The sequence below is a fragment of the Leptodactylus fuscus genome, chromosome 6, assembly GCF_031893055.1.
Source record: "Leptodactylus fuscus isolate aLepFus1 chromosome 6, aLepFus1.hap2, whole genome shotgun sequence".
NCBI lineage: Eukaryota > Metazoa > Chordata > Amphibia > Anura > Leptodactylidae > Leptodactylus > Leptodactylus fuscus.
In genome coordinates this window covers 148,941,004-149,076,316 of record NC_134270.1, presented here as the reverse complement: position 1 = coordinate 149,076,316, position 135,313 = coordinate 148,941,004, and the positions used below count along the sequence as shown (strand labels likewise).

General features: G+C 42.4%; 1 protein-coding gene across 1 annotated transcript; it reads left to right on the top strand.

Moving 5' to 3' along the window:
• The first annotated feature begins 34,174 nt into the window (after positions 1–34,174).
• LOC142208829 (agouti-signaling protein-like) lies at positions 34,175–115,208 on the top strand. Its single transcript, XM_075277578.1, has 4 exons — positions 34,175–34,231; positions 113,278–113,421; positions 113,737–113,798; positions 114,864–115,208. Exons 2-4 carry the CDS (start codon positions 113,280–113,282, stop codon positions 115,032–115,034), a joined length of 375 nt encoding a protein of 124 aa, XP_075133679.1. The 5' UTR covers positions 34,175–34,231; positions 113,278–113,279; the 3' UTR covers positions 115,035–115,208.
• Positions 115,209–135,313: the final 20,105 nt, after the last annotated feature.

Below are 135,313 nucleotides of genomic sequence, written 5' to 3'. Positions count from 1 at the left end.
GTCATCAGCGCGCGCAGTGAACAGAAGAGAGAACACCCGGCAGCTCTTCAGGTAACTATATTGTGTTTGTTTGCACTGTCAGGGGAGGGGGGCAACGGTAGACATTTCATGTTGTGTAGGAGGGGACTACTGTAGACTTTCATGCTCTGTGGGAGGGGGCTACTGTGGACCATATAATGCTGTATGGGAGGGGGCTACTGTGGACCTTTCATGTTGTGTGGGAGGGGGCTACTGTAGACTTTCATGCTGTGCGGGTAGGGGGCTACTGTGGACCATTTTATGCTGTATGGGAGGGGGCTACTGTGGACCTTTCATGTTGTGTGGGAGGGGGCTACTGTAGACTTTCATGCTGTGCGGGTAGGGGGCTACTGTGGACCATTTTATGCTGTATGGGAGGGGGCTACTGTGGACCTTTCATGTTGTGTGGGAGGGGGCTACTGAAGACTTTCATGATGTGCGGGTAGGGGGCTACTGTGGACCATTTTATGCTGCTACTGTGGATCTTTCATGCTCTGTGGGAGGGGGCTACTGTGGACCAGTTCATGTTGTGTGGGAGGGGGCTACTCTGGACCATTTCATGCTGTGTGGGAGGGGGCTACTGTGGACCATTTCATGTTGTGTGGGAGGGGGCTACTGTGGACCATTTCATGTTGTGTAGGAGGGGGCTACTGTGGATCTTTCATGCTCTGTGGGAGGGGGCTACTGTGGACCATTTCATGTTGTGTGGGAGGGGGCTATTGTGGACCATTTCATGTTGTGTGGGAGGGGGCTACTGTGGACCAGTTCATGTTGTGTGGGAGGGGGCTACTGTGGACCAGTTCATGTTGTGTGGGAGGGGGCTACTGTGGACCAGTTCATGCTGTGTGGGAGGGGGCTACTGTGGACCAGTTCATGCTGTGTGGGAGGGGGCTACTGTGGACCAGTTCATGCTGTGTGGGAGGGGGCTACTGTGGAGTATACAGGTATAATCCTGTGTGGGGGCCACTGTGGGCCAGATTGTACTGTGTGGGGGGCCACTGAGGGGCAGATTGTACTGTGTGGGGTCCCCTCACTATGTATATCACACAGTATTTGTTTTATAGCAGACGTGAAATTAGTACAGGATGTAATAACATTGCACGGTAACTATAAAACAGATCCTGTGCGATGTAAATAGTGAAAATTAATTGTTTAAAAGTACAGAATGCAGAGACCTTTACCTTTCAGTACAAGATCTGTAAAGCCCCAGTCACATGACTGTAATTTGTGGGTCCGCAATTGTGGACCCACAGAGTTTTAAGGTTAAATTGCCGTGTTGGCACTCCGTGATAATTTATTTGGTTTTGGGTTGCAGTTTAGGCACTCGGTCTCAAAAAGGTTCGCCATCACTGGCCTAGCCTAACATACGGGCATTTAGCATCATATCAAGTAGCCTATGTTTCATTCCAGGTGACAATGTATGTATGTGTCAAATGTCAGCCAAATCCGTTCAGCTGTTTTGGCGTGATTGAGGACCAAACACACAAAAACAGAAACATACACACTTTCACATTTCTAATATCAGTAGGATACAAGAGATATATTTATCTTATAGTATACATTGCATTTCTATGCATTTGTCTGGTAGATAAGTGTAATTGTAGCTCCCAGCAGGGTGAACGCCCCCAACTGGCACATGCTGACAGCCGCCACATGATGGAATACGGTGAAAATGTGAGACAGATGAAGAGCACGGAAGATAACCCCAATCCTGTGACTTTTTCTATTTACTAGGATTGACATATTACATTCCCAGAGACCCTTGATTCTGTGCACAATATGTCAATTCCTGTGGACGTGTCTCTTTTTTGAGGCCAGAGAGTAAATAGATACATTACAGTTGAGGGAAAGGTTTCTGACTCTCTACCAGGTTCAGATTTTTGCCCTGCTACGTCATCCTCATCGCAACCACCAGCAGCCCTACCTATGGAAGATTTCTTGTTTTCCAATATACTTCCCCAGGTTGCCAGCCCCCGAATCCCTAGTGAAAGAAGGCTAAAGGTAAATTGACGCAGAGGTTTTTTTTGCAGATGGATTCTGCCTCAAAATCTGCCTGCAAAAAACATATCGTAAGCCCACATCAGCTTTCATATATTTACACCATTGTGTTCCTCGTACATTGTTCTCTTTCTTAAAGTTGGCGCCCCACATTGGAAATGCTGCGGCAAAAAACGCTGTGTCAAAATGGATGGGGTTCTGGCTAATCCCCTTCATACATCATCTGATCAGCGCTGTCACTCTGAATATTGTGGTGGGTTTTTTTTTAGCTGAAACTGTTCAGCTATTTCAAAGATATAAGTCTTGTTAGTGTTGTTACAAAATAGGGTGTGCGAGCCCCTTTATGACGACCAAAGACAGAAACCGTGACCCAGAGCTAAACCTGCTAGACCTTAAACACTTTTCATCTAGATCTGACTGTAATTTCTGCCCAAAGACAGAAGAGGGCGCTATGAGCTTGGATGAATTTATAACTAGAAGAGATGGCAGTGAGCAGATTGGTCAGGATCCAAGCAATTGTCACACATCTCTAAGACTAAAGCATTGCAATATACTTATTATCAGAATTCTTCTTCCATTTTTTGATGTCAGCTTTTTTCATCCTTTGTGATAGCTAGGCCACGGTGAAAAGCTTGTAGGAGGGATATTAGTAATAGGTGACAATCTTGATTGGAGATGGGCGAATTTCCCAAGATTTGTATCTTTTGGGGTTTGGGTGGCTTGGGCGAACATTTGACACGGGGACCTCTCCCCAACCCGCACAAACCGCATTCCTGCACTCACTATTATGCCCCATAGTGGCCCCTGAACACACTATTATATCCTATAGTGGCCCCTACACACAGTGTTATGTCCCATAGTGGCCCCTGCACACAGTATTATCCCACATAGTGGCCCCTACACACAGTATTATGTCCCATAGTGGCCCCTGCACACAGTATTATCTCACATAGTGGCCCCTGCACACAGTGTTATCCCCCATAGTGGCCCCTGCACACAGTATTATCCCACATAGTGGCCCCTGCACACAGTGTTATCCCCCATAGTGGCCCCTGCACACAGTATTATGTTCCTTAGTGGCCCCTGCACACAGTATTATCCCCCATAGTGGTCCATGCACACAGTATTATCCCCCATAGTGGCCCCTGCACACAGTGTTATCCCCCATAGTGGCCCCTACACACAGTATTATGCTTCATAGTGGTCCCTGCACACTGTATTATGCCCCATAGTGGTCCCTGCACACAGTATTATGCCCCATAGTGGTCCCTGCACACAGTATTATGCCCCATAGTGGTCCCTGCACACAATATTATGCCCCATAGTGGTCCATGCACACAGTATTATCCCCCATAGTGGCCCCTGCACACAGTGTTATCCCCCATAGTGGCCCCTACACACAGTATTTTGCCTCATAGTGGCCCCTGCACACTGTATTATGCCCCATAGTGGTCCCTGCACACAGTATTATGCCCCATAGTGGTCCCTGCACACTGTATTATGCCCCATAGTGGTCCCTGCACACAGTATTATGCCCCATAGTGGTCCCTGCACACAGCATTATGCCCCATTGTGGTCCCTGCACACAGTATTATGCTTCATAGTGGTCCCTGCACACTGTATTATCCCCCATAGTGGCCCCTGCACACAGTATTATGCTTCATAGTGGTCCCTGCACACTGTATTATCCCCCATAGTGGCCCCTACACACTGTATTATGCTTCATAGTGGTCCCTGCACACTGTATTATGCCCCATAGTGGTCCCTGCACACAGTATTATGCCCCATAGTGGCCCCTGCACACAGTATTATGCCCCATAGTGGTCCCTGCACACTGTATTATGCCCCATAGTGGCCCCTGCACACAGTATTATGTCCCATAGTCGCCCCTGCACACAGTATTATGCCCCATAGTGGTCCCTGCACACTGTATTATGCCCCATAGTGGTCCCTGCACACAGCATTATGCCCCATTGTGGACCACCCATGATCAATTGTACTCTTGAGTCTTTTCAGACCACAGAGTATAATAATCAGAGACCCAGGGGAGGATACAAACATAAAAAACAATGTTACTTACCTCTCCCTGACTCCCTGCTACTTTTTGCCATCTTCAATGTTGGACCAGATGTCATGTGAATCAGGCCGGCATTGTGATGGATAATGACACGGACCTGGACCACGTGACATCTGGGACATCACCAAACAGACCTGCAGACTGCCGGGGTGCAGGAGAGGTAAGTAACAGTGTTTTATAAGTTCTCTCCCACCCCTCACCTCGAATCTTTATACTTAGGGGTCTGAAAAGACCCCCAAGTATAATGATAGCAGTAATTACTGGGGTTTGCGTGCCTGTAGCCTCACTTACCAATCCCCGCTCCTGATCACAGCCTCCTTCGCTTCTGCACAAGGGGAAGTGCAGGTGGCCATAAGCAGGATCGGTGATCGGTAAGTAATTGGGCCCTTTGTCTTTTGGGGTTACTCCAGCAGGTAACGGACTAAAAAAAAAACAAAAACATGGCCCTCTAATGACCCGGGCACTGTGGCAGTGGTTACCGCTGCTACCCCATTAGTTACACCACTGTAAATCACTACAGAACAGCCTGCATGTATGAACAAGTGTCTCAAAAAACTGCAATCCTCAAGACCACTGCTTGGGATGTAAATGTTAACAGCTAGTATATTAGAAATTAAGATCATGTCTAGTGTGCAATGTATTTACTCTTATGCAACAATGACCACATCGGAATGTCTCCACTTAATACACAGTGGGAAATGTATCACGCCTTGCACATCGGTGTTCTGGCTTACACGCCCTGAAATTTTTGACCAAGTTTTTTCATATACGTCTCCCTTGCCACTTTTCTGAAAAGAGTTATGTTGAGGGTCATGGCATTGGAAGGCCCACTGGCTCATTGTAACTCAGCAGCGCAGAGATTATTTGGGATGGCATACTACACACCAGCCTTGATAAATCTCCCCCATAGTCCATGAGTTCTATAGCAGTAAGGACATGCCTGTCCAGAGTAGAACAAGTGCAGAACGAATGGGGTTACATAGATGTGACATCACGTGTACAACAGCACATCATATGGTGTCCACTATTCATCTACTGGGACTGGGGGCAAATAAACAGGGTTGTAGCTGTAGAGGGTGCAGAGATAGCAATCACTGTCAGGCCCAAGAGTGTTAGGGGACTGAAAGTTCTCTGTGCAACATAAGGAGACAGTAGTGTTCTAGATTGCACATGGTATGTGGGGCCCCATTACACATTCTGCATTGGGGCCCAAGAGCTTCATCAGTGTTGGACTGGGGTGTGCAGGGTCCGTACCTGACCTTTGTTCTCAAATACCCTAAATCTGCAAATGCATTTTACTTCATCCAAGGTTTGCTCTTGCCTTGGATGTTTCTGTCCTAGGGGGTCCTGCCAGTAGCCTGCTGGCTGTCTCTTGAATTAGGGCCCTTCTCACTGAGCAGCAGGGCCCAGGCAGCAGCAAAACACTACAAGATAATTGGGGCCACTGATCTGTATGTAATACAGTGTTGTACTGTGTTGTGCTGCTATAGCTCAGGGGCCCTCTGGGAGATTCACCTGCTCTCCTGTGGGCCAGTCTGGGCCTGAGCTTCATGTTACCCCTCTGTATATACAATATATCAGTCTATGTTTACAGTAACATCATGATTACCATATTAATGGAGTGTTATGATGGATCCATTCTGTAAAGGATCCCAATGGATCTTAGTAACCACTAATCATAGAAACTCATTTTTGCAGAAAATAATAGCCCAGCAGATTACACTATTCTGGCTGTCAGAAAGCAACTTGAACCTGAGGAACTGGATTCAGAGAGTAGTACGATCAGAGTCTAAAGTTATCTCAAGTAAATTGAATTCTGCACTTTTGAATAAAAAAACTGTTTAAAGAGAACCTTTTATCACCTCCACCAATTTCAGTTCTTACCATGGGTTTAATAGGTCCTGTTCCACTGATTCCAGTGCAGTTGGAATTTTCTCTCTAGTCCACACCATTCCTGAGCAACAAGCGCAGTTAGTTTTGGTGCCTGATGTGCTATTTAGGCTCTGTAATGTCAGAAGGGTGGTGTCAGGCAGGGGGGCGTGATTCAGAGCTCCAATCAGAGGCAGCCAGTGTCAAAGCTCAGGATCACACCCTCTTGGGTGATATCTATACATACATTTCTTAGATAGGAACACCCTTTAAAAGCAGTGTGAAAAGGCGTTCTAGGTGTTTCATCCTCCTGATACAGTTTGTGATCTTGTCTGTGTTACATTAGTGCTAGTACAGTACATCAGTGCAGCACTGGTTCTGCATCCTAGTAGGGCAATTCCATTGGGGCTCAGGTTACAAGTTGTCTGTAACAGTTTACATTGTTTTTACTTTCACCAAATATGTAAAATGCAATGAGCGAGTAACAAGAAACATCTGCCTTTTGTTACACAGCTGAAGTATTATTAATTGAAACTGCAATTGTTAAGATTACTGGGCTGGAGTAACAAGAACAATATTATTTAGCTGGCACAGAATTGCATTGTGCTCTCTGCTGTATACATATACACTATAGTTCTGTGTTCCGCCAGCTCTAGATCAAGTTCTCCCTTTGAGAGGACCTCTTTTTGTCATATTTGTCTCATTAAATCATATATATAGTAAGCTTATGGCTGGTCAGGTAATGGAGGGGGTGTACAGCTCACCCAGACTACTCAGGTGGGTGAGATGAGAAAACTCCAGGAATGTTTGTTCTCAGCAGGCAACTTTCGTCTGCTGAGCATTTTGGTAAATACTCAGTATTGGGCTGGATTTTTAGGAATGACAGGTAGGTTGGTAGTGGGACCTGTTATTCCACCCCCCTCCAGTCCACACTTTGGGGATGTTCCGGCAGCGACTCACCTGCAGAGAGTCTCCTTGTCAAGAAGTTGCTCGAGCAGCTACACTTTGGCAGAGCTTGGCTGGAGAGCAAACTGGGATTGCCTGTTGCTATACCTGATGTTCTCTATTAGAGAGGTTCCACAAGCATCTACAGGTTTTTCTCCTTTTGAATTAGTCTATGGTAGACACCCCAGGGGCTTACTTGATATAGCCAAAGAAACCTGGGAAACAAAGGCTTCGCCATACCGTAGTGTCATAGAGCATGTAGCTCAAATGCAGGATCGCATTTCAACAGTCATGCCAATTGTAAAAGAACATCTGCAAAGAGCACAAGAGGCCCAAAGCAGAATTTACAATCGTTCTGCCAGAGTCCGAGAGTTTAACCCAGGGGACAGAGTTTTTACTTTGGTGCCTACTGTGGAGAGCAAGTTCTTAGCGAAATGGCAAGGCCCATATGAAATTGTGGAAAAAGTAGGGCCAGTCAACTGCAAAGTTCACCAACCAGGGAAAAGGAAGCCTTTTCAAATCTACCATGTGAATTTGATTAAGCCCTGGAACCAGAGGGAATCCTTGGTGGTCTCAAATACAGAGGTGGGTGATTTGTTGCCACCAATCCCTCCAGTCCGTGTGAATGAGACCCTCTCAGTGCCCCAGCAACAGGAGGCAAGAGAGTTCCTGCAGAAAAATAGACACAAGTTCTCTGATCTACCAGGGCGTACACACCTGATAGAGCACCATGTAGAGACAGAACCTGGGAGGAAAGTAAACCTCAAACCCTACAGAATACCAGAGGCCAGTAGGGAGGTAGTGTCAGCTGAGGTTAAACACATGCTGGAGTTGGGAGTGATTGAGGAATCCAAAAGTGAGTGGTCTAACCCAATTGTATTAATACCAAAGCCCAATGGTACTTGGCGGTTCTGCAATGATTTTAGAAGATTGAATGAGATTTCCAAGTTTGACGCTTATCCCATGCCCAGGGTTGATGAGCTGATTGAGAAGTTGGGTAATGCCAGGTACATAACCACACTGGACCTGACAAAAGGTTACTGGCAAATATCTTTTTCTAAAGAAGCCAAGGAGAAAATTGCCTTTGTTGTTCCAGAAGGTCTGTTCCAGTACAGGGTTATACCATTTGGTTTGCATGGAGCTCCTGCTACCTTTCAGAGGTTGATGGACCAGATCTTGCGGCCACATTGTGACTACGCAGCAGCTTACCTGGACGATGCGGTCATTCATAGCCCAGACTCGTGAAGTCACCTCTGTAAGGTGCAGGCAGTACTGGACTCCATAAATGAGGCAGGCCTTACTATCAACCCTGAGAAATGTGCTTTAGGGCTGGAGGAAGCCAAGTACCTGGGATATGTCATTGGCAAAGTGGTAATAAAGCACCAAATCAATAAAGTGGAGGCAATACAGAACTGGCCAAGACCACTAACCAAGAAGCAAGTCAGGGCATTTCTTGGCATTGCGGGCTACTATCGGAGGTTTGTGCCAAACTTTGCCTCTATTGTAGCTCCTCGGCTTTCCCGATCTGTGCCCTGGGTAAAGAGCTATCGGTCCCGGTACTGTAGCGCTTTACAGTCAGAAGGGCGTTCCTGACACTCTGTCAGGAACGTCCTTCTGCCAAGCAGCGCCTATCACGCTGTACAGTGTGAGCGGGAGGAACGCCCCCTCCCTCTGCTCACAGTACTCGTCCATAGACGAGTATTATCAGGAGGGGAGGGGGCGTTCCTCACACTGTACAGCACGATAGGTGCTGCTGGGCAGAAGGACGTTCCTGACAGAGTGTTAGGAACGCCCTTCTGACTGTAAAGCGCTACAGTACCGGGACCGATAGCTCTTTACCCGGGGCACAGATCGGGAAAGCCGACAGTGCAATGAATTCAGCGCACTGTCAGCTTTCCAGCAGTATATAGAACTGCCTGTGCCCAATCTGATGAAAGGTCCTCTTTAAGTGGGCGCTGGATGCTCTGAGGTATTACCTCCTGGGGAGAAAGTTTAAATTGATCACTGACCATGCTCCCCTTACATGGATGAAAATCAATAAGGACAGAAATGCTAGGGTTACCTGATGGTTCCTGTCTCTGCAAAATTTTGTGTTTGATGTAAAACACAGGCCAGGGAAATTATTGGGAAACGCTGATGCCCTTTCAAGGGTCTATTGTATGATGGCTACAAATGCCCAACCCTCCGGTCTGGAGAAGAGTGGGGGGGGATATGTAAGCCGATGGCTGGTCAGGTAATGGAAGGGGTTTATATCTCACCCAGACTACTCAGGTGGGTGAGATGAGAAAACTTCAGGAATGTTTGTTCTCAGCAGACAACTTTCGTCTTCTGAGCATTTTGGTAAATGCTCAGTATTGGGCTGGATTTTTAGGAATGACAGGTAGGTTGGTAGTGGGACCTGTCATTCCACCCCCCTCCAGTCCACACTTTGGGGATGTTCCAGCAGCAACTCAGCTTCAGAGAGTCTCCTTGTCAAGGAGGCTTAAGAAGTTGCTCCAGCAGCACACTTTGGAGAAAGCTTGGCTGGAGAGCAAACAGAGAGGTCATACTTTTGGAGCTGTGTCCTGAGTGATTCTACTGGCTTTTGGATTTCTGTTATTCTAGTGAGGTAACCTATTTTTATGTTTAGTTACAGCCTAGCCGGGCAGGTATTTATTTTTGTATTGTTTCCTTTTGTTGCTGCACTACCTTTTTGAGTGAAAATAAACTCTACCTTTGTTTTGGACTAGAAGAAACTGGACTTGTGTGTCTATGCCACCCCACCTAGCCTAGCACCCCCAGGCCCTGACAATATATATATATATATATATATATATATATATATATATACACATCTTTTATATAAAAATGAGTTTCTGTCTGTATATCGGTCTGTCTGTTCTTTATGTGTGACCAAACAACTGGACCGATCTTCACAAAATTTGGCACACAGATACATCAGGTGTCCGGGAAGGCTTAAGACTGGGCCTCCACTCTCTGGGACCTACCGTTCCAGAGATACAGTATTCCCAAAACAATGACTGGGATTAGCCAATGCAAACCTGCGAGTCTTTCACTCATATTCCAAATGCCATACACACGGTCACTCCATATGCACAATCCAACATTGATATCCAAACTGAGATACACGCATCAGAGGATTAGATATGTGGCTCAGCACACAGTACCACACGCCGGAGGATTAGATACGCGGCTTAGCACACAGTACCACACGCTGGAGGATTAGCTACGCGGCTTAGCACACATTACCACACGCCGGAGGATTAGATATGCGGCACAGCACACAGAACCGCAGACTGGAGGATTAGATACACAATTCAGCACACAATATCACACATCAGAGCTTTTTCCAGGTTTCCATAGCAACCCAGCCGTTTTTCTAAACTGCTGTATGTCAGCTTTAAAGTGGTAGGAGGCTGTGGATGACACTGTTACACAAGGTCATATTCACACAGCTTTACTCCAGGTCTCCATAACAACCGATTGCAGGTTTTTCACTGATATCCAAACTGAGATCACATGATGCTTATGGACATACACAAATGACATACAAAATATACCAGTGCAAAACTGGACAATTCTTATGCAGCCACTACACAAACAAAAAATGAAATATAGCTGTGCAAAGATGGGCCCTCCTGCTAGTTATATATAAAAAAAATTCTTTATGTGCGACCAAACGATTGGACTGTTCTTCACCAAATTTGGCACACAGGTACATCAGGTGTCCGGGAATGTTATAGACTAGGTCTCAGCTCTCTAGGATGTACCGTTCCTGAGATACAGTATTCCCCAAAAATGACCTGCATTTTCCAATAGAAGCCTGCAAGTCTTTCACTCATATTCCAACTGCCATATACACGTTCACATGTCACTTACCAACCAATAGAAGCTCGCAGGTACTTAGTCTGCACATGCACACAGCTTTACTCCAGGTTATCATAACAACCCAGCCATTTTTCTTCACTGCTTTAGGTCAGCTTTAAAGGTGCAGGGTGCTGTGGATGACACTGTTACAGCTTTACTCCAGCTTTACTCCAGGTTTCCATAACAACCCAGCCATTTTTCTTCACTGCTGTAGGTCAGCTTTAAAGGTGCAGCACACTGTGGGTGACACTGTTACACAAGATCACATACACACAGCTTTACTCCAGGTTTCCATAACAACCGATTGCAGGTTTTTCACTCATATCCAAACTGAGATACATATGATCACATCATGCTTATAGACCAATGTAAACTCACAGGTTCTTCAGTCTTGACATATACGCATCTTTACACCAGGTTTTGTTCCATAGCAATTACGCTATTTGTGACCTGTATTAGTCAATATCAGTTTGCAGGTCCTTAAATATTCAGTCATATGAAGTGTATTGGCCAATGTAAGTTCACATTTCACTTACCAGGTTTCCATAACAACACAGCCATAAATAGGCTGTACCTATACTGGACTGCCATACAGGATGCTGCCCTCTAGAGGGCGGTACACAGAGTGCACTGTTCTCCTAATTACATCCTGGAGAATAGATTTGCATATTTTTTACCCAGAATCCCTATTGGAGCAGGAATGACTTGTAAGTCTCCGTACCGCCTATGTAGGCACACACTCTCTCTGATGTGTACGATTATTCCCTGACCCTGGTCTATAGTCTCTCACTCTGCCAAATCAGTATCCCTGCGCTATGCTGAGGAGGCCCAATAGGCCATAACAGCGCTGTCCATAGCTGGGAAGCTGTTCCTTTTGGAATAGAAATAGTAATTTGGCAATTAAATCCGCATCATGACAGTAGACTTTTTAACTGAGTCATGCATGATGTTAAGGATACTGCCCTCTAGAGGGTGGCACACAGAGTGCACTGTTCTCCTAATTACATCCTGGAGAATAGATTTGCATATTTTTTACCCAGAATCCCTAGCGGAGCAGGAATGACTTGTAAGTCTCCATACTGCCTATGTAGGCACACACTCTCCCTGATGTGTACGATTATCCCCTGATACTGGATGTTAGCATTCTTATAAATTGAAACATATTTAAACTACTCATGCCTCTAAAAAGGAAAACTGCAGTTGGATGCAAGACTTCTGCTGCAAAATGCATGGCTGCTGCTCGAGCTAATGAAAACTCTCAGCAGACCCAAGCCCGTCTCCATTCAGCCAAGGTATGTCACAGACTATAGTGAGCTTCTGAAACTCCCCAGCAGACCTAAGCCCGTCTCCAAATACCCGTGCAAAGCCAGGTCCTTCTGCTAGTTACAAATAAGTGTTAGTTTTGTGTTGATTAAGCCACCAGTAAACAATGTTGCAATGATACGAAATTGTGTGTATGTTACAATAACACCAAAGGAAATAATTCCATGGGGTGAGACTTAAAAATTTGTCCAAAAATTTTAGCAAAGCTTACTCTGTAAGGGCTATTGAGTGCAGTTTGATGGGGAAAACTGGATTTTTTATTTTAGTACAAGGTCACAACGTGAAAAAAGTGAACGGGTCTAAAGACTTTCCGCATAACTAATTTTACAGAAGAGGTACAGAAGAAGAGAATAGCGGGATTGCTGCTACTATTAGCAGTAGTGGCCCTGCTATGATTTCACCCTGTACGCTGACTTAGTGATATCAGAATGTAGGGACGTTTATAGCATTGGTGGAAAATTATAGAAGATCAGCAACCTTGCTATGATTTTGCTTTTTGGAAATTTTAATTTAGCACTAAAGTAGGTGCTTTGGCTGCTGTGAATAATAGTGGCAGCTGCTCCGCTAAGCTTTAACCTTGTGTACTATAAGCACAGTCATATAGCTGGGGATCAATTGAATAAAAACTTTTTATTACTTTTACTTTTTTCTACTTTCCCATCGGTGTCTGCATAGCCTGAGTTATTAGCATTTTACATGCGATGCTAAGAAGCTGTATTAAGGGCTCGTTCACATCTGCGCCAAGGTGTCCGTACTTCAGGTTTCCGTTTCCTGCATAAAACAGAGCAGGAGACGGAAACCTGCAGGAGTCTCTCTCACCCATTCATTTGAATGGGTGAGAAAGATGTCCGGCCGTGAGTGGCGGTGAGCGTTTTATGCTCTCCGCCACAAAACCGGGTTTTATAATCCGGACACAGTCAGACATGCAGTACTCTGTGTCCGGATTTAAAAAAACGGTTTCGCGGCGGAGAGCATAAAACGCTCACCGCCGCTCACGGCCGGACCCGTTCTGTGGTTTCCGTCTTCTGGCATGCAGAAGACGGAAACCACAGAACGGACAGCTGAACGCAGGTGTGAACCTAGCGTAAGTAGTAGGATGTCGTTTTGGCCACAAAAACAATGGCGTCAAACCACTATGTTGAATCCCATCACAGCTGCTACTGCTATAGTTATACACCTATACGAGGGGGGACCCAAAAGTTTCCAGAATGAGGCTGCTGCGTGCACAGTTTTCATAGTACGCGATTCTGCAGCTAGTTATTTGTTCAACCACGCCTTCTCAGTCAGTGTGCCAAGCGGCGTTGATGTGGAAGGTTTCGTCTACCCGCAGTGAATTTTCTTGCAAGAGCTGTTTTGTCTAACCGTCGTTTTTCTTCATGGAGAAGTTTTATGAGCAGTGCGCGGCTGTGAAGTTTTGCTTTCTGCTTGGGAAAAAAAGCATCGGAAACCGTTCAAATGTTGAAGACCGCTTACAAGGATGACGCTATGTGTCAAGTTTACTCGTGGTTCACCCGCTTTACAAATGGTGAAATGTCAATTGATGATCAACCACGTTCTGGACGTCCCGAATGGACGAAAGTGTCCAAAAAAATCAACGAGCTCGTGTGTGAAGATCAACGACCAACCTTTGAGGAACTCGAAGAGTTGTCTGGAGTGAGTTGGAGCTCGATTTAGCGCATATTATTGGAGTATTTGGGCATGTCACGGGTCGCTGCAAAGTTTGTGCCGCAGCTCTTGACTGATCAACAGAAAGAGCGTCGCATTGAAACATGTTGTGCCCTGAAAGAACATGCCAAAACCGACCCAGAATTTTTTTCTAAAATTATTACGGGAGATGAGTCGTGGTGCTATGCTTACGACCGGAAACCAAACAACAATCAAGCCACTGGAAGACGCCATCCTCACCCTGCACCAAAAAGGCTCCTCAAGTGAAGTCCAATGTGAAGACAATGGTCATTTGTTTCTTCGATGCAAAAGGGATTGTGCACTCGGAATTCGTTCCAACAGGTCAGACCGTCAACCAGGTTTTCTACTTGGGGGTTCTCAAGAGGTTGTGCAACAGTGTGTGGCGAAAAAGGCCCGAAATGTGGCAGTCTGGTGATTGGTTTTTCCACCACGACAATTCCCCAGCCCACACCGCCATCTCGGTGACCACTTTCATAGCAAGGAACAGCATGGCTGTCTTGCCCCACCCACCCTATTCACCCGATATGGCTCGCAGCGACTTTTTTTTTTTCATTCCTGCAAATGAAGAGGAACCTCAAGGGGAAGCGTTTCGCCGACGTGGAGGAGGTGAAGAGGAAAACGACGGAGGCGCTAGCACACATCAAAGCAGATGAGTTTAAAAAATGTAGTAAATCACCGAATAGAAGACTGCTTCTCCATCCAGACATCGCTTAGCGATTTTTCAGGCACTTAAATGACTTTTTTCACTTTCTGTCTGTGGATCTTGTAATTTCATGGATTAAAGGTTATATTTTATTCAAAAGTCTGGATGGAGAAGCAGTCTTCTATTCGGTGATTTACTACATATGTGTAGCCTCCTAAGTCCAAAGGCGTAAGACGTTGCACCCCAAAGACTTCATACAACTAGGTGAGCCATCATCAAGAGTTTTTTCCTTGCGAGTTTAAATTTTTTTTTGAACAATGGCAGACGAGATTTGACAAGTGTATTGCCGCCAAAGGAGAGGACTTTGAAGGAGATTGAAGGAATTTTGTACAAAAAAATAAATACACGTTTCAAATACAACTTTTCTGGAAACTTTTGGGTACCCCCTCATATATAAGTGTGTATATCCTATTAATATTATAAATGTGAAAGTTTGTGAGTTTGGATGTTTGTGGGTTTGTGTGTTTGGATGTTTGGATGTTTGTTCCTCAATCACGCAAAACCCGCTCGACCGATTTGGCTGAAAGTTTCCACAAACATAGTCACTACACCCGATTGTGCAATAGGCTACTTTTCGTCACAATAGCGCACATACGTTTGTGACAGGACCCCCAGAAAACCCAAACTCACACCACCATCTCTGCAATCTCACACACTTTGGACCATAGCAAGCCACAAAATTCATATTGCCCTCTGCAGCCTCGCCCCTAACCCCACACAATCACATATACATATACTTTACCACTTTGCCCCTCCCCTTAACGATACTCCAGGAGGCTCTCTTTAACGCTCCGGAGCAGCCATGTTTGCCGACCCCCACCGCTCTGACAATCCGCGACACTGCCCACCCATGTCAATACCCCTAGGAGGTCTAATAAATGCAAAAAAAAAGTTTAAAAAAAAGTAAAAAAAATATAAAAACAAATAAAAAGGATTAAAAATTCAAATCACCCCCCTTTCCCTAGAACACATATAAAAGTAGTTAAAAACTGTGAAACACATATATGTTAGGTATCCCCGCATCCGAAATCGCCCGCTCTACAAAGCTATACAAATATTTTTCCTGTTTGGTAAACGCTGTAGCGGGAAAAATGGTCAAAAGTGCCAAACTGCCGTTTTTTCACTGTTTTGATTCTGATAAAAATTTGAATAAAAAGTGATCAAAGCAATAACATTTCCCGAAAATGGTAGAACTACAAAGTACACCCGTTCCCGCAAAAAAAGCCGCCCTATACATCCCCGTACACGCACGTATAAAAAAGTTACGGCTGTCGGAATATGACGACTTTTCAAAAAAAAATGTTTTAACACAGTTTTGGATTTTTTTTAAGGGGTCAAAATGTAAATAAAACCATATAAACTTGGTATCCCTGGAACCGTATCGAAACACAGAATACAGGGGACATGTCATTTTGGTTGCACAGTGAACGCCGTAAAACCAAAGCCCCTAAGAAAGTCGCAGAAATGCATTTTTTTGTCAAATCCACCCCATTCAGAATTTTTTTTACCTGCTTCCCAGTACATTATATAGAATAATTAATGGTGGCATCATGAAGAAAAATTTGTCCCAAGAAAAATTAAGACCTCATATGACTCTGGGAGCGGAGAAATAAAAAAGTTATGGGGTTTAGAAGGAGGGGAGTCAAAAATGAAAAACCAAAATCAAAAAATGCCATCGACAGGAAGGGGTTAACTTCAAATACCTCTGTCCCAAAGTCACTATGTACAGTTTCTCACAACACCGTATAGCAGCTCAAATACAAAGTAACTTCAACACAAAAGTCTCACGTATTCTCTGAATTACAGAAACAACAAGATACAAAGTTACATTTCATATCCCATCCCTTATACACAGTACGAAAACCTTACCCGCGCCTGTATATACCCACTTCTACAATCACCACAGACGAAGTCGCGGGTACCAGCTAGTATATATATATATATATATATATATATATATATATATATATATATATCCATGCCTAATGGAACCATGGAATATGAGTTTCATATGTGATATGTATGCATCCCCTCGATGTACACCACAGGTGTTACTGACCCCAGGGCTTCTCTAACCATATGCTAGCAGCATGAGGAAGCATCAGGTTCAAGCTTTTGAAAAGGGTTATTTCCTATACAGATTCTGAGGCAATTTATGACAACTTCTTTGCCTTGGGTAGAAGAGAGCTGAGTAAGGCTAAGGCCCCACGTAGCATCTCATAGCAAAAAAGCGGTGCAGGAAAAACCATAGCGGCAACGCATCACATTTTTTCCCGCAGTGCTTTTTACAGAAGGAGCGCAGGGGTGTTTTTTTTAACTTCAATTATACCCATAGGGAAACCAACAGCATTTTCGTAGTTACAATTAACATGCTGTCATTTCCAAAACCACAACGGAAATCACAGCGTGTCCACTGCGCGTATTTTACTGCTGTGTGGCGATGGGATTCAGTAGAGTCCCATCCACTACACAGTGACTGTAAACCAACGCGTTTTTTCTGCAGCCTTTCTGCCACCTGGGGCCCTGGTCTTAAGAATTTTTTGTAAGACTCGATAAGTCGCCCCCTTGCCATCACACATCTACCACCTTGACTGTTCACCATGCTGCATACAGATACTGATTTATTCATATGTCTCCCTTATTGTCTATTTTATTACTCCAAAACACACACACATTCTCTTTGTCTGCACAGATCTAAAATCCTCTTCAAAAAGCATATTTTCAGTTTTCTAGATGAGCTGTTTCTGTGAGACATTTTGACAAGCCAGATCCTCTTGGAATGAATCACCAAAATTTCAAGTCTCACCTATTTGGAGACATTGTAGCAGACGTGTAGTAAGCCATTGTAGTAAGCTGTGCTGGCAGCCATTTGGCACACCTCTTTGACAAAAGGAATGGTGCCGAGTTGTAAATATTTTATTTATTGAGTAATATTAATATTGTGAATAGGTCCTCTAAGCTTTACGACAGTTACGTTATCACTTTGGCTACATACATGAGAAATACAAAGTGCACCCTTTTTGAATTCTATGGCTTTACATATCAGGACATAATAAAAAACATCTGGTCCTTTGAAGGTCCTAAAAAAAATAACTACAACCTGAGAGGACAGATTCTACCAAGTTATTATTTATTTAACAGAGCCAAAATGGAAAAGCCGAGTGTAAAAACAAAACTAAGTCCACCCCATGAGCCAATAGCTTGTAGACCCACCTTTAGCAGCAATAACTATAACTTTATTAGTCTCTCATATTGTTCTGAAGGAATTTGGGTCCTCTTTTCTTTACAACGTTGCTTCAGTTCATTGAGCATTCCTATATGACTGACTGGGTTATTGCAACACATTTTGTCTTTTTCAGCTATTCTAGTGTACATTTGCTGCTGTTCTTGGAATTATGGCCCTGTTGCATGACCCCGGTTGGCCAGACGTTAGCTGTTGGGAAGATGAGTGGTTTGATGCCTCTTGTTTAGAAGAGGTGGGTAATTAAGATCATTACTAAACAGAGCTTAAATTGGCTTAAAACATAGTGTAGAACACTGTCAGGGCTCCTAGGAACCTATCTATAATACATAGTGTATAACACTGTCAGGGCTCCTAGGAACCTATCTATAAAACATAGTGTAGAATACTGTCAGGGCTCCTAGGAACCTATCTATAATGCATAGTGTAGAACACTGTCAGGGCTCCTAGGAACCTATCTATAAAACATAATGTATAACACTGTCAAGGCTCCTAGGAACCTATCTATAAAACATAGTGTAGAACACTGTCAGTACTCCTAGGAACCTATCTATAAAACATAGTGTAGAACACTGTCAGGGCTCCTAGGAACCTATCTATAAAACATAGTGTAGAACACTGTCAGGACTCCTAGGAACCTATCTATAAAACATAATGTATAACACTGTCAAGGCTCCTAGGAACCTATCTATAAAACATAATGTATAACACTGTCAGGGCTCCTAGGAACCTATCTATAAAACATAGTGTAGAACACTGTCAGGGCTCCTAGGTACCTATCTATAAAACATAGTGTAGAACACTGTCAAGGCTCCTAGGAACCTATCTATAAAACATAGTGTAGAACACTGTCAGTACTCCTAGGAACCTATCTATAAAACATAGTGTAGAACACTGTCAGGGCTCCTAGGTACCTATCTATAAAACATAGTATAGAACACTGTCAGTGCTCCTAGGAACCTATTTATAAAACACAATGTAGAACACTGTCAGTGCTCCTAGGAACGTATCTATAAAACATAGTGTAGAGCACTGTCAGGGCTCTTAGGAACCTATCTATAAAACACAATGTAGAATACTGTCAGGGCTCATATGAACGTATCTATAAAACATAGTGTAGAACACTGTCAGGGCTCCTAGGAACCTATCTATAAAACATAGCGTAGAACACTGTCAGGGCTCCTAGGAACCTATCTATAAAACATAGCGTAGAACACTGTCAGGGCTCCTAGGAACCTATCTATAAAACATAGTGTAGACACTGTCAGGACTCCTAGGAACCTATCTATAAAACATAGTGTAGAACACTGTCAGTACTCCTAGGAACCTATCTATAAAACATAGTGTAGAACACTGTCAGGGCTCCTAGGAACCTATCTATAAAACATAGTGTAGAACACTGTCAGGACTCCTAGGAACCTATCTACAAAACATAATGTATAACACTGTCAAGGCTCCTAGGAACCTATCTATAAAACATAGCGTAGAACACTGTCAGGGCTCCTAGGAACCTATCTATAAAACATAGTGTAGACACTGTCAGGACTCCTAGAAATCTATCTATAAAACATAGTGTAGAACACTGTCAGTACTCCTAGGAACCTATCTATAAAACATAGTGTAGAACACTGTCAGGGCTCCTAGGAACCTATCTATAAAACATAGTGTAGAACACTGTCAGGACTCCTAGGAACCTATCTATAAAACATAATGTATAACACTGTCAAGGCTCCTAGGAACCTATCTATAAAACATAATGTATAACACTGTCAGGGCTCCTAGGAACCTATCTATAAAACATAGTGTAGAACACTGTCAGGGCTCCTAGGTACCTATCTATAAAACATAGTGTAGAACACTGTCAAGGCTCCTAGGAACCTATCTATAAAACATAGTGTAGAACACTGTCAGTACTCCTAGGAACCTATCTATAAAACATAGTGTAGAACACTGTCAGGGCTCCTAGGTACCTATCTATAAAACATAGTATAGAACACTGTCAGTGCTCCTAGGAACCTATTTATAAAACACAATGTAGAACACTGTCAGTGCTCCTAGGAACGTATCTATAAAACATAGTGTAGAGCACTGTCAGGGCTCTTAGGAACCTATCTATAAAACACAATGTAGAATACTGTCAGGGCTCATATGAACGTATCTATAAAACATAGTGTAGAACACTGTCAGGGCTCCTAGGAACCTATCTATAAAACATAGCGTAGAACACTGTCAGGGCTCCTAGGAACCTATCTATAAAACATAGCGTAGAACACTGTCAGGGCTCCTAGGAACCTATCTATAAAACATAGTGTAGACACTGTCAGGACTCCTAGGAACCTATCTATAAAACATAGTGTAGAACACTGTCAGGGCTCCTAGGAACCTATCTATAAAACATAGTGTATAATACTGTCAGGGCTCCTAGGAACCTATCTATAAAACATAGTGTAGAACACTGTCAGGGCTCCTAGGAACCTATCTATAAAACATAGTGTAGACACTGTCAGGACTCCTAGGAACCTATCTATAAAACATAGTGTACAATACTGTCAGGGCTCCTAGGAACCTATCTATAAAACATAGTGTAGAACACTGTCAGGGTTCCCAGAAACCTATCTATAAAACAGTGTAGAACACTGTCAGGGCTCCTAGGAACCTATCTATAAAACATAGTGTAGAACGCTGTCAGGGCTCCTAGGAACCTATCTATAAAACATAGTGTAGAACACTGTCAGGGCTCCTAGGACCCTGTCTATAAAACATAGTGTAGACACTGTCAGGACTCCTAGGAACCTATCTATAAAACATAGTGTACAATACTGTCAGGGCTCCTAGGAACCTATCTATAAAACATAGTGTAGAACACTGTCAGGGTTCCCAGGAACCTATCTATAAAACAGTGTAGAACACTGTCAGGGCTCCTAGGAACCTATCTATAAAACATAGTGTAGACACTGTCAGGGCTCCTAGGAACCTATCTATAAAACATAGTGTAGAACACTGTCAGGGCTCCTAGGAACCTATCTATAAAACATAGTGTAGAACACTGTCGGGACTCCTAGGAACCTATCTATAAAACACAGTGTAGAACACTGTCACGGCTCCTAGGAACCTACAGTGTTGGCCAAAAGTATTGGCACCCCTGCAATTCTGTCAGATAATACTCAGTTTCTTCCAGAAAATGATTGCAAGCACAAATTCTTTGGTATTATTATCTTCATTTAATTTGTCTTCAATGGAAAACCACAAAAAGAATTGTCAAAAAGCCAAATTGGATATAATTCCACACCAAACAAAAAAAAGCGGTGGACAAAAGTATTGGCACTGTTTGAAAAATCATGTGATGCTTCTCTAATTTGTGTAATTAACAGCACCTGTTACTTACCTGAGGCACCTAACAGGTGGTGGCAACAACTAAATCACACTTGCAGCCAGTTGAAATGGATTAAATTTGACTCAACCTCTGTCCTGTGTCCTTGTGTGTACCACATTGAGCATGGAGAAAAGAAAGAAGACCAAAGAACTGTCTGAGGACTTGAGAAGCAAAATTGTGAGGAAGCATGAGCAATCTCAAGGCTACAAGTCCATCTCCAAAGACCTGAATGTTCCTGTGTCTACCGTGCGCAGTGTCATCAGGAAGTTTAAAGCCCATGGCATGTGGCTAACCTCCCTAGATGTGGACGGAAAAGAAAAATTGACGAGAGATTTCAACGCAAGATTGTGCGGATGGTGGATAAAGAACCTCAACTAACATCCAAACAAGTTCAAGCTGCCCTGCAGTCCGAGGGTACAACAGTGTCATCCCGTACTATCTGACGGCGTCTGAATGAGAAGGGACTGTATGGTAGGAGACCCAGGAAGACCCCACTTCTTACCCAGAGACATAAAAAAGCCAGGCTGGAGTTTGCCAAAACTTACCTGAGAAAGCCAAAAACGTTTTGGAAGAATGTTCTCTGGTCAGATGAGACAAAAGTAGGAAAAGGCATCAACATAGAGTTTACAGGGAAAAAAAAGAGGCCTTCAAAGAAAAGAACACAGTCCCTACAGTCAAACATGGCGGAGGTTCTCCCTCAGAGGTCATGGGTCTTCCAGCAGGACAATGACCCAAAACACACTTCAGGTCAGCACTAGAAAATGGTTTGAGAGAAAGCACTGGAGACTTGTAAAGTGGCAGCAATGAGTCCAGCCCTGAATCCCATAGAACACCTGTGGGGAGATCTCTTGATGGCAGTTTGGAGAAGGCCCCTTCACATCTCAGGGGGGACCTGGAGCAGTTTGCCAAAGAAGAATGGTCTAAAATTCCAGCAGAGCCTTGTAAGAAACTCATTGATGGTTACCGCAAGCTGTTGTTCGCAGTTATTTTGTCTAAAGGTTGTGCTACCAAGTATTAGGCTGAGGGGGCCAATACTTTTGTCCGGCCCATTTTTGGAGTTTTGTGTAAAATGATCAATGATTTGACTTTTTTTTTCATTCTCTTTTGTGTTTTTTCATTGCAAGCAAAATAAATGAAGATATTAATACCAAAGAGTTTGGGCTTGCAATCATTTTCTGGAAGAACACGAGTATTATCTGACAGAATTGCAGGGGTGCCAATACTTTTGGCCAACACTGTATCTATAAAACATAGTGTAGAATATTGTCAGGGCTCCTACAAACCTATCTATCCAATTTCTTGATATGTAAGGCAAACACTTGTATTAACACATGCCTAAAAGCTCCAGATCAGCAAACTACCACAACCTCTGCTTTCATAGCGGTGATCAAATTTGCTGCTGAAGGTGTTTGGATAGCAGCACCTGAATGTGACTTACCCCCTTAATGGGCCACTAAACTAGATTTCAAACAATGGGATTTAGACTGCACATTTTTTGTCTATACAATCAATGTGTCAAATTGTTGGAAGGAATCCCCCAAGTACGGTATGAAATCCGAATGGTAGTACCACTAGTACCAGCAATAATGGTACCAGCAGTACACACAGTGACAACAATACAACCCAGTACGGCTCCACAGGCAAAGTCACCCAACTTTTCCAAACTAGTGAATGGTAAATATGTGTCATTACAAAACATAGCATGTCAATTTTACCTGTGGATATAATAAGAGAAGAAAAAACGCAGAGAAAAAGGCAGCAAAAATGCAGTGGAAAGCGGTAAGGAAAAAAAAACCGCATAGTTTCCGCTGTGTTTTTTCGCTGCATTCTGCAACGTGGGGCCTTAAGGAAATCCCTTTTCCATTTCTGGCATTTTCGTTACTAAATCTGACCCATTGTTTCCTGATGAAACATGATGACACCATATGGAATGTATACAGGTCTGCAGTAATTCATGGTGTATAAGGCAGAGCTTTTGTAGTCAGCATGTAGTATGGCAGCATTACATGCTATGAGTTTACTGACATTTTGTGTGTACGTATCCATGTCTATTCATGTGAACCCCACACTGCTTACAAAATCCCGTGTAGCCTCCTGACCCGAGGAATACTGTCCATGAGTCTGTGGAGCAGCTGGCAATTTCACTTCCACACAGTTGCTTTGCTGGAGTTGTCAACAGAATAAAGTCGCAATTTATGGCACCCTGTGCTGCCGGATATCAGAATGGTCGGTATCATAGAGAGGATACCGGCTGCTGCCTATAGTCTGCTGTGATATCCTGCAGGACAGTGTAAGTAATCCCACTGATATCCAATGACATCATTGGACTGATTAAGAATATAGAACAAATCGGTAGCAATGGATCCAACATTACGTTAGTAGATATCTATCCCCATAAATCTCACAAACAACAATTCCGCCTCCTCCCTATCGTGGTGCTGCAGCTTGGAGTACAGAAAGTTAAGGACATGGTTTGAGTTTGCAGGGGGACATGTTACTGGGTACAACTGACCTCTGGAAACTATTCAGAAGTCCAGAGAAGGAAAGATTTGCTTTCAAGCATTTTGCATATGGCTTCAATTAACATACCTATATGATTTAAAGGCAAAAGCATGCATTTGGGAGTAATCTGCTGTTTGTGTGCAGAGAGATTATTGCTGTATGGTAAGTATCTGAGGAATAATAATATGCACGAACACAGGCAACGTCGGTTACGGAAACATACTGTAGGTGCGCAGTATTTTTCTTACAACCCCTACAGAGCAGATCATGTATGTGTCTGGCTTTAAAAACTGATCTACAGAATAAACTGTTGTAGGTGACATGTACAATATTACTAGGTGCTCCATTTTTAAGGTTCCTTACTAGAGATGAGCGAAAAGTAAAATGTTCGAGGTTCGATATTCATTTCGAGTAGCCCCTCAATATTTGACTACTCGAATCGAATATCGAACCCTATTATAGTCTATGGGGGGAAAATGCTCGTTTCAGGGGTAGGCAACGTTCGATCAAATTATACTTACCAAGTCCACGAGTGAGGGTCGGGCTGGATCCTCCGAGAAGTCTTCTCCTTGCAGCGTCCCTGTGGCATCTTCCGGCTCTGAATTCACTCTGCCAGGCATCGGGCCTGGGCAGAGCACTACAAGCGGACATGCGCAGTCGGCTCTGCCCAGGCCCGATGCCTGGCAGAGTGAATTCAGAGCCGGAAGACGCCGTGGGGAAGCTGCACAAAGAAGACTTCTAAAGGTAGGAGAAGAACCAGCTTTGATTGGCCGACTGTATAGCATTTGGCCAATTAATGCTGGTTCTGCATTGAACTTTTCCATTTGAATAGTCAGTGGTACTCGAGTACGAATATTTTGAATACCGTAGTATTCGATCGAATACCTACTCGATCGAATACTACTCACTCATCTCTATTCCTTACCATTCTGAATATTGTCTAAGGTGCCACATAGCGGGCTCTTCACAGAAAGTTTTCCTCTGCAGACTTTTTGCCCTTATTATACCTGTATGGAAACCGCCATAGATATAATATAATTGACATTCGATTTGCAAAAAATATTTTTCTGCAATGTGTGGATGTGTTTAAACAGAATCCCATCCACTTTGCAGGTACTTTAAAGTGCTGCGTTATTTTTACCCTGTTGCTTCCGCCCTGGCCAAAACACCACATATTGGCAACATGGGGACCCAGCATTAAAAGGAGGCGTCTTATATAGTAATGTGCAAAATTATTAAAGGGATCCTACCATTAAAATGTTTTTTTTTTTCTGACTAACACGTAGGAATAGCCTTAAGAAAGGCTATTCTTCTTCTACCTTTAGATGTCTTCTCCGCGCCGCCATTCCGTAGAACTCTGGGTTTTCTTCAGTATGCAAATAAGTTCTCTTGCAGCACTGGGGGAGGTCCTCAGTGCTGAAACAGCTCTGGAGGCATCCCCAATGCTGTGAGAGAAATCTCCAGCAATGCCTCTATCTTCTTCTGGAACTCCCTCTCCATGTGTCTTCTTCTGTCCTGGGTTCAATCTTCTAGGCATGCGCAGTTGGCTCTGCCATCGAGCCTCAGGCAGAGCCAACTGCACATGCACGCGGCCACAAGAAAATGGCCGCTTACACCAGCTTACTGTTGGCTCTGCCTGAGGGCCAATGGCAGAGCCGACTGCGCATGCCTAGAAGATTGAACCCAGGACAGAAGACGCAGGGAGAGGGCTGGGGAGTTCTCTCGCAGCATTGGGGATGCCCCCAGTGCTGTGAGAGAACTCATTTGCATACCTAAGGAAACCCGGATTTGTACTGAACCCAGTAGAAAGTTTGAACCCAGCTCTGGAAGATGTGCAGAGAGGCCGTTCCTGAAGAAGATGGAGGCGGTGCTGAAGATATCTCTTGCAGCATTGGGGACGCCCCCAGTGCTGTTTGAATGCTGGGGACCGCCCCTAGTGCTGCGCGATAACTTATTTGCATACAGACGAAAACCGGGATTTCTACCGAACGGCGGCGCAGAGAAGACATCTAAAGGTAGGAGAAGAATAGCCTTTCTTAAAGCTATTCCTACGTGTTAAAGAAAAAAAAAAGGGCATCCAATGATAGGATCCCTTTAACCTGGCATGGAACAAAAAACGCAAAAAAGAATTCTTTGAAATGGAAATGTAATTCTAGGATCACACCTGTGTTGGGGTTTCCATTCTGGGGGTCTGCTTGGGGACTCCCTGAACAGCGACCTCATCCGTTTAACAAAATTAGTTACCTTCGGACTATAGTCTATGGGGTCTGCTGGAATTCCATCCATAAAAGACACTAAATGCAGAGAGAAAAGCGCTGCTTGCATTTTTATAGCAGAATGGGGAACAGAATCCCCAGGCAGAGACCGGGCGCAGGTGTAAACCCAGCCTTAATGGTTTTTGTCGATTAACTAAATGAAGTGAATGAAGAAAAGAGAAATGTAAATCCCATTAATATTTGGTGTGACCTTTGCCCTTTGCTTTCCATCAATTTTTCTCTGTACTTGCACACAGAACTTGGCAGGGAGGTTGTTCCCGCCATCTTGGAGAACTAAGCCCAGATCTTCTGTGGATGTAGGCTTTCTCCAATCCGTCTGTCTCTTCATGTCATCCCAGACAGACTAGAGGATGATGAGATCAGGGCGATATCTGTGGGGGCCGTATCATCACTTCCAGGACTCCTCCTCCAAAGGACAAACATTGATGCCTTTTAGATCTGTCTTTTCTTCATTTGCTTCATTTTGTTTCTTGACATAACTTGTGCAGAGTCTGGGGCCCTATAGTGTTTTGGCCCTGAAGAAAAAAAAGTTAATATCTCAGCAGTGGAGCTTCCAATGGGGAAGCAGAAAAAAAAACAAAAACATTTTATTTCTGACAATCCTGTTATCAGACTGTGCTTATAGTCCTATAGGGACTGTGCTGGTGATAGACATCCTATAAAGAAGAGCATACCATGTAGGGCTATCCTTGAGGAAGGAACATATTTCCTCCAAAATGTGCAGGAGTCTTCTGTCATTGGACTATGCACCCTGCCATATATACAGTGGCATCATCAGTACTGGCCAGGCACTGTAACTTTCTTTTAGTAGAGACCTGGGTGCACTCCGTGGGAATTACCTGTACCAACAAATAGTTAGTAGCTACAACCGGGTTCTGTACCTATATCTCGGAAGTCAATAAGAACTTGTGATACGGAGGTAAAGACAGAACCCTCAGGTTAGTTCACAGAAGGTAATGGTCTGTATACTACGACTATACATAAGTATTTGTGGCAGACAAGCAGACAAATGTGCTAATCGGGTTCTATATTCTTTAGCTTGTAATTCAAGAGGTTTGGCAAGAGCAATGCAGTCAGTATAACGGTCATATTAATGTCAACAGTGATGTCTTTTACTTGAGAGATTCCTTGAACACATGCAGTGAGACAACACTATTTCTCTATAAGTCTTGGATTTGAGATACTGTAAAGTGTAACAAGGCACTGGCAAAACGTATTCGGTCTTGGAGGCGTCTTCATGCTCTTACTTATCGGTACTATTTTCTAGGGATAGCAGGAGTCACATTAAAAGCATTCCTTGGACCTCCCTTACTTTGGACCCTGGTGGAGAGAGGAGCAGCATGGCATCCAAAGTCCTGCGCACCAGCAGTAGCCAATGGTAATGGCACCCTGTTGTTTGTAAAATTGAGTCTTTACTATCCGCCACCCCAATAAAGTGGATACCACACTAGCCACATTGGGCGCCATCACTCTAAAAACAGTCGTATTGGCAATCAGGTGATTGCTATGGATCTAACTCCTATTTATCTAGTGATCAGGTTTGGAACATTTTGATGAAAGTTTCATCTGGTCATACATTCAATGGATGTATTTTTTCATGGACCCATTCACATCAATGGGAGAATCAGATCCGTGATAATGGACCTGATAGTCCGATCTGTAAAAATGCTTTCTTTTTTATGTGCTCTGTAGCATGCTCTATTTTTTCACAGATCACGGACAGCCCATGGCCAAGGTAGACATCATGCGAATAGGTTCTAAGAGCACCTTCCACTGTAGAGGACCAAGCTTAGTTGCATGTTACATGGTCATCATATATGTATGGCTGAATGAAATCACCACTTGTATTTATAGAAGGTGGCTCTAAGTGTGATATGAGGGCCTCTTCACATGGCGTAAGCGCTTGGCTCATTCCGAGCCGTACACGCGAGCGCTTCTAAACACTTCCCATTCACTTCAATGGGAGCGCTCGTAAAGCCGGCTCCCATTGAAGTGAATGGGAAGTGTTTAGAAGCGCTCACGTGTACGGCTCGGAATGAGCCAAGCGCTTACGCCATGTGAGGGGGCCCTAAGTCTTGTATGATGTCTATATGCCACATAGCTTGTGATGTGCATACTTCAGATGCTTAGTACAGGTAACTATAGGAATTGCAGTGGTCACATCTGCGGCAAACCCAGAATCCAGGGGGGCCCAACGGGTCACATTCAACACATTAGACCTGGATAAACTTCCTTGACTTCTTTTCTAATTCCTTTCAATGACTGGCAGTCTGTGCATCATAAATTTATTTCCCCTGCCCCCTGGTTTATTGGATTGAGACAGGTGAAGAAGATACACAAGCCTTCCATTGTCATGTAAAATAGCCATCGGTCAGCAGCATATAGTCAGCAGAGGTTTTTGTGGGGGAGGCTGTGGCACAGGTTTTTATGGCAGTCTGGGCCCAGATAGTGAAGGAAAGGGAAATATGAATTCTGCTATTATGTATGGATGGCAATTGGCTCATGGTTATGGGGATAATTTGCACAGGAAGGGGTGAGCCCAAGCTGAGCTTTAGTAACAGGGCCTGTGAATCTTTGGTTACGACTCTGGGTTAAATATGACATTTCTAATATCCTAAAAATTCTCACATGCGGTGAGGGTGAAATGCAGAAGTGTGTGTGTGTGTGAGGGGGGTTAATACTGAAATGATGAAAGGCATTATATCTTCACTCTCTAATGTGAAGTGTTGGCTTCGGTGTCCATTGTGAATGTCCAAAGTCTATAACCAGCGGCTCCCTGTTTCAGCTGACCAGTAGTGGTGAGTGTCAGACACCCACCGATCTGATATTGATGACCTTTCTTAAAGAGGATCTGTCACCAAGTGTGAAAAGATAATGGTATAAATCAACTCACAGGCGCTGTTACCCTAAGAATTTTGGTGTTTCAGCTAATGTATTCAGCTATTCCAAAGATATAAGCCCTTTAAGAGTTGATGCAAGTTAGAGTATACTAATCAAGTGGCCAGTAGATTGGAGCAGCAATTAGTGTAACAGCAGCAATTATTTGTGTGTCTTTTCAAACCCCCTTCCCCTCTTCAGAAATGGACTTGACAGGCTGATCAGAAGGGCCAGCTCTGGGGAGCCAGGTGGTGGGTGACAGAAGGACACTGTCTATGGTAAGTTCCATAGAACCAGGAGAATAAATCCCACCCCATACATGAGACCTTGACTAGAGATGAGCGAACAGTAAAATGTTCGAGATTCGTTTCGAGTAGCCCCTCAATATTCGACTACTGGAATCGAATATTGAACCCTATTATAGTCTATGGGGGGAAAATGCTCGTTTGAGGGGTAGGCAACATTCGATCAAATTATACTTACCAAGTCCATGAGTGAGGGTCGGGCTGGATCCTCCGAGAAGTCTTCTCCGTGCAGCGTCCCCGCGGCGTCTTCCGGCTCTGAATTCACTCTGCCAGGCATCGGGCCTGGGCAGAGCCGACTGCGCATGTCCGCACTACAAGCGGGCATGCACAATCGGCTCTGCCCAGGCCCGATGCCTGGCAGAGTGAATTCAGAGCCGGAAGACGCCGCAGGGAAGCTGCACGGAGAAGACTTCTAAAGGTAAGAGAAGAACCAGCGTTGATTGGCCGACTGTATAGCATTCGGTAAATCAATGCTGGTTCTGCATCGAACTTTTCCATTCAAATAGCGAGTGGTACTCGATCGAGTACGAGTATTTCGAATACCATAGTATTCGATCGAATACCTACTCGACCGAGTACTACTCGCTCATCTCTAACCTTGACAGCACTTGGCAGCACCGTCTGCTTCACCCCAAGTGTGAGAAGGAGCGCTATCGGAGGTCCTTCCTCCCAACCACGGTCAGGCTGTATAATCTACATCAGACCAAGCGGAGATCACTCCGCACAGAGAACTAAATGATCCTGAAGTCTTCCTTCTTTCTTTTTAGCTGATATGGATTCCTAGTATTTTTCTCAGCATATGTGTGTCTCCTACTGTAATGTATTACTATTTATTATCCTGTATCTGTATTACTATGCTGCTGTAACACACTGAAATTTGCCCACGGTGGGACTAGTAAAGGATTATCTTATCTTATCTTCATAGACTTATTTGGAGAAAGTAACTGGCTGAAAAGTGGAGAAGAAAACCTGTGTCTTTAATAGGATATATTACAAAGTTTTTCATTTTTACGTGTACTAGTTATTTATAACTGGAGGTACGCTGTCATTTTTTTTAGAATTGTAATATCCTTCTAATGCAGAATCAATAAGTGTATCGAGGTGACCTCGACGAACCTATATTTAATATCTTCTCCAAATTGTAAATAAGATACCCTTATTCTCAGCATGTTAGCACAGCATCTCTGTCAGCCGGGAAATTTTACCTTTCCGCTTATAATGACAGAAATAAGGAGCCCAGCGTGCTAGCTGCAATATTTGAGCTGAAAGTGTTGGATTGACAGCTTTGAACACAGTTACCTATCACAAAGCAATAATAACTATTCAGGATTACCCGTATACTCTGCACATTATTACTGAACTCATTCACACCACCTATAGAGCTCAGCCTAGCCAGAATCTGTGTTGTACCGCACATACATTTTCTAGATTCAAGCACACCCTGCAGGTGGCATACGTATCTTGTGAACCACAATCCATGTGTAGTGAGTAATGGCCGCCTGTCTCTGGTGATCTGCACAGGAATGCCTTATGTTTGAGAACGGTTATGACGTCTGCAGTAGCATGTGGTATATAGACCATTTATAAAATGACACATCTTATAAGAAAAATTGAAAGAACATATAAGAGGTTCTGTGACAAAAATAGTGTCAATAAAACTACAGCTTGCCCCACAAAAAAAAGATACGGAAATATTAAAAAAAAAAAAAAAAAATTTTTACAGGTGTCTGAATAGGGTGACTCAAACAATTTTATTTTATTTTTTCAACATTTTGGGTTTTTCTGGCATTGCAGTGATCGTACAATCCACAGATTACAACATTATTTTAATGCACAATGAAAGCTATAAAAGAAAATCCATAACCCATAACAAAATTGTGAAAATGTAGGTTTTTGTCTAATTTAACCCCATTCTGATTTTTTTTTCCAGCTTCCTAGTACATTGAACAGAATATTAAATGGTACCAATATGAAGTATAATTTGTCCCACAAAAACAAAACCCCCATTAAGCTCTGTGAAAGGGAAAATAGGAAGGTTATCCCTTTTGAAAGTGGGAAGTAAAAAAATGTAAAGGGTAGGGTTTAACTGATATTTGCACAATGCATAGAGCCATACATTGTGTGACCTTGCCACACTATTGCAGCTCAGCTCCCATTCACGTGATTGGATGCTGAGTTAAGATAAGATAATATAAGATAATCCGTTAATAGCCCCACCTTGGGAAAATTTCAGTGTGCAACAGCAGCATGATATTACAGATACAGGATAATAACAATAATATATTACAGAAGGAGACACACTAAAGCTCAGAATAGCATATAGAAGAACAATAACAGGAGTCATAGCAGCTAGAAAAAGAAAAAAGAAGACTTCAGGATCATTTAGTTCTCTGTGCAGAGTGATCTCTGCTTGGTCTGATGTAGATTATGTAGCCTGACTGCAGTTGGGAGGAAGGACCTACGATAGTGCTCCTCACACTTGGGGTGAAGCAGTCGGTCACTTACAGTGCTGCCAAGTGCCATCAAGGTCTCATACATGGGGTGGGAGTTATTCTCCAGCATGGAGCTCACCACCGACAGTGTCCTTCTATCATCCAACTCCTGTCCAGGGGGCTCCCTAGTATACATGTATATAATGCATAATACTATACCACTCTTCATGCTTGAAGAAGGTATTGGGCCAAAAGTTACAGTTCTTGCTTATGTGCTCTACAGTAGAGAAGTAATTGACCAGTAAGAGCAATGAGACTTTGGAACTCACTGTGATGGTATGCGAGGATGATTGATTTCTTGATAAAAAAGTTCAAGAAGGTTATGGGTAATAGAATTTTTGGGATAGGACGTTGATCTAGGGATTTTGCTAACGTGGAGTTGGGAAAGAATTATTATCTCTGATGAGACAATTTCTGTCCACCTCATGGGAGTTTTTGCCTTCTGGATACCCCAGGTAGGATTATACTGTATGTTGAGATGTATAAGTGTAAAACTCCGCTTCACCAGGAAGAAATTCAATCCAAATCCGAAGTAAATGTATAAAATTTAAATTTTATTGTTGTCCATTTATAAAAAAAAAACAGTTAAAAAAAACTGTATGGTGTAGTCTCGTCATTGCTTAGGCTACGCGATTCAGTACTGGCGTACCTTCCTCATGGCATACGAACAAACTACTTCAGATCCTTAAAAAACTCTCGGAGACACTAACCCCACCCTCTTCATTAACCTTTAATTACTAACTTACTTGTATACATAGTTAGACCCTCTCATTTAATTTCAAAAATAGTTGTTTATATATATTGATATATTTTAGGGAATTAGGGGAAAAAAAATCATAGTAGGGTGGAATTGGAGAAAAATAGCATTTGTGCAACTTTCTTATGGGCTTTGTTTTTACGGCGTTCACTCTGCAGCCAAAATGACATGTCTTCTGTATTCTATGCATCAGTACAGTTCCAGGGATACAAATTTATATAGGATTTTTTTTTCCTTTTTTAAAAAAATATCTAGCAGTTGCAATATTCTGACACCTGTAACTTTCTATATTTCTGCAGACAAGAATGCAGGGCCAGATGTCCTTCTATTTATACCAATTTGGGAAATTCCTATCGCTTTGATCACATCATATCCAAATTTTTATGGGAGGTGAAACAAAAAAAAAACAGAAGTTCAACTCTTTGATTTTTTTTTCAGTTACAGCATTCACTGTATGGGAAAAGTATTTTTAGAAGTTTGTAGACTGGGTGATTTTGGACATAGGGATACCTAATGTGTATGTGTTTTTTAACTTTTTTTTTTTTTTAAGTATAATTATTTGCCCCCTAGCTATTTTGAATCCCAGGGGTCTGATCACTAATGCAGTGCATTTCAATTCATTGTAAAATGACAGCACTTGTATTACAGATGGTGTCGAGTATGAACGAATACCAGACAAGCCTGAAAGTATAGGCATAGCAATGGATCACAGCCCCATATCTCATTCTGGGAGACAGAGATCCTTCCCAAAATGGTGATGGGAAAATTGCATTTTGGTCAGCTTTGACCAAGATACCAGGGGCCTTAATGCGCACGATCAGTACGGGCACTGATCACTGGCATTGACGCAGGGTCTTCGCTGTATAGTACAGCTGAGACCCGGTAGCTTTGGGGGCTGCTTAGCTCATGATTCTTACTACATTTTTAAGAAGTGTTGAGTAAGGAATGTACACAAGAATTCTGGCGCATGAAAAAGCCATGTCTTTAAGAGAGTTGAACTCAAATGTTCTGTAGAGCATTTTAAAAAACCAGCACGGTGATTTGATTATACTAGGACCACACATTGATCATGCGTCAAATGGTTGTCATTGGAGATGCTAGTAGAACATGAGCTAGGGTGTCATTAGAGACTCTGGTACAGCATGGGACAACTGGGACATGGGACACCTGTAAAGGACGTAATCCAAATTACCCTATAAATAAATTTTTCGTAAAAAAGGCACCATAATAGGTCCCATACAAAGGCATATTGTGGTCATTATGGTTAAAATGAATACAATTGCAATTAAGATGATACTGTCATAAAATTTGGCTTCAGTTTTGGTTACTTTCAACTTGGAATCAACCACATAGTGCATTGTATGCCACCCAGTCCATTTCTATAGAGTTATATTTGTCTTATTGGACATTTTTTGGAATTTTTTTTTATTTTTTTTTTAGTAGGACGACTAATTGCAATTTCACACATTCTTGTTGTCTCAATCCTCCGAGGCGTATTTTACATGGATCTTTTTATCCTATTAAGCCCAGGGGATTCTGTTTTATTAGAAAAATATTAAATCACTTCTAAAACGAGTGTGTAAACAGGTCTCTAAGGAGAGGCGAAGCATTCGCTGACATTCCCTACCTCCAGCCTACAGGCATATTGTTGTAATGTAATGCCTCTCGTTGGGGGAAAAAAAAAGAGAAAAATGTGCATTTTGCTGCTAAGCAGTGAAGAGGACAGGACTGGGAAAATTCTACATTTTCCATCCTTTTTACATGCAAGCCTTACTGGCTGTCTGACCTGCACTTCTTTCATTTTTTTTTTCTTCTTTCCCAAAATTACTTTCAGATTTTTTTTTTTTTTTACTCATTGTCTTCGAGTTACTCAAATTTCCTGAAAGAGAAAGCAGATCTGGTCGTTCCCTGCGCGTTTTCAGGTAGGTGCCTTGATCACTACCCCGGGGGCTTCTATGACAGTATTAAAATAACGTTTTCACAACCGTTTATGATGTGCTTAACCTACAGAGAGTCACTTTTCCCTGTCATTGGGGGGAAAACTTGTTATTACTTATTGGAAAAATACAGTTTGACTAATGGGAGAAAGACGGACAGAAACATGGATGGTGAAGGGCTTCATCATCAGCTGCCATTTTCCTTGTAGGGTCCGTGTCACTTGTCAGTTTCAAAGGCAACCAAATGGCACGAGTTGACTAAACAGCTACACATGGTAGCGTTTCGTAAAGGAATTTGTTTTGTGCATCTGTGGTGTTCAAAGCTTTGTAACAAAATTAGTGAGTAGTTGGGTAGTAAGGTAAATGCGGTACTATGGAGGAGGGGGCTGCTAATTATTGAAACATATGGTAGTATAATTTCACATTCTAATTTGTACCATATTGGGTTTAGCTTTCTTCTCTTCTGAGTGTCTGTAAGGGAGGGGAAATATATATTTTTCTACAGATGAAGATTGTAGTGTACTAAAAATATTTAAAATATATACATATATTTTTATTTTTTTTTAATTAATATAAAAAATATAAAAGTTAGCCAATTTTCAAAACTTTAAACATATATATATATATATATATATATATATATATATTTTATTCATGTTGAAAATATAAAACTCTGAAGACAAAAGTTAACCAATTTTCAAAAATTTAAAAAGATATTTAAAGTTTTAAAAAATTTAAATGAAAAACTTATTTTAAAATATATATATATATACTTATTTTTTTTATATACATGTTGAAAATATAAAACTCTTGAAACTAAACCCAGCCAATTTTCAAATGTTTAAAAAGATATTTAGATTTTTAAAAAATCTAAATAAAATCTAATCAAAAATTATATACATATTTATTTATTTTTTTATTCACATTAAAAATATGAAACTCTTAAGAATAAAACTAGCCAATTTTTAAAAGTATAAAAAAATCAAAATAAAATCTAATAAGAATTTTTTTTTACATGTTGCGTTCCAACTTTTAAAAAAAATATATTGTACATTTTCTGTGATTTTACTGGCTGTCTAGAGACATAGGTATATTTAAAAAAAAAATATATATAAATAGTTTGGTAATGTAAGTCTATATTGTTTTCCTGTGAAGTTTTATATGGAGCTTTTTTATTAGCTTTGTTTATATGGAATTTCTATAAGATTACGAAGAAAATTAAGAACAAATGTCTGATATCTGACTATTAACGGTTATATAATACTGTAAATATTTATTATCCTATCTATTATCTTTATTGGTAGATCATTTTTTATCAGCATTATTTATAAGGTGTTACAAAATGATTACTAATAATAATATCAATAATAATAAAAGTAAAAAATAGAAATATAACAAAATAGGTTGACGTTGGATATGAAGACCAAAAATTTGCATCAACTCAACTATTTATTAGAAAAAGCATGCAAACTATCTAAGTATCTATATAATACAATGTAATATACAATATAGAATAATCTTTATATAATAAAAAAAAATAAAATGATATTTTTCGGGGTGCATTAGCCCTATGTAGCGGTATAAATCTCCTCACAGTCCTTTACATATTTTCTAATCCCTCAAATTTTTGTTGACATGTTGTAAACTAAGTAAACTAGTAACTCGAAGCAAATGATATAAGATGTCGCGCACAGTATGAGGTGACCAAACAACGCGCACAGCTTGGATGTGTCTTTAGGGCTCGACATTTGGTGCTGGATTTGTCATAGTACAATCCCAATTTTTTATGTTTTAAAGGAAGAGGAAGTAATCTAAATTTTGGAACAGCATCTGTTCCCTGGATTGTATTTGATATTGCGGTTCTCCCCAGGGTGGAATAAAATACTTAAAATTTATAAACTGATGATTGGAGGCGGGGAGAAACTCGATAAGAGAACATATAGACATCACTGTAAATTATACATACTACACTGCAAGGCTTTGAACCTAGGTCTCACATAACTGGTCGTACATACTGCAATTGTGTACCAGGCCCCAGGTACCAAAACCTAGCTAAAAAAGCATTGCGGAAAAAAAAATGCACCAAAAATGAGGATTTTCTTTCCCTATTAAATCTATAGGGTAAACGGTTGCAAAGATCAACATAAAAATTCAACTTTTTCGTAGCTTTTTTTCCCTGCAATAATCAGATGAGATTTAATGAAATTGACTTTTCTAGTATTGTAAAACACATCGTTTCGCAATGTAGGGCCTTAGCCATATTGCTTCATTCAGTATATTCCAGAGATTCCGCTTCATGTAACATTATGTTCCAATAAATCTGTTCAATTTGGACATTTTTTCTAATTATTATATTTTCCATTTGACATTGAGAGATTTATGAAACACACTACAAACAGGGCTTTTGTGGGATTTGTTTTTCTAACTTTTTGTACATTTTTTGGCTTTTTTTGAATGCGGTATGCATTGTATCATTGTTCTTGGAGTTTATGGCTATTTCATGTACAGTATCTGTTTTTTAATGTGATTCAAAGAGGAATTTTTGAATCACCTGATAAAAGTCATTACCAAAATACATAAAGCCAAACTGCAATGTAAAACGACCAGGGCTACATAAGCAAAAAGAAAGCGCAAGTCTTCCCTATCAACTACTTCCTTATGTAACAATTCCTGGCTTTGGTAAAAAATAGAAAAAAATTCAATTTAAAAAAAATGAAATAATAATTTGTCTTACATTTCTGCTACATGAAAGGAGGGATGTAATGCGCAGACCTTCTGGTATAGTAGAAATACATGATGTATATCCTCCACTAACTACAGATAGGTTCTGTATTATTCTGCAAACAATTTCTTAAAACAGAACAGAGAGATAGACAGTAAAGTCAGGTCTAGTTATTACCAGAAGTTTTCTATTATTTTAGATTTCTTTCTGGCCTATCTGTTTATATCTTTAACTATATACTATTTATACATATGCGGTTTATGTATTTATCAATATCATCAGTATGATTAGCTCCAAACATTACGCCCATTGTTATATTTCTAGATTACAATTTTAGGTTCTTTATGGTTTGTGATGTTCATGTTTTTATTATATTATTAATTTATAGGTATTGTACTTGTAAGTAAGCAGATACAATGAACACTTAATAAGAAATATATAGATATATATGTATATATAGTGTTATTTTTGTTCTTGAGATTAGTTACTGATGCTTATTTTGACACATTGAATGCAATTGTTTTCCTATAGGCACTAAATATGGAACAAACTGTACTTGACCTGAACTGGTAAAACATATGACCGGGGTTAGTTTTAATTACTAGCCTACTGGTGTGTGACACATCTGCTTGTAATACTTTCAGGGTTTGGAAAAAGATAGGTGGATAGATAGATAGATAGATAGATAGATAGATAGATAGATAGATAGATAGATAGATAGATAGGAGATAGATAGATGATAGATAGATAGATAGATAGATAGATAGGAGATAGATAGATAGATAGATAGATAGATAGATAGATAGATAGATAGGAGATAGATAGATAGATAGATAGATAGATAGGAGATAGATAGATAGATAGATAGATAGATAGATAGATAGATAGATAGATCTAAATATTGAACAAACTGTACTTGACCTTAACTGTAAAACATATGGCCCGGGGTTAGTTTTAATCTCTAACCTACTGGTGTGTGACACATCTGCTTGTAATGCTTTGGAGAAAGATGGGTGGATAGATAGATGATAGATAGATAGATAGATAGATAGATAGATAGATAGATGATAGATAGATAGATAGATAGATAGGAGATAGATAGATAGATAGATAGATAGATAGATAGATGATAGATAGATAGATAGATAGATAGATAGGAGATATATATATATGAGCTAGATAGATTAGATAACTAGCTAGATAAATAGATGTATATGTGATAAGATAGATAGATAGATAGATAGATAGATAGATAGATAGATAGGCGGCATATCAGGCGGCACATCAAAGAGTATATGGTGAAAAAAGTGAAGGAACTTTATTGCCTCATGTTGCGGCGTTTTGGCTCAAAGTCTCTTTGGTGTGCCGCCTGTTTTTTGGAGTTATATTGAACGGGGCAGATCCTTTTCCCATTGCTGAGCACCCTGTGCTTATACTGGTGCGGTCTTATATATCTTTTGTCAGTAGATAGATAGATAGATAGTTGATGCTGTGCTTAAGCATATATTCCTATCTAGTATTTGGTAGAGATTTTTTTTTTAATTTACAGTAAAAATGATCACTTTGTTCAACAATTTTATATTTCTATTTTTTTCTTAGTTCTGCGTGCTATATTTCATATTCTAGAGAAGAATGTTTTCATTATAAACTTATTGTAAGTCATATTATAATTCGCCAACTTTGGACACGATAAATGTACTGGAACTAAAATATTTTGATAAAATATTAATACATTTCAATTAAAAAAAGTCCAAGTATACCTAATGTGTTAAATATAAACTATATCATTACATTAGAAAATTGCTGAGGAAAATATAAATTCTTGATTCGCCTCATTTAGTTTATTTCGTCTCTTCTCTGGTACTTGCTCCTACTAAAAAGTTGAAAGGCACGGAAGTTTCTTTATACATTGTGCAAATGAATTTTTTAATAGTGGATTAAGAAGTCAATCTTTTACAAAAACAAGATTTATCAATCACAGAGGCCTCCTGCGGGGTTAATAAGAAGTAGTAAAATGCGAATTACTCGCTCAGATTTACCGTAACATGTTTATTAAATCAGATTTGGTAGAACGTTGGAGAGACATGTACCTTGTGCAAATATCAAGAACAACATAAGCAACATATTATATAGGAAAGGCAAAAAGATCTACGTGGACGATAAATACAAAACATACATATCAGATAAATAGCCAAAAAAAAAATAGGAAAATAAATAGAAAAACAGCGAGATAGATCGTTGGATAAAAGTCAAATAAAGAGAGAGCTGAGTTTTCTAAATACTATATTTTCGACATTTACCACATGCATACTATTCTACTATACAGTCTTGTTACCCTTTGTACGTAACATGAGCTTACATTTCAGTTGATGAGAACAATGAACGTTTATTGATTTTGTAAACACAGAAAATTACGGAGGTTCCGAATTGAAAAAATTTGCCAACCGACCTCTGCAGAAAATGATGTAAATGATTTAAGAATCTGTCATTAGACTTCACAAAACTATTAGCTTATGTTATTAGATAGGTCGCTTAGACCTGATGCCAGCGTACTTACCTTGCAAATCCATGTTGGAATGGCTGTAATGAATTTGAGTAGTTTATGTGTACAGTAAGAGTGTTCAGGAGTCCAGGATGAGAGTTTATGAGTCCAGTAAGAGAGTTCAGGAGTCCAGTAAGAGAGTTCAGGAGTCCAGGATGAGACTTCATGAGTCCAGTAAGAGAGTTCAGGAGTACTTCTGAACTCTAGAACTGGACTCCTGAACCCTCTTACTGGACTCATGAACACTCTTAGGGCCCCTTCACATGGCGTAAGCATGCCGCTCATTTAGACACGTATACACGTGTCCGAGCGCGGCGCTTCAAAACAGAGCCCACTGATTTCAATGGGAAGCGCGCGTATATCGGCATATACGCGTGCTTCCCATTGAAATCAATGGGCTCTGTTTTGAAGCGCCACGCTCGGACATGTGTATACGTGTCTAAATGAGTGGCATGCTTACGCTGTGTGAAGGGGCCCTAAGAGTGTTCATGAGTCCATTAAGAGAGTTCAGGAGTCCAGTTCGAGAGTTCAGAAGTCCAGTAAGAGATTTCAGGAGTCCAGTATGAGTGCTTGAGTCCATTAAGAGAGTTCAGAAGTCCAGTAAGAGATTTCAGGAGTCCAGTATGAGTGCTTGAGTCCATTAAGAGAGTTCAGGAGTCCAGTTCGAGAGTTCAGGAGTCCAGTAAGAGAGTTCAGGAGTCCAGTAAGAGAGTTTATGAGTCCAGTATATTCAGAAGCTAAACTCAATCTTCTCCCAAGCTAGTCTGATTGACTTGTACTGAGCAGTGTGAAAGTCCACCAGTAAAGGAGGAGGGAGACTAAAAGGAGCTTGTGAGTCTTTAAGTCTGATAATACAACGTAATTGTTAGATTTATATACCATCTTTATTTTCATTCCCACTGAATAATGGCTGGATGGTGGCTCAGAGGTTTGCAGTGTTGCCTTGTAACACTGTAGTTCTGGTATAGGATTATATCATGGATAACATCTGCATGGAGTTTGTATGTCTTGTATGTTTCCTTCCACACTCTATAAACAGATAGGGAATTTCGATTGCGGGCCCTATTAGGACAGTAAGTAATGATGTCTTTAAGCACCACGAATGATGTTGGCTGTATATAAAGAAGAGAAATAAATAAAATGGTGTTAAGGTATTCCCAAAGTTTACGGGAATATTAGTATAGACGGAACTTCTTCAGTCCAAACCAGATGTGCTTTTATGATACTCTGGGAATCTCTGCAGATCACAGAGTAAAATAATCATAGGACAAAGAAGCTGCAAATTTAAAAAAAAAAATACTTATCCTCACTTTTCCTTGGCCTCGCGGCAGTCTGGTCTTCTCTCCCGGACGCCCTCAATGGCTTTCACCTCTCTATCCGACAACATCGGCCATATGTTACCGCTGAAGGTCTTGATTTGCCGCCGCGATCACTTGCATCATTGTCAGGACACTGATGATATAGCGCTAGAGTCTTGACATCTGCATCCGCATAAGCTATAGAAGTACAACAAATGTATTCATACGCTCAGAAGTTGGACTACAAAACTGACTTGTCTTGTTATCTTCACATATGGGTGTGTTCTTCAGTGACATGCCTAAGGCGAGGCAATTTGTAATGTCTAGAGGTATATCCATATCCCAACAATTCAGACTTCTAGCTGTAACTTCAATGGTTTCTCTGACATTCCTATGCTTTGTAGTCCACATTGTTGAGCTCCACCACATGTTGGATTTGTGATTTAGTGTCCTCCAAGCTAAGACAATGTTATCTGTAATCACTTCCATGCTGGTTCCCACATTGTCTTTCCTGTGAATTGCTACACATGTAGGTGTCCTTAATATCTCCATTGATGAACCATTGACTTATTCACTTCTAATCTCCATCCTCTTGTCTCCTGCATATGGCTTTCATAAATGAAGGGTTCAATTCATTTCATCTCATCTTTAACTATTATCACCCTATTTCTAGTTCAACTCCCCAATGTGATCATTTTATTTTATTGACTATACTATCAAATTTGTCTCCCTCCCCGAAACCTACGTGTACCCGATACGTGCACAGAAATCTTCATCATATTGACATGGAAAATCTTATGACCATCTTAGAGGGGTTAAATCTCAATGATCGTATAATGATAATAATTCATTTTCTAAGGCTTTACTTTTCAGTTCTCTTATCATGGTCAGGATATCTACATGATGTCAGTGAATGGAAACATTGGTTCAGATCAGTACATAAGTAGAGGCTCAGGGGCTCTTTCTGAGATTCCAGTGGAGGTGCCGTATCAAAACCCAGCTGATTTCGGGTATTTTTGGTTGCTACGATTCAACAGTATTGTGTCCCTTGTGGCCCAGGTCTTACAACTTTTTTTCCATGTGTCTAACTCCAATGCAACATCTATTGATTAGAGATGAGCGAACAGTGTTCTATCGAACACATGTTCGATCGGATATCAGGGTGTTCGCCATGTTCGAATCGAATCGAACACCACGTGGTAAAGTGCGCCAAAATTCGATTCCCCTCCCACCTTCCCTGGCGCCTTTTTTGCACCAATAACAGCGCAGGGGAGGTGGGACAGGAACTACGACACTGGGGGCATTGAAAAAAATTGGAAAAAGTCATTGGCTGCCGAAATCAGGTGACCTCCATTTTAGACGAATAGTGGATTTCAAATCCGGGTCATATGAGAATGTGAACTTTGTGACTATGAGACAGGGATAGCTGTACAGGCAGGGATAGCTAGGGATAACCTTTATTTAGGGGGGAATGTTATTAAAAATAACTTTTTGGGGCTCTATCGGGTGTGTAATTGTGATTTTTGTGAGATAAACTTTTTCCCATAGGGATGCATTGGCCAGCGCTGATTGGCCGAATTCCGTACTCTGGCCAATCAGTGCTGGCCAATGCATTCTATTAGCTTGATGAAGCAGAGTGTGCACAAGGGTTCAAGCGCACCCTCGGCTCTGATGTAGCAGAGCCGAGGCTGCACAAGGGTTCAAGCGCACCCTCGGCTCTGATGTAGGAGAGCCGAGGGTGCACTTGAACCCTTGTGCACCCTCAGCTCTGCTACATCAGAGCCGAGGGTGCGCTTGAACCCTTGTGCACACTCTGCTTCATCAAGCTAATAGAATGCATTGGCCAGCGCTGATTGGCCAATGTATTCTATTAGCCTGATGAAGTAGAGCTGAATGTGTGTGCTAAGCACACACATTCAGCTCTACTTCATCGGGCTAATAGAATGCATTGGCCAGCGCTGATTGGCCAGAGTACGGAACTCGACCAATCAGCGCTGGCTCTGCTGGAGGAGGCGGAGTCTAAGATCGCTCCACACCAGTCTCCATTCAGGTCCGACCTTAGACTCCGCCTCCTCCGGCAGAGCCAGCGCTGATTGGCCGAAGGCTGGCCAATGCATTCCTATGCGAATGCAGAGACTTAGCAGTGCTGAGTCAGTTTTGCTCAACTACACATCTGATGCACACTCGGCACTGCTACATCAGATGTAGCAATCTGATGTAGCAGAGCCGAGGGTGCACTAGAACCCCTGTGCAAACTCAGTTCACGCTAATAGAATGCATTGGCCAGCGCTGATTGGCCAATGCATTCTATTAGCCCGATGAAGTAGAGCTGAATGTGTGTGCTAAGCACACACATTCAGCACTGCTTCATCACGCCAATACAATGCATTAGCCAGTGCTGATTGGCCAGAGTACGGAATTCGGCCAATCAGCGCTGGCTCTGCTGGAGGAGGCGGAGTCTAAGGTCGGACCTGAATGGAGACTGGTGTGGAGCGATCTTAGACTCCGCCTCCTCCAGCAGAGCCAGCGCTGATTGGCCGAATTCCGTACTCTGGCCAATCAGCACTGGCTAATGCATTGTATTGGCTTGATGAAGCAGTGCTGAATGTGTGTGCTTAGCACACACATTCAGCTCTACTTCATCGGGCTAATAGAATGCATTGGCCAATCAGCGCTGGCCAATGCATTCTATTAGCGTGAACTGAGTTTGCACAGGGGTTCTAGTGCACCCTCGGCTCTGCTACATCAGATTGCTACATCTGATGTAGCAGTGCCGAGTGTGCATCAGATGTGTAGTTGAGCAAAACTGACTCAGCACTGCTAAGTCTGCATTCGCATAGGAATGCATTGGCCAGCCTTCGGCCAATCAGCGCTGGCTCTGCCGGAGGAGGCGGAGTCTAAGGTCGGACCTGAATGGAGACTGGTGTGGAGCGATCTTAGACTCCGCCTCCTCCAGCAGAGCCAGCGCTGATTGGCCGAATTCCGTACTCTGGCCAATCAGCACTGGCTAATGCATTGTATTGGCTTGATGAAGCAGTGCTGAATGTGTGTGCTTAGCACACACATTCAGCTCTACTTCATCGGGCTAATAGAATGCATTGGCCAGCGCTGATTGGCCGAATTCCGTACTCTGGCCAATCAGCACTGGCTAATGCATTGTATTGGCTTGATGAAGCAGTGCTGAATGTGTGTGCTTAGCACACACATTCAGCTCTACTTCATCGGGCTAATAGAATGCATTGGCCAATCAGCGCTGGCCAATGCATTCTATTAGCGTGAACTGAGTTTGCACAGGGGTTCTAGTGCACCCTCGGCTCTGCTACATCAGATTGCTACATCTGATGTAGCAGTGCCGAGTGTGCATCAGATGTGTAGTTGAGCAAAACTGACTCAGCACTGCTAAGTCTGCATTCGCATAGGAATGCATTGGCCAGCCTTCGGCCAATCAGCGCTGGCTCTGCCGGAGGAGGCGGAGTCTAAGGTCGGACCTGAATGGAGACTGGTGTGGAGCTATCTTAGACTCCGCCTCCTCCAGCAGAGCCAGCGCTGATTGGTCGAGTTCCGTACTCTGGCCAATCAGCACTGGCCAATGCATTTCTATGGGGAAAAGTTAGCTTGCGAAAATCGCAAACTGACAGGGATTTCCATGAAATAAAGTGACTTTTATGCCCCCAGACATGCTTCCGCTGCTGTCCCAGTGTCATTCCAGGGTGTTGGTATCATTTCCTGGGGTGTCATAGTGGACTTGGTGACCCTCCAGACACGAATTTGGGTTTCCCCCTTAACGAGTTTATGTTCCCCATAGACTATAATGGGGTTCGAAACCCATTCGAACACTCGAACAGTGAGCGGCTGTTCGAATCGAATTTCGAACCTCGAACATTTTAGTGTTCGCTCATCTCTACTATTGATCTCTTGTCATCAAATTCTAAAGGTTAATCCTTTTGGACCCACCTACTACATTTATAACTGTGGATAATCTCGTAGCCCTACGGACATTCCAATGCTTTGACTTGAAGGACATTGTTCAAACCTTCTTTTTCTTCCCATGACACTTTCTAAGTATAGTTTATTGGTTCTGCTGTTTCCATTTCTGTCCGCCATTATCCATGCTCCACGGGGCAGCAGCGAACATGCAACCTATACTACATCATTGTCAATACCGTTACAAATTAGAATTGGAAGGATGTAAGCAGAAGCCCAGGACCTGATGTGATTAGATCTACAAAGCCCTTTCATTGTACTGTTTTTTGGAACACATCCATATGTAACAAGTGTGCACTTGACATTAAAGGGATTTTCCCATCTCAAGAATCCTATCTATACTGGTAGCTTATGCAAATTGAAGACTTTTCCAAGATATATTGCTTTAGAAATGCTGCTTTGTTTTTTTTTTTTAAACTCAAAAATTTTTATTGATAATTTTTACAAGGAGAAAAGAAAAGACAATTACAAGCCACCGGGCGAACACATGCCCTGTGAGCAGAAAAGCATATAGTGCAACACAATATTGAAGCACAGAAAAAGAAAAACAACATAGGAAAAACAATAAGAAGCTTTCAGGAAGACCCGGAAGAACCGGAATAAGGGAGTCGAAAAGCAACAAGGAAGCGAGGGAGGAAAAGAGGAGAGGAGGGGGAAGGGGAGAGAAAGAAAGAGAAAAAAAAAAGGGGGGGGGAGACGGATGGAAAAAGGAACTTAACAACGGGGGGGACAGGGTAAGGATGAGTGTGAGCAGTCAGGATACCAGAAAGAGCACCTCCATTGTCAGGTCATCTACATCACAGCCAGAGGTAAGGTCTCGGGTGCGACCAGCAGCCAGATACCTGAGACGGACAACAAGAGTATCAATCAGAGGGGTCAGAGCCCAGAAGCGTTCGGTACTCTGCAGACCGCTGAAACATGAACCAATAGAACCAGGTTCTGGTGTATGCCTCAGTCGTACCATGCAGGAAAGACGTGAGATCTTCCATGCGCATTATCTCGTTGACCTTCGAAATCCAGAGGGAAAGAGGAGGAGGATCTACTCGCTTCCAAAAAAGTGGGATGCAAGCCCGGGCTGTGAGGATTAGGAATCTGAGCAGGGAACGCTTAAAGACTTTTATGGAGGACTCACAATGATTAAGGAGGAACAGGGCAGGGCCCAAATGGTGAGAAGTTTCAGTAAACTGGAGGGTAATCCGCTTGACCCCTTCCCAGAAGGACGACAGGGCAGGACAGGACCAAAAAACGTGTAACATGGTGCCGGCCTCCTCACCACAGCGCCAACATAGCGGAGAGACCTGAGGAAACATAGCATGGAGTCTCGTAGGGACCCTATACCATCGGGATAAGATTTTATAGCTGGCCTCCTGGTAGCGAGAGCTGATGGAAGCAGTATAAGGTGAAAAATACGCCTACGCTGTTCCCGAGAGAGGGAAAGGGACAGATCAGATTCCCACTTCAGTAAGAATGGCGGAACCAAAGTCCTCCGGAGGTTCTACCAGGATTTGGTAAGTGAGTGAGAGGGAGTGGCGAAGGGGGTCAGCGCCAACACAAATCTTCTCCAAGGGAGTGGGTTCGACACGGAACTCTGTAGGAGCAGGAAGAGAATGTAAAAAGTGACGAAGTTGCATCTCGCGCCAAGCATCCAAAGGTGGCAGCTCAGGAGGGGCCTGAGAGCTCGGAAGTGTATTCCATCCCCCCTCGTCTCGGAAGTGACAATCACGGAAAATTCCATGGCGGCGCCAATTACGAAAGACTCGGTCAAACATTCCAGGTGTAAAAGCAGGATTGCCTAGTACTGGAAAAAAAGCTGAGTTTTTAGGGAAGAAAGTGGAGCGAATCAGGCCTCTGGAGCAAACCCGAAGCGTGGGGCCAATGGTAGGATGGGAAAAAAGAGATGTTAATGAGGAGGAATCCAACCACGGGGCAACCTGCAGAGGGATCGGGGAGAATGCCTGTTCGATGTAGACCCAAGGTTTAGAAACAGCATGCCTACACCAGTCCACGACACGAGTCAAGTGGGTAGCCAAGTAATAGGACTTCAGGTCCGGAAGCAATAAACCACCACAACTCTTAGGGCGAAAGAGAAAAGCCTTGCTCACTCGGGCGGGTCTGCCCGACCAGATGAACTTCAGTTGGATGGAAGTGAGGGCCCTAAGAAAGGATAGAGGGATGTGAACGGGAAGCGTCTGCATCAAGTAGAGAAGACGAGGAAGAACGTTCATCTTAAAGATGGCGCATCTCCTGAACCAGGTAAAGGCACCTGTGGACCAGCGAGTACAATCAGCCCTAATAGACGCCAGTAATGGGGGGAGGTTGCAGCGAAAAAGATCTTTCGGGTCCGGAGTAAGATAAACCCCCAAATATTTAAGAAAAGTGGGGGCCCAATGAAAGGGGAAGGATTGACTCAAGGAAGTGGCCGCTGAAGAGGAAAGGGTCACATTAAGAGCTTCCGACTTTGAAAAGTTGATTTTAAAGTTCGAGAGGATCGAGTAAACCTGAAAGGCAGACATCAGAGCTGGAAGAGAAACATGAGGGGAGGAGAGAAAAAATAACAAGTCATCTGCATACGCCGCACTTTATATAAGCAGGAAGAATGAGCAGCACCAGAGATGTTCGGATCAGCTCGAACGTGGCGGAGGAAAGGCTCAAGAGTCAAGACGAAAATGAGAGGCGAAAGGGGGCATCCTTGCCTGGTACCATTTTGGACAGGAAAGGGCTGGGACAACAACCCATTCACTCTGACCATCGCCGAGGGTAGAGAATATAGGGCCATAATCCAACTCATCATGCGATCTCGAAGACCGATGTGTAACAGGGTCTCTTCCATGAACCGCCAGTTAACCCTGTCAAAGGCTTTCTCAGCGTCCGTCGAAAGAAGCATGAGAGGATTACCCGATCGTTTAGCCCCATACATGAGGTTGATAGCTTTGGTAGTATTGTCTCGAGCCTCACGGCCGGGTAGAAATCCAGCTTGAGCTGGGTGGATAATGGCACCCAGCAGGGGTGATAATCGGATCGCCAGGATCTTGGCAAGGATTTTGAGGTCAACATTGATTAGCGAAATGGGACGGTAGCTAGGGCATACAAAAGGATCCTTTCCTGGTTTGGGGATAACTGCTATGTGTGCACACAGGGAGTCACGACAAAGGGTCAAACCAGTAGTAAGGGAATTGAAAACTCTCAACAGTCTGGGGCGGAGTTCAGGGCCAAGTTTCTTATAATATACCAAGGTAAGGCCGTCTGGACCTGGGGCCTTACCCGTTGCCATACTGGAGATAGCTGAAGAAATCTCTTCTTCAACAATAGGAGATTCCAAGGCGGCCAAGTCTTCCAGGGGCAGCGACGGGAGACCCGAGGAGGAGAGATAAGAACGAATACGATCACGGAACACCGTCTCAGGGAGAGGAGAGGGACCAGAGTCTACAGAGTACAAAGAGGCATAGTAGTCCCGAAAAGCAGACGCAATGTCGAGGGGCAAGTGTAACTGAGTACCCTGGGTGGAACGGAGGCACGGAACATAGGTGGAGGATCGCTGAACCCGAAGAGCTCTAGCCAGGGAACGCCCGCTCTTATTTCCGAACTCGTAGAAATGACGTCTGCATTTAGCTAGAGTACCCTTCGCCTTATCAGTGACAAGCGTACGGAGTTCTTCCCGGGCACTGGCAAGCTGAGAATAAACATCAGGAGTGATTTGGCGTTTATGAAGGAGTTCCAACGAGCGGATCCGCTGCAGCAGAGACTCAATGCAAGCTCGGCGCGCCTTATTCAAGCGGGAACCATGTTGCAACAGGATACCCCGGACAAAACATTTATGAGCCTCCCACACCACTGGGGGAGCAACCCCCGACGTCTCCTCCCTCTCAAAGTATTCCTCCAATCGGGTCTTGATGTCGGCCAGAATGGATATGTCGTCTAGAAGTTACGCGTTCAGTTTCCACTGACGTTGGAAGTTGAATAGGAGAGGATAAGGAAACAGACAAAGTAACCAAAGCATGGTCGGAGAAGGTAATGTTGTCAACTTCCGCAGCTAACAAAGAATGGAGATGTTGGTGACGGACAAAGAGGTAATCAATACGAGAGTATCGGTGATGGACCGGGGAGAAATAGGAGTAATCCCTATCCAAGGGGTGGAGTAACCTCCAGGAGTCCACAAGTTGGTGGGAGTGAAGATCCCTCTTAACCCCTCGGAGAAGCGAGTAGGGATGAGAAGAGACACCAGTGGAGGAATCCAATGAAGGGTCTAGGACCAGATTAAGATCACCCCCCGCTACCAGGAAGCCCTCTGCGAAGCCGTCCAACAGCCCTAAGTAAGAACTGAGGGCACGACCCTGTCCCAAATTAGGCAAATACAAAGAAACAAAAGTAAAAAGCTGGGAGGAGATACGACCTTTGACCATAACAAGTCTGCCCTCGGAATCAGTGCGAGTCACCAAATGTTCCCAAGGCAGGGAGCGAGAAATCAAAATACTAGTCCCTCTGATTTCGGGTCAGGAGAAGAGCTGTGATAGGAATGGGGGAACCAAGCATTAGTCAACTTGTACGGTTTGTGAGAGCAATGGTGAGTTTCCTGCAAAAACACAACATGAAGGCGCTTACCTTTGAGCAGATTGAAGAGCACGGAGCGTTTTTCCGGGCTGTGAAGGCCTCTCACATTGAGGGAGCCCACTGTGATGGAGGAGAGGTGAGTAAGTGGAGGCATGGTGGAAGACAGGCCCTCACCGCTCACAGCCTAAGAAGAGGGGAAGGGGGGGGAGGAGAGAGAGAGGAAGGGGGAAAGGAAAGAGATAGAAAAAAAAAAAGGGGGGGGAGGGGGGGGAGGGAGAAGAGCAGTAAAGGTAGGGTAGAAGAAGGGGGCGGGGGAGAAGAGTAGAACAAGTCTAAATACCCCTAAACGAATAAACAAGGGGCACATCAATAAACAGGAAGGAGTAGGGGATTAGGAAAAGATGGGGGGGGAAGTGAGCCCATAAGCACCACGAGTGTACCTGGTAGGGAGAATCCCACGCCCCCCACTCCCAATGAAATACAAAGGGATAGGGAGCACAGGGCTACAAAATGAATCTAAGGTCTACGAGACAACATCTCAGAAAAACATGACATAATCAACACCAAGGGCCATCTAGAAAGCCCATCAGGAACAGGATCAAAAGGAACAGAGCGATCACAAACAAAATAAACACCAACTGCAAAACAAGTCCAAGATCACTCAACACAATAGGACAATAACACTGTCCTGTGGGTAGGGCAGAGATCAGTAGCATGAGGGCTCATGCTTCGATGGGAAGCGAAGTTGAAAGATCCGGTTGATGGAGCGGGGGCCCAGGCGGATCCATCATTGGAAGACGTCGTGGAGATAGGTTGCTCTGAAGTCTCTCTCTGGAGGCAGTTGAAGAAGAACGCCTGGAACCGCGGCTACGTCTGGATACATTAGGACGGGAGGAGTCCAGAGCAAGCCAGTTCGGGACTGAGACAGGGCGTACATCCAAGGAGGCAAACAAATCAGGCAAATCCGCCGGGGAACGGACCACAATGGAAGAGGAGCCAGAACGTACAATCAAATGGAAGGGATGACCCCATCTATAGGAACCTCCACTGTCCTTGATTAGAGTCAACACCGGTTGAAGAGCACGGCGCATAGCCAGCGTGCGAGATGAGATGTCAGGATAGAGCTTGACAGAGGCGTTTTCAAAAGGCACCGATCCCATATCCCAAGCACACTTCAGGATGAGCTCCTTGTCCGTGAAGTAATGTAATCTGCACAGAACGTCTCTAGGATTAGCAGGGTCAATCGAGCCAGACCGCTGGACTCTATGCACACGGTCCATCACGAAGGTAGCATCCAGTGGGCGTTGAGTCGCCATATTGAAAATGGTATTAACTCGGTTGAGCAAATCATCCTGAGGGCCTTTTTCAGGTACTCCGCGCAGGCGAATATTATTTCTGTGACCCCGATTCTCTTGATCATCCAGGAGCAGAGCAATATGTTGAAGACGAGTCTCAGAGTGAGACTGAGCGCTCTCCACTGCAGACAGGCGTTGTTCCAGAGAGGACAGTGTTTGATCAGTAGCATCAGCCCTAGTGGTAAGCTGAGACACATCAGATTGGATAGCACCCAGGGCCTGAGCTTGGGACTGCTCCATTCGAGAAACTACAGCATCCAGGTCTTGTTTAGTAGGTAGAGCCTGAATAAGGTCCCGAAGTAATTGAAAGTCCGCTGGGGCAACATGGGCTGCCGAGCAGGGTGGGGGAGCAGAATCCGAGGATTGCATGTCATGTACAGGGGGGGTAGCAGACACTAAAGAAGGCGGCTGCGACTGGCGCAGCGGAGGAGATGGAGGAGCCATGTCTTCAGCGCCAGACCCTGTAGCCGAGGTTCCAGGTCGGGACAAGAAGGTAGAGATTGATGGTGAGTGAGCAAGAGGGCGGCCTGGTGTGCGGGAAGGAGCAGTGGAGGTGTTATGACGTCTTCTGGACATATCACAGCGGGAAGCGACCATAGAAGGTAATGAAGGTACACTCGCAGTATCACCAGGCCTTACATGAGGCGGTTAAACAGTTCCATAATCAAACCTGGCGCCCAGGGGGTGCAAAAGGAGCAATGAGAGAAGCGTCAGGTCTGTGGGGACACACCAGGAGATGGACACTGGAGGACCACACTGAGCCAGGAACCACTGTGGAACAGCAGGCAAGGTGTTCTGGATGCAGCCACCGACAGAGAAGCCAGCACAGACGTAGGCCGCAGATCCAAGATGGCGGCCGCAGCGGTGAGAAGACAGCAGATGAAGAGTCCGGCAGGCAGAGGACACCAGAGAGCCAGAAATGCTGCTTTGTTTGCCTGCTATGTGAACTTATTCTTCCCATTGTGTACACAGCGTTGCTATAACCGTGGACCTGTGAGATAGGACAAATGACATCACTCACTGCTCTGCAGGTAGGACAATCAGTTCAGCTAATCGCAGTTTGCTGATAAAGCAGAGTCTGTTATCTCTCTATGTAAACACACAGATAACACCGAGTCCATTTTCTCCAAGCATGTGCATATTATCTGATCTGTATAAGTATTGTGATACTTCAGTGTCTCATTCAGCAAGGGAGAGGGGGGTGGAAATACAGGAATTGAGAAGAAGAGACAACAGGCAGACTGCTGAAACAGTGATATGGGAAAACCCCTTTAAAGAGGAGCCTGTCACCCATTTCATTAGTATACCCAAATATGTATCAACATATGGATTAGCTCAATAGAGATGAATAAAAACAACACTAATGTTCTCAGGGTGATAACGCCTATAAGATGAGGTTTGGCATTAGGCTTCTCTAACCTACTGGCAGATCTTCCTGGAATGTTCCTGGTCTCAAGATTCTTCACAGCTCTTCTTTTTTCTAGTTTCTCTGAGTAACGCTTCCACATTCTGTTAGAGCTCTCCAAGCTACAGTGCTTCCATGTCTACAGTTTCCCCATTGCGCAATCCCATCAGGAACACTATTGGTAGGTTTTATTTCCAGTACTAACTTTGTGTAGATAGCATTCATATACAGTGCCTACAAGTAGTATTCAACCCCCTGCAGATTTAGCAGGTTTGATAAGATGCAAATAAGTTAGAGCCTTCAAACTTCAAACAAGAGCAGGATTTATTAACAGATGCATAAATCTTACAAACCAAAAAGTTATGTTGCTCAGTTAAATTTTAATAAATTTTAAACATAAAAGTGTGGGTCAATTATTATTCAACCCCTAGGTTTAATATTTTGTGGAATAACCCTTGTTTGCAATTACAGCTAATAATCGTCTTTTATAAGACCTGATCAGGTCGGCACAGGTCTCTGGAGTTATCTTGGCCCACTCCTCCATGCAGATCTTCTCCAAGTTATCTAGGTTCTTTGGGTGTCTCATGTGGACTTTAATCTTGACCTCCTTCCACAAGTTTTCAATTGGGTTAAGGTCAGGAGACTGACTAGGCCATTGCAACACCTTGATTTTTTTAACTCTTGAACCAGGCTTTGTTTTTTTTGGCTGTGTGCTTTGGGTCGTTGTCTTGTTGGAAGATGAAATGACGACCCATCTTAAGATCCTTGATGGAGGAGCGGAGATTCTTGGCCAAAATCTCCAGGTAGGCCGTGCTATCCATCTTCCCATGGATGCGGACCAGATGGCCAGGCCCCTTGGCTGAGAAGCAGCCCCACAGCATGATGCTGCCACCACCATGCTTGACTGTAGGGATGGTATTCTTGGGGTCGTATGCAGTGCCATCCAGTCTCCAAACGTCACGTGTGTGGTTGGCACCAAAGATCTCGATCTTGGTCTCATCAGACCAGAGAACCTTGAACCAGTCTGTCTCAGAGTCCTCCAAGTGATCACGAGCAAACTGTAGACGAGCCTTGACATGACGCTTTGAAAGTAAAGGTACCTTATGGGCTCGTCTGGAACGGAGACCATTGCGGTGGAGTACGTTACTTATGGTATTGACTGAAACCAATGTCCCCACTGCCATGAGATCTTCCCGGAGCTCCTTCCTTGTTGTCCTTGGGTTAGCCTTGACTCTTCGGACAAGCCTGGCCTCGGCACGGGAGGAAACTTTCAAAGGCTGTCCAAGCCGTGGAAGGCTAACAGTAGTTCCATACGCCTTCCACTTCCGCATGATGCTCCCAACAGTGGAGACAGGTAGGCCCAACTCCTTGGAAAGGGTTTTGTACCCCTTGCCAGCCTTGTGACCCTCCACGATCTTGTCTCTGATGGCCTTGGAATGCTCCTTTGTCTTTCCCATGTTGACCATGTATGAGTGCTGTTCACAAGTTTGGGGAGGGTCTTAAATAGTCAGAAAAGGCTGGAAAAAGAGAATTAATCCAAACATGTGAAGCTCATTGTTCTTTGTGCCTGAACTACTTCTTAATACTTTAGGGGAACCAAACAGAATTCTGGTGGTTTGAGGGGTTGAATAATAAATGACCCTCTGAATAAACTTTTCACAATTTAAAAAAAAATTAAACAAAGAAATAACATTCTTTTTTGCTGCAGAGCATTTCACACTTCCAGGCTGATCTACAGTCCAAATGTCACAATGCCAAGTTAATTCCGAATGTGTAAACCTGCTAAATCTGCAGGGGGTTGAATACTACTTGTAGGCACTGTATATTGAGATTCCTCCTTTTCTCACTGATACCTAACACTCTGTAACACTACCATTATTTCTAGATTCCAGGACTATCCAACAATAGTTATCCACCAGCATCAGGAATCAGGAAACTTGACTTAATACTAGAGATGAGCAAATTGGTTAGGAGTGAACTAGATGCAACCCCAATTTTCCTAAAGTTTTGGGTACAACCTGAAAATGATTGGTGTCACATGCTCTTCCTATCCACTGGTAGCTTCCAGGACCTAGAGGAACCCCGAAGATCACATACTGTGGCAGTGATCAGCTGACATCCCCCGGGATAACCCATCCCCCATTGTAAACCTTTGGTTATTTATATATCATTATTCTTACCCAAAATGAGATAAAAATAATTTAATACATTATTTGCTTGACCTTTATTGGGTTGTGGTATGACTTAATTTTTTCAGCCATGTAATGATCAAAGGGGTGTCTGACACTCCGGTACATCCTTATAGGCAAAGCCTATAATAGGGAAAAAAATAATATACTGTTAAAAGGCGTCTACCACCACTAAAATGTCTTCAACACCATTTATAGGCTGAGGCCCTACATTGTGGACAGCTTCATTCTTTGTTGTAGAGTGTTCTATGGGATCAGTTCTAGCAAGAGGCATCAGATCTGGAGCCATACGAGACAAAATCTGTGCCTTAGCTGGATAGAAAAACACTACCTGCGGCATTTTTCTGTCCAGCTCCCTTAAAATTTCTTCTGATGCTTGCTGGGTGCTACTTGAAGATGGATGTGGCTGCACCCAACGTTCAGTACAGTTCATATGTGTACAGCAATTACCCCAACAATTGCCGGATTCACTACTTTGTCCAAGCAGTGGTTGCTGTCTTGGACTTGGCAGCTCCTCCTGTAGGTTCTGTGGCTCAAACCCCCAATTCTCAATTGCTAGCTTCATTTCTGAGCAGGGGGCTGTCTGTTTTCTGGACCCCTACCTTCTAACACTTTCATTATGACAGCAGGTTGGAGAAACCTTCATTTCCCACATGCTGTCCCTCCCTAAGCGCTGATCCCTTGCATTGGTGGCAGTAGGGATTGGTAATCATCCCTGATGCCTTCACACATGAGGGTCCTTGCACAGGCAGTAGGGATAATAATTACCAATCCCTGCTGCTTATTGATCAGGGTTTGAGGACAACGAGCATGAGATGAATGTTCCTTCCCCATTATGGAAGGAGAAATAATGGTGAATTATACTGTGAGTAGGGGAGGGTACTAAAGAAGATACTGCTTGGCATTGGCAATAATGGGGCATTATACTGTGTGGGGGGGAGGCACCCATCAGTGGACTCATGGACCTTCATGGCAAAAACTGATGACAACTCATGGTTTTAGAGTAGAAATTTGAAAAAAAAAAAGCCTGATGACAACTGAAGCATTTTTGCCACAATTGTCACAATCAGTTGTAATGACTTAAGGGACAAAAAAGACACTTATGCAAGTGATATATGTGAACGTACCCTAAGAGCTTACTTTATATTTATCAATCCTGTTGAAGTCACCCTTGGCTTTGGCTCAAAAACCGCAGCAAAATCTGCAATATAAACGATTTTTGGCGATGTGGTGCCTCGGCCGTATGCTGTTGTAGGGGAGGTTAGTTACATAATGAGTCACTGATAAAAACAACTTTTTATCCATATGCAAAGTATCTGTATCGGTTTTCATGTTATGGGTGGCACTAGGTGGCAACCATTGCCAAAAGGGATGCTCTGACATATGTGTCCATAACCCAGGTGCACCAAAACATTTGGTGGAGGAGGACTCCCTTTAAAGGTACACTCCTCTGATCTTTAAGGTTTAGAATTCTGTTATCCAACACCAATTCAATGCCCAATTCGTTCTTTCTGAAGTCCTTCTCGTTTCCTATATTTATGTTCTTCATTAGTTTCCTATCTCTTTTCATTTCATTTATTCTACTTACCTTCTTTCTTCTTCCTTTTATCTTTGTCTAGTGTTTTATTCTTAATCTTTCAATATTATTTGGCAATACTTTCATACTATCTGTACTTATGGCTTTCTCAGCCCCTTTCTTTACTGAGTATTAGAGATGAGCGAGTAGTACTCGATCGAGTAGGTATTCGATCGAATACTACGGTATTCAAAATACTCGTACTCGATCGAGTACCACTCGCTATTTGAATGTAAAAGTTCGATGCAGAACCAGCATTGATTGGCTGAATGCTATACAGTCGGCCAATCAACGCTGGTTCTTCTCCTACCTTTAGAAGTCTTCTCCGTGCAGCTTCCCTGCGGCGTCTTCCGGCTCTGAATTCACTCTGCCAGGCATCGGGCCTGGGCAGAGCCGACTGTGCATGTCCGCTTGTAGTGCGTCCATACACCTTTGTATTGTGAATATGCAGAGCTGAAGAATTTACTAAAGAGGGAAAGGTCACTTTAAATGGCTGGATCTCCGGTTGTATACCACCTAGATGTATAAACACAGTTGAACATTTCAGCTTTACTATCTTCAGCAGTTCATGCTGCACATAAAAATCATATTCCTGAATGTGTTTGTAACTAGCAATATCTTTAGTTCTTGTATACCAGGTACTTTCATCTTAGAATCTGAGAATCCCATCTTTCATATGACACCAGATCCATTTTTCTACCTGGTATAAAACCAGAGATACAGTCTTTTGAAATGACCTTCCCCCTTTGGTAAATGCTTCCGCTCCATATGCTACATTGAATAGAGATGTAGAGCATTGCTAATTAGAACTTTATAGCCTATTTTCTATTAAAAGGAAGTTAGATAGGTTACATATTACAAAAATGTTCATCAAAGACAATAGCAAAAAAAACTTAAAAAAAACTGGGAGTTACATTCTAAATCATAAAATAGTTAATTATTCTATTATTACAAGTTTTTGCCTCCGAGGGGTGAGAGGGTTTGGTTTTAATGTCGAGACATACCTTAGATAACTCTGATTTCTCTACATCACCTCTAGAGAAAGGTGAAATTCAAATCTAAGAATCAGAAAAAAATGTAGTAAATAAAAGAGAAAATATGCTAAAATATTATTAAAAAATGTACTTAATTCTGTAAATATATTATTCCCAGTTGTCGCCAGGAATAAAAATGGTATGGTCCATGGTTTCAGTCTGGAAAGGATGATGATGAAATCCACTAGGAATTTAGGCCTTGTGATGACCACTTTTCTTGAAGTGGGGCTTTATCCTTATTTACAATACCATATTTTTCAAAAAATTTTAAAGAATTTTTAAAATATTTAAGCTGTGTTTTATTTTGTTACATTATATTGTACACTTAGTATTGTTTATTATCTTCTCCTCATGCAGTAATTCTGAGTTTAAAAACATTCCCAGCATCTTCCAGAATGGCACGAACTGAGCGGATTGATGTATAGTTTTGAGCGAAAAGATTCAGAACTAATAATTTAGTGATCCAAATATGTGGGCTTAGAGTCAAGTGAGTGATCCTATTCATGTAGCCTGCAGAAAAAGCAGTTCATTAACTCAGTAGGACCGCCCACTGGACTCCTAATCAATATATTATAAGTAATAATGGATCTTCTTCCTAAAAATATACATCTGTCTTCCCGGCTATTCCAGCTGTAAAACATACTGCCTTCAGATCAGGCAACATCTTCTTTTTTTTTTTAATTCATGTACATTAATTACGTTTTTTAAGTTTTATAAGGAAAAAAAAACACCCAAAATCCCGTAACAAAAGTGCGTTTATGCTATCCGGTAGATAATACACTAATTCATGCCAACCCGCTACCCGATGCTCCCTCCTCGTCATGGCCTCCTTGGCAAGATTTTCACAAAAAATTCATAAAAAGAAGTATATAGTATACTCCATTCATCCTCCCCCCCCCCCCCCCACATATAGAGCAGAAAACTTTCTATAGACATGTGGAGACTCTCACTAGGCTGTAAATACCATTACCATGTGGAAAAATGTTTTGGACCGCCAAGTGCTACTAGAGGCATTCCTTAAGAACCAAGTCACCTGGCTGCACTAAATTCTGGCACATGCTCAAGATTTCAGGGGAGGATGAGAAGGTTCTCTAAGGTCAGGTTCAGACGGGGTTTTTTGGTCCAGAATTTGACGCGGAGGCTGCCTCAGATTCTGGACCAAAGAACGGGTAGTCGCTACTGGATGCCGGTGCAGTGCACTGGCATCCAGTCGCTGCACTCTGCTCCGGATTAGGCCCAGATGAATGGGCCTAGTCGGGAGGGAGTGTCTTCAGGCGGACATCCGGCCGCGGAATCCACCTGAAGAAAGAGCATGTCTCAAAAAAAGAAATAACTGTCTCCCATTGATTTCAATGGGAGACATTTTTTTGGTCAGGATTTTGAGGTGAAAATACCCAGTGTAAACTCAGCCTAGGGTCCATTCACATGGAGTTTTTTGTTGAGGATTATGGCGAGGAAAAAATCTGCTTCAGGAATTAGGAAATGTTTTTTGAAGTAGTTTGTGGACCGTTTTTTGAGGCTTTTTTAGTTTTTGCCAATTCCACGCCCAAACCCACACTGTGGATTTTCCACCTCCCATTGACTGCGTTGGTTTTCGCAGGCGGAATCCACCTCAAGTAAGTTTTTGTTTCCGCTAGCCGAAAAATTCCACGAGTGGAAAAATAAAGCAAGCAGAACCCTATGGGGAGACGTTTTTTCCACTTGGATTCTGACACGGATTCAGCATCAAAATCAGCGCCCAAAGACTCCATGTGAATGGAACCTTACAGGGAGAGGTGGGGTATAGATCACAAGACAGAGGGGTAGGGAGTCAAGAGAAGGGCTACAAGAGCTGGGGTACTTGGTTCTGAAGGGAAGCCCCAAATAGGACTTGGGCGTTCCTTTGCATATTTAGACATCAGATAACCAAAATAAACAGTACCATCAGAATTGGAGCAAATTGGTCTACACACAGTAGTTTATCGCTGGTGACTCAACTCAGAGACTGACTTTAAAGTTTAATATTTTACAGACTTGAGCCAAATTCTTTTCTTTTCATTGGTAAACTGCAATTTATTGGCAAATTCACATGGAATTACATAATTTATTGTGAACCCGAAATAGACAAATTGGACAGCCCCTTCCTAATTATGGTTTTACCTCCCATATAGCAATTGTAATAAGAGGGTCCTCCCTACAAGTAAATATAAGAGTTGGCTTTTAGCGTTCCACCACTTAATTTGGGCAGAGAGGTACTGGCGGTAGACGGAAGCCTTACAATACGCTGGCTTGGACTTCTTGTGAAGGTAAAAGGGCACTGGGAATATCAAAAAGGGTTACTCAAAACCGATTTATTGGTATGTAGTTTGTAACCCAAAATATCTACGTAGTTTTATATCACTATGGCCTTTGGACTATTATCTAATTTTATATTTACCGAGATTATTTGGTTATTGCCCAATTTATATTTTTGTCTTTGCAAATTCTTAATATAGTTTGGCCTTAAAATGTAAGGGAACGCTTGGCCATCAGAATTAGACTTGGAATATAATATAATGTAATATAATGGAATGGCGTATTCACTCGTAAAAGATGCTTAGGAAATTTTTAGATTCTTTTTGGACATCATTTCTGTTTTTGCCATGATTTTTTCATTTGCTTATTAAATTACTTAGTTTCTCATTACCAGAACACAGATGTCACTGTGACAGGTTCCAGATACCTAATTGACATCAGAAATTGATGCTAATCAGTGCCCTAGAAGTGGAATTTTCTTAAGATTTAATTAAAATTGTTGTTTTTAAGAGAATTCAATTTTTTTTTGTAAGAAGAAACATATCCTCTGACATGGACGGCAGACAGAAAGTAACAAATGACAGCGAATGCCATGTGGGGTATGGAAGACTTTTCGGAGGTTGTGCGTAACCCTTTCACTTTGTAGAAAAGGCTCATGGTTGATATCTAACACTTACAATAAGAATTTTCTATAGATTACTGAAGGAGTTTTTCAGGGAATTAAATAGGTTTGGATTTTTAGAAGGACAAAAATTCTCCTCTACGTAGACGTTAGAAAAAGTCGCTTTGTAGACGTCGTAGACAGTTGAGCGGAGAACGATTGAGATAAATGAGAGCCGAGACCATTCTCCTTCACTTTTTATATATATCTATACGAAAGGGAAGACATGGTCTTGTTCTTAAGGTCATCCATTTCAAAGCTGATAGAAGATACGGTGAAAGATAGAAGTGAAAACCGACCTACGAAAGGTAAACTAGTGATAGTATTTGAGGAATGCCTTATCCTCCCAGTAAATGAGACATCCATGTGAGATTTATCTGTAACAGCAAAGTTCATCCTCTAGATGAAAGCAAGGAAAAATGAATATGAGACACATCTCAAGTTGAAAAGTGTAAAGTGGTTCACTTGAGACATCCAATAATAAAAGACAGACTTGTCATTGGAGGTAATAACCACAAGGTGAATAAAGGATTGCTAGAACTAGATCTAATAATAGTGAATGTAATGAGAATATGTCATGAAGCTCCAAATATTAGCAGAAGCGAGAGGTTAGAGGACGCGGCTCGCAGGAACATCTTCTAATACGCAATAGCTAACACTGGTAAAGCTCTCGCCGAAAAATGCAAAAAAAAAAAAAAAAAAAAAGAATGGTCTGTATAAGCAGCAATAAAATAGTATACATTGTACTTAGTTACATAGTAGATGAGGTTGGATGAAGACATCAGTCCATCAAGTCTATATATTTTTTTAAAAATATCTCACAATGTATAAAAATAAATAACATAGTAAATAAGAAAATGGCATCATATCTCAGAAGTACATATAATATGATCAGAACTTACTGTGATCATACTGAAAAGATCCAAAAAAAGGTCCCCATCTGATAGTAAGGACAATTATACGAATGGAAAGGTAAGTGTATAGCAAAAGCGCCCAACTTTCCATTCTTATGTTTGTCCAGATAGAATTCTTTCCTAGCATTATTTTCATTATTTTTATAATTTTATTTAATTTTGGTTATTTTATTTTATTATTTATTATTTATTATTGTTATTATTATTATTATTAATAATAATAATAATAATAATAATTATTATTATTATTATTATTATTATTATTATTATTATTATATTTTATATTATATTATACTTATTCACCACTATGTTTTTTTTGTATGGACTCCGATTACTGAGGATATGATATATATATATATATATATATATATATATATATATATATTTAATTATTTATTGTTTTAAAATATATTTTTATAAATTTTATATATATATATATATATATATATATATATATATATATATATAGATATATATAGATATATATATATATAGATATATTTTATATGATATATAATTTATTTTTTACATTGTGGCATCAAAGCAAATTGTGAAATTGTATTGTATTTTATTTTTTTAAAATTTGCATTCATTTAGTTTGTGTTCTAGCTACATATTATTCATATAGACACCTTTCTTTTCTTATACCATATTCTATTTCTTAATTTTTGCGCTTCCAAAACACTATATACACATTCATTGTGGAAATGGCCCTTATATTTCTAAAGCAGTTCTAAGATTCTGTAAAACACTATAACTTATAGCGATAAGACAGTAACATATTGTATAGTAATAGCCGCGGAGACATCGAGAGAGGGTTGATAAGGTCAGCAAAAAGTTACGTAAAAGCTGGAGCAAAACAATTGTTACTATAAAAAGGGATGTAAAGGCAGAATTCAAGGAAAATGATTTGACTTTGACTTTATGAATCTGGAATCGATATGTATTAAGGCAAAATATGCAAAAATTCTCCAATTTATCTTTTTTAGGTGTGAGGGCGTGAATAATTGGAGCTACTGCATGTCTAATAGATGGAACACTAGATGTTTTATATACTGAGCCTCCAGATGTTTTACTCATAGATGTGGGACTATTATATTTCAAAAACAGATGCAATATAAGGAGTAGGAGATGGGACGTATCACTGAGCGTCTCAATACATCCATGATGATAGGTACGAGATTTATATTTTTGTGTGGAACACAAGGCATTTTCTTTATCCCCGTATATGTCTTGTAGAAATTTGATGAAATGGCAAAATCCAAGTTGGTAAAGGTGTTGGACGCCTCAAAGACGTTTAAGCATATTCTATTCTACCCATGTAAGTTTACTTTTATGGGTTAGAATTACATACCTGCATAACAATATATGAAGTTCTATTTTATATATATATATATATATATATATATATATATATATATATATATATATGGTAATTTTTTAAAAAATTCCATTTTCTGTACACGGTAATGGGGCAGCCATGGGGCTCACAATATACATTCCCTATCAGTACATCTTTGGAGTGTAGGAAGAAACCAATGCAAACACCTTCTGTTGTCAGTAGTGGATGTAATCTTGGGTTAGTGGTGTTATCTATAGAGATGTGAACAGGTGTGTAATAGAAGCCAGAATGAAAACTGAATATATACTGATATAGTTTGTTTCTTAGTTTAAAAAATAGATCACTTTTGATGGCACATTCCCTTTAAATGCTTCTTAAAAAGGACAATGACCTCTCCTAACATGCCTGCTTTAGTAAATTCTTGTATTCCCCATATTATAACCATTTTAGAGCATCTTTTCTGCATTTTGATGAGTATGACTTTTTATTTTTATTTTACATTAACTATGGCCACTATGGGTTTCAATTTTTTCATGAGGAACCATTTAAGGCCGGGGGCCCACGTTGGGAATATGTGGCGTTTTGGCCATGGTGGAAATGCTCTGCCAGAAAATGTTGGGGGCAACACGGTGGCTCAGTGGTTAGCTCTGCAGCCTTGCAGCGCTGTGGTCCTGGCTTTGAATTTTGACAAAACATCTGCAAGGAGTTTGTATGTTCTCCTCTTGTTTGCGTGTATTTCATCCCATATTCCAAAGACCTACTGATAGGGAAAATGTACATTGTGAGCCCTATATGGGGCTCACAATCTACATTCAGAAAAAAAAAGTGTATTACAACACCTGCAAAAGGAAAATGTTTGTTTTGGTACCGTGTTAGCCAGTGGTTATAAAATATAAAAAACAAAAAAAACTTTGCAAGTCTTCAGTAGGTGATACCTTTTTTAATGGCTGTCCTTAAATTTCCGGTAGATTCTGTAGCCATTAAAAAAGGTATCACCTACTGAAGACTTGCAAAGTTTTTTTTGTTTTTTATATTTTAACACCTGCAAAGTGAAGGGCAACCTGGCTAATCCCATCCACACATTGCAAAAAAAAAATCTGTAGTGGAAATGCTGTGATTTCCAAAACTGTGACATTTTTGGAAATCGCAGCATGTCAAATATACCTATGGAAATGCTGACATTTTCCATATATTAAAGCAGAAAGTCTGCATAGGAAGACAATGTAGACTTTCTGTGAAAAGCATTGCGCTTCAGTCTTTTCCACAGTGTTTTATGGTTTCGGCTCACTACGTGGGGCCTAGTTTGAAACGATGGAAAATTGTTAAAAAAAAAAAGGTACTGCAATGATTAATGAAAATTATCAGAGCAAGTATGTTCCTAATATGGTTCTGTACCTCCTACAGTGTTTCCCCAAAAATAAGACATCTCCCGAATATAAGACCTAGTGCATTTTTACAAGCTTAGAAATAGAAGGCCTCCCCTGAAAATAATACCTAGCAGCAGTTACTGCCACAGCCGTCACACTGTGCTCTTCCCCTGCTCCCACCCACTCAACATTAACGTTATCTGATCAATGTGTTTTCTGTGCATGTAAGCACATGTAAGAGAGAGTATTTCAGCCGCTGCTGCATCCAGGGACCGTTGTTTATGGGTGAGCTGGAAGAGACCCGCCACATACAATGTCCTGTATATGAACAGGAGAGCCTGCTGCCTCCACCGCTGTCCCTACTGTATCGGTACTTGTTGCCACTGCTGTGATATGTCCATTGTCCTTGGTGCTCTGGGATAAGCTGGGAGAGGTCTGCTTCCGTCACCACTGTCCTTACTGTATTGGTACCTGCTGCGGCCGTTGCACTGTCTCCATTGTCCTTGCTGCTCTGGGAGGACGTGGGAGAGGTCCACTGCTGCCACCACTGTCTCTACTGTATTGTTACCTGCAGCCGTTGCACTGTCTCCATTGTCCTTGCTGATCTGGGATGAGCTGGGAGAGGTCCGCTGCCGACACTACTGTCCCTACTGTATTGGTACCTGCTGCGGCCGTTGCACTGTCTCCATTGTCCTTGCTGCTCTGGCATGACCTGGGAGAGGCCCGCTGCCACATGGTTCCTTCTATGCCCCACAGAAATCTGATGTATGTAGATTTCAATTTTGGCATATCCAGAACATTCTACTTATTCAGGCACATCTCATGCCAGTCTAGGACAGACATACAATTGGTGCAAATTGTGCAGGAAGACAGGGGGTCCTATCACCTTAAAAGACAACCTTTCACCACCTTCAGCAACTCCAACTCTATGTAGCTTTCAATAGGCGCTTCAATGATTCTGGTGCAGGTACATACACAGTTTTGGTACCTAATGTACCATGCTGTCTGCTCCAGTCCAGTCCAGTTGTGACCAAAGTTCTCCACAACAACAAGGCTTGAGTACCGCTAATGCTGGACTCTCAAAAACAGATCGGGTAGTCCTGCTGGCATCACTCCATTGTCGCTGCTTGCAATGGAAAGGGACGTGACAGTGACACACCTTTGACAGCAGTGAGTCAGATCTGTGTGCCCATCCACCATTGACACTTGCAGACTCTAATTGTTTTGGTTGTAAGGGGGTCTGGTGGGTGGATTGTGGTTCATGGAAAAAAAATAAGACATCCCCTTAGAATAAGACCTAACCCATCTTTTGGAGCAAAAAATAATATGACACTGTCTTATTTTTGGAGAAACTCGGTACCACTAACTATATTAGAGCCACAATACTTACAATAAATTACAATTTTTTCACCATGGAACAGTACACTGTGATATATGATGTGTGATGTGCTATGACCGTCATTACTTGAGGTGTTTTGGCACTTTTATGGGGACACTTTTATTGTGACTTGCCATGGGGGGTTGACTGCCACTGTTATGAAGGCCTTTTTATTGTCATGGCTATGGATGTTCTTGACTTCACTTGACACATTTATATGGTGTACTCTGTCACTGTTTTGGGTCTTCTTATTGGTCCTATTTAGAGATGAGTAGTATTCGATTGAGTAGGTATTCGATTGAATACTAAAGTATTTGAAATACTCGTACTATACCACGTGGTAAATGCAGTAAAAATTTGACTCCCCTTCCAACTTCCCTGGCACTTTTTTTACACCAATATCTATGCAGGGGAGGTGGGACAGGAATTAGGACAACATAGGCATTAAAAAAAACGTGTACAGTAGAGATGAGCGAGTAGTGAAATATTCGAAAATTTGAAATTCTATTTGAGTAGACCTCAATATTCGACTATTGGATCGAATACCTACTCGATCGAATACTACTCACTCATCTCTAGTCCTATTACTTTTATTATAAGGGGTCCAACAACTATTATCACTGTCCCATGGCAGGCAACTCATAGTATAATTCATACAGTAGTTAGAATGGGGGCATAGCGGAATTTATGCAATAACTAAAAGGTTGCTACCCCATATGAGCAACAATAACAACCAATTTGTGAATTCTCCAGAAACACGCTGGTTATTTCCTATGGTGTGAGAAAACATTTCTGAGTGATCTTGTGACCTAGACAAGAATTCTATAGTTGAATTACGCAATACTTGCGGGTCTGTCGTGACTGTTCATATAGGGAATGCTTGAAGCCTTATCGTAGCTGTGTTTTTTACTGTATGTCCCCAGCGTTACTGGTAACCTGTTTCCTTGAAGATTATTTTGGGTTTGAGCGCACACCATTCCGTTCATCTATTAAGATCTGAGAAGTCCTTATATCGTTCACCGATTCACATACGTATACAAGACAAGTGATATGCCTTTCCATTTGCTTACCCTACATAGTAAAGCTTCATAGCAGACAGCTAACCGCAGCCATGATCTCCATAAAGGGTTCAACCTACAGTACATGCTATTTATACCTTTCCGAAAAGGTTTTACCCAAATCAAACAATCACTTGACATTGTCAGATGTCATATCATCTTCACCAAGCCATACGTCAAAGGTGATACGGTGTTTCCTAAAATGTCGAACAAGCCTAATAAAATTTTCACATTTACACCATAGTTCACATCCAAACTGGATTTAGGCAGCTTTAATACACAGACATTTTATGATTTCTAAGGAAAATATCATAATATGTTCCTCTTCAAGTGAGAGGTGAAAGACTCTGGTTTTAAGCCCTCTGCTTAAGACATCAGACTGCTCTCCTTACTTCCCCGAGGCTACGAGAAAATCTCCTGGTCCCAATTATATTTCTGTAAGGCAAATCAGACAGAAGAGAAGATTCATTCCACATGTCTTCCCATACTGTTTAGGAGACGAGTTTTACATCAGCCGAGCGTAGACCTTTCCCATTGTTATAGCGTTGCCCTCCTCCTGTGCTTATAAAGCTAACACAGCACATGTAAGCCCTAGGAGAATCCATAAAAACAAGATCTAAATAGAAGGAATCATTGAAGCCTCAGCAGATATCAATGGAATATTTTCCAAGGAGATATTGGACACAATATGAATTGTACACAGATCCTTCTTTGTTCATCACAGCCTCTCAATAACTACAAGTAAACCTGTGTCTTTTAAATCGAAATCGTATCATCCCCGTATGACCCATAGACCAAGCAAAAAAATAAGCATATAATCTGGATTAAAAGACTTCTGTTTTATACGTACATTGGGGCAAATTTACTAATACAGTATGTGTGTAGCTAGATCTCGGTCTACTCTAATGTCTCTGCCTGTTCAGGTCTCTGTGTCACCCTTGTCACAGGAGGTGTGTGTAGTTTGATTTCTTGCTTAGAGTTTTTGGTTGCACTGTGTGAACACGGCTCCATTTCTGTAATTGAATTTCCACCACACCCGTCTTCTGCACCTTGTTTGCCTCTGTTCATGAAATGGTTAATTCTAGCCTTGCCTGTGTGACTGACAGCCTGTCTTCCAATCAAGCCTAGGGCTGGTCTTTGGCTTCCTATATACAGGCCATCAGCTCACATAGACTTGCTGGTTATTGTGACTTTGTCCCTGCTAAGCGTCTCTTCTTCCACTATTGTATTACTGACCTCTGACATCTGGATTTCCCTATTGACTATTCTTTGGATTTTAATTTGGCACTGCATAGCTCGACTGTTACCAAACCCTTGGCTTGCTGACCTCCCTTTTGTGTTGTTTATCTTGTCTGCATTCTGTGTTGTCACTTATATAGGTAGGGCCCGTCGCCCAATTGTCGCCTATTGCCTAGGATGGGACAAGTAATCAGGAAGGGAAAGTGGGGGGATTTCAGCTTAGGGCTCACTTTCAATTGTGCTCCTCCCCCCAGGGTTCACCAGCAGCTACTTGGTAAAATTTGGGGAAATTCTTGGGCAATTTGACACATTTTATTTTAGACACATTTCTAATTCAAGTGCATAGAATAAATAGTAGAATTCCCTAGCTCACCTGGAGCGCAGAGGGTGCATTCAAGGAAGCGTGGCTTCATTAGCATCAGATTAGTACACAAATCAAACCAACACAAAATGTAAGATAACTAATAGGTGATATAATAGGTGAGTCTAAAGCTCAGTTCACACAGGGTTTTTTGGTCCTCCTCGGAATCTAGCTCCAAAAAACGCCTCCCATTCACTTCAATGGGAGTAATTCACTTCTTTCTTCCACTAGCATTTTTTGCCAGTTGCGGTAAAAAGAAGCAAGCTGCCCTATCTTGACAAGGATTCTGCGGATGAATCCACCACGGTGTCCGCAGCGCAACACTCCCTCCCGACTAGGCCCATTCATTTGGGCCTAGTCCGGAGAGGAATGTGGCGACTGCATCCCAGTGCACCGCACCAGCATCCAGTCATGGCTAGCCGTTTTTTGGACTGGATTCTGAGGTGGCCTCCGTGTCAAATTCTGGTCCAAAAAACCCAGTGTGATCTCAGCTTAAGGCTAAGTGTTAGGATGGGGTCCCGCAGGTTTTCCTTCCTTTGCACAGCACCACCTGCGGGTCGATCCAGCTCTCGCCCTCAGTGTTGGACGGTGAGGTGTGTGGAGTCTAAGTCCTACTGAGCATGCTCGGACTTTTTGGAGACACTCTGAGGCTAAGTCTCATTCTCCCCCTACTGAGCATGCTCAAACCTTTTGGAGACGCTCAAAGGCTAAGTCTGATTCGTCCTATACTGAGCATGTCCAGTGAGGTTATGGCCACCGCCCTGTGGGCAGGGACTTGCCTTTATATGGTGTGAGCCGACGCCCACCGTGTGCTCACACTTTGACTATTACTTTCAGATAAGAGGTCAGGGCTAGAATCCTGTGAAAGTCAGTTCAGGGATTCTAGTTAGGATTCCTGGGTACTGCTGGTAGGAAACTGAATAGCCTGTTTGAACTGTCCAGTAATATTGTAACTCCAAAGCTGTTGTGGAGCCCTTTGTGTTACTGACCAGGGGTGACATTTAACCCTTGGCAGTCTTTGCTGCAGTCTATACTTAGGTGAAGTTCCCCAGTAAGTTACTGGTGAACCGTTGTTGCCACCTGTTCACATTAAAGCTGCACCAATACATTTACCCAGTAAAGTCAACTGGTGGAAGCCTCATTGCAGTCTGTTCATATTGGGAGCTGTGCAGACACATTCACCCAGTGAAGTTAACTGGTGAACGTGTGTTGCCCCCCGTTCACACTAGAGTCGCACAGACATACTGCTGTTTCACTTAGGCAGACGGCCGCCCTCCTAGGGCTTGATTAGATACACGCATCTGTACACAGTCCCACACACCAGAGGATTAAATACACGCTTCTGCACAAAGTTCCACACACTGAAGGATTAGATACATGTGTCTGCACACGGTTCCACATGCCGAAGGATTAGATACATGCGTCTGCACACAGTACCACATGCCAAAGGATTGGATACGTGCATCTGCACACAGTTCCACACACCCGAGCATAAGATAAGCATGTCTGCACACAGTACCACATGCCGTAGGATTAAATACGCACGTCTACACACAGTTCCACACTCCAAAGGATTAAATACTTGCATGTGCACACAGTTGTACACGCCATAGGATTAGATACGTACGTCTGCACACAGTACCACAAACCGTAAGATTAGATATGCGCCTCTTCACACAATACCACACAATGGAGGATTAGATACGTGTGTCTGCACACAGTACCACACGCTGAAGGATTAGTACCACACGGGGGAGTATTAGATATGCACCTCTTCACACAATACCACACAGGGAAGGATTAGATACACACATCTGCACACAGTTCAACACGCCGGAGGATTAGATATGCATGTCTTCACATAGTACCACCGCCAGAGGATTAGAAATGCACGTCTGCACATAGTACCACATGCTGTAGTATTAGATACGCGTGTCTGCAGACAGTACCACACACCAGAGGATTAGATACACGCATCTACACACAGTTCCACACGTCGTAGGATTAGATACGCACCTCTTCACACAATACCACACAGGGGAGGACTAGATACATGCGTCTGTACACAGTACCACACGACTGAGGGTTAGATATGCACGTCTGCACACAGTTCCACACGCTGAAGGATTAGATACGTCTGCACAAAGTAACTGTTACGGTTCTGTATATATATATATATATATATATATATATATATATATATATATTTATTTTTATTTTTTTTGAACAACAGAACCTCTTAAAGGCCCAATGGTGGGTGGCTGTATGTCTGAACTCAATGTGAATTGCTGCAAAGACACTGCAGCGTGAAAATCAATCTGAACTACTGCAAAGACACTGCAGTGCGATACTTAATGTGAACAGCTGCAAAGACACTGCAGCGCGATACTTAATGTGAACAGTGTATACTGTGAGACACTTAATGTGAACATAGGTGCAACTAAAACCCCGCCAGTTTAGCTCACTGGCCAGGTGCACCAGTACAAGTGAAACACAAACGGCTGCCAGGGGTTAACACTCACCCCAGGCCAGCAAACACACACTTACCCCTGCAACAGCTAGGGGCCACCACGGAAGTTTAGAACATTCTCCTGCACACAGCTTGGAGTTCCCAGGGGAGTTTGCATGCTCTTGCACACAGCTTGGAGCCATCAAACACCCATGCTCCCGCACACAGCTGGGAGCCATACATGAAGTCAGATAGTACACATAGGCTATCTCAGAGACCATACCTGCCGCAAATCTACAAGCTGGAACGGCGTTTACCTCTCCTAGCCCTGGTGTAGATCTAGCGGTTCAGGGTTTAAAGGTCCTACCTAACAGCACCCAGATTGAAGCAGAGAAACCCCACACAGAGACCTAGTCTGAAACCTGCCTGAGTACTGGACCCTATCCTTGACTACTGTCATTCACTCCGTGGACTTTGAGGACATTTTAGTGGAAGTGTGAGCACCCGGCGGGTGTCGGCTCACACTATTTAAAGGGAAGTCCCCGCCCAATAGGGGCGGTGGTGATGACCTCACCACTCATGCTCAGTAGAGGAGAAATGGCACTTAGCTTGTGAGCAGCTCAAATAGGTCTGAGCATGCTCAGTATGGTGAAAGCTGGATAGTTAGACTGACCCGCATCCTAACAGTAACACACAGGGAAGGATTAGATACGCACATCTGCACACAGTTCAACACACCGGAGGATTAGATATGCATGTCTTCACATAGTACCACCACCAGAGGATTAGAAACACACGTCTGCACACAGTACCACATGCCGTAGTATTAGATACATGCATCTGCACAGTTTCATACGCCGGAAGATTAGATACGCGTGTCTGCACACAGTACCATATGCCGGGGGATTGGATACACGTGTCTGCACACAGTACCACATGCCAAAGGATTGGATACGCGCATCTGCACACAGTTCCACACACCAGAGCATAAGATAAGCATGTCTGCATACAGTACCGCATGCCGTAGGATTAGATATGCACGTCTACACACAATTCCACACTCCAGAGGACTAAATACGTGCATCTGCACACAGTTGTACACGCCATAGGATTAGATACACACTTCTGCACACAGTACCACATGCTGTAGGATTAGATACGCGCGTCTACACACAGTTCCACACGCTGTAGGATTAGATATGCGCCTCTTCACACAATACCACACAGGGGAGGATTAGATACGTGTGTCTGCACACAGTATCACACTTTGGAGGATTAGATACATGCCTCTGCACACAGTACCACAAGCCAGAGGATTGGATATGCACATCTGCACACAGTTCCACATGCCAGAGGATTAGAAATGCACGTCTGCACACAGTACCACATGCCGTAGCATTAGATATGCGCATCTGCACACAGTTTCACACGCTGGAGGATTAGATACATGCGTCTGCACACATTTCCATACGCCGGGGGATTGGATACATGCGTCTGCACACAGTATCACATGCCAGAGAATTGGATACACGCATTTGCACACAGTTCCACACACCAGAGGATTAGATAAGCACGTCTGAACACAATACCGCATGCCGTAGGATTAGATACGCGCGTCTACACACAGTTCCACACTCCAGAGGATTAAATACGTACGTCTGGACACAGTTGTACACGCCATAGGATTGGATACACGCGTCTGCACACAGTACCACGTTCCGTAGCATTAGATATGCATGTCTACACACAGTTCCACGTGCCGTAGGATTAGATACGCGTCTCTTCACACAATATCACACAGGGGAGGATTAGATATGTGCGTCTGCACACAGTACCACACTTTGGAGGATTAGATACATGTTGCTGCACACAGTACCACATGCCAGAGAATTAGACACTCGTCTTAGCACACAGTACCACCCGGGGGAGGATTAGATACGCGCATCTGCACACAGTTCTACACGCCAGAGGATTAGATACATTTGTCTTCACACAATACCACACACCGGAGGATTAGATACACGCCACTGCACACAATACCACACGGGGAAGGATTAGATACCTGCCTCTGCACACAGTACCACATGGGGCAGGATTAGATACATGCCTCTGCACACAATACCACACGCCAGAGAATTACATACGCATCTCAGCACACACTACCACACGCCAGAGGATTAGATACACGCATCTGCACACAGTACCACATGCCGTAAGATTAGATATGCACGTCTTCACACAATACCACACGGGGGAGGATTAGATACGTGCATCTGCACACAGTACCACATCAACAAGGATTAGATACTTGCATCTAAACACAGTACTACACGGGGAAGGATTAGATACAGCTTTACTCCAGGTATCCATAACAACTGATCACAGGTTTTTCACTGATATCCAAAATGAGATACACATAATCACATGACGCTTATGGACATACACACAAACCACATACAAAATACACCAGTGCAAAATTGGACAATTCTTATGGGGCCACTACACAAACATTAAATGTAATATAACCGTGCGAAGCCGGGTCCTCTTGCTAGTAATTTATATATATATATATAGACAGAACCATAACACTAAGGCTCCAGGTAGCAAGCCAGAAAAGACTTTGGCGGAAGTGCATTGTGTTTTCTTTCCATAGCATTTTTCACAGAAAGTCTATACAGTTTTCCTCTGCAGACTTTCTGCCCCATTATAAGTATAAATATAATTGACATGATATTATTTTTTTTCTGTAATGTGTGAATGGGATTAGCCAAAACCCCTTCCACTTTGCAGGTAATGTAAAATGCAGCTTTTTTTGCAGCAATTTTTCTTCTGTGGCCAAAATGTTGTGTTTTCGCAACATGGGGCCCCCGCCTAAAGATGCAGGAGATTGTTGCCCCAATTCTAGGAGACCCTGACATGACTCCATTGATATTTGAATCATGTTAGAATAAGAATCTGATATGATAGGTAACTTTATTGGCAGGACTGGGGTGAAACCCATTGACTATTTTAGATTCCCACCATTTGAACCCTTCCGAATCCAATAGATCAACTACTTCATGTAAATAAATGAATAATTCATTGACTGTAGCTCATATATGTACACAGATAACCACCACAAAAATACTAATCCACTAGACATAGACAGGTTAGATCCCAAAATACCAACCAGCCATTAATGCTGCACCAGCCACACTGTCTAGTACGCCAACGCACATTTCATACTCTCTTCCCTCTTCCTTCCCAACATTTGCCTCTAACCACTCAGTAACTAGACAACAGGAATGTTCCAGGAAGGCAGAGGGGCACAGATACTTTGTACACGCTGAATACAGACTCACCTTAGCAATGTTCAATTAAGAGAGATTGCAAAGCGATGTTTTGTTTGTTTGTTTTAAAAAAATCTTCCCTGTTATCTTGTGCATATCTTCAGGGCACTACAAAGTTTGTGGGATTATTATTTTTATTATCTATTTTGATAATTATTGATTATTGATGATTTGATGATTATCTTACTTATATAACACCAACAGATTCTGAAGCACTTTACAGACATTGTCAGTCACAGCCCCATATAGGATTCATAATCTAAATTACCTTTCAGTATGTGTTTAGCTTGTGAAAGGAAACCGGAGTACCCTGAGGAAACCCATACAAACACAAGGAGAGCATACAAACTCTTTGCAGATGTCATCCTTGGCTAGAGTGAATTTATGATTCCTGCTACACCAAGTATTTTTCGGGAGTCTCAGCAATGACATTCTTTAGATAGTAGTACTCACTGACTGACGTGCCAGTATATGTGGTGGTAACTTTCGAATACTTAACTAAATCATTTTGGGAATTTATTTTCAAGGTACATTGAAATTTAAAATAGTGGTTATTTCTAATCAATATATTTTGTGTTTGTAAACATTTCCAAAATTTCAAAGAAAATTTGGAAAAAATTACAATTTTAAAATTGGCTATACCTCAGAAAATTGTGGACAATTAACATATACCATATGTCTACTCTATTGCCTTTTGGCATCTACGCACCCATTGTAAAAATGGAATTTTTCCAAGTATACAAACTTATAAAGTTTGTTAACCCTTTGTGTTTTCACATAAATTAAATCAAAGCAAAGGTAACATTTCAAAAATACATTTTAAAGGTTTTCAATTTTTATTAATTTGTCTATAAAACAACATGTGCTACCAGAGAAAAGAAACTCTGTACTTATTGCTCTGCTGGTGACATTTTGTCAAATCCCATATGTGACCCTAGACTCAAACACAAGCCTTAGAAATGAAGGCGCACCTGAAAAACGTAAGGGCTTCCTCTTTCTTAGGATGTTTTAAGACGGTTTTTAAGGCAGACCCAATTTTAAAAACTATACCCCTCAAGGAAGTTATCTATGGGTATTGTGACCATTATATTCTCACAGGTGTTTTTTAGAATTTAGTTAAAAAAAATTAAATCTAAAACCAAATATTATTGGAGTTTTTTTTTGCAATTTTACTAAAATTGCAAAAAAAATTCCAATGATATTTGGTTTTAGATTTCATTTTTTTTTTTCACAAAGGGCAAATGTAAAAAAAGCACATACTTAGGCCTGCTTTACACGACCATAAATTTCATCCACCGTGGTACCCCCATCAATGGCGGATGATCATTTTAATTTTGGGGGATCCAACATTTGACAAGGACATTTCAATTCTATTTTTTATAATTCATGCAAGGACTGAGAATTGGATTGGATTTCACAGCTGTTTTATACTTTGGTGATGTTAACACCACTCAACACTATTTAATGTTCAGACCTCTTTGGTCTGAAACTGCTAAAAATACATGTAAAGAATCAGATTCAATGTATTCTGTTACCAAACTCCATATGTGTCTATTTACACACTCTCATGGTGATGAAATCTAGGCATTTACAATGATTGATTTCTTTTCTTTTTTCTTGATTTCTTTATATGTTTTTTTGTCAATCTTTTTTAATGAAGAAATTTTGACAACTAATCTAAAAAATAGTTCACATACAATGGGCGATTTCTAAGAAGATTTTTGTTTTAGAAGGATTTTGGACGGTGGATGTGAAGCTGCACAACACAATTGACATGTATTTTGTAGGACCAATATGAATATTTTGACATGTAGATAAAATTTCTTGGCCAAAAAACAATAGAATTGAGTTACTTCCAGCACGTTTGCATACCTCTTTTCTACAACAAATCTGTTACGTGTGTCTATAGTTTAAAAGAATATCCCATTTTGTGAAAACGGAGATAAGAGTCCAAATAAGATAAGAGCCAGTTTAAGCAAAGGGTAGTCTGCATGGCTTCATTCATTTCTTTTGGACATCCAAGCTTCTCTAATTCGCTAACCTTCAAAATCTCATGGAACCATATGTATTGGACATTTATCTCTACTTGGCTACTATTGAAAGTAGAAGTAGCAGTAGAGAAAAAAATATATATAATCGCTCAGTATAAAAATGACGAAATTGGAGAAATAAATTATAGAATCATCAACCTAACCTCTTCAAGACCAAGTCTAAAAGTACCTAGATGACCAGGCCTCATTTTTCAAATCTGACATGTGTCACTTTATGCGGTAATAACTTTGAGACGCTTTAACTTATACAAGTGATTTTGAGATTGTTTTCTCGTGACACATTGTACTTCATGTTAGTGGTAAACATTGATCAATATTTATTTAATAAAAAATAGGAAATCCCAATTTTCAAAATGTGAAATGCTCTGCTTTTCAAACAGATAGTCATATCACACAAATACATGAATAAATATTATCTGCCATATCTCTGCTTTATATCGGCATCATCTTTTAAAGTATTTTAAAGTATTTTGGACATTATCAAGCTTACAAGTGTAACAGCGATTTTACAGATTTATAAGAAAAATTCCCATACTAATTTTTTGGGGACCCTTCAGTTCTGACAGGGATTATAAAGGCCTATAAATTAGAAACCCCCATAAATCACCCCATTTTCAAAACTGCACATCTTAAATAATGCAAAACAGCATTGGTTAAGTTTGTTAACCCTTTAAGCATGTCACAGAAATTAAAACAAAATGGAGGGGAAATTTAAACATCTCATTTTTTTCAATCAAACATTCATTTAGCCCTAAAATAAACACATTCACAAATGGTTAAAGGAGAAAATGCATCTGACAGTTTGTTGTGCAATTTCTCCTGAACACAGAAATCCACCACATGTGGGTGTAAACGGATTTTTGGGCACACGGCAGTGCATGGAAGGGAAGGTGCGACACTGAGGGTTTGAAAAGCAGATTTTGCTGGAATAGTTTTTGGTGCCATGTCTCATTTGCAGAACCCCTAAAGTACCAAAACAATAGAACCCCCCCAAAACAGACCCCATTTTGGAAACTACACCCCTCACAGAATTCATCAAGAGGTATAGTGAGCATTTTGTTTCTTTTAAATTTCATTTTTATTGAGGGAAAAAAAATAGAAGGAGAATTTTCAATATATAAAACAGTAACAAACAAGAGAAAATCAACATATTTCCGAACAGTAAGGTGTTGCATACAAGGTCAATGTTCCAGAATGCAAATTAGGTGTGAAGGCATCACAAATATAGTCAAGTAAAGACCAGAAAATCAAGTATACATACGTTTCCTAGATAACAGATACTGCGGTAATACGGAAATAACAGAGGAAGACAAAAGTTCGGGAAAAGAAACGAGGGAAACACCAAAAAAAAGGGGGGGGGAGACGAAAGAGAGAAAAAATGAGGGAAATAGGATAGCAACAGAAGAAAACAGGAAAACCAAACATAATCAACAACAGTATACCTGAGTACAATGCCGGAGATACATGAAGTACAGTAAATATAGAAAACGAAGCCACCTGGATTCATGAAACAGAAGACAAGTTAGGGGGTTCCTGCGGGGTCAACCTGACACCACGAGGAGGAAGACGCTTTACTAGTTTCCCTATACGAGATCCAGAGGGACCATTGGGTACGGAATTTAATGTAAGTATGGTTTTTATTGGCCAGCATATGTTCCAGAGTACATGCTAAATCACATAGTGAGCATTTTCACCCAGCAGCCTTTTCACAGATTTTATTAACATTGGGATGTGTAAATGAAAAATTAATAGAATGGCACTTTTTTCACCAAATTTTTCCTTTTCACAAGGAGTTAAAGCAGAGAACGCACGCCACATTTTGTTAAACAATTGCTCATGGAAGTGGCAATACCCTATATGTGGTTCTAATGTACTCTATGGGTACATGGTGGGGCTTGGAATGGAAAGAGCGTTATTTGGCTTTTGGAGGGCAGATTTTGCTGGATTAGATTTCGGGTGCCATGTCGCATTAACAGAGTCCCTAGAGTCCCAATACAATGGGAACTTTCAAAAGTAACCCCGTTTTGGAAACTACACCCCCCACAGAACATATTAAGGGATGTATTGAGTAGTTTGAACTACCGCTTTTTCACAGATTTTATTAATATTGTGACGTGAAAATGAAAAAAAAATTTTTTCAATAAACCAATTTAGTCCAATTTTTTTTATGTTTACAAGCGGATAAAGGAGAAAAAGCCCCCGACAGTTTGTTACACAATTTCTCTTGAATGCAGCATTAACCCATATGTAGTCATAATCTGCTGTATGGGAACATGGCAGGGCTCAAAATGGGAAGAGTGCGTTTTGGATTTGGACGGCAGATGTTGCTGGAATAGTTTTCTGGTGCCATGTCGCATTTGCAGAGCCCCCTAAAGAACCAATACAATGGAAACCCCCCAAAGTGACTCCATTTTAGAAACTACACCACTTAAAGAGGACCTTTCACCATATCTGGGCACATGCAATGTTATATACTGCCAGAAAGCTGACAGTGCGCTGAATTCAGCGCACTGTCGGCTTTCCCGATCCGTGCCCGGTGTAAAGCGCTATCGGTTCCGGTACCGTAGCGCTTTACAGTCAGAAGGGCGTTTCTGACCATTAGCCAGGAACGTCCTTCTGCCTCGCAGCGCCAATCGCGCTGTGCTGTGGAGCTGGGAGGAACGCCCCCTCCCTCTCCTGATAATGCTAGTCTACGGACAAGCTGTGTGAGCAGAGGGAGGGGGCGTTCCTCCCCGCTCCACAGCACAGCGCGATAGGCGCCGCGAGGCAGAAGGACGTTCCTGGCTAATGGTCAGAAACGCCCTTCTGACCATAGAAGAGCTACGGTACCGGTCCGTAAGCTCTTCACACCGGGCACAGATCGGGAAAGCCGACAGTGCGCTGAATTCAGCGCACTGTCAGCTTTCTGGCAGTATATAGAACTGCCTGTGCCCAAAAGTGGTGAAAGGTCCTCTTTAAGGAATTTATCAAGGAGTATTATCATTTTGAGCCTAAGAGTGCTTCCCAAAAATTAATGTACAATGTGAAAATTAAAATTTTTAAAGAAATCTGCCATTTCGGTGCCCAATACGTTGCGCCCACTTTGCATCATCAGAGACCTGCACTCCTAAAACTATTTAGTGGGCCATCCCGGGTAGGAAGAAGTTATATATGTGGGTGTAAACTGCTGCTTGGGCACACAACAGGGCTCTGAAGGATAGGAGCACTGCGCTTTTTAGCTTTTGGTGTACAGATCTGGAGAGGTTTCCTGACGCCATGTTGTTTTTGCAGAGCCCTGGAGGTGTCAGTGATTTGGAATTCTCCAACAAGTGACCCCATTTTGTAGGGGAAATTTTAGAGTCTCTACAAATGTGACATGGTGTTCAAAAACCAACAATCTAAATCAGCTGTCCAAAAGCACATATCGCTCCTTCCCTTCTGCGTCCTGCTGTGTACCCAAGCAGCAGTTTATGCCCTCATGTATGACACTGGTGTACCCAGGATAATGTACTTAATGCCATATGTGGTAGAAACGGCTGTTTGGGCACAGAAGGGAAGGAGCGCCATTTTGTTTTCTGGATCGCAGAATCAGATGTTTGGTATCTGGTTGCCCATGTCATGTTTGCAGAGCCTCTAAAGTACCAGTAAAGTGGAATCCCTTAGAGAATGACCCCATTTTAAAAACTGCACCCCTCAAATAACTTATCAAGGAGTATAGTGACCAATAGTATCCTAAACGTGACTGCACAGCGGATGGAAAATAGTAGATATGTAAGCTGTGCGGAGTACATTGGAAACACCAAATTCCCTACTATATCCCCAGTAGCTCCTATGTTTGAGTGGGGGGGGTCACTCTGGGGGGCAGTTCTGGTTTATTTTCCCTTGTAAACTCTAAATCTGGTTTGTACCCCAATATACGCTCGCACAGCTTATACATTCCCTTCCTGCTGCAGCCAGTTGTGTTCTAATGATTTGGTGATTTTGGGGGGTTTTGTCTTCACATTCTACAAGCTATAATTTTAAATTTTTCTGGTGATGTGGCCGCATGAGGGCTTGATGTTTGCGGTATGAGATGTATTTTGTAATAACATTTTTGGGTGTTTTTAACATATTGACTAATTTTTATTAACTCTTTCTTGGTGGATTAAAAGAAAATCCCTATCAATACTGGTATTGTGTTTTACCTTTAAATTTTTTTCTGCACGGCATACAGCATAAGTAACATGTGACCTTTATTCTGCGGGTCAGTGTGATTATGGTGATACCTCATTTATGTTTTTCGGTTGACAGAATTGGTTGATGGCTTATTTTTTGTAACCTGTGTTTTTTGTATTGGTACTATTTTGGGGTACATGTGACTTTTTGATCACTTTTTATAGCATATTTTGTAAGGTGAGATGGTGAAAAATCATTACTTTTTCTCTTTTTTTTCCAGTATTCACCGTGTAGGTTAAATATCGTTTCAGTTTTATTGTACAGGTTGTCACAGACGCGTTGATACCAAATATGTATTGTTTTTATTAATATTTTGGGTTTTTTTTATATAATTAATTTTATTTTATATAAGAAAAGGGAAATTGGGGGATTTTATGACTATATAAAAAATTGTTACACACTTTATTTTTTATTAACTTTTTTTATTTGTCCTATAAGGACACTAGAACCAGCAATCAGAGAGGATCGCTGGCTCTATACTATAGACTTGCAATACAGTGTATTGCAGTCTATGGAGGAAGTCAGCCGATACAGACGCATCGGCTGGCTTCCTCAATACCCGGCAGGATCATCCAGGTACTGGGGGCTCTTAGCAGCCTGAGGTCACTGGTCAGACCCCAGGCTGCCGAAATTACTTATGGGCACCCCCCGATCTTGCCACAGGGGGTGCCCAGGGGCACTTTTAAGCATCGCTAAACCCCTTGGATGCGGCGGTGATATTTCACCGCTGGCATCTAAGAGGTTAAAACCTCAGCGGAGACCAGCTCTGAGCGGAGTATATCGAGCACGGTGTTAACTATCACATATAGCTAACACCTTATCGCGATGCCGCCCGCAGGATCATCTAACCTGCGGGCGGCAGCTAATGTCAGGGAAAGTTTGTTACTCCAATAAACTTTCCCTGGCATGGCTGCTACATGATCAGGACCTGAATCTATCAGGTCTTGATCATGTTTCCAAGGACCCCAGGAGTTATTAGCATTGGGTCCACGGAGCTCCGGACCCTTGGGGAGACCCCATCCCCATTTTGAATGAGCCGTTAATTAACGTCGGCACAGCACAGAGCCCAAGCCGCGCCGACGTTAATCTACAGGGGCTGGTCGGGAAGCGGTTAAAAATCATAATTTGATTGCCCCTATTCCCTTGAATAATTTTTGACTTTTTTATTTTTCTAATCTGTCCTCCCATTGATAAGATATGGCCACCGGAAGGTTATATGTAAATTATCTCTTATTCTCCTTACTCTCAGAGAAAATAAACCAAGTTTTGACCGAACCTATTATACTACGGGGAATGAAGAGACCCTAGGATATAATAATATCACGTTCGTTTCTATCCAAACAATGTTAGATCCAAAACGGAGGATCACTTAGTCCAAACACCGGCAAAAATAATCTTCATTGGTTCGCCTATCTTCAGATTATTTACATTGAACACTTTCCACAGTCTTCTGAAATACCTAGTCTCGCGTGTGACATATTTTTCCAACACTCTGAAGCAGATTTCTGTATATATCATTAGAATGAGGCAATCCATCACCATTTCCCTGCTCCACATTTCTGTTCCGCTGTAGGAGGACATCCTTTCTAACCAGAACAAGCCATTCTTATTTTGCCCCATATGCTTTTGGCATATGTCATCTAATTTCTTTATGAACATATGGATTATATCATTTTATTGTCATAAATTCTGTCTTCTGCTTCTCAAAATAATGATTTTCTGCTAGTCTTTATCAGTTAAAAAAATCCTTGAAAAATATTGGACTGAATGAAGAGATTGTGTTGAGTATGAGACAAGTTGTCTTCATATCTTGTCTTGCCAAGTCTTTTATTGGAAGCAAACTGTGCGAGGCCAGGGAAGTGGCTTCCCGCAAAATATTCTTAAATCATGCTGTATTATTTGGAGAGCCGTAATGTGACTGAGGATAAGAACCATTTCTCTAATCCTATTTACCCTTTCCTGCCTGCAATAAACTTATATGATACTAGTGTTTTTGTTTAATATCCTACTTACCCTTAAACAACTGCTACAAAGTGATAGTGAAGGATCCATGACACACGTGAGAATTTCCAGCTCCATAGTCCATGGCATAATGTCATCATTTAATCATCTGAATTCAAATGTTCCTGAAATTCCTAAAAAAAATTATATCAGATGTTTTCTAAATAATGACTATTGAGTTAGTTTTGGCCCACTAAAGGATCCAACCGTTATGCTGGTTGACCAGTTTGACCCGGGCTAAATACCTTCATGTAAAGCACTGTTTTCTACACCTTGGATCATGACCCCCTTAGTGGTCATGTAAAGACCTACGCAAGGTTTTTAGCACTTAGGCAAGGGTAGGTGATCATGTAGGGTGTCCTCGTGCCTACTGTCACTGGGGACACAATGAATAATTCCATCACTACTAAAGAGATGAGAACATTGCTCACTAGGGAGGGGCGGGAGTGGGGAGGAAATATGGCTCTTCTCAGTACTCATGGTTCTTAGGTCCCCAGTTCTTCTGAATGTACGAAGAGCTGTGCAGGTCCCAAGAATACACAGTATAAAGGTATTTTGTTACTTTTATTAGAATTAGCATAGGGCTATTTTGGACACTAAACCATCAGTCCATAGTGTCCAAAATAGTTCTGACAAGTTCACAATTTTTTGCTTTGTGGATGGCTAAAGGTAGAATACAGCTAAAAAGCAGAATAGGGGTTTATTTTTTGAAGGGGCAAAGTGGGGGTCCTAAATAAAAGTCTCACCCCAAACCGGGTCCTGTCTTCAGAAAGTCAAGGAACCAAAAGTTTAAAGAAGAGTTTAAGAAGGAGGCTGGCTTTAGGTTTCACTTGCTCCTCCGAGAGTTAGCCACGCTGGAGGCGCAACATAAGCAGTTCCTCCAACAAACTACTTTAGCCACTCTGACGGTGACACGTCAAGAATTGGGATTCATGCGCACATTACTGTTATTCCTAAGGAGAGTAAGGACCCCTTACTTTTCCCCAGTTACAGACCAATCTCATTTATCAATACCAATGCAAAGCTCTATGCTCTAAGCTAATAGCTAATCGCCTGAGCCCATATATGGAGGGTCTGGTGCACCTGGACCAGGTAGGGATTTATCTCTAGTAGGGAGTCTCGGGATAACACATTAATGGCCTTCTCTGCAATCCACCCCGCTCAGCAATCTCGGATCCATGCTGCTCTCGCTGGACGTGTAGAAGGCCTTTGATAGAGTGGACTGGAGGTTCCTGGAGGCCTACTATGCTCACCTGCATTCGCTCGCTCTATAACTACCCCTGTGCACAAATTCAGGTGAATGGCTCATCTTCCCTCCTCCTTACCATTTGTAATGACACCCAACAAGGCTGCCCCTTATCCCCACTCCTATATGAAGCCATCCTAGTCGAAACACACGTCAGGCTTTCAGTAGCTTGCTCCCATTGGAGATGTACAGTGGACTCCATTGCTTACTATGTTACTATGTGTTTGGGTTTGTAATTTTTGATGTAAGATGCTGCTATTTATTTATTTAGCTGGCTAGCTGCCATGTTCCCTGGGTGGAGTGCTATATGCACATACTTTGTTTCAGAGACTCTCTAGTATATACCTATGACTAGGAGCTGCACTGCACTTTGCTGAGTGGGTTGATTTATGTGTCTGCAGATTTATTATTTTTTTTATAAATTCTTTATTTATAAACACAGAACAAGCAGAAAAAAAAAACACAAACAGAGTGAAAAAACACTCATAACAACATAATCGCATAGACCAAAAAGGCCCAACATTTAAACAAAGGGCCAGTGCCACATAGAAAACAAATAACGCCTAGGTCAAACAAGGGAGAAAAGGGGGGGTGAGGAGGGAGGGAGAAAAGAAGAAGAGAGAAGGAAGGGGAGAAAGGAAGTAGAACAAGGAAAAAGCGAGGGAAAAGATAGATAAAAGAAAAAAAGGGGGGGGGAACCCCGGGTCCAGACCACAAATGAGCCACGAGCCTAGGAGGCGCGCCTAGCCCATAATGACTGTGTAGGAACGGGACCCCTGGAAGAGGATCCAGGGGGTCCAGGCCCTGACAAAAGCCTCACGGGTGTTTCGGAGGGACGCCGTGAGGTCCTCCATGGACTGGATATCCTCCACCTTACGGAGCCAGTGACAAAGAGTGGGAGGATTGGGGGACTTCCAAAGGGCAGGGATGCAGGCTCTAGCCGCATTAACCATGTGTCTTATCGCCGATTTACGATAAGCACGGAGGGAGGCATCCGAGAGATGTAGCAGAAAGAAGGCCGGGGTGTTGGGGATGGTAGTTTGGAAAATTTGGGAGATCAGATGGTGACCTCCAGTCCAAAATTCACTCAACACCGGGCAGCTTCAGAACACATGAAGGAGCATCCCCTCCTCCGAGCCACAGCGCCAACAGAGTGGAGAAGAGGATGGAAAAAACTTGTGCAGCTGGGATGGAGCATGATACCATCTAGTGAGGATCTTGTAACCCGCCTCTTGGTACTTGCACGCCACCGAGCTCTTATGGGCAAGCTCCAAGACCCGAGCACAATCCATGTCCGACAAGGACAGATCAAGATCCTCCTCCCACTTACTCAAGAAGGAGGGTCTGTGGTCTGGAGGGGGGGGAGACCAGTGACATGTAGAACTCTGATAGAGAGTGACGGAGGAGACCGGAGCCCATACAGGCCTTCTCAAAACCCGTAAGAGGCCTATCAAAAATACCGGAACCAGGTAGCGAGGCAAGAAATTGGGAAAGCTGCAGCGCTCGCCATGGGCCTAGGGGGGGAAGGTTCGGGGTAGCAAGAAGGTCCCTATGAGAAAGCCAAGCACAAAAGTGCATGGCTCTCTGCATTCCTGAATCTCTCCAGCATTTGAACGGACCAGAGGAGAGCCCAGCTGGGAAAGCAGGGTTACCCAGTATGGAGAGCAAAGGAGATGGGGAAGGAGAAATGCTGTCCTTCTGGAAGAGTGCCCTGCACACCTTAAAGGTGGGCCCAATGGTGGGATGAGAACTCAGAGGAGGGAGACAAACATGATCCAAACAGGGGATTAGATGAAGAGGAAGACTCGAAAATGAGTCCTCCACGGAGATCCCCTGCTTGTAGGGGGAATGGTGTCTGCAGATTTTTTAACTATTTGGTTATCAATAAATATTTTTCATACTTTTTATATATATTTTTGCTTTTGTCTCATGTTTTCTTTGGTTGTTATGTTTATTCTATAGTGGGACTTTGTTTGATATTTGTAAGGGTACGTTTTTTGGTTTTTATACCGTATTGATTTACTGAAGATGAATGTCCTTCCCTGTCTCCTCTACCTCTTTCAAACTATCCCCATTATTTTGCCTACTCATTTCTTTTCTGCGGTCCAAAAGGCCTTCACCAAGTTCATCTGGGCATCAAAACTTTTTGCTAAGTTTTTCATCCATTATTAAATCTATAAGGACTATAAGGACTTTATCCTTACTCTTTTATTTACAAGTATTCCTTTTATTTTATATCATTGTAGAATATACAGTACAGACCAAACGTTTGGACACACCTTCTCATTCAAAGAGTTTTCTGTATTTTCATGACTATGAAAATTGTAGATTCGCACCGAAGGCATCAAAACTATGAATTATCACATGTGGAATTATATACTTAACAATGAAGTTTGAAACAACAACCACTCTGCGGCCTAGCTCACCCCAAACCATCTCAATTGGGTTCAGGTCTGGTGACTGTGGAGGCCAGGCCATCTGGTGTAGCACCCCATCACTCTCCTTCTTGGTCAAATAGTCCTTACACAGCCTGGAGGTGTGTTTCTGGTGATTGTCCTGTTAAAAAATAAATGATGGTCCAACTAAACGCAAACTGGATGGAATAGCATGCCGCTGCAAGATGCTGTGGTAGACATGCGGGTTCAGTATGCCTTCAATTTTGAATAAATCCCCAACAGTGTCACCAGCGAAGCACCCCCACACCATCACACCTACTCCTCCATGCTTCACGGTGCGAACCAGGCATGTAGAGTCCATCCGGTCACCTTTTCTGTGTCGCACAAAGACATGGTGGTTGGAACCAAAGATCTCAAATTTGGACTCATCAGACCAAAGCACAGATTTCCACTGGTCTAATGTCCATTCCTTGTGTTCTTTAGCCCAAACAAGTCTCTTCTGCTTGTTGCCAGTCCTTAGCAGGGGTTTTCTAGCAGCTATTTTACCATGAAGGCCTGCTGCACAAAGTCTCCTCTTACCAGATGTTGTAGAGATGTGTCTGCTGAGAGAACTCTGTGTGGCATTGACCTGCTCTCTAATCTGAGCTGCTGTTAACCTGCGATTTCTGAGGTTGGTGACTTGGATGTACTTGGACTCCTGACTTCTGCACAACACAACTGATGGTCTCAACCCCATTTAGAAATCCCACTTATTAAACCTGACAGGGCACACCTGTGAAGTGAAAACCATTTCCGGTGACTACCTCTTGAAGCCTATCAAGAGAATGTCAAGAGTGTGCAAAGCAATAATCAAAGCAAAAGGTGGCTACTTTGAAGAACCTAGAATATAAGACAGATTTTCAGTTGTTTCACACTTTTTTGTTAAGTATATAATTCCACATGTGATAATTCATCGTTTTGATGCCTTCAGTGTGAATCTACAATTGTCATAGTCATGAAAATACAGAAAACTCTTTGAATCAGAAGGTGTGTCCAAACATTTGGTCTGTACTGTATATTATAATGATATTGTGAGATTTCTATCCTAATTGTTTATTGTCTGGGACTGACATTTTTTTTTTTTTTTGTTGGTGTCTTTGTTATATGTGATGTGGGAGTCTTTGTGATGTTATTAGGGACATCCCACCACTGTTTTTATTATTAAATCCTAATAAGTCTTCTAAGAGACACCTTGAAGGCAGAATAGATATCTCTCTGCATGGAGCGATCGCATGGTGATCATAAGGCAAATTTGAGCTTTTCTGCCACCTAGGGCAAAAGCTTTGAATGGTGCCACCACTCAATTGTACCAATACATAGATTTTCTGTGCTGTTGTCATATATAGTACCACCATTACATACACAGAAATAGTACCGCTACCAAATGTTTAGCGTATTAAGAGGCAGGCTAAATGAACTACACTTCATTTGGGTTTCCATCATTCGGTTCCGCATGGTCACGTGAAAGTTGGAAACCTTGTTCGTTTAAAAAGCAGTTACATGTGGAAACCCATGGACCACTCTTATTCAGGAACATAAAAAAATTCCAGATACATGTTTTAAAATTGACCCTTTCCTCCAACAGAGCTCACTATAGAATTTTATAGGTTATGGAGACTTTGGGTTAAGAACTTACAGGTAGTTGATGCCCAGCTCTGACAGGTCCATAGGTGCTGCCAACACAGGCATAAAAGGTTGTTCCAGCAGGTGTGTCCACTTCCCAGGTTAACCAGGCAGTATGTTTGCATATGGATTAAGGCCTAGTTCACATCTGCATTGGTAATTAGAGATGAGCGAACACTAAAATGTTCGAGGTTCGAAATTCGATTCGAACAGCCGCTCACTGTTCGAGTGTTCGAATGGGTTTCGAACCCCATTATAGTCTATGGGGAACATAAACTCGTTAAGGGGGAAACCCAAATTCGTGTCTGGAGGGTCACCAAGTCCACTATGACACCCCAGGAAATGATACCAACACCCTGGAATGACACTGGGACAGCAGGGGAAGCATGTCTGGGGGCATAAAAGTCACTTTATTTCATGGAAATCCCTGTCAGTTTGCGATTTTCGCAAGCTAACTTTTCCCCATAGAAATGCATTGGCCAGTGCTGATTGGCCAGAGTACGGAACTCGACCAATCAGCGCTGGCTCTGCTGGAGGAGGCGGAGTCTAAGATAGCTCCACACCAGTCTCCATTCAGGTCCGACCTTAGACTCCGCCTCCTCCGGCAGAGCCAGCGCTGATTGGCCGAAGGCTGGCCAATGCATTCCTATGCGAATGCAGACTTAGCAGTGCTGAGTCAGTTTTGCTCAACTACACATCTGATGCACACTCGGCACTGCTACATCAGATGTAGCAATCTGATGTAGCAGAGCCGAGGGTGCACTAGAACCCCTGTGCAAACTCAGTTCACGCTAATAGAATGCATTGGCCAGCGCTGATTGGCCAATGCATTCTATTAGCCCGATGAAGTAGAGCTGAATGTGTGTGCTAAGCACACACATTCAGCACTGCTTCATCACGCCAATACAATGCATTAGCCAGTGCTGATTGGCCAGAGTACGGAATTCGGCCAATCAGCGCTGGCTCTGCTGGAGGAGGCGGAGTCTAAGGTCGGACCTGAATGGAGACTGGTGTGGAGCGATCTTAGACTCCGCCTCCTCCAGCAGAGCCAGCGCTGATTGGCCGAATTCCGTACTCTGGCCAATCAGCGCTGGCCAATGCATTCTATTAGCCCGATGAAGTAGAGCTGAATGTGTGTGCTAAGCACACACATTCAGCACTGCTTCATCACGCCAATACAATGCATTAGCCAGTGCTGATTGGCCAGAGTACGGAATTCGGCCAATCAGCGCTGGCTCTGCTGGAGGAGGCGGAGTCTAAGGTCGGACCTGAATGGAGACTGGTGTGGAGCGATCTTAGACTCCGCCTCCTCCAGCAGAGCCAGCGCTGATTGGCCGAATTCCGTACTCTGGCCAATCAGCGCTGGCCAATGCATTCTATTAGCCCGATGAAGTAGAGCTGAATGTGTGTGCTAAGCACACACATTCAGCACTGCTTCATCACGCCAATACAATGCATTAGCCAGTGCTGATTGGCCAGAGTACGGAATTCGGCCAATCAGCGCTGGCTCTGCTGGAGGAGGCGGAGTCTAAGGTCGGACCTGAATGGAGACTGGTGTGGAGCGATCTTAGACTCCGCCTCCTCCAGCAGAGCCAGCGCTGATTGGCCGAATTCCGTACTCTGGCCAATCAGCGCTGGCCAATGCATTCTATTAGCCCGATGAAGTAGAGCTGAATGTGTGTGCTAAGCACACACATTCAGCACTGCTTCATCACGCCAATACAATGCATTAGCCAGTGCTGATTGGCCAGAGTACGGAATTCGGCCAATCAGCGCTGGCTCTGCTGGAGGAGGCGGAGTCTAAGGTCGGACCTGAATGGAGACTGGTGTGGAGCGATCTTAGACTCCGCCTCCTCCAGCAGAGCCAGCGCTGATTGGCCGAATTCCGTACTCTGGCCAATCAGCGCTGGCCAATGCATTCTATTAGCCCGATGAAGTAGAGCTGAATGTGTGTGCTAAGCACACACATTCAGCACTGCTTCATCACGCCAATACAATGCATTAGCCAGTGCTGATTGGCCAGAGTACGGAATTCGGCCAATCAGCGCTGGCTCTGCTGGAGGAGGCGGAGTCTAAGATCGCTCCACACCAGTCTCCATTCAGGTCCGACCTTAGACTCCGCCTCCTCCGGCAGAGCCAGCGCTGATTGGCCGAAGGCTGGCCAATGCATTCCTATGCGAATGCAGACTTAGCAGTGCTGAGTCAGTTTTGCTCAACTACACATCTGATGCACACTCGGCACTGCTACATCAGATGTAGCAATCTGATGTAGCAGAGCCGAGGGTGCACTAGAACCCCTGTGCAAACTCAGTTCACGCTAATAGAATGCATTGGCCAGCGCTGATTGGCCAATGCATTCTATTAGCCCGATGAAGTAGAGCTGAATGTGTGTGCTAAGCACACACATTCAGCACTGCTTCATCACGCCAATACAATGCATTAGCCAGTGCTGATTGGCCAGAGTACGGAATTCGGCCAATCAGCGCTGGCTCTGCTGGAGGAGGCGGAGTCTAAGATCGCTCCACACCAGTCTCCATTCAGGTCCGACCTTAGACTCTGCCTCCTCCGGCAGAGCCAGCGCTGATTGGCCGAAGGCTGGCCAATGCATTCCTATGCGAATGCAGACTTAGCAGTGCTGAGTCAGTTTTGCTCAACTACACATCTGATGCACACTCGGCACTGCTACATCAGATGTAGCAATCTGATGTAGCAGAGCCGAGGGTGCACTAGAACCCCTGTGCAAACTCAGTTCACGCTAATAGAATGCATTGGCCAGCGCTGATTGGCCAATGCATTCTATTAGCCCGATGAAGTAGAGCTGAATGTGTGTGCTAAGCACACTCATTCAGCACTGCTTCATCACGCCAATACAATGCATTAGCCAGTGCTGATTGGCCAGAGTACGGAATTCGGCCAATCAGCGCTGGCTCTGCTGGAGGAGGCGGAGTCTAAGGTCGGACCTGAATGGAGACTGGTGTGGAGCGATCTTAGACTCCGCCTCCTCCAGCAGAGCCAGCGCTGATTGGCCGAATTCCGTACTCTGGCCAATCAGCGCTGGCCAATGCATTCTATTAGCTTGATGAAGCAGAGTGTGCACAAGGGTTCAAGCGCACCCTCGGCTCTGATGTAGCAGAGCTGAGGCTGCACAAGGGTTCAAGCGCACCCTCGGCTCTGATGTAGGAGAGCCGAGGGTGCACTTGAACCCTTGTGCACCCTCAGCTCTGCTACATCAGAGCCGAGGGTGCGCTTGAACCCTTGTGCACACTCTGCTTCATCAAGCTAATAGAATGCATTGGCCAGCGCTGATTGGCCAATGTATTCTATTAGCCTGATGAAGTAGAGCTGAATGTGTGTGCTAAGCACACACATTCAGCTCTACTTCATCGGGCTAATAGAATGCATTGGCCAGCGCTGATTGGCCAGAGTACGGAACTCGACCAATCAGCGCTGGCTCTGCTGGAGGAGGCGGAGTCTAAGATCGCTCCACACCAGTCTCCATTCAGGTCCGACCTTAGACTCCGCCTCCTCCAGCAGAGCCAGCGCTGATTGGCCGAATTCCGTACTCTGGCCAATCAGCACTGGCTAATGCATTGTATTGGCGTGATGAAGCAGTGCTGAATGTGTGTGCTTAGCACACACATTCAGCTCTACTTCATCGGGCTAATAGAATGCATTGGCCAATCAGCGCTGGCCAATGCATTCTATTAGCGTGAACTGAGTTTGCACAGGGGTTCTAGTGCACCCTCGGCTCTGCTACATCAGATTGCTACATCTGATGTAGCAGTGCCGAGTGTGCATCAGATGTGTAGTTGAGCAAAACTGACTCAGCACTGCTAAGTCTGCATTCGCTTAGGAATGCATTGGCCAGCCTTCGGCCAATCAGCGCTGGCTCTGCCGGAGGAGGCGGAGTCTAAGGTCGGACCTGAATGGAGACTGGTGTGGAGCGATCTTAGACTCCGCCTCCTCCAGCAGAGCCAGCGCTGATTGGTCGAGTTCCGTACTCTGGCCAATCAGCGCTGGCCAATGCATTCTATTAGCCCGATGAAGTAGAGCTGAATGTGTGTGCTTAGCACACACATTCAGCTCTACTTCATCAGGCTAATAGAATACATTGGCCAATCAGCGCTGGCCAATGCATTCTATTAGCTTGATGAAGCAGAGTGTGCACAAGGGTTCAAGCGCACCCTCGGCTCTGATGTAGCAGAGCTGAGGGTGCACAAGGGTTCAAGTGCACCCTCGGCTCTCCTACATCAGAGCCGAGGGTGCGCTTGAACCCTTGTGCAGCCTCGGCTCTGCTACATCAGAGCCGAGGGTGCGCTTGAACCCTTGTGCACACTCTGCTTCATCAAGCTAATAGAATGCATTGGCCAGCACTGATTGGCCAGAGTACGGAATTCGGCCAATCAGCGCTGGCCAATGCATCCCTATGGGAAAAAGTTTATCTCACAAAAATCACAATTACACACCCGATAGAGCCCCAAAAAGTTATTTTTAATAACATTCCCCCCTAAATAAAGGTTATCCCTAGCTATCCCTGCCTGTACAGCTATCCCTGTCTCATAGTCACAAAGTTCACATTCTCATATGACCCGGATTTGAAATCCACTATTCATCTAAAAAGGAGGTCACCTGATTTCGGCAGCCAATGACTTTTTCCAATTTTTTTCAATGCCCCCGGTGTCGTAGTTCCTGTCCCACCTCCCCTGCGCTGTTATTGGTGCAAAAAAGGCGCCAGGGAAGGTGGGAGGGGAATCGAATTTTGGCGCACTTTACCACGTGGTGTTCGATTCGATTCGAACATGGCGAACACCCTGATATCCGATCGAACATGTGTTCGATAGAACACTGTTCGCTCATCTCTATTGGTAATCCATTCGGGGGATTACGCTTGCAAATGCGTGCAGTAGTCCGTTTGAGGGGTCCCCATGCGGACTCCCCGAACGGATTGCCAAATTCAGATGTGAACCAGGCATAAGGCTGAGGCCCTACGTAGCCGAAATGCAGCTTTTTTTGTTGAGGTTTTTTTGAGCCAAATTCAGTAGTGGAGAAGTAAGTAGAAATATAAAGACTTCTTATATATCCCCCATTCCTTTTATAGCCATTCATGGCTTTGACTTAGTAAAATCAGCAAAAGAAGCAAAATCTATAACAAAAAAAAAAGCTGTGTTTCTAGAACGTGGGGCTTCAGCATAAAGCTAAAGCCCCAAGTAGCAAGCTGCAGCCAAAAAGCGCAGTGATAAAAACCTTCTGAAACTGTCTGCAAGTACCGAGAAGAATTGATGGAAAGCAACGGGCAAAGGTCACACTCATTCACTTCATTTTGTTAATTGACACTCGGTTGAGAGACTATACCTGGTAATAATCCCAGCATCATTGCAAAACAAAGGCCTATTGGAAGGTCGAGCATGATGTTAAAGGGAGCAGCCATTATTGGGCTATATCACTGAGATTCTGTCTTCCTAATTACATCAGGGGAGACAGGCTTGCACATTCCAGTGAGCGCCCTCTATTGGTTTGCAACACTGAGGCACCTGACTTACTAATTACATCATGGAAGACAGATTTGCATATTCTTCCAAAAATAAACGGCTAATTCTTCTATTTCTGATATTCTTATTTGACAGCATTTTTTCACATCTGGTTAAAAGTTTTGTACCATACATTCAACAATTGAAATTCTGCAGCATGTAACATATGTATTCCAAGTTTGGCCTGGCAACCTGCTGTACTCAATATGGCTGCCTCCTAAAAAACATTCTAAGGGTGCATGCACACTGAGTAACGCCGGGCGTGTATGAGAGCCGTACACGCCGGCATAACAGCAGACTGCCGAACACTTCCCATTCACTTCAATGGGAGCGCTCATAACAGCGGCGTTTACGAGCGCTCCCATTGAAGTGAATGGGAAGTGTTCGGCAGCCCTGCTGTAACGCCGGCGTGTACGGCTCTCATACACGCCCGGCGTTACGTAGTGTGCATGCACCCTAAGGCCGGAGGCCCCACATAGTGTAAACACCGAGATTCTGCCACTGTGGAAACAATGTGGCAAAAACTGTGGCATTTTACAGTACCCGGAAAGAAGATGGGATTCTGGCTAATCCCATCCATACATTGCTCTGTGATAGAAATATTGGAGCTATTCGTTACAGCTGTCATTTTCAGATAGCTCGACCTTCAGCTCTATATGTGTCATGGTGCTGATGTAACAACATTAATAATACTGTGATGATGATGTGGCACTTGTAGGTGACGTCCCCATGTGTACTGTACTGTAAATGGTATACAGCTGTGTATTGTGTGCCCAGAGGCTGCGCTGGGTCTCATTACCTCCCAATGTTTATTTTCTAACACTTCAGAAATTCTTGTCTCCTAAATTAAAATCGTACCGTGCCAAATGACCTAGATCCATCTCATCCAATTCTATCACTTTCTCCTGGTACTAAAACACAGCAGAAAATTTCTCACTATGTAGATATTTTATTTCATTGTAACCCATTCTACCTTATCTAATAAAAGGGTTGTCCGCCATTAGAAATGCTCAGAATTCTGTAAAAAAAATTTTAAAAAAGTGTACTCAGTTTTTACAATGTTAGACTGAAGCCCCACATTGCGGAAACACAGATTTTTTTTTTGTTGTTGCAGATTTTGCTGCAGTTTTTTGAGTCAATGCACTGCAATGCAATTGTGTGATTTTGTTAAAAAAGAAACAATTTGAGAAATTGAAGTTGAAACCATCTCATGCTGAAACAGTTCTCCCATATCTAGTTCTATATGTTGGCAACTGATCAACACAAAAACTGTATGCACTAAGATTATTATAGGAAATCTTTAAGGCTAAGGCCCATGTAGCAGGCCAGAGCAAAAATTGTTTCCTCTGTGGACTTTCTGCTTCCATTTTACCTTTAAAGGGAAACCGCCAGTAATTTACAGTCCCTGCAAAGTGGATGGGATTCTGGCTAATCCCATCCGCACATTGCAGAAACATATGCGCAATGGATATGCTGTAGAGATGAGCGAACACTGTTCGGATCAGCCGATCCGAACAGCACGTTTCCATAGAAATGAATGGAAACCCCTTGGGACGCAGACTTTGCCGGAGGCCGGCCGCTTAACCCCCACGTGCCGGCCGCTTCCATTCATTTCTATGGGAGCGTGCTGTGAGTGTGCTGTTCGGAACGGCTGTTCCGAACAGTGTTCGCTCATCTCTAATATGCTGCGTTTTCTAAAACAGTTGCAGAATGTCACTTATACCTATGGAAACACAGATGATATCCCTAATAGGTATAACTGAAGCAGAAAGTCCGCAGAAGAAACCTCTGCAGATTTCTGTGAAAAGCGCTACAGGGAAAACCGTAATGCGTTGCCGCCTCATTTTTTCCCGCAGGTTTTTTTTTTTAGCTGCAGCCGCTACGTGAGGCCTTATCCTTAGTTTGAGCATTCTTGTCGGTATATTCCATTATATACTGTATATCGGATCACGTTCTCTCTAAGGCCCCATGTGGCGTGGTTTTTCCCACAGTGCTTTGCAGAGAAAGTTCACAGGGGTTTCCTTTTGCAGACTTTCTGTTCCAATTATAACTATAGAAAAACCGCTGGCTTTTCTGTAGATATAATAAACATGCAACGATTTCCAAAACCACAACGGTTTTGGAAGTTGCTGTGTGTCCGCATAGCATATTTTCCCGCAAAGTGGGAATGAGATTCACTAGACTCCCATTCACTTTGCTGTGACTGTAAAATACCTCGTTTTTTTTGGAGGCATTTATGCCGCGGGCAAACCACGGCATTTACGCCATGTGGGGCCCCCGGCCTGAAAGTTCTCTTTTGTCCCACTGTGTTAAGGCCCGAAAAGTCCACAAGCCTTTGTGCATAAGGCCTTATACAGCATGCAGTTTATACCAAGGATAGAAATGAAGGATTAAATTTTTGGTATTGGGCACTGTTAATAAATCTGCCCAAAGATTTTTTTTAACAATATTACAGAAAAGCAGGATATTTTTTTCTTCAGTCCAGAGTTAAAAGGAAATATTTATGATCTGTGAGCCGAGAGTAAAGCTTTGCTCGAATTATATCCCCCCTGCTGAGATGCTGCATTAAATTGTTCTATCAAAGCCCGAGGAAAGGGTAAAGGCTTGCAGACGAACTGAGATAGAATTCCTTTGGTTACAACACATGCTGCTTTGTTCATTTGGTCACATCACATTGGGGCAGATTTACTAATACTAAGACAATGAAACTTTTGGGACAATTTATGAAGATTAGCACATTGTGCACCAATCTTGGTCTTAAAGGGGTTGTCCCATAGCAAGGATCCTATCTATACTGCTAGTTTAGGTGGATTTAAAACTTTTTCTAAATACATTGCTTTATCAAAACTGCTTTGTTTGGCTGCTATCTTAATTTATTCATTTTATTGTTTACATGCGTCTCTATGACCATGGCCCCGGACCACAGGCTTATCTGCTCAGTCCCCAAATGATGTAGCTGCCTGCTGTGAAAGGGGAAGGGAGGGGCTGAGTGCTGGGAGCAGCTCTGAGCTGTGTATGTCTCTGCCACAGACAAGCAACGGAGCTCCTCAGATAGCGCAGGGGGGAGGTGAGAGCTCCGGGATTTCTAAACTCTTATCTCCTGCTCTTCCACTTATCAGTCAGTTTAATTGAATTTGGCTGATAAGGGCTGAGATAGGGAGTCCAGTACCTATGTATGTATTGCAAACTGACTCAAATCCAGCTCTGCTACATCAGCTTCTACATCAGCTTCATACTGTGGTAATTCATTTACCACCAATCCCTCATTACTGACTGAAAGCATAGCAGATAACAGAGCAAGTGAAACCCCGGCCACCAATGTGCCGAGAAAACCAGGAAGTGAAGAGAGCACAGAGCCCGCAGGCTGCAGAACAAGAGTTATGGGAATACCCCCTTTAATACATTTGTATGCTAGTGGGAGAGACAAGACTCCGACTTCTTAATAATTCTGCAAGTCCTGGGCACCAGAATTGAAATCTAAGCCATGGGCTAGCATCAAAGGCAAAAACCCCAGTGTGCACCAAAGACTCTTTCATGCTTTTTTCAGGTTTTTGGCCATGAGAAAAAGCTCCAAAGACTATACAGTCTATAAATATGCCATATTTATCACAGTGGCCGCTGGATAATAAAGACGAAGCACTTTTAGGCTGAGGCCCCACGTTGTAAAAAAGCTGTTTTTTTGTTACAGATTTTGCTGCAGTTTTTTGAGCCAAAGTCAGGAATGGCTGCAAAAGTAATGGGAATTAACTAACAAGGTCTAATACTTCTAACCTCTGCTTATAAAACGCAGCAAAATATGCAACAAAAAAGAAGCTTTTTCGCAACGTGGGGCCTTAGACTAAGGTCTCCTGCAGTTGACCATGGCTGTGCGCAATGTGCTATCCATGTTTTTCACAGAGAGCACACTGACCCATTCATTTCTATGGGCCCGTATACATGATCATGAATTATCTGGTCACATATGCAGGCCGACAGTCTGGGCTGCAGAATATGGAACAGGTCCTATTCTTGTCCGATTTAGCGACCTTGCTTCTGTGGCTCCTATTCATTTAATGAAAGGGGCCACGGAAGCACGGTGGCACACAGGTGACATCCATTTGTCCCCCATGCACTGCCTGTAGAACCCCCTCCATTACCATTGACTATAATGTAAAAAATACAATGGACACTATCTTCATCTATTTACATTTGTTACTTTTGCATGCAGGACTTTTTCTTCCATCTACGTGGGGGTAGATGGACACCAGACAGAGGGGGCTTCATCTGCATCTGTCATTTAACCACTTCAGTACTGGGCCAATTTGTGGTCCAGGACCAGACACGTTTTAGGTATTTTTTGTATGTGCAGTTTTGAGGGCTGTAACACTTTTCTCATACGTCTCATTCAACTAATTTTTGCGTCTTTTTTCATGGAAACATAGGGCTTTATTTTTATATTGTTTTTATTTTCGAATGTGTTTTAATTTTTTTATATCTGGGAAAATATAAACAAAATAGGGGGAAATTGTGTCTGTTTTTCACTTATCTATTGAAAATCTTTATAAAATAGTTTTTTCTTTCCATTACGGTAATTTTTATTTTGTATGGTGTTGTCGGGGGTCGGGCTATAACCTTTAATAATGGCATTTTATTTGCGTTTTATTTTACCTATTTTTTAAATTATTTTATTTAAATTTTTTAAAAACTTTTTTTTATTAATTTTTTATTAATTTTTTTTCAGATGGCGTCCCCTTAAGGTCATAAGAGACCTTTGGGGACATCTGATCACTTTTTTTCTTTGTTAGCAAGGCTGGTTTCTCCTATATCTGGGGCTGGTACATTTAGCTCCAGAATACAGCCTCCTGCACCCTGTATACACAGTATACAGAGCTAATCTGGGTCCTGTAGGACCCAGCAGCTCTTGCAAGACACTGATTCCGGCAGATCACGTGACCGCCGGGTCAGACGGCAGTCGCATCATGGCGGCACCCATAGCTGTGTATACAGCGCTCATTGAGCGCTGTATACACAGTGATCGAGAAGGCAGGGACAGGAATAATCCTTCCCTGCTATCTCTCTGGGAGCTCCGGCTGAAGTTTCAGCCAGCTCCCAGTTTCAGCAATTGCACAATCTTGTGCAATAGCTGTGTTCTGACTGGACGTACCGACACATCCTGTCAGAACAAGGCAACCACTTCCTGGACGTATCTAGTCTATGGGCGGTCCAGAAGTGGTTAAAGAGATGAATGAGAGCAATGGACATTAAATAACTGTAATGTGAACCAGTGTCTGACTGGGATGTCTAGGGCCCTCCAGTGGAATTGTTTCTAGGGGCCCACCATCAGGAACCCTGCAGACCAGCAGTACCGAGACAGGGAAGCTAAAGGTAATAACATGTTCGGAGGCATGCTGCTCACCCGTTATACCATGTGCAACAACGCACTCCCTAAACCTACTGCTACACCCTGGATGGTAAGTGAACAGCATGGCTCCTAGAATTGAACCCATCCCACATACACATACTCGCCTATCACCAGTGCTCCAGTGTCCTCTCGCGCGGTCCATTCCTGCAGCGCTGCTATCTTCTTGAAATCCTCACAAGCTTTGACATCCCAGGTTCCTTCCCTTAGGAGAGAAAGTTTAGGGTTTTTTTCCCCTGTAATTAAAAAAAAAAAAAAAAAAAAAAAAAAGATCCCCACGGCTATTGGCTTCCATCACTGCAGGACATTGAACTGGGGGCAACTAGAGGGGAACATTAAACCGTAGGGGTAGCTGGAGGGAGACATTAAACTGGGGGCCACTAGAGGCGGACAGGTCCCCCTCCAGCTACTCCCATGGTTTAATGTCCTCCTCCAGTGATCCCCATTGTTTAATGTCCCCCTCCAGTTGTCGCCAGTTTAATGTTCCTCTAAATGTACCTCAGTTTAAGTGCCCCCTTTCATATGCCCCCCCATTTAATTTCGCCCTCCATCTCTGCCCCAGTTTCATGTCCCCCTATATCTCTGCTCCCAGTTTCATGTTCCCCCCTCAAATCTCTGCCCCCAAATTCATGTCCCCCCTCCATCTGTTCCCATTTTCATGTCCCCCCTCCATCTGTCCCCAGTTTCATGTTCCCCCTTCATTATTATATGCTTCACAGTGGCCCCCCACGCAGTATTAAATGCTCCACTTTGTGCCCCAACACACAGTATTATATGCTCTACAGTAGGGCCCCCACACAGTATTATATGAACCACAGTAGACCCACCACCCAAAGTATCCCACACAGTATTATATGCGCCACAGTAGGGTCCTCCCCTACACAGTATTTTATGCTGCATAGTAGGGCCCCACACACAGTATTATACTTACCTGAAGTCCCACTTCCCATGTCCCATGAAAAGCAGCGTCCTCCTCCATCTTCTGACTGCAAGCGCTGATGACTTCGTCAGGGCAAAGGTCACACTCTGCAGTCTGTGCAGGCCATGGTCAAACGGACTGCAGCCTTTCAGGGGTATGCGCATTTGTGAGTTAGTGAGTGATATAGGCACGGGGGTAGGTATGACGATCGGGGCCTCCAACCAATACATCTGCATTGGCAAAATGAACCTAACAGTCGGGACTCAGGGCCTACAAAGGAATTCACCAGTTCCCTGGTGGGCCAGTCCGACCCTGATGTGAACCTCCTCCTCATTTTAGACAAAAAAATGCCTTAGGTTAAAGCCCCATGTAGCCAAACACAGCTAAAAGAACACATTGCATTTTGTATCTGCAGTAGTTTACACTGCAGATTTTCCTCTCTGTTTTTTCTTCCCCTATCAGATCAATGGGGAAAACTTGTGATTCCACAATTAAAAAATGCATGCGGTTTTTTTTTTTTAAAAAAAGTTTCTCTGTGGCTCTTTTTTTCCACAATATGTTGGTACTGTAGGGCTAAAGCTCCACATTGTGGAAAAACAGCTTCTTTCTTACAGGTTTTGTTGTGATTTTTGTTGTGTTTTTTTTTTTAGCCAAAGCCAGGAGAGGATTGAGCAGAAGGTAGAAATATAAGAACTTCCTATATATTTCCCATTCTTGGCTTTGGCTCATAAAACCGCAGCAAAATCTGTAACAAAAAAGCTGCGTTTCCTATGGATGAAATCCCAACGTTTTGGCTGCAACGAAAACACCACATCAAAAAAGTTCTGCCTTTTACAGTACCTGCAAAATGGATGAGATTCCCCAAATGTCACTTTTTGAACGATTTTCCTAGGGTCACCGTATTCTGATGCCTATAACTTTTTTACTGTTTTGTTGACGGAGATATCTCTGGTCAGGATAATACACATAAGAGGAGTTATGGGGTTAATACCTTCTTCTTGTACTTTTTCTGTTTCTATGGCTTATTCCTACAGCAATCTGAGGGCCGAACAGTCTTCATGTGATGTTATCTGCCATCTGTTGGAGAAAGAAGAAAATTACTTGGGAATTGATCACTTTTTACCAGCAGATGGCAGACAGAATTACAAGCAGCAGAAGAGAAGGAAGGGGGGAAATGGAATTTCACAGTTTCAGCATCTCCATATCACTACTGGTCGGATCAATCCTGCATGATGGTCTTCTCAACCCCTTTCTCTTACTCTGTCTCAGCGCTGGATGTCTTTAATTCTATATGGTGAAAACCATAAGGAAAAAAAATTACCAAAAGTCAGAATTACTGCCTATTGCTGTGACTTTTTTCAGTTTTTTTTAACCGTAGTAAAACATAAGATAAACTATAGAGCTGCATTATAATTTGTCCATTTCAAAATACTTTATATGCTACATTTTATTGTATCATTAAAAAGGATAACTTGTTCTGTAAAAAAATAAGCCCTCATACATATATATAAACTAGCCCCTGCCCGCGACTTCATTTGTGTGTTGTTGGCGTCGATGATCCGCCTATATTCAGCAAATTGCTGCTGTCGATGGTTTGCCTGCTCCGGCATTTCGGCAGCTCTCAAGCTGTCCTGCTGCTGAACTTGTTCCTCACACCGTGCCGGTGATTGTTCCAGCATGTCAGCAGCTCACTGGGATGCCATATAATGAGTGTGTTGTGGTGTTGATGATTCGCTTGCCCCGGTGTTCCAACAGCTGTGAAGCTGGCCTGCCACTGAACTTGTTCCTCGCACTGTGCCCATGATTGTTCCGGTATCTCAGCAGCTCGCTGCAAAGCCATATAATGAGCGTGTTGTTGGCGCTGATGATCCGCATAATGAGCGTCTTGTTTGTGCTGATGATCTGCATGCTCCGGCATTTCGGCAGCTCTCAAGCTGGCCTGCCGCTGAACTTTTTTCTTGCACTGTGCCTGTGATTGTTCCGGCATCTCAGCACCTTGCTGGAACATCATATAATGAGTGTGGTGTTGTTGTTGATAATCCGCCTGTTCCAGTGTTTCGGCACCTGTCAAGCTGGCCTGCCGCTGAACTTGTTCCTCGCCCTGTGCCGGCATGTCAGCAACTCGCTGAGACGCCATATAATGAGTGTGTTGTTGGAGTCGATGAATCCCCTCAGCTTCGCTTGAGGAGAACTCTGTGACTTCTGGCTCCTTCATAACTTTGCGACAAATTTGATTTTCTTTTTCCAGGCATGTTTAAGATTGGCAAACTGCCAATTTGGCTTAAAGATGTTTGCCCATGTCCTTTGTGAGCACTGGAGCAGATCAGATAATATGCAAAGGTTTATACACACTGTGGATTAGCGTCTGTTTACACATAGTGATAACAGCCCTGGCTGAGATAAGGCTGCTGCTAAGTGCTGTGTAATATAGTATGTGAACTTAAATTCATAACAGTCATGAAGCCATGTCATTTACCGGTATAAAAAGTAGCCTATATTTTAATCGAGGTTACAATCTATTTGTATGCCAAATTCCATTCAAATCCATTCATCCGTTTTTGCGTGATTAAGGAACAAACATTCCATTCAAATCCATTCAGCCGTTTTTGCGTGATTGAGGAACAAACATCCAAACACACAAACTTTCACATTTATAATATTAGTAGGATAGTAGGATGAGAAAATAAAAGCAATAGAGTTTAGAAGGAGGATAGGAAAAAACAGTAATTAAACAATTAAAAATAGCTTGGACTTTATTGAGAGTCTATCAGCAGACCCCAGCCCTGCAGATAGATAGATTAGGGTCACCAGAACCAGCATATCACCCCAGCCCTGCAGATAGATAGGTTAGGGTAACCAGAAACAGCATATCACCTGGTCACCTAAATCATATAGTGTTTTCCCCTCGTGTATCAATTTCTTCACTTACAAGTACTGTTTTTGTCAATATGCAAATTAGATATTTAGAGTAATGAGGATGTTGCCTCATTGGAGCAATGGTAACTCCTTGGTTGCCCCAAAATAGGTAATGTACATATATATATATATATATATATATATATATATATATATATATATATATAGTGAGAGAGTGAAGGGTGTGGTCTGGGAGAACAGGTATGTTCCAGCCAGGCACCTAAAGGGTGTATGGTAAAGACCCACACCAGGGAGGTCAGCAGTGTTTGTATAAAGCAGAATATATGCAGCTCTGACCACTGTGGAGTGACTTGTATGTGTTTTCACTAGATCTGTTGAACGAGCAAATGGGCTGCACAGAGAAACCCCCGGACTGTTTGACGGGGTAGACAATAGTAAAAAAAACCCTGAAAATTACTCCAGTATGCCCAATTATGTATAAAATGTAACTTTTACTTCAAAAATTTAAAACCATAGTATAGACATGGATCCAGGCACGTATATAAAACAGATAAGCTATGTTCCAGCCAGGCACCTAAAGGGTGTATGGTAAAGACCCACACCAGGGAGGTCAGCAGTGTGACTAAGTGACTGGTATAGTCTGTGTGTGAGGACTAGGAGCTGTGGCACGACACTGACAAAGCTGAGAGTTCTTGTGTGAACTGAACCTTCAAACCAGGTACTGTGCCACCCATGGTTGCTACCAGAGCGAGAGTCTGGCAGCCAGGCTCCTGTATAGTCAGGATACAGTTTCTTTTGTCGTAGTTAGTTCTCAGCTGAGAAGGCATTTGTTTTCTTTGTTTGTACCTTTGTAAAGGCAGTTTATGCACAAGAAGTGAATAAATACTGAACTTAAGTGCAACCTAGTCCCTGTGTCCCTGTTTCCTGTACTGCTACCAAGCATCAACCTGAGCGATTCCCCAATATATATATATATATATATATATATATATATATATATCATGTAAAAATAACATAGTTCACCGGAAAAGTGAAAAAATAACAGGTGGAAGAGCGATTTTCAATACAGAAAAAGTACAGTGAGATATTGGAGAGGTTTAGGTAACATATACCTGAAAGTAACAGTAACATGTGAAATGGAAGTAGCATGGGGGAGGGTGTTGACTACAACCTAAAGGCGATCTGTTAAGGCAAGGGATTGAAACTCTAGATTGGTGTAGAACTGAATAGAGAATTTGCACTTAGAGTCTGGAGGAGGATGTTTAACCCTGCTGTTCTGTTTGTATTTACTATACACTTGTACTGTTTCGGGTCAATATGACCCAATATATATTTGAATATATATTTCATTATTAAACTGTATGTGAACATGGTTGATTAGAAATAAATGAAATTAAAACTTAATTATTTTTTTTCAGAAAAAGGTTACACGGGCTGTTTGCAATTGTTCACTTTATAGCATTCTGCACACAAATAACAAACATGCTTTAGATTTCTATTACTAGAACATGAAATCTAACTAAATATAAATTTGTGTTTACATATTTTATAAAACAACAAATGAAAAATCTTTTTTTTTTTATCTCTGAAAGGTTAAACAGGTTCATGGCATTTTTACATTGAATATAATAATATAACATGTCTTTTACATAGATATTTTGCACAGCCAGCAGATGTCAGATTGATTTTTTTGACAACAGAAGACATGGACAGAAGCTCCATGTCTTCCTTTTTTGGCTGGTAGTTGTGCTGGTGGAGGCCGTGGAGTCTCTTACTTGAGCTACTGGACACGCTTCACAATGGCGGCTGCTCTTTCACTTCTGGGGTTTACGTCTCTGGTTTTGATATACGGCCTAACTAGGGATTTTCCTAATTCTTCAATAAAAATTCTTTTTTTAGGCTACTTTCACATGGAGTAACGCGCTGCTCATTCTGACATGTAAATACGTGTCGGAGTGAGTGCTGTAAAACAGAATCCCATTGACTTCAATGGGTGCGGTCTTACGCATGCTACACGTTGAAATCAATGGGTTAAAAAGACTCCCATTGATTTCAATGTGTAGCGCACGTAAGATGGCACTTCAATGGGATTCTGTTTTACAGCTCTCACTCCGACACATGTTTATGTGTCAGAATGAGCAGCGCGTTAGTCCGTGTGAAAGCAGCCTTTTGCAGCTTATTTCCAATCCAATTGGGATCAATTTCTCTCTATAAAACAAATGCGTTGTATGTCAAAACATCCAGAATGTTGTAAAATATTATCGTTGGCCAACAATTAGTTTTGTGTTTGCATATGTATGTTGATATTGCTTGATCTAGTGTATAAACTGCCCCTTTTGTGGCATTATAATCTAATATCATGTCCAGCATACTGTCTTCTCGATTACTTATTGCATTGTCATGGTGTATTGTGCTCACTAGAATTACATGTTTATTTTTTTGGGAACTCTTTTACTAAGGATACCTTGAAGCAGTTCTAGCTTGTTTTTCCTTATAGTACCCAGCATGGTAAGTTGTCTTTTTCGCAACATCTGGCCCACTTTGCAGGGAAAACTAGTTTGGCAGAGATGAGAGACTTCGACACCAGGTTCTGGGGATAATATCACTCCTTAAGGAGTGCAGATTTATATATTAACCATAAACCCCCGGTGGAGCAAAAATGAGTTTGTAAGTCTCCATACACCTGTAAAGGTTCTCTCTCCTTAAGGAGTGATATAATCCCCAGAACCTGGTCTAGAAGTCTCTCATCTCTTCCAAACCAGTTTTCCCTACGCTGTGCTGATGAGATCCATCAGATAGAAACAGCGCTGTCCACAACTCGGATTCTGTTCCTTTTGGAATAGATTTACTGGTTTGGCTAAACCTCACATCATAGCAATAGGCTTGCTGAAAAAAGTCATACATAGTAGGACCAGGAGTAGCTTTTATGATATTTTCAGAGGACAATCTACCAGCATGACTAGGCTGCAAGTTCCAAATTACATCCTTGTTTTGAGAATGGATTTCTTGCATCTGACTAGTGGTCTGGGTATCATGTTCCTCTTCATATTCCACTTCAAAACCAGAATTTTCAGCATTACTTTCCCTGTCACTCACGTGGTCCTCCTCTTCAGGCACATTTTCCTGTGGGATTTCATCTTCTGAATCAGAGGCGTTGACAAGCTCTTCCAATTCAGCATCAGTCAGTAGATGTCTTTGAAATATTTTTATCCAAATTTGGAAATTATGCACAGTCACAACTTGCATGTGGTAGAGTCAACACTATGAAATAAAATAAAAAAACGAACTATATAAATAAATAGCAATAAAAGAGAAAATAATCTATAACCAGTTTCACAAAAAAAAGAGCTTATATACTACAGTAAGGGCCCCATCGCTCTCCCAATGATGAAGAATGTGCAGTGTGACTGCTACGGTTACGATGCTGGAGCCTCGCGTTTGTGAATTTGCAGCATCACAATCTCAGGGTGCATGTGTGTCTGTGTCTGTTTGTGATGGGGCCCTAAAACAGACTTTGTTCAAATCTGTACTCAATGCTCATCCATGCAATCAATATATCACAGCAGTGAGAATACACCCCCTCCTAGACACACATTCTGTCTACACAAGCCTAAGGGTACCTTTAGCATATGTCCCAACCGTCCCGAATTCTGCAGGACATTCCCGGATTCAGGGTCATGTCCCGCAGTCCCGGTCGGCAGGATGTATGTCCCAGTTTCAACTCATCTGCATCCAGAGTTGAATATAGTATCAGAGGAAGCAGGAACTGTTGGCAGTTCAAAGCTGTGCTCTGGGCGCAATGTGATGACATCATCACATCGCGCCGCAGCTCAGCGCTGAAGTAAAACAGGCAGACTGCAGACAGAATGGCAGGGGATCGAGGAAAGGTGAGTATCAGTGTTTTTATGATAAACTGAAGACAAATTGAGGAGGAACAGTAACCTAGGGGCAGAGATGGAAGGTGAACATTTTGCTCGGGGCAGAGATGGAGGGGGGACATGAAACTAGTGTCAAAGATGGAAGGGGAACATTATACTGGGGACAAAGATGGAGGGGGGACATTATACTGGGGGCAGAGATGGAGGGTGGACATGAAACTAGGGGAAAATTATACTGGGGCAAAGATGGATGGGAGACATTATACTGGGGGCAGAGATGGAAGGGGAACATTATACTGGGGGCAGAGATGGATGGGGAACATTATACTAGGGGCAGAGATGGATGGGGAACATTATACTAGGGGCAGAGATGGTTGGGGGACATTATACTGGAGTCAGAGATGGAGGGGAGAACATTATACTGAGGCAGAGATGGAGGGGAACATTATACTAGGGACAGAGATGGAGGGAGGACATTATACTGGGGGGCAGAGATGGAAGGGGAACATTATACTGGGGCAGAGATGGAAGGATAACATCATACTGGGATCAGAGATGGATGGGGGACATTATACTGGGGGCAGAGATGGAAGGGGAACATTATACTGGGGGCAGAGATGGATGGGGGACATTATACTGGAGGCAGAGATGGAGGGGAGAACATTATACTGGGGCAGAGATGGAAGGGGAACATTATACTGAGGCAGAGATGGAGGTGCACATTATACTAGGGACAGAGATGGAGGGAGGACATTATACTTGGGGCAGAGATGGATGGGGGACATTATACTGGGGGAAGAGATGGAGGGAGGACATTATACTGGGGAAGAGATGGGGGGACATTACACTAGGGGCAGAGATGGAAGGGGAATATTATACTGGGGCAGAAATGGAGGGGGGACATTATACTGAAGGCAGAGATGGAGGGGGGGTATTATAGTTGGGGCAGAGATGGAGGGGGCACATGAAACTGGGGGCAGAGACGGAGAGGGGACATTAAACTGAGGGCAGACAAAGGGGATACATTACACTGAGGGCAGACATGGGGGGACATTAAACTGGGGGCAGATGTAGGGGGGGATATTAAAAAGGGGCAGATGAAAGTGGAAAATTAAACTGGGGACAGATGAAGGTGGCAATTAAACTGGGGGGGATCAAGAGGGACATTAAAAATGGGGACAACTGGAGGGGGATATTAAACAATGAGGGATACTGGAGGAGGACATTAAATCATGAGAGTAGCTGGAGGGGGATATGTTTGCCTGTAGTTGACCCCAGTTTCATGTCTCGCTCCAGCTGCCATTAATTTATTGCCCCCCTCCAACTACCTCCACTGTTTAATGTCCCCCTCCAGTTGCTCCAGGTTCATGTCGCCTCTAGTTTCACCAGTTTAAACTGGAGCACCAGGAGAGGGAATTAATACTGTGGGGCAGTTGGAAGGGAACATTACAATGTGGGTGCATATGATTTACGGGTGACTGTAGGAGGATTATACTGTGTGGGGGCACATGAAAAATGACTGAGAATGGGTGGAGTCAATGCAAAAGTGGGCAGAGCTAAATTTGCAGCGGCGTGCGAGCACAGCACATTTTGTCCCTCTCTCTGTTTTTCAAAAGTTGGGAGGTATGCCTGTAGACGGGCACACAGCTTACATCATGACACAGTAATCAAAAAATGGCTTTACAATATGCAAGCTAAAGAATAGAAATGAATTATTTTGAGAAGAAAAGCATAGTTTATATGCTACATACCTGTAAAGCTGTGTATTCACAGCTCAGTGTCCTCTCTCACAGGATCCAGTTTCTTTTCTAGCAGGATTGAAAGTGAAATGACTGGATGAGTAATTGCTCAGGGCGGGTTCACATCTGTTCCCGGGCTCCGCTTTAGCCAATCTGGTGGGTTTCCGTCTTCTGCACCAAGAAACTGGACAAAGGACGGAAACCTGGCAGTCAGTTTTCAAACCCATTCATTTGAATGGGTTTGCAAAGTGACCGCCTGTGTGCGTCTTCTGCTTCTGCCTCTTCGCAGTGAAACTGTTTTTTTTTAACCGGACAGAAAGCCCTGCATGTGTGAGTTTGTTTCCGGTTAAAAAAACAGGTGACTACACTGTAGCACAATGCTACAGTATCCGATTGGGCATATCCAACAGAGAAAACATCATTGGTTACCCTATGAAAACAGAGGTTTATAGCAGTACGCTAAGCCTCCACAGAGGTCTATGAGCGCTCTGTTACGTCTTCATTCAATTTGAAGGCTATGAGGCGCCATTACACAGGCATATCCATGAGTCATAAGGCCACTTACATCTATCTTACTAAACTGAGCACATTGTTGTAGACGTTTTTATGAAAGGGCTTGCAAAAAACAAATTTAAGTTTTCAAGATGTTGTCCTGCATAATTTTTGTGTTTTCAGGAAGGGATCAAAGAACAGTCTCCTCGTAAACCCTGCTGAAAGCTTTTGGGTGTATTATTCATACTGTGATTTATAACCCCTGACCTGTAATATTATAGAAACATTCAATGAAATCTTTCTGCACAAGTACAAGCTGTGTATTGGTTTAGCTTCAGTCCCGTTGCAAGTCCTGTTTATGTTTGGGACATTTTTATCATCATCATTATATTTATATATGGATTTTATACATTGTTTTCTTTAATAAATCCTGCCAAGATGTTTGTGACCTTACATGTAACCAGGGGGAAATCAAGACACTATTATTCACCACCATGGCTGGTGTCACATTGCACACAATGAATGTATACAACTGGATGACATCATAGTTATACCAAAAAACAAAAATACAAAGATAAAGAACCTACGTTGCTGGAAATTTATCAGCCAATTTCACTTCCAGCTACAAATGTTAAGTTACTAGAACATGTTATATCTAAAAGACTAAATAAGAAAAAAATTCATCTCAATCAAACTGAGTTTATTCCCACCAGGGCAACTGTGTAATATTTGGCGAGTGTAGACTAACCTCAAATTTGGATATACCGTATATACTCGAGTATAAGCCGACCCCAATATAAGCCGAGGCCCCTAATTTTACCACAAAAAACTGGGAAAACTTATTGATTCGAGTATAAGCCGAGGGGGAAAATGCAGCAGCTACTGGAAAATTTCAAAAATTAAAATGGCCGGAATTTGTGGGTGCAGTAGTTGCTGGGGAAGGGGAGGGGGGTGTTTTGGTTGTCTGTCTGCCCCTTCCCTGAGCTTGAGGACTGGTTTTTTTTTTCCCTCTACTTGGAACTCAGCCTGGCTGAATATAGGGTATCTGCAGTGCTCCTATTAACCCCTTCCCGACGGAACAGGTGCACTGCAGATCCCCTATATTCATTAGACCGGGCACTTTCAGATACAGGGATACCTAATGTGTATGTTTCACAGTAATTCTCTACTTTGTGGGCAGGTTCAAACCAGCGCCCGATCTCCGTTATATAGGTTTTCATTTCCTGCCTGAGAAACTGGGCAGGAGACGGAAATCGGCAGGCAGTTTTCAAACCTATTCATGGGTTTGAAAAGTGTCCGCCGGTTAGCGTCTTCTGCTCTCCGCGGCAAAACATGTTTTTGGTTTTTTTTAATCGGACACAAAGTCGGTCATGCAGGACTTTGTGTCTGGTAAAAGAAAAAACGGTTTTGCCATGGAGAGCAGAAGACGCTCACCGGCGGACCATGGATGTTGGTTTCTGTCTTCTGCCGACAGAAAATGGAAACCTGCATAACAGAGATTGGGGGCTGGTGTGAACCCACCCTTATATGTATTCTAGGGAAAGGAGTGATTTAGAACTTCTATTTATTATATTTTTTAAACTGAAATGTATAGTATTACCAAGCGTGGCTGCGCTAATTAAGAATTAGGTACATATGAGAATTCACATATAAGTCCTTGTGGACTCCAGAAATAGGTCAACTTGTTTTACGCCTTTTTTGGTACGTAATCAAGCTATGTATACCGAAAAACGTGGGGCAACGTCTACGGCTTACGACTCAAAGGTCAAAAGATATCACAGGACAGTGATTGAGAGATATACCCCCAAGGAGCGCTAATAGTGCGCTCCTTTCAGTAAAAATAAGTTTTGGTACGCTGATGTATCAAAATAAAAAAGATTTATTTAAGATGACGCGTTTCAGGGTTCTCCGGTACCTCACAAGTACCACCTCTTCATCAGATCTAGTTGAAAATACAAACATAACACACCTTTAGGAGTTCTAAAATCGTTCGTACGGGCAGTGCACGGCAAGCCCACGGAACCCATTATAGTCTAGGGGGCCCGTACGCTTGAACTGCAAAGCGCTTGAATTCCGTCCGGGGGAGTCCTCATGCAGACTCCTTACGGACGGAACACATCAGCATGTGTGAACCGGCCCTTACTGACCCAGCATCCGGACCCGGCATACAGACACCGGGGCGGGTGCCGGGGCTGCAGCATCACCACGCTACTGGATGGTGATGCTGTACATTTCAATCTACAGAAGTATGTAGGGTACTTCTGCTAGCACGCCAGGAAGCAGACACACGCCTGGTACGGCTTAACTTACGTGGCCACGTCACGGCCACGGCGTGTGATGGAGCAGTGGGGGGACGGGGTCTGCGTTCCTGGCCTGCTAGCAGAAAATTACCGTAATGACTCTAGTATAAGCCGAGGAGCACTTTTTCAGCACAAAAACTGTGCTGAAAAACTCGGCTTATACTTGAGTATATATGGTATTTCAATCATGGTGCTAAACTTTTCAATAGAATCTAAAGATTTGCTTTGGTTCACATTCAGATTATTCAGCCCAAAGATTTGTTTCGGATTGAACAAGTTCGAATAGAACTGGAGAGAAATTATTATGCTCTAGGATAATAGGTGGAAGCCAAAGAAAGGTGTAAAAAAATTACAATTATACTCACCTTCACTCACCTTCTCTGGGCCTCCTCATAGCATCCTTTACTCTCTCCGGGTCTTCTTCTAGGCTTCTGGTGACATCATGAGTCACCACTGAGGCCTGTGATTGGGCCTTAATAATCACATGGGACACACCGAGCACCATGATGTCATGGACCTGGAGAAATCCATGGACACTGTGAGAAGGCCCAGAAAAGAGGAAGGTATTATTGTTTGTTTTTGTCACCTCCCCCTATTATGCTCTGTGGTTTGAAGAGATCTCAAAGTAAAATAATTCTGCTTTAGAGTCATAGGTGAGGAACCCAAAAAGTTCCCCAAACCTGAATCTTTTGAAAAATATTGGTCGAATCTGGTTCATTATAAACCGATACACCCATCTCTAATCTCAGCCAATGTCAAGAAAATGTTTTACTATTAAATTGAGATTTTTAATGAAGGTGCTGAGTGGGTTTGGCCTTAAATAGTGAAAGATCCTTTACTACAAACCCAAGGCCAGAGCAGGTATTATATATTATGTAACATAGCTGATAACGTAGGATAAAGACAAAATTCCATCAAGTTCATCTTATAAACCTACCATGTTTATACAGAAAAGGGCCAAACTCATTGGCCAATTGTGCCATTTTCAGGAAAAATTCCTCCCTAACTCCAAATATTACAATCTAATAACAGTCAAAGGTGATCCATCAGCAGTAACTAGAATCTATAGCAGAGACAGCTCCGATCCCAGGAATTTAACCCCCTTACATGCTGAAGTTAATAGTGCAAAACGGTTCCTGGCTTCTCATTGCCCCTTGGTACGAGCAAATCACAATCACGGGGTACTTATGTGTTTTCATCAGACCTCCTGGTCTGTCATTATTGTCCTCCTATTAGGTCTTGCCTTGTTCTCCTGTTAGGTTCTGGAAAAATGGTCAAAACAATGGAAACCAAAACCACAATTCAAAGTTTTACAATGTAAAGCAATGCAGAGCTAGTCAGAATCATATTGTCCGTTCTGTGTGAGCTCTAATTTGCACAGGATAATTATTGGGAACATTCCTGTTTGGCATATTCATTCCATTTTTTGTTGGTCTGTAAAAACGGGCCCTTAGCCAAAACTTTATAAGAACAAGACTTAGGAGTTGTGACTGTCAACAAATGCATCAACAGTGCGGTCAGGAACAAGGGAAGGCTGGCCTAATACTTGGCTGCTTAGCTGGAGGTATTACCAATAGAAAGAAGGAGATTTTTCTACCACTCTAGTGAGATAATATTTGAAATACAGTAGTGCAAAATCTCTAATATTGTCTTATAGTGAGACTATATACGCACACCAGATTTTTCAAAGTGGCTCAAGGGAGACATGACTGAAGCCTACAAGTAGGGCTCAGGAGGGAAGTGCTCCTAATAACAAACAAATAATAAGTACAAGGGGGAACAATCTGAATTGGTTGGGGGAATATCAGAGGGTCCATTGACACGGAGTAAACACGCGCTCATTTTGGCAAAATACACGTGTAAAGAGTACACGTGTAAAATAAGACTCCCATTGACTTCAATGACATTTTTTACACACGTCAAAAAACACATGTGTAAAAAATGTCATTGAAGTCAATGGGAGTCTTATTTTACATGTGTACTCTTTACACGTGTATTTTGCAAAAATGAGAGTGCATTTACTCCGTGTCAATGGAACCTTACAGAGTGAGGGTGCATGCACACTACGTAACGCCGGGCGTGTATGAGAGCCGTACACGCCGGAATTACAGCAGACTGCCGAACACTTCCCATTCACTTCAATGGGAGCGCTCGTAACAGCGGCGTTTACGAGCGCTCCCATTGAAGTGAATGGGAAGTGTTCGGCAGCCCTGCTGTAACGCCGGCGTGTACGGCTCTCATACACGCCCGGCGTTACGTAGTGTGCATGCACCCTAAGAGCTGCCCAAAATTGACGGAGAGTAAAGTCTCACTTGCAGGTCTTTTCTATCCACATATGTTAAGCGGGAGGAGAAGGGGAGAGTGGAGCAGTCTTGGGCCTGAGCAAGGTGATAAGTATCTTCAACATCTGCAGTAGTAATTGAGATCCTTCAGACCAGTTGATGTTTCTAGTTTTGATTTGTGCAATTTTGGTGAACCGGTGTCCTTCTAGCTTTTGTGTCCAATTCAAGTTCAATGGAACTTGTCTTCTGCAACTGTAGCTCATTCTGGAGGTTTGAGCTCTTTTATTTTTATGTTATTCATGTGAGTTACTGTCAAAGCTCCTTCTTTTTTCCCAGTTCATGGACCTTTTGGTCAGGGGCTACCTTACTGATCTAACTTACTAAGAAGGTCTTCTTATTCATAAAGGCTGTAAACACATCAAGTTTAATTTTGCTGCAGTTTTTGGAGCATAAGCCAGGACTAGGATCAATACGAAATGGACGTCCTTAATTTATATTTATTATTCCTTATAAATGTATTCCCAATGAAATCTGTACCAAAAAATCAACAAAGCTTAATGGGAATATTTGTTAAAAATGTCAAAACAGGTGCAAAAGTAGTGCATTTTTGCACGCAGTTGTTTGTAGCAAAAACATGCCAAAATTGAGATACTTTATTTATTTTCCAACCTGCTCATCACTTATGAGAAAAGATGGCAGGTCAGGGATAAGCCTGACAGATTCACTATAAGTCATGTCATAAATCTGGCATAAATTACGCGTTGACTGGTGTAGATTTCAATTCTGTCGAAGCTTCTTAGAAATTCTGGCTCATCTGCTGCCAACACTAACATTACTAATAACTAACATAACTAACAAATATAAAAACTAGGACACTATGTGCCCGTCTTATTAAATTCCTCCCAATGTGTGATTTCAGTCGCCGTCGCACATGCGGTAGTATTTGTCATTTTTTGCACATGATTCTCTATGTACTCAAAATCTATTTATCATCATATTCACTATTATCACTTATTCACTATTCCTTCTCTGTTTCTCTGCAGACATGAAAGTTATAGCCATTTTTCTTCTTACCTGGTTGATGGTTCTTGTCCAGTCTCATATTCTTTTTGAGGACAAGCAAGAAAAAGCCAACAGTGGAAGTGTTGCCCGTTTTTCGGATCTTCTTCCACCCATTTCCATAGTAGGTCAGTAAGGCTCTTACTTATTTGCACACTACTGTGTAATAAAATGCTGTACAGGGGCCACACAATGGCTCAGTGGTTAGCACTGCAGCCTTGCAGCGCTGGAGTCCTGCTGTTTAAATCCTGCCAAGGGCACAAAACCACCTGCAAGGAGTTTGTATGTTCTCCCCGTGTTTGCATGGATTTCCATCCCATATTCCAAAGACATACTGATAGGGGAAAAAAATGTACATTGTGATCTCTATGTGGGGCTTACAATCTACATAAAATGCTGTACAATAACACAATACATCTCTTTGTTTTATTGATACCACACAGATTTGACAAAGACATCACGAAGAGTAAGCAGAATGGATGCCGAAAAGAATAAACTGGCGAAGGTAACTGATTGCCTGTATAGTCATTGGCTGCTGCTTGGCTCTTGTCTTGAACAAGGGATCCTCTAGTTATGCGAGCTAGGATATATAGCATTTTAGGAATTTTCAGAGATTATGTTCACTTTTTGTTCAATCTTTTTTGGGGAGCCAAAAGAGTGGAAAAAATGGTGGTTGGGCTATTTTGGAATTTCGGACATGGGAATACCTAATATGTTTATGTTTGTTTATTTATTTTTTTTATTTGTAGCTAGGAAAAGGGGTTATATAAAATGTCTGTATTCTATTTTATTTTTAAATGATTTTTTTTTATTTACTTTTATTTTTAGGCCCCCTTAGGGACTTGAAACATAGGATGGTAAATAAAGACTTCTGAATCGCTGAATATTAAAGCCCCACATAGCGAACCACAACTGAAAGATGCAGCAGAAAAAACACAGCAGGAATGCATCATGTTTTTTTCTAAAGTGTTTTTCATTGAGTTTTTGATGCATTTCTTCTTTTTTCCTTACCCTATTAAATCTATTGGGAAAATGCTCAAAATTCAGCAAATAAAAAAATCACATTCACTTTGCTGGTATTTTAAAATGTAGCATTCTTTTCCACAGCCTTTCCACAACATCGGTACTTAGCCAAAAGCATTTGGCTAATGTTTAGAAAAATGAACATTTGTTCCTGATCGATATCCCATTGTTTATGTGGGATTAATAATGATCGTTGGTCAGTAGCAAACAAGTAAACAGGGATGTTCTGCTGTCAGTAATGTAAGAGTATGAGATGTAGGGTTTTACAGAACAATAGTTTATTGAAACCCTGAATCAACTTTCTATATCACTGTTGGTAAATTCTAGAATGTCAATTCTGTATATGGAAATGCTGGTGTTTTCCATATAGGTATAATAAAAGCAGAATATCCACAGAGGAAAACTGGATTTTCTGAGAAAAGTGCTGCAGGAAAACCATAATGCACGCCCAACGCTTTTTATCTGCAGTGCTTTTTCTCTGTGGCTCGCTACATGGGGCCTTAGCCTAATACAATTTTTTTTAAAGTTTTTATTCTTTATATTGCAGAGAAAACCGCTCCCTAAAAAGAAGGTACATCCACCACCACCACTAAACTGTGTGCCTCTTCAATCCAGCTGTAAGCCTCCTGTGCCACCATGCTGTGAGCCTTGTGCCATATGTCATTGCCACCTCTTCCAGACTGTCTGCTACTACAGGATGGGCAACCCGAACTGCTGAAATACAATGTTAAAGGACAATGGACACAACAAGATGATTTAGTGTGACTCGTCTGGTTAAAATGGATATGAAGACCAATATTTCAATATGAAAACCAGTAGTGCTCTCAGCTACAAGCGTATCTCACATAGGCACACCTGTACTCACTTTATTTATTTCACATCAAGTCATTTATAACAATGTTCTGTACATTAATATTTTATGGATTTGGTAATGGTTTAGTATCTTGACATTTGTAAATCCTTATGACTACCTGAAAGTTGGAACGTGTATCTGTTTCCGGAACCCCCAACTTTGTGGTCAGGAGGACAAGCTGTGTCTGCCACTGTGTAACTCACTGACAATATCTCTTCTTTATAAATCTATACCCAAATATTCTATTTATTAAACTGTTAAAAGTAAAATGTGTTAAATTCACCTAAATTTTATTTCTTGTCAACATAGCCATAGAACTTTTTTCTACAGGACAAATTATATTTTTAATGCAACCATTTAATATACTATGTGATATAATAAAAACATTTTAAATAATTTTTGTGGGGTAGAATTGTATAAAAACCTACTATTTCTCATATCTTTTGGATTTTATTTTTATGGCATTCACTGTGCTGTGAAAATTATTTTATGGGTCAGGGTGAGATCACACCTGCACCTGGTCTCTGCTTAGTGGGTTTCCGTCTTCTGCCCAAGAAACTGGACAGGAGATAGAAACTGGCAGTCAGTGTCCGCCCGTGAGCGTCTTCTGGTCTCCGCAGCAGCCTTAGCTGACACAAAGTCCTGCATTTCCGACTTTGTGTCCGGTTAAAAAAAAAAATGGTTTCGCCACAGAGACCAGAAAACGCTCACGGGCGGACACTTTGCAAACCCATTCAAGTGAATGGGTTTGAAAACTGACCGCTGGGTTTCCGTCTCCTGTCCAGTTTCTTGGGAAGAAGATGGAAACCTGCAAAGCGGAAAACCAGCCCTCAGTATGTTTATGGCAATGCCAAATATTGAAAGTTTTTGTTGGTATTTATAACTTTTACAAAGTAAAAATAATTTTTAGGCTGAAACCCCATGTTGCTCATATTTTTGGAAATCACAGCATGTCAATTATACCTGCGGAAACACTGACATTTTCCCTATCGGTATAATAGGGGCAGAGAGTCCACATAGGAAAACTCTATACATACAGGCTTCTAAAATTTCCAAAACATGTTTCCTTCATTCAAGATTCCTTCATTTGATATAGTAGATTTCAGATATTTTCTTGGAAATAAGGCATTGCATTTGGAGCCCCACCAGTTACTTCATATATATTTTGCACTTTGTGAATACATGTCATTTGATAATATGTCTTATTTACTTTCCTATGTAGCATATTTATTATGGTGTATGATCTGCTCTATGCCTGTTTTATTCTATGTTCTCTAAACTATCATTATTTTTATATAACATCTTATACATATTAAATATTTTCATAAATATGTTGTGATGTCCTCATTTCTGCATAAATCTTTGTTAGCAGTAGAATGGATTTACAGGGGATATCTAACAGAGGAACCCAACCAAAAACCAAACTGTACTATTTAAAAAAGGAAATATGGCGAATCGCTAGACACCGAGGCTGGATACTTCGCACTAGGCCACATTGCTATGGCAACATGTAAACTTAGCAGCTACAGGACACCTCACTACCCGATAGTGTATATGTTAGTATAGCAACATGGCCTAGCGCAAAGTATCCACCTAAGACTGAGACCCCCTTTTGCCTTCAGAACTGCCTCAATTCTTCGTGGCATAGATTCAACAAGGTGCTGGAAGCATTCCTCAGAGATTTTGGTCCATATTGACATGATGGCATCACACAGTTGCCGCAGATTTGTCGGCTGCACATCCATGATGCGAATCTCCCGTTCCACCACATCCCAAAGATGCTCTATTGGATTGAGATCTGGTGACTGTGGAGGCCATTGGAGTACAGTGAACTCATTGTCATGTTCAAGAAACCAGTCTGAGATGATTCCAGCTTTATGACATGGCATTGCATTATCCTGCTGAAAGTAGCCATCAGATGTTGGGTACATTGTGGTCATAAAGGGATGGACATGGTCAGCAACAATACTCAGGTAGGCTTTGGCGTTGCAACGATGCTCAATTGGTACCAAGGGGCCCAAAGAGTACCAAGAAAATATTCCCCACACCATGACACCACCACCACCAGCCTGAACCGTTGATACAAGGCAGGATGGATCCATGCTTTCATGTTGTTGACGCCAAATTCTGACCCTACCATCCGAATGTCGCAGCAGAAATCGAGACTCATCAGACCAGGCAACGTTTTTCCAATCTTCAGTTGTCCAATTTCGATGAGCTTGTGCAAATTGTAGCCTCAGTTTCCTGTTCTTAGCTGAAAGGAGTGGCACCCGGTGTGGTCTTCTGCTGCTGTAGCCCATCTGCCTCAAAGTTCGACGTACTGTGCGTTCAGAGATGCTCTTCTGGCTACCTTGGTTGTAACGGGTGGCTATTTGAGTCACTGTTGCCTTTCTATCAGCTCGAACCAGTCTGGCCATTCTCCTCTGACCTCTGGCATCAACAACGCATTTCCGCCCACAGAACTGCCGCTCACTGGATGTTTTTTCTTTTTCGGACCATTCTCTGTAAACCCTAGAGATGGTTGTGCGTGAAAATCCCAGTAGATCAGCAGTTTCTGAAATACTCAGACCAGCCCTTCTGGCACCAACAACCATGCCACGTTCAAAGGCACTCAAATCACCTTTCTTCCCCATACTGATGCTCGGTTTGAACTGCAGGAGATTGTCTTGACCATGTCTACATGCCTAAATGCACTGAGTTGCTGCCATGTGATTGGCTGATTAGAAATTAAGTGTTAACGAGCAGTTGGACAGGTGTACCTAATAAAGTGGCCGGTGAGTGTATATCCCCAACTGGTGTAACATTAAGTTGTATGAGATACTACATTGTTACTGGGTTTAAAACACTGGGAGGGCAGAGGAGCAAAGAATAACTGTACAAGAGATTCTCATTAAAAGCCTATGAGATTATATGCCTAATGAAAAAATGCTACCGTATATCCAGTACTGGCAATTGTTCTGCAATAGCTAAGAATATAAAGTGTCAATTGTGATGGTCAAGACTGTGTTCTATTCTACCGAATAAGAATGTAAAGGAAGTCAATGGACCTGCTCACTCTTGAAGGCTGTGAACTTTCTAGGTTGTTTGTGGCTTTGTAATGATATAAGGTCATATCTCTAACCTGGGTCACCACTGAGGCCACATGGGAAGTGCTGATGTCATGATGCTTGTATTATAGTGCTATGACATTAGCGTGCCCCAGGGACCCGTGCAGAGGCCAGAAGACAACCAATGAGGACCCTAAAAGAATGATGGAAAGCTCAGAAGATGTGTATTTATTATGCTTCTGCACCTCTCCTTGTTATACTCTGGGGTCTGAAGAGACCCTACAGTATAACAATAGCACTTCCGATTCAGTCCAAACTTGAAACAGATGAATTTTTGATTATTCGCAAAACAAATTCTGCAAGGTTTCCCCTTATTCCTTTTGCCTCTCTTGGGCCTCCTTGTGGCATCTGGCACTCTCTTGGTCTCCTTGGTGATACCATGCTCCTGGGGTCACAGGTGAGGCTTGTGATTGGACCTAAGTGGTGATATGGGCATGCTGAGCCTCATGACATCACCGCTGTGGCCTAATCACAGGCCTCTGTGTTGTTTCAGGACGCGTGAGGTCAAGAAGAGAGCGCTGAAGGCTGCAAGTAGGCCCAAAAGAGATGAGGGAAGGGGACTATTAATATTTTTTCATTTTTACACTTCTCCTGGGACTCCAACTATTCTGTCTGAAAAGACCCCAGCGTATAATAATTTACCACATTGCATGTCGTGGTCACCATTTTAGTTCATCTGAGACTAATTCCCAATTGTTCAGTTTTGTTAAAAAGCGAAGAATTTGGGAAATTCAGGTCAAACCCTGAATTATCAGGCTAGTTTTAGTAGCAGAAGCCGAGCACAGCAAGTCTCAATGCCTTGAATGTTGATGAGTAAATCTGCCCCAATCAAGTACATGAGTTCCCAGTATGGAAAAAGAAGATGTGCACTTCTTTCTCGAATGGTCTAGAGCAGAGTTTCCCAAACTGTGCTCCACGGAGCACCAAGTGCTCTGCGAACCATCTAGAGGTGCTCCGCGATATGGCGATAATAAACGGCTAACAATAAAAAAGTAGATAAATGTGAAGGGTTTCAAAATTAAAATACTGGTTCACATGCACTCCTAATATTCTACTGGCGCGCAGCGCCGCACCTCCCTTGAGGCGACCTGAAGCAACCGCTTCAGGTGGCGCTATGCCAGGGCCCTGGGGAGGGCGGCATTTTTGCTTACAAGTTGTCCTGGCACTACAGTCTGTTCAGTGAATATACGAGGACAGTGGATTAACGTTTCATGGTCCGACAGCACTTCCAAACTGGTCTCAGACCGCCCTTTCTGGCTTAATACGCCAGTCTCATATATTCGTCGAACAAACTGTACCTATGGACAGAAGTGCTTTAGTCATCTTTCACGCTCCTATTGTGCGGTCACTCAATCCTTGCTGTGTCAGTTTAGTTTGCGCAGTATTTACAGTTTGTCAGGGTGGTGGTCTCAATGGGACCACTTAAGATTATTGGATGGATTCCAAATTACGTCAAACCTCGAGGTTCGCAATGACGCAATCAACACAGAAACAAGATGAATCTGAGCTAAAGCATAAGGTTTATTGAACAAATCATCTCCTCTTATACCCAAAGAAGTGGGCGTACATACAGGGTGTATTATAGAGTAATCATTAACTCGGTAGGCGCATATGGGTGTGTCATTGAGTAATCATTAACCGTTAGGATTCAGCAATTTCTATACATGAGTATTACAAGACTATCCCACCCCTAATTATGAATATTCTAACTGTTCTGACATCTGATGATGAGGTTAACTCAGTGCGCATTACGTAGTGTATGTTTTAGTCACCTTACCGCATGGCATAACAAAGTCTATTTTGACATGGGTTTTTCCATTAGTCTCATCTTAAACTATTTTAATAACCATCTTATCACTTTATTCCAGCCACTTTATTACTCTGTTTATTATGGGGTGCGGCATTATGTCTGCAAATATTCTGATTAATATGGAATATGGGTCAAGCTGACCTGGAGAGGCATGGTACAAGCTTAAGTTATTGTAAGAATGTATACACATATAGGGAATATATATGAACGTATTGATTTCCCTATCAATCCCTCCTTTTGAGAACAGATATGAGACCTCCCTCATCCACAAGTACTTCAATAGCAAGAAGCTATTGTCGGGCCTTCCCGAATTCCCTGAAGGTATGGGAAGGATCATATCTCATTCTCACTTATAGCATTTCACATTTAATCGTCATTGCAGGGCTTTGATTCCAAACACATAGTTGTATCAGTCAATCTATGAAAAAGTCCTTGATTGCAGGAAATTCAGCAGTATCCACAGGTAACAAGTATTTCCGCTACGACTGCAACCGAGACAAAAAGGCTGGACATTAGGCCACTCCATTTTCCAAACCAGGTTTGCAGCCAATCAGTAAAAGGGTTGTCAATGCCTGAGTTTTCAGCCATCTCTTCAGACAGGGATATAAGACCCTCTAGCGCTCTAGTGACACTTCCACCAGGGGCTGTATTATTCTGGATAAAAGTACAACCATTAATGTCAATAATTTTGCAAACCCCTCCTTTTCCTACTAATAACTTCTCTAAAACTACTCTATTCCTCCATGTTATCAAAGAAATTAGACCAAATTGTTCAGCTATTTCCTCTATAAATCTAGGCTGATTGTAGAAAATATCATTTATAAGCCGTATGGCCATCACAGTGTCATTTTGGGTTATCAGCCCGTCGGTCGTCTCCCCTTTTTGGAGCAAAGTTACCAGAATCATCAGAAACAGGATCATTCTTTTGCCACAGGGCTTTATAGTGGCTTGCATGAATCCAAATGGCCTTCCCCTCAAGTGGTGGTAGTAAAGAGGACTTGGAAAGGACCATCAAACCTGGAATAGAATCATAAGCTTGTTTATGCACAAGGGAGAGTCTCTTTTGGAGGCTCTGGACATAACTGATGAAATTGTCACAGTGTATAGGCTTAGCCTAGTGTCTGTGGGAAATACAAGCCTAGCCTTGATGCTGACCTAAATAAATCCTTTTATAGGAGACTATTTATTTATTTATTTATTTTCCATTGGCGTGTACCTTATAGAAAATGAACCCAATGGCAAGCACTCTGTGCAGGGTTTCCCTAATTTCTGACTTGCTTTCTGACTTTTTAAGCTTTAGAGCAGGGGTAGGGAACGTACGGCTCTCCAGCTGTTGCAAAACTACAACTCCCAGCATGCATACTGGCTCTGCTGTTCTGGGAACTCCCATGGAAGTGAATGGAGCATGCTGGGAGTTGTAGTTTCACAGCAGCTGGAGAGCCAAAGGTTCCCTACCCCTGCTTTAGAGTATCATTCAATATCTCCACTTTTTCCCTAGTTTGTGGATGAAAGGATGTATGCAATGCTTGTGTGACCCCCAACATTTGCATATTGTTTTGCATTACCTCTCCTGTAAAACAGATACCTCTGTCACATTTTATGGCTTCAGATCCACACCTACAGAAAACCTCCAATATCAGTTTCTTTGCAGGGGCTCTTGCAATGGCTTTTGGCATTGGTGGCCGGACGTCTTCCCCTGCGAAAAGATCAACACACACAAAAATATACTCATACGTGCCTACCTTAGGTAGTTGTATGAAGTCCATCTGCAGTCATTGAAATGGGTAGAGGGTTTTTGGTGCATGTATCTGGGGCACCTTAACTACCCCACCTGGATTGTGTTGTATACATGTGTGTATATGTCATCCATGCTTTGTGTAAATATGTTGGCAACCACTGGAAACCGTGTGAAACATTGCTTATCCACCAAAACACAAATAGCATTCTTAGACAGGTGGGTCGTACCGTGAACAGCTACAAGGACCTTGGCAGGCATACCCGCAATCCCACCTTCCACAGACCTTCATTGTCCTGAGCTCCAGCCTTTGACCAGACCTTTCATCTCTTCCCCGGTGTTTTCCAAGTTAGAGCCTGTAAAGGTACTTATGTCCATCTGGTTTCACTCAGTACTCACCATGATCAGCGGAGGTGTTCCTGGGGTGTCTTTTCACCTTGGTTTCCTTGCCGCTTTTGTTTGCACCTTGTCTCTGCCTCATTGGTGGCTTTGTGTGTGTCTTTACCTTTTCTTACAGCTACTTCTTTTAGAAGCATCAGGGCTTCCATCAACTGTTTAATGAGACTCCCATGTTTAATCCGGGTACCTGCTGTTGTAATTAAATCTCTTGCCCTCCATGTGGGACCATAGTCATGGGCAACTCTAAAATCATACCTGAAGTCAGTGTATATGTTGTACTGTTTACCTTCTGACCCTCTAAGCAATTCAATGAACGCCATCAGCTCCATCTCCTGTGCAGACACATGAGGAGGGAGTGGTTCTGCTTTTACTACCTCATGTTGTGTGATCTCTGTATACCCAGTGTAGAACCGTCCATCATCACCAATGCTTCTTGCACCATCTACAAAAAAAACTCAACATCTGAATTAATGAAAGATACATTAAAAACATGTGAAAAACCTAATTTTCCCTGAGCCACGGGCTATAAAATCAACAAATGAAGAAAAATAATGATTTTCCTTGTCCCATTTCCCCCCTTTTTGAATCCATTGCACCGATAGGAATTAGAGCAGCTGGATTCAAAAGAAATGTACTGTATCTCTTTCAGGTTACAAGATTTTGTAGGCTTTATTGCACCAGAAGGAATTAATTCTGTGATATATATCTCTATATTGTTGGAGGTTACTCCACTATAAGGGACTTTGCTCCTAGCTTTACCACCGGAGAAACTGGCATATGCCCAATATCAATATCAGGGACTTTGACCACAGGGACTTACTGTAATGCTGGATTGTCAGGTGGGGCTGTACACACTGTATACATCTGTATACCCTGTACTGTAGCAGTATATCTACTCTTAATAAATTAACAGGTGACATATCACTGACTATAGTCTATCAATCTGGTCATACACATATGGGCAATTACAATTTGTGGTACATTGATACAGGATCCTATTGTGAGTTCTAGGATGAGACACCTTCCCCCGAACTTTACCTTTATGTGGGGACCTACAGTAACGCTTGGTGTGTCCCATCTTCTCACAGTTATAATACTCAAGACACCTACATGATTTCCTGGCTGGGTTGTATTCCAGGAATTGTAGATTCTCCCATTTTCTCTATTGTGTCCATAACTGATTGCATTATAGATTCACCAATTTTTTCCCTTTAAGATGGACTCTAGATCTGTCCATGTAAATGTTGTTCACCCACAATCTGTCTATAGAAGCCGCCCATTACAAATCAAATGAGTCTGGGACATTCTTGAGTAGCACCCTTTTATCTTTTAGACCCCATGGTTTATAATGAGATAACAGTCATTGGTGCTTTGTGAAATCTAAGGGGTGAATGATGTTATACCTCTATAGTCTGAAGATAGGAAGGGTGATTATCCTCTTCCTCTTCCAATGTAATTAAACTTTCCTCTTGCTCTAGCGCAGAGGTACTAGGTTCAGGTTCATATGCCCTAGTCTAGATGCAAACATTATGATATAGTCCCTTTCCTTTGTGTGATCTTGGTTCCTCCCCCCCCCCCCTCCCTTTTTTGGCAAAACATTATTTACACCAGTCATGGTTTTTCTGTCCATACACACAAGTCCATCCTCCTGGTCCTGTTGCAACAGGAGACATGAGATGGGGTTGAGCTGGTGGAGGAACTTTACATTTACTACTTTTCTCATATATTACACCTTTCCAAGTCTTATTCACAATCCAACTACTTTCTTGTTTCATATCTTTCATTACCTCAAACCAAACTTCCTTTTCTGACCAACTTATTGTCATTAACCCATTAATCAGCACTGAGGCTGATTGCCAGCTCACTAATGGATCACTTCACATTTCTAGAACTTTCAATAACTTAATAACTTACTTGAATCTTTCTTTCATAACAACTTTGCATGTACACATAACACTATCTCACAAGCATCACAAGCCTTAACCCCTTCAGGTTCCTACTGGCTAGGTACATTTCCCATGTTTGCACTTTCCTCTATGCCCACCTCTGGTTGACATATAAACCTCTGTGTCTCTCAGTACTGTACACCACTACCGTACTCTATAAGATGCCACAGATACTGTACCCTCCTGATCTAACTCCCACTCCAGGCATTTTCTCCCACCCAGTAGCTCACAAAGTGCTTGCTGGGCCCAAGAACAGTTCAGCGACCCTTTTTGGCCAATTATGACTTCCTAAATTTCAGTCACCTTCCAGTCGCTAATCACTGCCCGAGGAGCTAGATACGGTACAGATATCAGGCTACTTTTTGCATAACAATAGATTCTATATATCAACCAGAGGGTGAAGCAAACTAATGCTAAACAAAACAAGAACAACCTAAACCCTTTCAAATTCTCCTGAAATCATGTGAGATAGCGTTGTGCATACTACAAGACAAACAATGACAAACATAAGACAAACATAAGACAAGACTTATCCTCTGAGTAAGGGCGTCTCTCTTTGGTTACCAGACAGAATTACAGAGGATCTATCAGTCATTTGATGTACTTTGTACACCATATCTCTAATTGTTCCCAAGAGGAGGTATCTGGCATGTATGATCACCCATCAGGGGCGCTCTTTCCCAGACCCACCGGACACACCAGTCTGATCCCGGGAAAAGAGTTGGTATTTACGGCAGATCCCAACAGACCATTCCATACCCTCTAGGTATTAGGTAGACTCATACATTCACACAGCCGTTACACGTTAGACATAACAAAACAGTAATACATAGAAATATCCAATCCAATATACCATTAAGTATCAAGAATGATATTCTACGGTTCTTTGCCAAATAATTTGAGCTGGAATTACAAAAAGACAGACTATAGCATACCTTCAGATACAGTCCCAGAGTTAGAAGACCCCCGGAAACACAGAGATATTGTAAGTAAGAAGCAATGGTTCTTACCTCACCGGTGATTGTCTGTGTGTCCTTTGATCCTTAAATCTGTTATTGCCGGGTCTCAAGATATTGAGGTCTTTTGCCTTTGACAGCCCCACGTTGGGCGCCATTTACTGTCAGGGTGGTGGTCTCAATGGGACCACTTAAGTATATTGGATGGATTCCAAATTACATCAAACCTCGAGGTTCGCAATGATGCAATCAACACAGAAACAAGATGAATCTGAGCTAAAGCACAAAGTTTATTGAACAAATCATCTCTTCTTATACCCAAAGAAGTGGGCGTACATACAGGGTGTATTATAGAGTAATCATTAACTCGGTAGGCGTATATGGGTGTGTCATTGAGTAATCATTACCCGTTAGGATTCAGCAATTTCTATACATGAGTATTGCAAGAATATCCCACCCCTAATTATGAATATTCTAACTGTTCTGACATCTGATGATGAGGTTAACTCAGTGCACCTTACGTAGTGTATGTTTTAGTCACCTTACCGCGTGGCATAACAAAGTCTCTTTTGCCATGGGTTTTTCCATTAGTCTCATCTTAAGCTATTTTAATATCCATCTTATCACTTTATTGCAGCCACTTTATTACTCTGTTTATTATGGGGTGCGGCATTATTTCTGAAAATATTCTGATTAATATGGAATATGGGTGAAGCTGACCTGGAGAGGCATGGTACAAGCTTAAGTTATTGTAAGAATGTATACACATATAGGGAATATATATGAACGTATTGATTTCCCAATCAGTTATTCGCCATGTGTTATTCAAAAAACATTCCTAATTTGATTGTTCAGCAATGGAGCACAAAAAATTGGAAAAAGAACCACAGCCAAATAAAAAAAATGAAAAATAATCACAATGTTCAGCAATGGATGACTGGTTGAAGACTGTATCCTTCAGAAAAGTAGATAATACCAATGATACAGACCCTTCAGTAGGAGCAGTGGCTTCAATATCAAACAGGTATGTTCAAATATTATGTAAAAAGTTAAAATATGGATGTTGTGATTATCCAGAACCAGATTTGAGTGATACGACTTTTCAATTCCAGTGTTGAAGAGATTACTGATGCTGAAAGAATTCGACAGGCTGAAGGGTTTGTGGAAGAGTTAGTGGCGCCAAATACATCAGAAGTGTTCAACAAACAAAAATGTAATATCTAATATCAATTCGTTAGAAATCCCCCCCCCCCTTGTTAATATCGTTAGTTATCTTTGGCACCTATGTACGCTTTAGGTAAAATATGTTAAGTGCTCCCTACAGAATTTCTGTCCTGAATAGTGCTCCTCGACTCAAAAAGTTTGGGAAACACTGGTCTAGAGCAATTGTGTTACATAACTATTAATAAACAACATTTCTTCTTCTCGCCTCACATTTAGTTTATCAACAATTATTAAAAAATACATATTTAACGCCGTGAAGAGGTATCAAAGCCGCCAGTGCTTCTCACTACCATAGGGGGCAGAAGATCTAGCGTGGTCACCTGAGGTAACGTGCCCATTGCTAGACACACGCTCAGATTCACTTAAAGTCTTATAAGAATATCTTATATTTTACTGAATCTAAAGGACTCCCTGATGATGTTTTACATTGGAAAACTCTCGAGGGTGATATTTTTTTTCTACACAATAAAAGGCACTCGGGGATTTCCATGATCTCACCGCACCAACGATCATTATCGGCAACTACAAATGTAGCATGGATTCAGGGCAAAACTTATTCTAATCCTGAGAAGTAAATGGAGTGTACATAAGGAAGAGATTGAGATAAATAATACATATAGGAGTCAGTAAATTGACATAGCAGGCTCTAAACAAAAGCAGAACGTGCTAATGGCGAACAACAAAGGTATACGTGAAATGATAACCAAATGTGAGCCAACGTGTTTTCTCACTATTTGGGTCATTTTATAGTGAAATTGATGCCTTTGAACACTAAATATAAGCTAAAAATCACAACCAGTTGAAACCAAGAAGGTAGATATTTATATTCTATCCAGGCCATATGTAAAATGAACCTTTCAGTTTTCTATAGACTTGTCCATCCATAACTTGGCTCAAATTTTGGATTCCAAAATTCCACCTCCCCCAAGTATATTAAACTGCTATTACTGCAATACAGGGATATTCAGCTTACTTATGTATAGTGCTCTTGTAGATTTGCAAAAAGCAACATTTGGTATCTTATGCAAATGAGGCAGTTGGTGCACTGGGGGCGGGCCTTCAGCTCTGCTCTTGCTGCTCAAGTAAGATGGATGATGTCATAGCAGTGGGAGGATCAACTCTTACTGCATAGGGTAGCACAGGCAAGAAATAGTATATAAATGGAAATGAGGAGAAACCTGCAAATAACACCATGTATCTGCTATAGTGTCCCCCTATATATAGAGAGAGGAATAATATGTATAATGACACAAATATAGTGCAAATACAGATGTAACAGAGATAACCTGAACGTCGGCTGGCGGTAAATAACACATTTGCAAATTAAAGAACTGCGGTGAAAAGTAATGTGGATGTTTTAGGTAAACTGCAAAGCCCTAGAAGGTAACTTAAGGTGTCTGTATCCTACAGAGGTTGCATTCACATTTGCACGGTGTTACTATCAGTTTCCCTCCTGCATGGTTCACTATGGGATCGGTTCTGGCACAAGATGCACTAGTTCTGGCTCTGTATAGCGTCGGATGGAAAAAACACTACCTGCAGAGTTTTTCCATCCGGCTCCCATAAAATTCCTGCAATGCTGAATGCTGCCTAAAGATGGATGTGGCAGCACCTGGGGTTCTGCAGAGGAGGCGCCCAAACTGCTTCCTCCACAGAGCTGCTTTTACATTAGTGAAGCTGGCAATTGCTGGCTTCACTAGTGTACCCAAACAGAATGGTGTGCTTAAATGGGACTGCATGTTAGAGGAGAGGAGTGGTGTGCTTACATGGGACTGCTTGATGGGGAGAGTAGTGGTATGCTTACATGGGACTGCATGATAGATAAGCGAGAATAGTGGTATGCTTACATGGGACTGCATGATAGATAAGGGAGAGTAGTGGTGTGCTTACATGGGACTGCTTGATGAGGAGAGGATTTTTGTGCTTACATGGGACTGCATGATAATTAAGGGAGAGGAGTGGTTTGCTTACATGGGACTGCATGATAAATAAGGAAGAGGAATGGTGTGCCTATAAGGGACTGCATGATGGAAGCAGTAATGGGGAGAGGAGTGATACTTTTACATGGGACTGCATGATGGAAGGGGCACTGGGGAGAGGAGTGATACTTTTACATGGGACTGCCTGATAGAAAGAGGGAAATAAGTGGTGTGCTTACATGGGACTGTGTGACAGAAGGGGCACTTGGGAGAAGAGTGATGCTTTTACATGGGACTGCATGGTGCAAAGGCCAAAGGAGACAGTAGTGATGCTAATACATGGGACTGTGCGATAGAAGGGGCCGTGGAGAGAAGAGTGATGCTTTTACATGGGACTGCACGATGGAAAGTCAAAGGGGGGAGGAGTGATGCTTTTAGGCTGAGTCCCCATGTTGCACAAACGCAGCTTTTTTGTTGCAGATTTTGCTGCATTTTTTTCACCCAAACCAAGAATGACTACAAAAGGAATGTAAATATAAAAAACAAGAAAACTTGGTAGTCTTCAGTAGTTGATACCTTTTTAATGGCTAACTCATAATGATGACAAATTACTGACGTTTCGGAACGCTTCGGCTCCTTTATACATAAAGGATAAAGGAGCCGAAGCGTTCCGAAACGTCAGTAATTTGTCATCATTATGAGTTAGCCATTAAAAAGGTATCAACTACTGAAGACTACCAAGTTTTCTTGTTTTTTATATTTCCAACCCACTGGCTAACACGGTACAAGAACGAACATTTTCCTTATACAAAAGGAATGGAAAATATACAGGAAGCTCTCATATTTCTCCCATCTGCTTCGACTCAAAAAACTGCAGCAAAGTCTGCAAAAAAAATTTCTGCATTTCGGCAATTTTAGGCCTCAGCTGTACATGGGATTGCATGATAGAAGGGGCAGTGGGGAGAGGAGTGATGTTTTTTTGTTTTACATGGGACTGAATAGGTTGTAGGGTAGGGGTTGAGAACCTATGGCTCGCGAGCCAGATGTGGCTCTTTTGATGGCTGCATCTGGCTTGCAGACAGGGGTGAAACTATCACAAGCACTATTATACTCGGGGGTCTTTTCGGACCCCCGAGTATAAAGATTGAAGGCCCAGGAGAGGTAAGGGAACATAAAAAACAGTGTTACTTATGGGCCTACTTGCGTGACATCCTAGATGTCACATTACCGGGGCCTGCAACCAGCAGGTCCTCCATCCAGTAGCTCCATTCTATTCTGTTCACTAGTGAGGTGACTAGATTAGAGTTGCGGGAGGGAGGACCAAACAGGAGCAACCCCCTAGCGGCAGCAGAGATCGGTAACCAGTGGTGTAACAAGTGTCTAGTGGGCCCGGGTGCAAACTTTTGTCCATGCCCCCTCCCCACTGTTTGCCCCCACACAGTATTATATGCCCAGAAATGGCCCCCCACACAGTATTGTATGCCCAGCGTTGTCCCATACAGTATTATATGCCCAGCAGTGTTCCCCCCTATGTAGTATTACATGTCCAGCAGTGCCCCCCCCCACAGTATTATATGCCCAGAAGTGCCCCCCACAGAATTACATTCCCAGCAGTGTTTCCCCCTACACAGTATTACATGTCCAGCAGTGTCTCCTCAGACCCCAGAGTATAATAATCGTAGGCACAGGGAAGGTGAATAAAAATAATAAACACTAATATTCACCTTGCCTCACCTTTCCTGGGCATCCTGGCTCCAGCTGTCTTCAGCATCTTCGGCCATCTTACTGACGTCTCAGATTGATCCTCAGTGGTCACATGGGGGTGCACTAACTGCATTACGCCACTGCACCCCATGTGACAGCTGAGGCCTAATGACAGGCCTCAGTCACATTATGGAAGATTGGCATGCTGGGCCTCTTTTCATTTATAATATGTATAGCGGTCGGGGAACCAGGCTTTCCCCAACCCCTGTCATAGTCATACCAGGCCCTGGTCATCTCCAGCTGGCCGCAGGCCCTGTACCTTGCCTGGTCTGGTCGCACTGTCGGTAACCATACCTACTACTTTCATACTTGAGGGCACTTGTTCAGGTTGCATGGACGACTGCCGATCCCTGACAACACTTAGTGTAACGTATCAGGACTTGGGGACAGCGGCAGGAGATGAATGTTCCTCAAGCTGCTGTTAATTATGTGCAGTGACACTAATGGGGGATTATACTGCGGGGGAGACCTAGGAGGATACTGTGAGAAGGCACAATAATGGGACATTATACTGTGTGGGGGCACTCTTTTACTATTAGGGCTCCCCTACAGTATAATGCTTCTTAATGTTCTCATCCACAGTGTAATACCATGTTAGTTCCCCCCAAGCAGTATAACGCCACATTAGTCATCCCCCACAGGGTGTAATGCAACTTTAATTGCCCCCCTACTTAATTTTTCTTGTCTATACCTGGGGTGTGTCTTTTACTCTTGTTTTTTCAATTCAAAGTTTTATTGCAAATTTTAAATACAACAAGGTCTGAAATAGACCAAAAAAAAACACAAAAAAGAGGAGAAGGGCCCGGGTAGGGAACAGACGAAAGACAAACCAACTAGGGAGGGGTCCACACCTGGAGGGCCACGAGTCCGATACCGGGGAGCATAAGGCAACAAAACTGTGGGAGCAAGGATGCACCTGCCTCGGCAACCACCACCAGAGTACGACTCACAGGCCTAGGAGGGAGGTTCAGAGCCCAGGAGCGTCCGATACTCCCCAGAGCATTGGACATTAAACCAATAGAACCAGGTCTTAGTGTAGGCTTCAGTCGTGCCATGCAGGAAAGAGGGGAGATTATCCATACGCATGATCTCATTGACCTTCAAAATCCAGTCTTATACTTTTTTTTATCTGAAAAATACCATAAATACTGGTGTTCAGCTCTGACTTTTAATTGATGGTAGAACCCAGTCACCATACCTTTACAAAAAGTAGTTGTGTACCCCTGCTCTATTGGCCTCAGCAGCCCATCATGCCTTGTGGACTGTCATGGTAAAAACTGATGACAACTTATGGTTTTGGAGTAGAAATTTGTGAAAAAGCCTGATCGCATCTGACACATTTTCGCATCAGTTTTGGCATTAGTTGTAATGACAAAGGACACAAAACTGATGCAATTGATATATGTGAACGTACCCTGAGCTTGTAATTTTTTTTTTCATAGGTTTTAACACTCAGACACTTGCCATGGCAAATGGAGCACGGCACCCAAAGATTAACCACGATGCAAAAATGCCCCAAAAGCCACAATGGACTCCTTTTATGTTACCATACGGCCACTGTCTGATGGTACCTGTAGGTTTATAGACATTAGACAGTGGGCTGAGTGGTGAGTGGTGGGGCAGGGGTGACACTAGTAGCAGCATTGTCTTTCAACCCCTCTGTTCACAGTCCCCCCCCCCTCCCCCCTCCGGGACTACCCGAAGGCTTTGTTCTGTTCTCTCTCTGTTGTGTAGGTGTCATGTTTGTTTATTTTTTTTGTCATGCACTGTATGCCTTTATGTTCACAGGGCATATGCTCGCCCTGTTGCTTGTGACTGTCTGTTTTATTTTCTCCTTGCAAAATCTTTAATAAAAACTTTGAGTTGAAAATAATAAGCTGACTGAGGCGCAATTTTACCAGCAATCGCAGGGACCTGGAGCAGGCTCCAGGGCCTGCGTCCAGTTTCTATGGCAGCCGGGAGCTTTGTGAAGGCTCTCCGGCCTGTCATTCAGTACTTTCTATTGCAGGCTACAATAGAAATGCCAGATTTTTGCAATGCATTAGCATTGTACTGCATTGCATTAGTGATCAGACCTCCTGGGGTTCAAGATCCCTAAGGTGTCTAATAAATGCAAAAAATATAAAAAGTACAAAAAAAATAAATAAAAAGTATTAAAATTCAAATCACCCCCTTTCCCTAGAACACATATAAAAGTACTTAAATACTGTGAAACACCTACACATTAGGTATCCCTGTGTCTGAAAACGCCCGCTGTACAAATCTATAAAAATATATTTCCTATATAGTAAATGCCGTAGCGAGAAAAAAAGTCAAAACTGCCAAACTCACATCCACCATTTTCCATCAACAAACTTTATTTAGGGGGCATTCACACAGAGTAATGTGGCGCTGATTCTGTCACGATAACTTGCGGCAGAATCAGCGCTGATAAAAAGACTCCCATTGACTTCAATAGGTTCCGTTTAACGCGCGAAACTCATTGAAGTCAATGGGAGTCTTTTTATCAGCACTGATTCTGCCGCGAGTTATCGTGACAGAATCAGCACCACATTACTCCATGTGAATGTCCCCTTAGTAATTCACAAGGTAAACATTAAAAAAATGATCAGTTTTTTTTAGCAAAAAAACTGATGCAAATGGATAAACATCCATTATCGGATCAGTTTTTTGATGCATGAATTGACATCAATTTGCATCAGTTTTTTTTATTAAAATAACAGATCCGTTTAATTGATCAGTTAGGGCGGGTTCACATCTGTGCCCGGTCTCCGCTTTAGCCAATCCAGTGGGTTTCAATCTTCTGCCCCGAGAAACTGGACAGGGGCGGAAACCCGGAGATCAGTTTTCAAACACATTCACTTGAATGGGTTTGCAAATTGACCACCCATGTACGTCTTCTGCCTCTCCACAGTGAAACAGTTTTTTTTTGTTTTTTTTTAACCAGACACAAAGTCCTGCATGTCCGACTTTGTGTCCGATTAAAAAAAAAGGTTTCGCCGCAGAGAGGCAGAAGATGCACATTGGTGGTCACTTTGCAAACCCATTCAAGCGAATGGGTTTGAAAAATGACCGCCGGGTTTCTGTCCCCTATTCAGTTTCTCGGGGCAGGATTGGCTAAAGTGGAGACCCAGTCTCTGGTTTAGCCAATCCAGCTGGTTTCAGTCTTTTGTCTCGCGAAACTGGACAGGAGATGGAAATGGGTTTGCAAAGGTGACCGCCCATGTGTGTCTTCTGCCTGTCCACAGGGAAAGCGTTTTTTTTAACCAGACACAAAGTCCTGCATGTCCGGCTAAAAAAAAGGTTTTCCTTCAGACAGGCAGAATATGCACATGGGTGGTCACCTTTGCAAACCCATTCAAAGTGAATGAGTTTGAAAGCTGACCACCATGTTTCCATCCCCTGTCCAGTTTCGCAAGGCAGAAGAAGGAAGCCTGACAGATTGGCTAAACCAGAGACCAGGCACAGATGTGAACCCGCCCTTACACAGCAGGTCGGTAAATTTGGTGATACCAAATATGTTACTTTATAAAAATCATATGAAATACAATTTTTTTTTTCCCCAAAATTAGAAATGGGCAAATTGTGCCCCTAAATCTGTCTCCCATTGTTTCCAGGAGAGGCAGAGATCAATGCAGGATGCTGATAAATAAGCACCTTTCTCATGTTTGCTGCAGATTCCATGACTGATTCAGCCTGAGAACCCACGGCATAAGAGAAGTAGCTGACTAGACCAATTCATTCTGCTATGGGAAGCTGGAGGGGTGGAAGGGGTGAGGAATTTGAGGCAGAAGTCCACTTCAAATTTCTCGTACATTTCTGCCATATGAAAAGGCCTTAAGTTATAATGCACTTGGAAATGGCTAGTCAGGAGATCAAAGTTATAAAATTCCTTGGTAGAGAGCTCCCATAGAGAAGGCAGGGAAGGTTTATAACCGTCCATGACTTCCAAGTCGCTTTGTACACAGCGCTCAATGAGATTTGTATACACAGCTATGAGATCCGCTATGGTGCGGCTGCCCTCTGACCCGGCGGTCACATGACTCGCCGAGATCGGAAGCTGTTAGATAAACTCTATAGTTATAGGCAGGAGGCCTCCTGCAACTGGGACTAAATATATCAGCCCAGTTACAGGGGAAATCTGCCCCCCCACACACCAAAAAACAGTGATCAGATACCTCCAAAAGGTCTATTTTAACCTGATGGGGACTCAATGTAAAAGAATAAATAACTGAAATGAACAGAAAAGTAAAAAAAAAAAAAAAAAAAAGTAAAATAATTTTTAAAAAATAAATAAAATAATACGCCAATAAAACGCCCTTATCATAGGTTTTAGCCCCACCCCCGACGACACGATACAAAATAAAAATCACCTTTACGGAGAGTAAAAACTATTTTATAAAAATTGTTAGTAGCACTTTGTGCATTAGTTTTAAAAAAAATTCAAAGTGAAAAACAGACACATTTTCCCTCCTCTTGTTTATATTTTCCCGGATATAAAAAAAACAAACATGCAAAAACAACATAAAAATAAAGCCCTAGCTGTCATAGAAAAAAAAAATTGAATAACACAAATGATAAAAATGTTATATCCTTCAAAACCGCACATTCAAAAACCTCGAAAATGTGTGCGGTCCTGAACTAAAAATTGGCCCGGTATAGAAGTGGTTAAATTAAACTGTCATTCCTCCAATTAACCCAAAAAAGACCAATTGTAGCAGCATTTTTATTGTCTATTTCTGGCTGTTCATCTGTGCAGACATTTTCCTGCTGTTTTTTCATGCTAATAACAGTAGATGGTGGTAGAATGCCTCGAATCCTTATAGAACCAAGTAATATTACTAGAAAGTATAAACCACGACAAAGACTGGATCTGATAATAAATGGTATTCGTGAATCTGTACATTACTTAGACATATACAGTATATAATATCCACTTCACATTAGACACGGGATGACGGCATAATTTATGAGATTAGATACATTTCACAGGTTTCTTAGTCTCATACACAATGGCGCAGGTTTACTATTGAGGATATGACTAGGCACTGGCGTAAACATGACGCATCCTTGGCACAGTGTGTTGCAATGTGACAAATAATTTGGGCTAGAATTTTTTGACATGTGGGTGTGGTTTGTCGGGAAAAGATAGAATAGCTTAACCCCTTAAAGGGGTTGTCCCATCACAAGGATCCTATCTATACTGCTTGTTAATGTGGATGTAAGACTTTTCCTAAATACATTGCTTCAGCAAAACTGCTTTGTTTGTCCACTATCTTACTTT

Bases quoted from the DNA above. Each gene is read 5' to 3' on its own strand.
- LOC142208829 (XM_075277578.1), top strand. From the start codon at position 113,280: ATGAAAGTTATAGCCATTTTTCTTCTTACCTGGTTGATGGTTCTTGTC. The intron at 113,422-113,736 runs GTCAGTAAGGCT...GATACCACACAG, and splicing joins TCCACCCATTTCCATAGTAG to ATTTGACAAAGACATCACGA. The intron at 113,799-114,863 runs GTAACTGATTGC...TTTATATTGCAG, and splicing joins AAAAGAATAAACTGGCGAAG to AGAAAACCGCTCCCTAAAAA.